This window comes from Lynx canadensis, chromosome A1, assembly GCF_007474595.2.
Source record: "Lynx canadensis isolate LIC74 chromosome A1, mLynCan4.pri.v2, whole genome shotgun sequence".
NCBI classification, from domain to species: domain Eukaryota; kingdom Metazoa; phylum Chordata; class Mammalia; order Carnivora; family Felidae; genus Lynx; species Lynx canadensis.
Genome location: NC_044303.2, coordinates 9,271,860 through 9,416,038, shown reverse-complemented (window position 1 = coordinate 9,416,038; position 144,179 = coordinate 9,271,860). Strand labels below are relative to the sequence as shown.

General features: G+C 41.7%; 1 protein-coding gene and 1 pseudogene across 2 annotated transcripts; both read left to right on the top strand.

Moving 5' to 3' along the window:
- Positions 1-26,980: 26,980 nt before the first annotated feature.
- On the top strand, positions 26,981-110,150 carry KATNAL1 (katanin catalytic subunit A1 like 1). Of its 2 annotated transcripts, none has more exons than XM_030308629.1 (11): positions 26,981-27,348; positions 48,787-48,962; positions 50,952-51,112; positions 73,237-73,405; positions 81,849-81,976; positions 82,371-82,476; positions 87,884-88,042; positions 88,769-88,895; positions 91,804-91,938; positions 107,453-107,579; positions 109,426-110,150. In XM_030308629.1, the coding sequence occupies exons 2-11, from the start codon at positions 48,801-48,803 to the stop codon at positions 109,622-109,624; spliced, it is 1,473 nt and encodes a 490-aa protein (XP_030164489.1). In that variant the 5' UTR covers positions 26,981-27,348; positions 48,787-48,800; the 3' UTR covers positions 109,625-110,150. The 2 variants fall into 2 exon arrangements, with proteins under 2 accessions (XP_030164489.1, XP_030164499.1); XM_030308639.1 differs by lacking the exon at positions 26,981-27,348 and adding an exon at positions 27,529-27,717.
- Positions 46,988-47,987, top strand: LOC115508581 (annotated as a pseudogene).
- Positions 110,151-144,179: the final 34,029 nt, after the last annotated feature.

The window sequence follows — 144,179 nt, the reverse complement described above, 5'->3', positions numbered from 1 at the left end:
CTTTCTTTTTTCTTTCTTTCTTTCTTTCTTTCTTTCTTTCTTTCTTTCCTCTCTACACCCAACATGGGGCTCAAACTCACAACCCCAAAATCAAGAGTCGCACCCTCTACTAACTGAGCCAGCCAGGTGCCACTGTCTGAAGATCTTTCTTCATCAGTTCTCCTAGAGCATGTCTGCTGTCAAAAAACCCTCTTAATTTTTCACTCATCTGAGGATGCGTTAATTAATTAATTAATTAATTAATTTTTTAATGTTTATTTTTTGAGAGAGAAAGACAGAGCATGAGCAGGGCAGGGGCAGACAGAGAGGGAGATGCAGCATCCGAAGCAGGCTCCAGGCCAGGCTCCGAGCTGTCAGCACAGAGCCCGAAGTGGGGCTCGAACCCATGAACTGTGAGATCATGACCTGAGGCGAAGTCAGACACTTAAACTCCTGAGCCACCCAGGCGCCCTGAGAATGCTTTTGTTGTTGTTGTTGTTGTTGTTTTACCTTTGTTCCTGAAAGCTATTGTCTTGGGATATAGAATGCTGGTGGATGCCAATTGCTTTTCTTCCAGCACATTCACACTGCTCTTCAGCTGCCTTCTCACCCCCGCCGGTTTCCGGCTTCCGGTTCCAGATGAGAATTCCACAGCCATTTATGTGATTGTTGCTCCCCCGTAAATAATACGTTGCCTTTTCTCAGATTGTTTTCGTGATTTTTGTTTGTCTTTAGTTTTTAGCAGTTTGATTATGATGTGTCTGGGCAGGTATTTCTCGGGTGTATCCTATTCGAGATTTGCTGAACTTCTTGAATTTACAGGTTTATGCCTTTTGCTAAATTTGGGAAGTTTTATTTATTTATTTTTTCAATCTGTGAAGTTTATTGTCAAATTCATTTCCATACAACACCCAGTGCTCATCCCAACAGGTGCCCTCCTCGATACCCATCACCCACCCTCCCCTCCCTCCCACCCCCCATCAACCCTCAGTTTGTTCTCAGTTTTTAAGAGTCTCTTATGCTTTGGCTCTCTCCCACTCTAACCTCTTTTTTTCTTTTCCTTCCCCTCCCCCATGGGTTCCTGTTAAGTTTCTCAGAATCCACATAAGAGTGAAAACATGGTATCTGTCTTTCTCTGTATGGCCTATTTCACTTAGCATAACCCTCTCCAGTTCCATCCACGTTGCTACAAAGGGCCAGATTTCATTCTTTCTCATTGCCACGTAGTACTCCGTTGTGTATGTAAACCACAATTTCTTTATCCATTCATCAGTTGATGGACATTTAGGCTCTTTCCATAATTTGGCTATTGTTGAGAGTGCTGCTATGAACATTGGGGTACAAGTGCCCCTATGCATCAGTACTCCTGTATCCCTTGGGTAAATTCCTAGCAGTGCTATTGCTGGGTCATAGGGTAGGTCTATTTTTAATTTTGTGAGGAACCTCCACACTGTTTTCCAGAGCAGCTGCACCAATTTGCGTTCCCACCAACAGTGCAAGAGGGTTCCCGTTTCCTCTCCAGCACCTGTAGTCTCCTGATTTGTTCATTTTGGCCACTCTGACTGGCGTGAGGTGATATCTGAGTGTGGTTTTGATTTGTATTTCCCTGATGAGGAGCGACGTTGAGCATCTTTTCATGAAAATTTGGGAAGTTTTAAAGAAAGACATTTCTCAAGTATTTTTCTACATCAGACTCTTTCTTCTGTCCTTCTGGGACTCTGATGACACAAGTATGAGACTTTGTATAATTGTTCCACAGGACCCTGAAGTTGTATTCTTTCTTTTTCAATCTCTATTCTCTCTTGTTAAGATGGGAGCATTTCTATTGCTCTGTCTTCAAGTTGACTGACTCTCCCTCTGTTATGTCCATTCTGCTTTTGAGCCCAATCAGTGAGTTTTAAATTTTTATTATTGTATTTTCAGTTCTATAATATCTGTTTGAGGTGTTTGTTTTGTTTTGTCTTGTTATTTTTTGCAGATCCTTTCTAGAATGTTTATTTTTCCTTGGACCATTCTTTATAATAGTTGCTTTAAAATCTTTATCAGATAACTTTCACATCTGTATCATCTTGGCATTGACATCCATCAATTGTATTTTCCCATGTGAGTTGAGATTTTCCTGGTTTATATGCCAAGTATTTTTGGATCATTTCATGGACTTTTTTTTTTTTTTTTTTTAGTATTAATGTTCACATATTCAATAGCAGCTTTTTTCTTCTTAAAGATTTTATTTTAAGTAATCTCTACACCCAACATGGGGTTCGAACTTACAACTCTGAGAACAAGAGTTGCACACTCTACCAACTGAGCCATCCAGGCACCTCTATTCAACAGTAGCTTAAAAATAAGTATTACTGCATTCAAAATGCTTCCCAACTGAATCTATAAATGGTAATATAAATTTAAAAATAGAAACTTAAAGTAAATAAATTTAACATTACATATCATGGACAGTTTGAGTATTATGTTATGAGATACTGGATCTTATTTAATTAATTGATTATTTATTTATTTAATTTCTGAGGGAGAGAGAGAGAGAGGGAGACAGAGCCCAAGTGGGAGTGGGGCAGAGCGAGAGGGAGATATAGAATCCAAAGCAGGCTCCAGGCTCTGAGCTGTCAGCCCAGAGCCCGATGCGGGGCTCAAACTCACAAACCGTGAGATCATGACCTGAGCCGAAGTCGGACGCTCAGCCGACTGAGCTACCCAGGTGCCCCAATACTGGATATTACTTAAATCTTGCAGAGAATGTTGATTTTTTTTTTTTTTTTTTAAGCAGACAATTGACACAGTCGGGCTTAGGCTGCAAGTTGTGACCAGATTTCTGTGGGTTGTGGTTCCACTATCAGTTCCATTTGCAAACTCTTTGCGGTACTATTTAGATTTCTCCTGAGCGCCCACCATCTCACGGTCAGTCTGGGATCCGGATGGTGGTGTATCTGTTAGTTCAGTTCTCAGACTCTTTGTATGCTGTACGTGATCAAATCTAAGCGTGCGTAGCTTGGGGTGAGACCCCCCCGAATTAGCAAAGAACTTTATGGGGTTGTTTTTTCCAAACTCCTTTCTCTCCCTGATCTCCCTGTATTTTCCAGTTTCCTGCAGGTTCTCCTTTGGGTTCATCCATCTAGAAAGCTGATGTTTTATTTAGTCTACTCTGTGCCATTCCTGTGACTCTCCCATGTCCTGGGCCAAGTGGTGGGTACACACGGAGAGGAAAAGAGCATGGTCCTTGGACCACCCCTCCTTTAACTGGAGAGGAAGCTTCCCCTTCGTTGGCATTTTCTATGCCGTGGACCTTCCGTACTGCCGCTGTCACTGCCGGAAGACTTCTTTCTCACATCTTGAACCTGAGCTAGTAGGCTTCTGCTCGAGTTCTCTCTGTCCACACGGGTGTCTCCTTTTGGGGTTCGGTCTGCCTTGAGTCCTGTCTAGGGGACACCAAAGGGAAAAGAAACATTAAGTCCACAGCCAGTTTAAAGGTTCTTTGAATTCTTGTTTTCTTCCCCAAATGACCGGCTACTCTTTCCTTTTTAGAAAGACTTCATAGAGCTGCTCCGAGCATTGTGTCCATCCATTCTAGCTGCGTTCAATGGGAGAAGCAGGGTGGAGTGTGTTTATTCCGCCTTATCCCAAAATAGAACCTGTGCGTTGACTCTGGCTGGGCAATTTCTCCCCTATCCTTTGGTCTGAGTCCTGGGGCCACTTTCCTAGTTACAAAGGTAGGATGGATACGTCATTGTAGGCATTTGTGATGGCAATTGTCAAATATGTGAGTTTGTCTGTTTGTGTGTATGTGGATGCTAATTAAGTGCTGAAGAAAACCACAAAAGGGGTCGAATCCTTTTCCCAGACGGAAGTGGAGGTCACCGTGCTCTTATCTCTTGCCACTGCTGATGGGAGCAGAGCCCCGCCTGTACTGCCGGTAACAGAGGGTCTGCAGCTCTATTCCTAATGGCTTTGGGGCACACCGAATGTTCTAGAAGTGGAGTTGTCAGCCCTATCTCTCTTTGCAGGTCCCCTTGAGACCTTTTCTTCCCTTTTCCATTGGTCCATTTTTTTCTGCCAGCCCCTTTGACGGAGTGACGTGACGTTAGGAGAGAAGGATTGGAGCCAAACAACAGAAGGGGGCGGTGGAGTGTTTATACGAAGAAATGAGGTTCTTACGTGTTGTGTGTGTTGTGATCCAGGCTGGGGCAGTCTTTGGTGGGAAAAAAGCTGTAGTACAGAAAAGTCTTAACTAATAAAGATATAGTTGTTCTTGCCAATGTCACCCAAGGGATAAACAGCCTGCCCGCCATAAAATCTCATTAGTCCTGCCAGGCGAGTGAAGAAATGTAAAGATTTGTGGCCCCAGTCTAACTAAGCCATTATCCCAAGAATGTCTCAGCGATGCGTTGCGGGTCTATTTGCAGATTTCAATTTACCTGTAGTAGGTTTGCTTTCTTTTCTTCTACCGGAGAAAAACATTCAGCCCGTTTTACTGTTTGGGATTTCTTTTCGGTGGGCTGAAACTGTCCTAGCGCTCCCTTCCAAAAAAGCAAAAATACCAAGCACTTGCCTGTCTCGCCCCACCCCCCTCCCAACACACACGGTCGTCAAGGTGATTTCCGTTTATGGAGGGGGCAGGGGGCAGTTTGGTGGGTGGACAGGTTGAAAGAGACGGTTGAAGGGGTTGTGAATCCATCTGTGGTTGAAAAACATGCTGAGAGTCTAAGAAACGCTCAGAGAGTCTCTGAAAAAGACATTCATCATAAGGATTGCAATATTTCCCTTTTTTAATGTATTTGGCGCGCATAAGGAACATGAATTCTGGCGAGGCATGTTTGCTCAGTGTCCCCAGCTGCACGCTAAGTGAGTGCCAGGCATCCACCAAAACCCTGCTCGTGAAGACGAGATGGCCCTCGTGGGCGGTGCTGTCTGAGCCTGCACTCAAGTCACCAGGTCAGAGGGCTCAGGTCAGTCTTCAGCCGCACGGGTCCCTCGCTTCCCACATTCAACGGGTCGCTCCTATTTCCAAAAGGTCCCTCAGGTTTCCCTTGTTTGCTTTGTTCCACTGTTGCTGTGCTTTATCAGCTATAACTATAAATCCCCGGACAGCAGCAATTTCCTCCTAACCGATCTCCAGGGAAGTCACCTATCTGATCACGTATCAAAGTTCCTTCATGATTCGTTTTTTTTTTTTTTTTTCTTTTTTAATGTTTATTTAGTTTTGAGAGAGAAAGGGAGAGCGTGAACCGGGGAGGGGCAGAGAGAGAGGAAGACAGAGGATCCGAAGCGGGCTCTGTGCTCACAGCAGCGAGCTCCCTTTGGGGCTTGAGCTCACAAACCACAAGATCGTGACCTGAGCTGAGGTCAGACGCTCAACCTACCGAGCCCCCCAGGCGCCCCTCATGGTTTGTCACTACGTCCAGAATAAAGCCTAAGCTCTTCACACATTATCCTGGTGTAAGTGTCAGCCCCGGCTTCTTCCTTTTTAATGTCTGTCTGCTACTGGACGTAGAGTATCCTTCGCTTTCTGGGAAGGCTGCCGTATTTCCCACCCCCATGACTTTGTTCATGCCCTTCTTCTGTTTGTGATTCTTATTTCCCTTTCCCTTCCTAAAAATCAGATTTGTCCTTTAATACCGAGCTCAGATGCTGTCTCCTTGGTGTGGCTGGTCAGTGGTTATAGCTGCCGTCTCTATGCTTCTATAGAACTCCATTTAGGTATAATTCATTCACTCGTTCATTCATTCAATTATTCATATGATGTATTCATTAAACACTACTTTGTTATGGGGCAATAAACCAGCTGCTGAGCCCGCAAAAGGTGAGACATCATTCCTGTCCTTAAGGGATGTAGTCCAATGGAGAGAGAAATCGGAGTATGAACATATGCTATGAGAGTGGCGCCTGGGTGGCTCATTCAGTGAAGCATCCGACTCATAATTTCGGCTCAGGTCATGATCTCACGGTTCGTGGGGTTGAGCTCTGTCTTGGGCTCTGTGCTGACCGCTTGAAGCTTGCTTGGGATTCTCCCTCTCTCCCTCTCTCTCTCTGCCCCTGCTTGCACTGTCTCTCTCGCCAAATAAATAAACAGGGGTGCCTGGATGGCTCAGTCGGTTAAGCGTCCGACTCCAGCTCAGGTCGTGACCTCACGGTCTGTGAGTTCGAGCCCCGCGTCGGGCTCTGTACCGACAGCTCAGAGCCTGGAGCCTGCTTCGGATTCTGTGTCTCCCTCTATCTCTGCCCTTCCTCTGTTCATGGTCTGTCTCTCAAAAATAAATAGAAAGTTAAAAAAAATATTTTAAAAATACAGAAAATATAATGGCTATAATGGATTTGTGTACAAAGGGAGTGAATCTGCCTGGGCGATTCTGGAAGAGCTTCCGGAGGACCAAGCATTTGAGCTGAGACTCATGGATAGAGAGGGCGGCCGTGGGGCGGGAGAGCCCACGCTCACAGCACGGCGCACACACTGTGAGAGGCGGCTGTGGGTGTGGTTGAACATGGCCTGCACGGGAGGTAGTGCACCTGACAACCACAGATAGCAAAGCAGAGGCCTCGAGACTCCAACACGGGGCTGGGGGTGGGGGTGAGGGGAGTGTCTGCCGTGATTAGATTCTAGGAGCCAAGTGTCTCGGAAGGCGCGTGCTTTTTAAGATGCATGAGAATGCCAATTTATGGCCAAGTCGGTTTGAACCATTTTTAATCTAAAGCGTGCTCTCACTCCCCCAAGTGATGGCGGCGTGAGGAAAAGAGCGAGGTGCGTGTTTCTCAGTGCTTGGGCCCGAATATAAATCAGGTCGTTCCCACTCACACCCTCTTCTTCCTTCTCTTCCTGGAGATTGCCGTAAGATAGTCCTAAAGGTACGCCAGTGTTGTGGAACGTTGACTGGAAAATCGTAAGTTCTGAAGCTCAAAAATAGTTAGGAGACTATTCTGCCCGAAGAGGTGTGTGACTATAAAACTATGCTTATGAAGCGACTACATTTATTTATTTTCAGCCACGTGGCTTTTCGTTAGGTTTCTGCTCCCACCTGCTGTGTGGACCGCGGCATACAGGGACCTGGGCCCCTCCCACTCTGGTTCAGAAGGTGTTGGGTGGGGTTCGAGCATCACACCCCCAGGTGACACTCATGCTGCCCACCAGGAGACCACTCCAAGGGGCGGGGGGCTCTACGTGTCACTGTCTCCATCATTAAATTCAACACAGAAAGCACCAAGCCGCGTGTGACTTGCCGAGTTCAAAGGCATTTTAAGAGGTTACCGAGACTAATCATCCCTTTAAACTACTATCCAGGGGACAACCGTATCTGCTTCGATGGGGTGTTAAGAAAAAGCGGATGGGTTGCAGTTTCATCAGAAATAAGAAGGTGGATGTTCTGCTTTTTCATTTTGTTAATCTTGCATAAGGGATGATCCCACGATACAACGTGAGGTATATTATCCTACACATAACAAATGTCTAGCCTTCTGGACCAATAGCAAATACCTCGGGACTGGGGGCGCCCCGGTGGCTCAGTTGGTTGAGTGACTGACTCTTGATTTCGGCTCAGGTCATGATCTCATGGTTTGTGAGTTGGAGTCCTGAGTTGGGCTCTGCCCTAATAACACGGAGCCGGCTTGAGATCCTCTCTCTGCCTGTCTCCCTCTCTCTTTCTCTCTCTCAAAAAAATAAAAAATAAAAAATAAAGACCTTGGGAGTAAAGTAACTAGTCAGTTGAGTTTTTTTTACTTGGCTTTCGATCTGTGATTGTCACTGTTTCGTATGTTCAGTAAACCTGCTTGTTTTTCTTTTCAACTTATCAAGGAATAATTTAGGTACGGTAAACTGCGTTCATTTAAAAAGTATACTTTTGTGACCTTTTTAACCTACGTTCTAATTTACTAATGACGTATTAATTTAAAAGTATTCACTAACACAGGGGCGCCTGGGTGGCTCAGTTGGTTGAGCGTCTGACTTCGGCTCAGGTCACGATCTCATGGTTCGTGAGCTCGAAACCCACGTTGGGCTCTGTGCTGACAGCTCAGAGCCTGGAGCCTGCTTCAGATTCTGTGTCTCCCTCTCTCTCTACCTCTCCCCAGACTCATGCCGTCTCTTTGTCTCTCAAAAAGAAGTAAACGTTAAAAAATTCAAAGATAATTTCAAATAATTTAAAAAGCCCCGCACAATTGGGAATACCGTATAACCTTCAGAACGAGCAAGAAATGAATGTGATTTTGTCTTACTGTCTAGATAGAAGGGCAAGAGGGAGCAAGTGGGAATTAGGATGAGACAGTCCACTAGGACACAAGAATAGCTTCCTGAGCCCACAGAGCCTTCACGCTCTAGCACCCAAGAAAAGGAGCTAGAGAAGCCCCAGAGCCCAGACATGCTTGGAAACCTCGGGAATGCATCTGGTGCTCCCGAATTTGGCCTCCTGTGCTCGGATAACAAAGGCTGAGTCCAGGGAGCATTTAGGCTATGAGAATGGGGTGAAGGGGACAAATCTGTGTCGTATCTCTCATGCCTGTCACTTTGTGTTCTCAATGCCCCCACCTTGGTCCAGGACCTCGTCACCTCATACCTAGGTTATTACTAAAAGTCGTCCAACTTTTCTCCCTGCTTCTGGTCTCTCCCCATGTGAACCCTATATCTGCATCTGTGCCTCTTCCCAACTAACAAAACCTCAAGATCAGGGACCACATTGTAGAATACTCTCAGGGGCTCTCAGGGTGAGGGCATTCGGAGCCCTCAACCACGTAGCCTGCGCCTGCTGGAGTAGATGTGTCAATCTGTCTCATCTAATGTCGGACACAAATGGCCTGTTCCAGACGAATGGTTCTGTTTACTTGCCCGTCCTTTCCCGTCTCCCCTTCCTGCTAGAACATTCCTTCATTTTCTCACCTGTATTTCGCAGTCTCTGTTCTCTGTCAACTTTATGTACACAATGAAGACCTGGTTTCCTCAGGTTTTTTAGCTCTTATGGTCCCAACTACTTACTTTTTTTTTAAATTTTTTTTTCAACGTTTATTTATTTTTCGGACAGAGAGAGACAGAGCATGAACGGGGGAGGGGCAGAGAGAGAGGGAGACACAGAATCGGAAACAGGCTCCAGGGTCTGAGCCATCAGCCCAGAGCCTGACGCGGGGCTCGAACTCACAGACCGCGAGATCGTGACCTGGCTGAAGTCGGACGCTTAACCGGCTGCGCCACCCAGGCGCCCCTTACTTTTTTGTTTTAATTTATTTTTGAGAGAGAGAGTGAGCCGAGGAGGGGTGGGGGCGGGGGGGGGGTGTGCAGAGGAATACAAAGTGGGCTCTGTGCTGACAGCAGAGAGCCTGATGTGGGGCTTGAACTCATGAACCGTGAGATCATGACCTGAGTTGAAGTCAGATGCTTAACGGACCGAGCCGCCCAGCTGCCCTGACCTGCTTACTTTATACACAATCGTGAAGTTTTGGATTTGTAATTACTGTTTCATGAGCGTATATTCTGTCTCTCAAATGCAGCATAAACTAGTTGAGATCAGGGACCACGTTGTAGAATACTTTCTGGATGTAGAATTGCTTGTAATAAAAAAACAATACCCTAAATGTGTAACTCGATGGCTTGTTGAGACGTTCCACATAAATATAAGCCCACGAATCTGAAAACAATCCTTTGTTAGCCCATGTGTCTTGCTTTTTTTTAAAATAGGTTAAATATTTTTACAGGCACTAAGGGAAAAGCAAAGTGCAGTGATAATAACAGCGAATGTTTTTTGAGTTCTTGCTGTGTGTCAGGCACCGTGAGTCTGGCTGGTACTATCGTTATCCCCATTATACAGCCAAGGAAACCAAGGCGCAAAGAGGTGAAGTCATTGCCAAGGTCAGACAGCTTGGGCCAGGCAGCTGAGCCTGGTGCCTGAGAGCTTCCTTAACCATAGCACCCACTGCATATCATTCCTATAAGGAGCATGTGAGATGTAGGCTGTGTTGAGGAATAAGTAACAGAATTGTAATTACAGCCCAGAGAAAAAGATCTTGAGATCATGTTCAGGTTTACGCCTGACAGATGGTGAGATGGAACCTATCTTCTGTACAGTGAAGGTGTTGTAACCTCACGAACTTGGGAGAAAGAAGGGATCATTATCTGTGGAGCCTATTTTTAGATATTTTCTCTTATGTCCTTATAAAGAAAATACAAAGTCTCCGGTTTGATTACTCTGTCTGTGTTGGTATGACCTTAATTATTATGTTTTTAAGATCCTTGCCCAAAGTCTGTGCACTTTGCTGAGTTTTTCATTAAAAAGCTCCTTTTTGGACTTAGCAAATGCTCAGTCTTTTTCACTTCAATAGTTGGAAATTTTCCCTTGGGGGTCCTACGCTCTTTAAATATTTTTAGGTTGCCAGTTTTCTTCTGTTGGCTCTCCGGGAAGCCAATTTGGTTCCAAAGCCCCTGAGAGTAGCCTGGCTCCTTCTTTCGCACACACCCATTGCATCACAATAAAATGCCGCCTAATTACTGCCTTTGTGGGGTCCCAGAGGCTGGGTGTTTGTCTCCAGGCTATGCTGTGGACTATAAACTCTTCTCAGATGAGAGATAAACCGCTTCATTATTGAAATCTCCAGGTCTTGTAGCAGGAGTTTCCTCCTACCAAATCGTTTCCAGGCTTGGGAGAGAATCGATCAAATGAGACCGTGTCATTCATCTCGAAGTAATTTCCAGTGGGATCAGCTTAAGAGAAATGTCCCTTGCTTGTGGTGCCCAGATCTAAAGAGGGATTCTCCCCCAAATCGAATCCTTTTCTTGATTTTGTTTCCTCATTTCTGGTACGAGGAGGGAGTTCATAGGTGATTAGTCCTTGACATGGGAACATACTGTGAAATGTTTTGGGGAGGCAGATTTTAGTAGAGAAACAGTGACGAGGACGGGGGCTCTGTACTGCTTGGGCTGCTTTCTCCTGACAGTGGCTGCAGAAAGGAGGTCAGTTGCATAGGTGATGGAAGGACCCTGGGATCTTTGTGCTTCAAGGTCCAACGCCTGGACCTCTTTCCCAAGCGACCCTCGGACCCACTCTGCTTATGTACCGGCATCTCTGGAGCACATCCGTAGTCTCTACAGCAGTGCTTCCCGATCTTAGCTGCAAACTGGAACCACTTGGGGACCGTCAAAAACTCCCGATGCCCAGTCCCATCTCCACTACCACCCACCCCCATTAAAATTTTCATTGGTCACAGTGGGGTCGAGGCAGGCGCGTATTTAACGTGCTCCGGGTGACGCTAACGTGCTACAACGTTGAGAATTTGCTGCCCTAAAGTCCCTCGGAGAAGAAAGCTTCTCCTCCCCCATCGGCCTGCTGCAGGTGCACCTGTGGGGGTGGGGGCCGCCGGGGTGTCACAAAGGCAATATATGCTGCAAAATTATTGACTGCAGTAAAAGGCACTGTAACAAGTATTCTCATTATTTTGCTGAAATTACCAAACCAGTTATAAAGCACTTTCACACGTACCCTGGGTTCTGTCCCCATAAGCATCCCCCCCGCCCCCGCCCCAGGCAGATAGGGAAGGTGTTACTATGTGCATTTTTTGTAGATGAGGAAATGTGGCTCAAAAAGGCCGAATGACATTCCAAGATGACACAACTAAGCAGCTGGCAGTGCTGGGGTTAGAATCCAGCCTTCTGATTGCGTTTCCCTTGTAACAGATCAATAGTATTATGAATTAGAATTCCATACAATTCTAGTTACTTACTCACTGTGTGACCCAGAGACAGTCACTTAACCTCTCAGTTTCCTCATCTATAAAATGGGATAATAGTTGGACCTCCCTCACAGGGCTGCTCTGGGATCAAAGGAGATAATGCTACTTTTTTTTTTTTTTTTTTAATCTGTGAGAGAGAGAGAGAGAGAAAGTGTGGGCACAAGCGTGATTGGGGGGAGAGGCAAAGACAGAGACAAAGGGAGGGGGACAGAGTATCCAAAGCAGGCTCTGAGCTGACAGCAGAGAGCCTGACATGGGGCTTGAACTCATGAACTGTGAGCCGAAGTTGGATGCTTAATCGACTGGGCCACCCAGGCATCCCTGCATCTGGGATTTTAAATTAACCCCAAAGTGTAAGTTGCTGCCTTGTAATATCTTATTCTTTTCCGTGTCGCCTGCATATGTTTTTGGCCTGATTTATTCATGAATTCACCAGCCAGGAATCCAGAACTGACCTGAGAAGACCAGGTTTCCCAGAGTCAAAGAAGTGTCTGAAAGTGAGACACTGCATCCATTTTGGATTCACACTTCCCTTCCTGCTGAACTCCTGAATTTTCTGGCTCATGAAGGCAGCTGCAGCAGCTGCTGTGTGTGTCCTTAACCACCCTCGAAGTCTGTAACACGTCATATTACCTCATTTTGGCTCCCTGGGCCTGTTTTGAAAGGCCCTGAATTAGTCACGTGGGGTACTTGATCCAAAATCACATGGCTATTTGGGGCGCCTGGGTGGCTTAGTCGGTTAAGCGTCCGACTTCGGCTCAGGTCACGGTCTAGCGGTCCATCAGTTCGAGCCCCGCGTCAGGCTCTGTGCTGACCGCTCAGAGCCTGGGGCCTGTTTCAGATTCTGTGCCTCCCTCTCTCTCTTCCCCTTCCCTGCTTGGTCTCTGTCTCTCTCTCTCTCTCTCAAAGATGAGAAACATTAAAAAAAAATTGAAAAAAAAAATCACATGGATAGCGCTCTATTCCTTTGCTCTACACTGGGCCTCACTGTCGGAGAATAAGCCCGGGTTAGGAGAGAGACGTCTGAGGGACGTCTGAGTTTTCTCGTAGGAGATGAAACAGGAAATGGATTAAGAGAAGGGATGCAAGAAATGGGGTCTTTCAATGCCACCTAACACCACTCAATCCATTGTCAGTGAGACACTTGATGGCACTTAGTTGTAGATATAAAGACTCTCCTTATTTATGAACTCTGGTCATTTATACCTTTTTTAAAATTCATCACTGTCAACTTCTGCTATCTTTTTCATGATTCTCTCTAGCACCACGCTTACATAGAATAGATTTTCAGTAAACGTTGTCAGCAACTTCTTTCTCTGTGACATTCATTCATTTACTTATTCATGCAAGAAACATTTATTAGGGTTTGACTTTATGTCAGGCACCACGCAAGGGCTGAGGATATGTCAACCTTAGTCATAGTCCCCATTCTCAAGGAAGTGGCTTAGGGGGGAGCAGAGATGTGAACAGAGGAGAAGAATCAGCCTAAGTGCTATGATGGGGGAGACATAGAGTGTTATGGAGCTCACAGAAATGGACTGGGCACCAAGGAATGTGTTCCAGAAGCAATGCCTGAGCTAATTCTTGAAAAGCATGGCGGGACTGGGAAGGTGAGAGGGCCAGTTGGGAAAGGTGGTTATAGATGGAAGGAGGAGGTATATAGGTCTGGAGCAGGAGGGGTTTGGAGTGCAGGGAGAAAGCAAACAGGTCACCACCCCATAGGCCTGTGTTTGCCCACATCCATTAGTAGTTCATGAATTCGATGTAAAAGAAATAGAATAGGAAATATCAGAGTAGTAGTAAGAGTGTGTTTTGCTTCATGAAACTTACATATGTTGGAGATACACGTTTGAGTGTGTGTGTGTGTGTGTGTGTGTGTGATGTGCATGTATATGTATGTCTGTACTGAGTACAGGGATTTATGGTTAAAAAAAAGTTTGAGGAACTCTACTGTAGGCTGGAAGTGCCACTGGTTTCTACGCCGAGGGATGACATGATTAAATTTGCATTTTAGTACCATTATTCTAGCCGCGGTATGTAGAATGGACTTGAGGGGCTGGAATACAACATAGCGGCAGGTGTTAGAGCAGCTATCTTGTAGGATGAGATAGGATCCACATGTCGTAAATGGCAGATGAATAGATAAAAGGAGCACGGGTCTCTGATGATGGTGAACTACCATACCGGCCCTGTACATGTATCCGGACCTCCAAATGACGGAGAAATAAATCTCTAGTCTAGTTGAGCCCACCATTATTTGGGTTTGTAATGACAGGCTAACCCATATTCTTTTTTATTTTTTTTTTTACTTTTTACTTAAATTTTAATTGTTAACATGCAGTGCAATATTGATTTCAGAAGGAGCATTCAGTGATTCGTCACTGACGTACGACACTGAGTGCTCATCATAACAAGTGCCTTATTTATTTACTTATTGAAAGTTTCTTGATCTATTTCGAGACAGAGAGAACACGCATACTTGTGAGCAGGGAAGGGAGGAGGGAGAGCAAGCAGGCTCTACACTGAGCGTGGGGCTCAATCTCACAAAATGTGAGGTCATGACCTAAGTTGAAATCAAGAGTTGGATGCTTACCCTTAAGACTGAGCCCCACCCAGGCATCCACAAGTGCCTTCTTTAATACCCATTACCCATCTAGCCCATCTCCCACCCACCTGCCTCCATCATCCCTCAGTTGTTTTCTATAGTCAAGAGTCTCCTGTGGTTTATTTCCCTCTCTCCTCTTCCCCACCCCCTTCCCATATGTTCGTTTTGTTTCTTAAATTCTACACTTGAGTGAAATCATATGGTACTTGTCTTTCTCTGATTGACTTATTTCGCTTAGCATAATACATTCTAGCTCCATCCATGTCGTTGCAAATGGCAAGATTTCATTCTTTTTGATGGCTGAGTAATATTCAATCATATATATACCACATCCTCTCTATCCATCACTTGATGGACATCTGGGCTCTTTCCATAGTTTGGCTATTGTTGATAATGCTGCTATAAACATCAGAATGCATGTGCCCCTTCGAATCTGTATTTTTGTATCCTATGGGTAAATACCTAGTAGTGTAATTGCTGGATCGTAGGGTAGTTCTAGTTTTAGGTTTTTTTTTTTTTTTTTTTTTTTTTTTTTAATGTTTATTTAGTTTTGAGAGAGAGAGACAGAGAGGAAGCAAAGGGCAGAGAGAGGAGACACAGAATCCAAAGCAGGTTCCAGGCTCTGGGCTGTCAGCACAGAGACTGAAGTGGGGCTCTAACTCACGAACTGCGAGATCGTGACCTGAACCGACTGAGCCACCCAGGCACCCCTATTTGTAGTTTTTTGGGGAACCTCCATATTGCTCTCCAGAGTGGCTGCACCAGTTGGCATTCCCACCAAAGGTGCAACAGAGGGTTCCCCTTTCTCTACTTCCTCGCCAACATCTGTTGTTTCTTTTGCTGTTAATTGACAGGCTAACCAATATTCTTAACTATTATGCCTGCCTACGACAGATGAGCTCTAAGATGGCCCATGATAATCCCTACCTCCTGACATTCACATGTCTGGGTAACCCCTCCCCTTGATCATGGGGTGGGACCTGTGACTTGCTTCTAACCAACAGAATACGCAAGATGAGTAGGTTAATATTCAAGAATACTATCCATGAATATTATTATCCATGAAGAGATAGTACTGACGATTCTGACCGTCACGTCTTGCTTTCAAAGTCTCCCCTCTGCTGGTTTTGACAAAGCAAGTCGGTATGTTATGAGCTGTCCTGTGAAAAGGCTCGGATAGCAGACAACTGAAGGTAGCCTCTGGCCGACAGCCAGCAAGGAATTAAGGCTCTCAGTCCAACTGCCTGCAAAGAGCTGAATCCTGCCAACAACCAAGTGAGCTTGGAAGTGGGTTTTTCCCAGCCAAGAGAGCTCTTCCCAGAAGAGACCCCAGCCCTGGCCAACACCTTGATGGAAGCCTCATGAGACACTCTGAAGTAGAGGACCCAGATGAACTGTGCCTGGATTCCTGACCCACAGAGAAGTGTGTTGTCTTGGCCTAAAACTGAGTTGGGAATAGCAGAGGGATACAACTTGGGCAATGCAAGCTCTAGGCTGGTCCAGTCAGCATCTAGGGAGAATATTTAAATATTTATGGGCAAGGAGTGCAATGAAGGGGAGGTTGAGCCAGAGTCCGAGCAGTAAGTTTACTGGCTTGAGAAAGGGGAGAGATTCTTGTTGGATGTTCATTGGTGAGGCAGTGAGTCTTGGTCTTGGGTAAATCGGGCATTTAATGGAAATCAGTCTCTTGGTTCTTAAGTTCCATTCTTCAGAGGGTACATTCTTGAGATTCCGCATTTCATATCTTCTGGTTCCATTTAAGATTGAAATCCTTTCACTCTAGGAATGAAATTGGATATATAGCTGAAGCAGTTTCTTTCTTTCTTTTTTTAAGTTTCTTTATTTGGGGGGGGGGGCACGTGAGCAGGGGAGGGGCAGAGAGAGAGGGGAGAGAAAGAATCCCAAGCAGGGACTGCACTATCAGCGCAGAGAGTCTGATGTGGGACTCGAACTCACAAACCACGAGATCACGACCTGAGCGGAAACCAAGAGTTGGAGGCGTAACAGACCGAGCCACCCAGACGCCCCATGACTGAAGCAGTTTCTAAGCAAAGTGTTGCAGAAGCAGACTGGTTCTTCCTGACGGCTCACAGTAAAATTCAACAAGAGAGAAATGACTTAAAGATGGAACTGTTAATAAAAAAAGCAATCAGAACTTAAATATTTGGGTAATTCTCCATCTGCTCCTGTCGAAAAGAAGGAGAAAGCCTGTTTGCGAGAGAATGGTAGGGCGCCGCAAAGTGACCATTGGATAAGGAGATCCGCCATGTTGGCAGAAGCCAGGTGCTTTTCTCCAAGACGCTGCGGGAATGACCAAGGTGATTCAGAATCCTCAGGCCTACCATTCCCACACAGGCCCAGAGTGGGAGGGCAGGGAGGGGCAGTTTCAAAAGAGGGGTTGCTGGAACTTTCAGGAGCTCGGTGTGGGCTGCTGGGCACTGCCTCACTTCACGCCGTGTGATGGCCACCGCGCTCCCCAACCGTGCTCCTCAGCCGGCTGCCTCAGGTAAGCAGCCAGTGGGCCCAGGTGCAGTGTGGGCTAAATGGTTGCTCCCCCACGCAACCCCCCCCCCCCAACCTGCGCGCCCCGAAAGGGAGAGTAGTATCTGCACTGCCTCCAGTGTGTACAATCGCTGGGGACATGGCTGCCTTCACCTATATTTCAAAGGATAGGACCCTGGAGCCCTAAGAGTGGTGCCCAGGGGAGTCATGGCAGGTGAGGCCATCCAAAGCCATGGGGGCAGAGCCGTTGGAAGCTTTGGGAGCCATTTTCTGCCCAAAAAAGCTGAGAGGACCACTACCCCAGTGCACGTGAAGGGTAGAGCATCAAGCCAAAGAAGATTGTTCTTTAGTCTCAAGGTCTAATGGAATTTGCCTCGCTGGGTTTTGGACTTACTCTGGACCTCCCTCCTTTCTTCCTTCCTGTTTCTTCCTTTTGGAATGGGAAAGTCTGTCCGGGGCCTGTCCCACCAGTTCATGTTTGGGAAGCACAGGGTATGTTCGGTTTTGCGGGCCCATAGCTGGAGAGGAATTGGCCTCAGGATGAATCTCGAGTCTCACCCATAATTGATTGGGATGATATTTATTTATTAATATTTATTTATGATTACTTTTTTCTAAAAATTTTAAGTAGGCTCCATGCCTAACATGGGGCTCAAACTCATGACCCCGAGATCAAGAGTTGCACACTCTGCCAAGTGAGTCAGCCAGACACCCCTGATTTAGATGATATTTAGATGAGATTTTGGAGTTTAGGGTTGATGACATGTGAGACAGACATGGACTTGGGGGGGCCAAGGGTAGAATGTTGCGGACCAAATGCTTGTGTCCCCTCTAAATTCGTATGTTGAAACCCCAGCCCCCAAAGTGATGGTATTTGGAGGTGGGGCTTCTGGAAGGTGATTAGGTAAGCAGGGTGGAGCTCTCATGAGTGGGCCTGGTGTCCTCATGAAGACCGCAGAGATCTCCCTGTCCCCTTCTGCCACATGGGGACCCAGCAAGAAGACCACAGTCAATGACTAGGAAGCCAGCTCTTACCAGACACTGAATCTGCTGGTGACTTGACCTGCAACTGCTCAGCCTCCAGAAATGGAAGAAATGAATTTCTGTTGTTTATGAGCCATCTGGCCTATGGTATTTTTGTCACAGCAGCCCGGACGTACCTGGACGTGAAGATTGGAAAGAAACGAAATGTCCATCGGTGGGAAAGGGATGAACTGTCTTCTATGACTGCAGCAATTAAAATGATTGAACGAACCCTCCACGTATAAACATAGGTAAACCTCACTGTTGTCTCATTTTGGGAGATTGCCACAGCCACCCCAACCGTCAGTAGCCAGCACCCTGATCAGTCAGCAGCCCTCAACATTGAGGCAAGACCCTCTGCCAGCAAAAAGATTAAGACTTGCTGAAAACTCATCTTTTAGTAATAAAGGATCTTTGAATTAAGGTATGTACTTTTTTTTTTTTTTTTTAGATACAATGCTATCGCACAGTTAAAAGATTATAGTACACATATAACTTTCATATGCACTGGGGAAGCAAAAATTTAATTTGACTTGCTTTACTGTGATACTCGTTTTATTGTGGTGTTCTGGAACTAAACCCACAATATCTCCAAGGTATGACTATACAATTCTCTATAATTCTCACTTAGGTTGTAATGTTTAAACACAACGACCTGCTTATTTGTCAGGAAGGCATAAATCCAGGCACAGATCAAGAGGGAAGAAACAGTACAAAACTTATGTGTCTGCTGTCGCTACTTTATTTTATTGTGACTGCACCGTCAGATAGTGAGAACAGCTAACTGGTGAGCTGGGGAAAAGGGACAGAGGTGAGGTTGAATAAGGGCTGTTAGAAGTCTTCATAGTAGCTGTCAGAGAGGGCTTTTTGGAAACGTGAAATTTGCGGTGGGATTTGAGAAAGGAGTGAGGCAGCCTGGTGAACATAAGGAGAGGCTATCACGGAGAACTGGATGATGAACAGTTTGCTTGCGTAGTTAACCGTTTAGGAATGATTCATGTAAGCCATCATTTATGCACATAAATCACGAGGAAGACCTAAAATGTAGCAGAAAAACAAGCGGAAAGAGAGGAAATAGAATTTGCCTCCCAAGCCCATCACTCTCAATCCCCTACAGTTGAAGTAAAACAGGACACAGAAGAAGAAAAAAAAAAAAAAAAAAAAAAAAAAACCAGGCAGGAAAAGGACTCTGGAACCAGAAGAAGCCGTCTAGAGTGACTTGTATCTTCTTGGAAGGGGAAATAGGATCCCAGATGTACCGCTCCTTTTCCCATTCAGACTTTAAATGTGTTGTGGTTGGGGTTGCTTGGCACAGCACTGCCTTCTCCAAATAGAAAACCTGATCACAAGCTGCTCTCCCTCTATGACATGCCAGCTACCTTGTAACATGCTTTTCAGCTCGCTAGAAAATGTTCTGCCCGTCACCAGCGAGGTAACTTGCCAACATTTGCCCGAGTATTTCACGTCCGGTGATGGATTCCTCTACTAAATGTAAGGTCCTCGCGCAGTTAGGTGCTAATGTATTAGCATCTCGCCGGGTGGAGGCAATGACTTCCTGCGGTGCTCAATGAAAATACTATTACTCCAGCTATCACGGAGGACTCGACATTCATTCATTGAGTTACGTACCCGCAACACTCCGGAGTGTTACCAATCCGCTTAACAGCCTCGAGTCCTGGGTTTCCTGTTCCTATTTCTAAATTAGCATAAGGAAATACAAAATCATAAGCAAGGAGAATCCCCACAGGCGACTGCCAAGAGGTTCTGTGTTTATTTTGGCATACATAAGAAATGTTTTGAATTCCCCAAATGTGGAGCGGTTCTTTTCATTAAGAATGGGTGATTAAGTGAGGCTGGCCTAATAGCTCTGGTCTTTAAAGAGTGCCTCACTGCTAATGGGAGCACTGAAGCAGAAGTATAGTCAGTTCATGAATAAAATAGAGCAAAAGCCCCATTTGGGCTGGATATGGCAGAAACATAGGTATAAGGTTCTTCGTTTCCTTCTCTTGTCTATTACCTCCTCATGTGACCTGTGAGAAAGGGCAACATCAGAGAGAAAAAATCCACCCTGAAAATCTGTCTTTTTCATCCTTCTCTTGGCCTCACCAGGTCCCACTTGGTGAGGTCTGTGGTACCCCTTTCTTGCTTTTTCATCATTAACTCTTGTTTCCCCCCCACTTGCTAAGGGTAGCAAGTTAAAAAGCTGCGTTTTGGGGAGGCTGGGTGGGTCAGTTGGTTAAGCCTCCGACTTTGGCTCGGGTCATGATCTCACAGCTCGGGGGTTCGAGCCCTGCATGGGGCTCTCTGCTGACAGCTGGGAGCCTGGAGCCTGCTTCAGGTTCTGTGTCTCCTTCTCTCTCTGCCCCTCTCCCACTCCCACTCTGTCTCTTTCTCTCTCTCTCTCTCTCTCAAAAATAAACATTACCAAAAATTAAAAATAAAGCTGCATTTCTACATACCTGAGAGAGGTCAGAGTCCACATGAAGCTTGGGGTTCCAGCCAAACTGTGGTAGGCGACTGTAAGCTCATCGCCAGTGATTCTTAAGGCCACGCTAGGCCTAGGGTCCAACGGTGACAGTTCCTGTGGCAGAATTGGGTCTCTGCTCTTCACAGACCTGAGACGCAGAGCACCCGTCTGTGGAAGGACTGGACCCTTGGCACGTAGGGCATCTGTTTGGTGAAGAACTCTCCCATTCCTCTGAGATAGTGTTTCTTAAACCCTCTGGATCGACATTCACGGGAGATATATTTCACTTCAAAATCCGTATTTGTCAGCGTCCAGCCGTCAGGCAAAAGGAAGCCAAAGGAAGTATTTCCATGGAGAGAACTTCGCATAGGGAATTGATTAAATAGGTGTTGGAGGGGTGAAAAAATGTAAAAGGAACACGGGAGTCACCATGTAAGTAGTAACTGCAAAAAGCAGCTAGTGCCTCTGGGGCCAGAGATCAGAGAGAGGAGAGGAGGGCGGGGTCCTCAGAACCTAGCAGCCAGGAGAAGGAACCCAGAGGTGGGACCCAGACCTCTGAAGAAAGGCACTGCCTGGTTCCTGCTGCTAAGTCTGGGGTGGAGGGAGAGGAGGCGCCAGGGGGCTGGTTCTGGAAGTGTAGCTAGAAGGTGGAGACAAGTTCTGGCCACTAGGCCAAAGGGCCACTGCTTGGGTGATGCTGACAGGAAGGGACCCTGGGAGCAGTGGCTTCCCCGTCTTCCAGCCTTGTGCTCTTCTACGAGTGCACCCACGAGCCGGAGACAAGGGAGAAATGTGGGTTGTGGGGTTCCAGCTCCCCCAGCATGGAACAGTGGAGAGAGGGTAGGTTTGAAGCCCACTGACCGCCATATAGTGCTTGACCAGGGCTACGCGTACATGCCCTGCATTTCATTTCCTATTGCTTCTGTTTGATTCTACCTTCCCCTACGGTATCTTACCCTCTCACATTTTAAGCATTAAAAAGCTGGACGGGATGCATTACCTTGATCTCATGACCTGCTAAACTTTGCTCTAGGTCCTAGTAGTGAGTTTGAGCGTCGGAATTCAGCACCACTTACCTCCTGAACTCCTTCCCTACCAAAAGTCACTTGGAGGAACTTCCTCGTGAGGCAGCCTCGCACCGAATACATATGGGGGCCCATGATTTTCTATAGGCTTCAGGGATATTTATATGAGGAGGCTGTAAATGTCCTCTATAGCACTAGAGGGGGAGAGCCACACAGAGCAGGGTTAACTCAGGAGAAAAGTTAAGGAGCCAGCCATCAGTCAAAAATACTGTGCCCTTATATAAAAGGTATTATAAAGATGTATTTGGAAATACCCATGAGTGTTCATCAGAGGAGCCTGAGATCTAGTAAGGAGAAAAGACAAAGGCCAATGGGTCAACAACCCACAAGCTGCCACTAGGCAGTATGGTTAGTTGTCAAAGTGGGTGGTATAGGCAGGAAATTTTGTGAGTGCAGAGTAGGCTGGTACTATTGTGAGCAGGAATGACCTGGAAAGATTTCATGTAGAGGCCTGAGTTAGTTTTTGCAGAATACAGGTCGAATTTAGGGGAGGGGGATAGCATCCCAGGTGAAGAGAACATTAGAACGAGGTGAGGAAGGACCCAGCAAACTTGGGGCAGGAGTGGAGCTTGGGGATTAGAACTAGTCAGGGAAATCTGTGTGTCAACCAGAACTGAGAGATGAAACCCTATAAATGGAGAGGGTGTAGGATTGAATGTTGGGAACTATTGCCACAGCGAAGGAGCAGGCAGAAGAAAGAGCTGGTGAGCACACTGAAGTATGCTTTCAGGAGAACCAAGGTCATGAACCACTAAGGAAGGTGGCCGGCAAAGTCAAATGCTATAGCAGCCAAGACTGAGAACTGAGGGAAAATGCCTGACTTTGAACCAGATGTGCTAAGTCTCCGGGTTTTTGTTTTTTTTTTTTCTTCAATTTATTTAAAAAAATTTTTTAAAAGTCTTTATCTTTTAAAGAGAGAGAGCATGCTAGTGGGGGAGAGGGGCTGAGAGGAAGAGAGAGAGAATCTTAAGTGGGCTCCGTGCTTAGCGAGGGCCCAATGGAAGATTAGTCCCCACAACCCTGGCTGGGATCGTCCACCTGAGCTGAAATCAAGAGTTCAACGCTCAACCGATTGAGCCACCCAGCTGCCCCAGATGTGCTAAGTGTCTTTACTGAGGCTCAGGACCATATTGTCTGTAGATTAACCCGTTATTACTTGCAGATTTGCACAGTGTGTTTATTACCTGAAATGATCCAAAGTCTCCAGTGAAAACAACAAACCATTTTTGTCAGTCCTCACTCCTTGCCGGCTCCATAGCCACGCTAGGTTTCCTAAGGCCATGCTTCAGTTGCCCATGGTCTTCCTTGGTGTGACCACCCTCCTTCAGCTTTACTTTAAGGCAGCTGTTGCGTTTCACTGCTGTCATCATTCTCCTTCAGTGGCTTGTCCCGCTGAGCTGTTTCTCTGGGGTCCCGACTTCTCCCAAACAAGGAGGGTTATGCATTGGGACCTTGCATTTGCAGACTTCTTCGTGGCTGTAGATTGCACTACAACCCTGGCCAGCTGCCTTGTAAATGCAAGTGACTGGTCACAAGGGAAACCAGATGAGGGCCAGATGGGTCAAGTGAGCCTATCATCCCCACTACAAAAACATGTGTTCTGCCGATAGCAGATCAGTATTATCTTCTCCGGGAGTAAAGGAGACTCTATTTATATGCTCATTATATATGCAGAGTTGTGATCAAATTGCTAGAGGTGACAAGTCCAGGTGTTGCTTCTATAAGGATGTCATTGCTATCAAGTATTAACTCAGATTTTGTTCTGGGTTTTACTGCGTGAATGCTATCATTTCTTCTGCATAATGTAAGCTACGATCATGGAGACCTGAATTTCTTTTCTTTCTTTCAGACAGCAAATCCCAGCCACAATCAATTGCTTCCTCATTTATACTAAGGAGTTCTCATAATTGAACCCACTATGCAGGTAGCCTGGACAGGTCATGTGTATAAGCCTTTTTTTTTTTTTTTTTAATGTAAATCCAAGTTAGTTAACATATAGTGTAATAATGACTTCAGGAATAGAATTTGGTAATTCATCACCTACATAAGACACCCAGTGCTCATCCCAGCAAGTGCCATTCTTTTTTTTTTTTAATTTTTTTTTCAACGTTTTTTTAATTTATTTTTGGGACAGAGAGAGACAGAGCATGAACGGGGGAGGGGCAGAGAGAGAGGGAGACACAGAATCGGAAACAGGCTCCAGGCTCTGAGCCATCAGCCCAGAGCCCGACGCGGGGCTCGAACTCATGGACCGCGAGATCGTGACCTGGCTGAAGTCGGACGCTCAACCGACTGCGCCACCCAGGCGCCCCCCAGCAAGTGCCATTCTTAATGCCCATCGCCCATTCAGCCCATCTGCCCCCACCCAACACCCTTCTAGCAACCCTCAGTTTGTTCTCTGTGTTTAAGGGTCTCTTATGGTTTGTCTCCCTCTCTGTTTTTATCTTATTTTTGCTTCCCTTCCCCTATGTTCATCTGTTTTGTTTCTTAAATTCCACATATGAATGAAATCATATATTTGTCTTTCTCTGACTTATTTCACTTAGCATAATACACTCTAGCTCCAGCCATGTTGTTGCAAATGGCAAGATTTCATTCTTTTTGATCACCGATAATATTCCATTGTGTATATATATCACATCTTCTTTACGCATTCATGAGTTGATGGACATTTGGGCTCTTTCCATACTTTGGCTATTGTCCATAGTGCTGCTATCGACATTGGGGTACGTGCCCCTTTAAATCAGCACTCCTGTATCCTTTGGATAAATACCTAGGAGGGCAATTGCTGGGTCATAGGGTAGTTCTATTTTTAATTTTTTTGAAGAACCTCTATCCTGTTTTCCAGAGTGGCCGCACCAGTTTGCATTCCCACCAGCAGTGCAAGAGGGTTTCGCCGCACCCTCACCAACATCTGTTGTTGCCTGAATTGTTAATTTTAGCCACTCTCACAGGTGTGAGGTGGTATCTCATTGTGGTTTTGATTTGTATTTCTCTGATGATGAGTGACGTTGAGCATCTTTTCATGTGTCTGTTAGCCATCTGGATGTCTTCTTTGGAAAAGTGTCTATTCATGTCTCTTGCCCATTTCTTCACTGGATTATGTGTTTTTGGTTGTTGAGTTTGGTAAGTTTTTTTAAATAGATTTTGGATACTAAGCCTTTATCTGATATGTCATTTGCAAATATCTTTTCCCATTCTGTTGGTTGCCTTTTAGTTTTGCTGATTGTTTCCTCCGCTGTGCAGAAGCTTTTTATCGTGTTGAGGCCCCAACAGTTCATTTTTGCTTCTGTTTCTGCACAAGCTTCATATTTACTGAGTATACTGTGGACCGAACCAAGTAGAATATGCAGATATATACTGTGTTGCAACATATGCTTTTAATAGCTGGCACCAGAGTTCCTCTTGGGGAAAATATTTTGTGTAGGAAAACACTTTGATAAACAGTTTAGGAGTGGAAGGTGGTCCAGAAGGTACAGATTAGGAGAAAGAGATAACTAAAAGTACTGTATAAAGAGAGAAAAGAGGAAGGGAGAGGGATGGGACCAGGAAGATGTTGATTAGTGGGGAGTTGCAGCTTATGCTGAGAAAGGATGGGGGAGGGGTTGGTGGATACCAATGCCATTGTGATACTGAAGGCCTTTCAAGACCAGGGACTTCTAACTTTAGGCTATTTACATCCTTCATTTAAAACCCTTTAGTTGCGGGGCGCCTTCGGCTCAGGTCATGATCTCACGGTCTGTGAGTTCAAGCCCCGCGTCGGGCTCTGTGCTGACAGCTCAGAGCCTGGAGCCTGTTTCAGATTCTGTGTCTCCCTCTCTCTGACCCTCCCCCATTCATGCTCTGTCTCTCTCTGTCTCAAAAATAAATAAAAAAACAAAAAACCCTTTAGTTGCTCCAAACCTTCAGAGGAGCCTGCTACACACACACAGCCAAAGAAAAGTGTTTGATTTCCACACTGGGTCAGCAGGAGAGAAAAGAGTTGCAGAAGGCGAGATGTGAGAGAGTCCCTGTGTTCAGAGGAAGAACTCAGAGCCAGAAGTGACCCTGTGATGGTAAGTTCCCCTGCCCCCCACGGGGGATGTACAATCTTGGAGAAGACATTGGCCTTTCCACAGGAGGTGGAAAAGGGACTTGAGTCAATCTCAACAAGATTTTTGTGGACAAGGTGACCCCGACTGAGAACTGGATGATATACACAGTAGCTTGCTATTTTCAATCATAATTTCTCAAGAGACGTTTATTGCTAGAAAACGACAGGGTCAGTAATTTCCCCCATTTACTTAAATCCCTAGGTCTCATTTTCCTCATTTGCAAAATCTGGAGATTGGATGCAGAATATCTCTGTGGTCGCTATTAGAGTCTACCGCTCTAATAACAATCTTACAGAGGCAGAGAACAAATTGGTGGTTGCCAGAGGTGGGGGCGGGGGTGCAAAATGGGTGAAGGGGGTCACCGAGTACAAATTTTGTTATAAAATAAATAATTCCTGGGGATGTAACGTACAGCAGGACTACAGTTAATGGCACTGTGTTGTCTATTTGAAAGTTGCGAAGGCAGATCTTAAAAAAATATTCTTATGTTCTTTTTTGGAGGTACATTCACACACAGTGAAATGCACGCATTTCATTACCTGCACCATTCCATGAGTTTTGACAAATGCACAGACCTCTGTAACCCAAACGCTAAGCATGATACACATCTTCTCCATCACCGCGGAAAATTCCCTCTTCAGTGGAGCCTGGGCGATTCGGTCTGTTGAGCATCTGACTCTTGATTTTGGCTCACGGGTCAGGAGATGGAGCCCCACCTCCGGCTCCGCACTGAGCGGGCGCCTGCTCAAGATTCTCTCTCCCCCTTTCGGTCTCTGCCCACCCCCCCCTCCCCCTCCCCTGTAAAAAAAAAAAAAAGTCCCACCCTCACCTCCAGGCTACCCACTCTTCTGATTCTTATCAGGAAGTGTTGAATAACTAAGATTTAAAAGTTACTGTTAAATGCCAGTCTTTGTTTTACAGTGCTTCATCAGCATTAATGCTTTTTAAATTTCTCACAAGCACTGGGAGCTGGCCATTACCTGCATTTTGCAGATTAAAACTTTCAGCATCACAGGGGGTAAAGAAATTGCTCCCCCCCCACCCCGGTTATCAGCTACCAAGTATAGGGGCAGGACGTGAACCCAGAAGCGGGTTTCGGAAGCCCATGCGCTTGACCTCAGTTTCTACCGCACTGCATCTCTCAGGTGGGTCCTGGAGAGTCCGCAAACGGTTACCTAAGAAATATTACACATCAAAAATTCAGCTGAAATCACTGCCACGTACAAGTTCTCAAACCTCCCGAATGAGCCTAAAGGCTATAGGCACTACATTTTTACTAACGGATTCATTTCTAGCCCACTCCTCAGAGAGTGACAGAAAGGTGTGAGAGACTGCGACTTTCCCGGTGAAAAGCCCCAGGGTGGCTTCGGGTCCCACCCCGCCACTCGGCCGAGGCGGCGGGGGAGGGGCCGGACCAGACGACCTTTAAAGAGCCGGCGCTGAGCCGCTGGGGCGCGCCTTCCTCTGACGCCACAGGCACCCTCTCGGAATAGAGCGGGCACCAACGCGCTCCGCCGACGGCACAGGACACGCGTCATGCCAAGGGGATTGGACGCTGCCGCAGCAGGGCTCATCCGGCCCCACCGAGTCATTAGTCACTCGCCCTCCTCAATGTCACAGTCTCCCTCCTTCCCCCGAAGCACCCGGGCGCCTCCCTTCCCCCGCACCCGGGTGGGGTTCCCAGGCTCCTCCCCCGAGTTGTCTTGGAGTCCCCGCGCGCCCCCCACCGCTCGGTCCGCGGCTGCCATGGCAACCGTACGCCGCCGCCACCGCCTCTTCACGCACGTCGGGAACTAACGGACTCCGCGGCGGCGGCTGCGGCGGCGGCCTGTGCCCCACCCCCACCCGGACCGCATCACCCACAGCCGGCCGACCTGCGGCACGTAGGTAATGAATCCGAGGGAGAGCGCCGCGGGCAGGAGAGGGAAGGTGGTGGGGCGTTCAGGTGGACAGCCCCACCCGGTCTCCCGCCGCCAGGGCAGTGCCGCGGTCCTGGGGCGCCGGGAGGGGAGGAGGAGGGCCGTGGGAGCGCGAGGCTCGCGGGGCATTATGGGCGTTGTAGTTTAGCGGCTGCACAGGCTCTCGGCCTCGGCGGGGCGGCCTGGACCGGCGAACTACAAAGCCCGGCGGCCCCGACCGCTGGCAGAGAACGATAAACTTTGAGCGGACCGGGCGAGAAAAAAAATCTGTCTTTGTGGTGCGGGGGCTCTTGGGTGGTCGCGGAACTGGGCTCTGCGCTGGGAAAGGGAAGTGGAGGTGAGACTTGGGTGGCCCGCCGTTGGGCCCGCCCCGGCTGACAGCGCTCAGCCCCACCCCGGCTGGGCTGGGCCACCGCCCCGCGTAAGTCTCAGGGATGAGCAGCCACCCCAGCCGCAGGGCCTCGGGCCTGCGGCGCCTCTGACCCTCCCAGGTTGCTGCCTCTCGGTGCCGAACCGTATGTATGGCACACATTTGATGCGAGACCTGAGAAACTAAAAAAAAATTTTTTAACAGGCCTTTCTCCTTTTTCTGAGAACGTGTGGTTTCTAGGCTTTTATTATTCTGAAGTAGCTCAGAGGTGTTTGCATATTAAGCCCCTAATTAATTATTATTCAAAAGGCATTAATGTTTAAAGGTCAAGTGTAGAAGTAGAGACCATGCTTTTATATAGTAGTATCTTTTTTTTTTTCATAACCGTTTTGCCTTTTGCATTGTATTTATTGAGGGTTAAGATGGCAAAATGAGGACCCCCACCTTCCCACTTACTAGCTTGGCCGCTGCCTGCACATATTTTGATTCTATTTTGAAGATTAGTTTAACTTTAAATTACTGGAATTTTTAAAGCACAGACTTTTCTTTCTTATTTATTTATTTATTTATTTTTTGATTTTTTTGCTTTTTAGCAGTGGGTACTAATTATTTTCTTTGGTTATTTCAGTATTCTTCGGAATTTCTCAGGAGCGTGCTTTCAGGATGAAAATTGCCCAAACAAAACAAAACGAAACAGCAACTCTGTAATACACCTTAGCCCTTAGGGTTGGCTTAGGTCCTGGTGGTAAGGAAGCTGACACAGATTTAGAAAACCTTTACATTTTTTTCAACAGGGAGACAACCATCCTAGAAATTTGGTATTTTATATAGTATGCAGAAATATCCTTGGTAGCACGGCGGGTTTATTTTGTGGGTGTGTTTTCAACAAGTAAACAACATAAGGCCACTACAAAATTCCTATTTTCCTCCATTAAAATGAGACTGGCCTGTAACTTTTACTTAAATTACCGATTTTGTACAAGGAGACGGAACTTAAATCTAGTAAGACCGTTAGTAAAAAATTTGACGCCTTAATACTATAGGGATTGGAAGTGTTTTATTTATTTATTCAAGCTTTGTTAACGAACCTGTTAAATTGTGGACATTATGCCAGATAGTGGGAATAAAAAGACGATGTGTTCTGTATGGGCAAACAGTCATGTTATCGTAACGGTATGACAGAGATAGGTGCAAGTTGCTATAGGAGCCCAGAGTGGGAATAAATCGCAATATAACAGTAACATTTATTGATTACCTAATCTCAGTGAGGCACTATACAGTATTTTGTATGTAGTCCATTATTTAATCCTCATAAAAATCCCTAACTACTGTTATTCAGAGATGAGGAAACAGGCTTAAAGATTTTTGTCCAGAGTCGTACCTGGTAAGGTTTGAACCTGGGATTTCAACCCAAGTGGGTCTAACTCATCTAAGTTGTGATCTCAGCCACTGATGGCTGTTCTCTGTACCCATTGGTAGAAATACCCTGACTCTAAGGAGATCAGGGGAAGTTTCCAGTGTGATGTTCCATTTGACCCGCGTTAAAGAAAGTTGAGTAGGCTTTCACTGGAGGGAAGTTGAGGAAACTCATTCTAGGCAAATGGCGCAACAAAAAGCAAAGGATGTATTTGAGTGTTTTGTTTGGAGAATCCTAGGTCATTCTGATGCCCCAGTTCCAGAGTGAATGCAGTATAGTGATGGGAGAGGCCAGATATTAAAGTACTTGGTACCGTGATAAAGAGTTTGGAAGTTTTTGTTTTTGTTTTTCATCATGGGACAACCATGGAAGAATTTCAAATGGAGTAGTGGTGTTATTGGGTTTGTATTTAAAAATTTTTTTTAAATGTTTTTATTTATTTTTGAGACAGAGAGCGACAGAGCATGAGCAGGTGAGGGGCAGAGAGAGAGGGAGACACAGAATCGGAAGCAGGCTCCAGGCTCTGCTCTGTCAGCACAGAGCCCGATGTGGGGCTTGAACTCATGGACTGTAAGATCATGACCTGAGCTGAAGTCGGATGCTTAACCAACTGAGCCACCCAGGCGCCCCTGGGTTTGTGTTTTAGAGAGATAACTCCAGCTGAAGTGTGAAGAATAGACCCAGGAGGGGGGAAAGTAGAGTGGTATGGGGCAATCAGTTTTAGGGGAAAAAAATACAGTGGAAAAATGAAGAGAGTCTGAACTAAGCAGTTGGAGTTATGGAAAGACAGGGATTGTAGAAGTATTTAAGGGATAAAATTAGTACGATTTAAGTTGGGGGCTAGACATATCTGGAACCTTAAGACAAATGATTCCTAGTTTTCTTCCTAGGATGTCTGAAAGGATAATAAAACCATTGATCGAGAGGAAAAGGAGCAGGGTTTTGATGGGGTGAAAGATAAAGATCAGTTCAGTTTTGAGTATTCATTCAAAGTTCTTGTGGGATATTCAGGTAAGGATGCATTTGGATCTGGAGTTCAGGAGAGAGTTCAGGGCTGGAGGTGGAGGTTTGCATGTGCATAAGTAGTTGAAATTAAAGGAGAGAATGAGTCAGCTCACATAGGAATATATAGAAACGAAAAAGGAAAAGTTTGAATAAGTTTGGGAAGCAGCAGCATTTATGGGGTGTGTGTGTGTGTGTGTGTGTGTGTGTGTGTGTGTGTGTTTGAGGAGGGGAGGGAGGACCATGTTTGAAAGCAAGGGGGAGAAATGCCCACAAATGAGACTGAGAGATTGGGAGGCAGAGAAAGAGAAGAATCAGAGCGGGCATGCATAACAAATGACAAACGAGAGGAAAGTTAGAAGCAGGAATGGCCCAGAGTATCATGTGTCTTGCAGAGGGCAAGTAAGGTAAAGATTGAAACGTACCCAGTGGATCTGGTGACTTCAAATCACTTCTAAACTTTGCAAAAATGAGAAAGAGGAATGTGAGCTTAAGCCACTTGAAAAAAAACATTTGCTTTTTCCATAATAATACAAATACAAAAGAAAATAGAATGATGAGTCCCATGTAGTCATTACCTAAGCTTGAAGAATGAGCACATCACCAATTTTGTTTCATCTATAACCCCTGCCCCCAACTAGATTATTTATTTTTGATTAATTAATTTATTTATTTTTGGATTGTTTTAAAGCTAAGCTCAGGTATCATATCTTTTTATCTGTAATTGTTTTCAATATATATCTGTTTGGGGTGCCCGGTTGGCTCCGCTGGTAGAGAGCGCGACTCTTGACCTCAGGGCAGTGAGTTCGAGCCCCACGTTGGGTGTAGAGATTACTTAAATAAACTTAAAAATTTTTTTAAGGATTCTTTCTTAAAAAAAAAAAAAACTGTACTATTATCCTGCTTAAAAGAAATGGACAGTACTTCCTTAATATAAAATCCCCAGACACACTTTTCTTTAAAGAAGTTTGACTCTGAAGGAAAGAAAGGGATAAAGCAGTAACTGAAAAAGGTTTATAGGTTTTTTTTTTTTTTTTTTTCTTTAAAGACTGATGAGCTGTTAGGGAAAGAGCCAATGAAGAGGAAATGTTTGAAGATGTAGGAGATGAGAGAGAGGAGATAGTGGATGGATCTATCTCTGAAAATGTAGGGAACGATGGACGAGCAGAGTTGGAAGAATCAGTCTAGAATTAGTTTGTTACATTTTTAAAGTATCAACTAAGTGCTAGCTAGCTGTGATCCTAGGCAGTGTGCTAGTGTAGACAGGAGGAGAGATGCACTGAAAAAGGTAGAAAAGAAGTGAGAATAGATACGGATATTTATAGGTTGGGTGGTAAAAGGCTCGAGAGTTCAAAGCTTATGTTCTCTAAGAGGTAGATAGGAGTCAAGGTCACTTGATGAGAGGAGATGGGGGTGGGGCGTTCGGTGGGAAAGGAGAATGGTGGGGTTTTGGAATAGTCACTGAGCTAGGACAGGTTAAGAATGGTTTCGTGGAGCTGAGATTAGAATTCGGTAATTTTCAATGACAGCAAAACATAAGGTTGTGTGATTTTTTTTTTTTTTTACCCCCTTTAAATTTTGATTTACTAAAGGAGAGCTTAAAATATTGAGACCAGTAGCCTAATGTGTGACTAAAGAGAAGAGATTCCAGGCCAAGAACTTGTGATTGGTTGTTCCTCAACAACCAACAACTTTAGATTTATTCATTTACCTGATAATTATTATCTATTTTGTGTAAATATCACAGTAAGCCCTTATGGCTTCTTTGGATTAATACTTTGATTTTTGCAGTATGTACAGTGATATTCTTTTCTAGAGAACGTTTCTCCAAGGATCGTTTACTGCATGTGGTAAGAGTGGAAGGGGCCAGTTATATCTGTTGTCCAGTTCTGGAACTACAACTTATTTTCTGTGTAATCACAGACAAGTTTCCAAACCTGTACTCTTATTAAAAAAAAAGATGTTAATACTATTTTATAGGATTTTTGGGAAGATTGGACGGTTTAATGGAGGTAAACCCTAAGTGCTCAGTAACTGAAGGCTACTTTCCTTTCTCCCCCTTAGCAACAATATGCCAGGATTGTCGGTTCTGTTTGACAAGAGGCCATGTCCTGTGACTTTACCTGACTATATTAAGCAGGTGGATCAAGCAGTGGTTCCATTACAAAATAATGATTTGATCAATAAAAAGATTCGTCAATTCTTTTAAGTAAGGCTTCCTTAAATGCTATAAGATGTTCTTTCATAGACCATTAATAGGAATAACATCTTTGCCTTGGTTTCATCTTCAAAGAAATTGGGAATTGCGCTGCATGATTTGAGATCCCGATAGCCCTCAACTTCTCATTTCTGGACTGATTTATATTATCATGTTACTAATTTTGAGCATCTATTTGTGAATGGAAATATGTACATTTTAATGTACTCAGCGTTATTTCTTTTTTTTAAGTTTATTTATGTATTTTGAGAGAGAGAGCAAGCAAGGGAGGGGCAGAGAGAGAGAGGGAGAGAAAATCCCAAGCAGGCTCTGCACCTCCAGTACAGAACCTGATGTGGGGCTTGAACTCACTACCTTCGAGATCATGACCTGAGCCAAAATCAGGAGTCAGATGCTTAACCGATTGAGCCACCCAGGACTCATTATTATTTCAGACATTGTTTTCTCCTAGATAACTATTTTATATATGGTAGACCTAGTGAAAGAATGCCTTAGAATACTTAGTCAAAGTTAGGTGTATACAGTCATTAGCTAGACAAATTTAAGGCATAGATTATGGGAGAGGTTTTTTTAAAAAAGGAGTAGTTTTCTAAGGTGAGTTATTTAATCTCCACTAGATGTCTTTATGTTTCTTTTGCTATGGATCGTTCGATGAGGTCCTATTTGAAGGTATGGAGATGGAATAAATGACCTTTTGAGTCCCTTTCTAACTTTGTAATTCTTTTTTTTTTTTTTTTTTTTTTAGAGCAGAGGAAGGACAGAGAGAGAGAGAGAGAGAGAGAGAGAGAGAATGCCAAGCAGGCTCTGTGCTGTCAGTGCAGAGCCTGACATGGGGCTCAATCCCATGAACCATGAAATCATGACCTGAGCTGAAACCGAGTCGGATGCTTAACCGACTGAGCCACCCGGGAGCCCCAATAAAATTTATAGTTTAAGGTGCCATCTTGAGACAGACTGGCAGATGGTCAACATTATCTGCTGCTTCAGTATGTTAAAGAATTTAATCCACGGGCAGAAATTTTATGATGGTTACTTCTGAGAAACATTTAAGCTCTTAGGATTATCTGTTTAGATTCTTTTATTTTGTATGCACAGTCATTTTTCTGTTTCCCAAGTATTTGAGAAGTGAGCTTAGGTAAGGAAACAAAAAGGCTTCATTGCTACAGACATTTCCCTCTTGTCTCTGGGTTTTTGATTGTGTCATATTCTCGATTATTCATGGCAAGCTGTAGTCCTTGAGAGTGTAACCCATCATAAAGAGATGGGTATTGTGGCTTTCAAAGCTAGCTGTTTTGCTGACTGGGGCTCACATAGTTAGGTCAATTTATTCCTACTAAAACATACTTCAAGATGCCGTAATTCTAGCAGTTGTGATTATGTTTTTTTTTTTTTTAATTGCTGGGATTTATAGTAGTCATTGCATGAAATAGACTGGACTTTGGTGATTTTGATAAACTTTAAAGAAAAATACATGTAGAGGCTGGACCACATTGGTCTAATTCAGTGTGGGACAAAATGCTTAAATCTGATTTGTTTTGCCACCACTGTTCTAATTAGTGTTATTTTGTTCACATCGCTGTTGTTGAGGCCGCTTCAGTGTTTCTAAAATAAATATCTAATTTCAGGGATTCACAACTCCTAGAAGAAAGAAGAGCATTACGAGAGAATGATGGAAGTGTGAGAATGAAAATACTTTAATTAAAACATTTGCCCCTCTCCCCCACCCCTCCCATCAACCCGCAGTTTGTTCTCTGTATTTAAGAGTCTCTTATGGTTTGCCTCCCTCTCTCTGTGTTTGTATCTATTTTTTCCCCCTTCCCTTCCTCCATGGTCTTCTGTTAAGTTTCTGAAGTTCCACGTATGAGTGAAAACATATGATATCTGTCTTTCTCTGATTGACTTATTTCACTTAGCATAATACCCTCCAGTTCCATCCACATAGTTGCAAATGGCAAGATTTCATTCTTTTTGATTGCCGAGTAATACTCCATTGTGTGTGTGTGTGTGTGTGTGTGTGTGTGTGTGTGTGTGTATATATATATATACCACATTTTCTTTATCCATTCATCCATTGATGGACATTTGGGCTCTTTCCATACTTTGGCTATTGTTGATAGTGCTGCTATAAACATGGGGGTGCATGTGTCCCTTCGAAAGCACACCTGTATCCCTTGGATAAATATCTAGTAGTGCAATTGCTGGGTCGTAGGATAGTTCTATTTTTAGTTTTTTGAGAAACCTCCATACTGTTTTCCAGAGTGGCCGCACCAGCTTCCATTCCCACCAGTAATGCAAAAGAGATCCTCTTTCTCCGCATCCTCGCCAACATCTGTTGTTGCCTGAGTTGTTAATGTTAGCCATTCTGACAGGTGAAAGGTGGTATCTCATTGTGGTTTTGATTTGTATTTCCCTGATGATAAGTGATGTTGAGCATTTTTTCATGTGTCGGTTGGCCATCTGGATGTAGTTTCATTCTTCTGCATGTTGCTGTCCAGTTCTCCCAGCACCGTTGGCTAAAGAGCCTGTCTTTTTTTCCATCGGATACTCTCTCCTGCTTTGTCAAAGATTAGTTGGCCATACACATGTGGGTCCAATTCTAGGTTCTCTATTCTATTCCATTGGTCTATGTGTCTGTTGTTGTGCAGGTACCATACTGTCTTGATGATTACAGCTTTGTAGTAGAGGCTGAAGTCTGGGATTGTGATGCCTTCTGCTTTGGTTTTCTTTTTCAACATTACTTTCGCTATTCAGGGTCTTTTGTGGTTCCATACAAATTTTAGGATTGTTTATTCTAGCTTTGAGAAGAATGTCGGTGCAATTTTGATTGGGATTGCATCGAATGTGTAGATTGCTTTGTATAGTATTGACATTTTAACAATATTTATTCTTCCAATCCGTGAGCATGGAATGTTTTTCCATTTCTTTGTGTCTCCTTCAATTTCCTTCATAAAGGTTTTCTATAGTTTCCACAATACAGATCTTTCACGTCTTTGGTTAGGTTTATTCCTAGGTATTTTATGGTTCTTGGTGCAATTGTAAATGGGATCGATTTCTTGATTTCTCTTTCTGTTGCTTCATTATTGGTGTATAGAAATGCAACTGATTTCTGTACATTGATTTTGTATCCTGAGACTTTGCTGAATTCATGTATCAGTTCTAGCAAACTTTTGGTGGAGTCCTTTAGGTTTTCCATGTAGAATATCATGTTGTCTGCAAAAAGTGAAAGTTTGACTTTTCTTTGCCAATTTTGATGCCTTTTATTTCATTTTGTTGTCTGATTGCTGAGGTATGACTTCAAACACGATGTTAAACAACAGTGGTGAGAGTGGACATCCCTTTTGTGTTCCTGATCTCAGGGGGAAAACTCTCAGTTTTTCCCCATTAGGAGGATATTAGCTGTGGGCTTCTCATATATGATTTTTATGGTGTTTAGGTATGTTCTTTCTATCCTGAATTTCTTGAGGGTTTTTAGTAAGAAAGTATGCTATATTTTATCAAATGCTTTTTCTACATCTATTGACAGGATCATATGGTTCTTATCCTTTCTTTTGTTAATGTGATGTATCACATCGGTTGATTTGTGAATATTGAACCAGCCCTGCAGCCCTGGAATGAATCTCATTTGATCATGATGAATAATTCTTTAAAAAAAATTTTTTTTGATGTTTATTGATTTTGGAGAGTGAAAGAGACAGAGTGCGAGCAGGGGATGGGCAGAGAGAGGGAGACATACAGAATCTGAAGCAGGCTCCAGGCTCTGAGCTGTCAGCATAGAGCCTGACATGGGGCTTGAACTCAGGAACCACAAGATCATGACCTGAGCCGAAGTCTGACGCTTAACCGACTGAGTCACTAGGCGCCCCATTAATTCTTTTTATATGATGTTGAATTCGATTTGCTAGTATCTTGTTGAGAATTTTTGCATCCATGTTCATCAGGGATATTGGCCTTAATTCTCCTTTTTTGTGGGGTCTCTGGTTTGGGAATCAAGGTTATGCTGGCTTCATAAAATGAATCTGGAATCTTAACTTCCGTTTCTATTTTTTGGAACAGCTTGAGAAGGATAGGTATTAACTCTGCTTTAAATCTCAGGTAGAATTCCCCTGGGAAGCTATCTGGCCCAGGACTTTTATTGGTTGGGAGATTTTTGATAACTGATTCAGTTTCTTCACTAGTTATGGGTCTATTAAATTTTCTGTTTCTTCCTGTTTGAGTTTTGGTAGCGTGTGGGTGGCTAGGAATTTGTCCATTTCTTCCAGGCTGTCCAGTGTGTTGGCATAAAATTTTTCATAGTATTCTCTGATAAATGTTTATATTTCTGAGGGATTGGTTGTGATAAGTCCAAATTCATTCGTGATTTTATCTATGTGGGTCCTCTTTTCTTTTTGAGAAGTCTGGCTAGGGGTGTATCCCTTTTGTTTACTTTTTCAAAAAACCAGCTCTTAGTTTCATTGATCTGTTCTATGTTTTATTGGATTCTGTATTGTTTATTTCTGCTCTAATCTTTATTATTTCTCTTCTTCTGCTGGCCTTGGTTTTTTTTTGTTGTTGTTGTTTTATTTTGTTTTTTTGCTGTTCTTCTGGTTCCTTTAGGTGTTGTGTTACGTTTTGTATTTGGGATTTTTCTTGTTTCTTAAGACAGGCCTGGATTGCAATGCATTTTCCTCTTAGGACTGCCTTTGCTCCATCCCAAAGGGTTTGGATTGTCGTGTTTTCATTTTCATTTGTTTCCAAATATTTCTTAATTTCTTCTTTAATTGCCTGGTTGACCCATTTATTCTTTAGTTGGATGTTCTTTAACTTCCGTGCATTTGGAGGTTTTCCAGACTTTTTCCTGTGGTTGATTTTCAGTTTCATAGCATTGTGATATGAAAATGTGCATGGTATGATCTCAATTCTTTTATATTTATCGGCTGTTTTGTGACCCAGTATGTGATCTATCTTGGAGAATGTTCCATGTACACTTGAGAAGAATGTGTATTCTGCTGCTTTTGGATGAAAAGTTCTGAATATATCTGTCAAGTCCATCTGGTCCAGTGTATCATTCAGGGCCATTTTTGATTTATTGATTTTCTGCCTAGATGATCTGTCCATTGTTGTAAGTGGAGTATTAAAGTTCCCCGCAATTACCACATAAGATTGCTTATGTTGGTGATTATTTTATATATTTGGGTGCTTCCAAATTGGTTGCATAAACATTTATAATTATTAGTTCTTCTTGATGGATAGATCCCATAATTATGATATAATGCCCTTTCTCATCTCTTGTTACAGCCTTCAGTTTAAAATCTAGTTTGTCTGATACATGTATGGCTACTTCAGCTTTCTTTTGACTTCCAGTAGCATGGTAGATGGTTCTCCATCCCCTCACTTTCAATCTGAAGGTGTCCTCAGGTCTAAAATGAGTGTCTTGTGGACAGCAAATAGATAGGTCTTGTTTTTTTTTTTATCCATTCTGATACCCTATGTCTTTTTATTGGAGCATTTAGTCCATTTACATTCAGTGGACTTAGTGTCAAATATGGACTTATTCAGATATGGACATAGTGTCATTGTGTTATCTGTAGGTTTCATGCTTGTAGTGATGTCTCTGGTCCTTTGTGATCTTTGCAACATTCCACCCACAGAGTCTCCCTTAGGATCTCTTGTAGGGCTGGTTTAGTGGTGATGAACTCCGTCAGTTTTTGTTTGTCTGGGAAAACCTTTATCTTTCTTTCTGTTTTTTTTTTACATTTTTTTTTTTTAATGTTTACCTACCCCTGAGAGAGAGGGGGAGGGAGAGAGAGAGAGAGGGAGACACAGAATCCGCAGCAGGCAGCAGGCTCCGAGCTGTCAGCACAGAGCTCTACGCGGGGCCCGAACCCACGAACCATGAGATCATGACCTGAGCCGAAGTCGGACGCCCAACCGACTGAGCTACCCAGGCGCCCCTTTTATCTCTGTTTCTATTCTGAATGACAGCCTTACTGGGTAAAGGATTCTTGCCTGCATATTTTTCCTATTCAGCACATTGACTATTTCTTGCCACTCCCTTCTGGCCTGCCACGTTTCAGTAGATAGCTTGGCCACTACCCTTACGTGTCTACCCTTGTAGATTAAGACCTGTTTGTCCCTAGCTGCTTTCAGAATTCTCTCTTTATCTTTGTATTTTGCCAGTTTCACTATGGTATGTCGTGCAGAAGATCAATTCCTGTTACATCAGAAGGGAGTTCTCTGTGCCTCCTGGAGTTCAATGTCTGTTTCCTTCCCCAAATTAGGGAAGTTCTCGACTATGATTTGTTTGAGTACACCTTCGACCCCTTTCTCTCTTCTGGAATTCCTGTGCTAAGGATATTACTACATTTCATTGAATCACTTCTCTAATTCCTCCCTCGTGGCCTAGAATATTTTTTATCTCTCTTTTTCTCAGGTTCATCTTTTTCCATAATTTTATCTTCTATTTCACTTATTTTCCCTTCTGCCTCTTCAATCCTCACTGCCATTGCCTCTAGTTTATTTTGCACCTCATTGACAGCATTTTTAAATTCATCATGACTATTTTTTAGTTCCTTGATCTCTGCAGCAATAGATTTTCTGCTGTCTTCTATGCTTTTTTCAAGCCCAGCAATTAATCTTATGGCTATTATTCTAAGTTCTTGATCAGATATATTGTTTATATCTGTTTTGATCAGTTCTTTAGCTGTCATTTCTTCCTGGAATTTCTTTTGAGGAGAATTCTTCCGTTTCGTCATTTTGGCTAGTTTTCTGTCCCTTATGTGTTTTAAAAGCTTGTTATGTGTCCTGCAACTGCGAGCACTAGTGTATTAAAGAGGGGTCATACGCTGTCCTGGGCCTGGCCCTTCAGGAGGTGTTTTTTTGGAGTGTGTTGCTTGTTCTCAGTTGTTATGATTCTGGTTGCTTTATCTCCCTATTCGTAGTGATGTTTTGGACCCTCCACCAGGTGTGCTTTGATTTGTTCATTGAAGTAGCCCTGGAGAAAAACAAACAAACAACAACAACAAACCAATGGGGGGGGGGGTGGCGGGAGCAGTGTTGGTGGAAGAGGTCTTATCCCATACAAAGAGAAATGACAGGCGGGAAAAAAAGAAAGAAAAGAAAATAGACCAGGCAGAGAATCTGTATGGCTTAATCCAGAGAGAGAGAGGAAAATAAGGTGATATAGAGCAGGTATAAAGAGAATAGATTACATATATCTGCTTAAACAAACCAACAACCAGAATAACCAGACTAGAGGAGGAAGAAATAAGAAGGAGAAAAGAAAGGAAAAAAATGTATGTAAGGAGAACTGTCCAAGAATTAAATCAGAAAATGCAAAACCGCTGGGCGCCTTGTCTGGAGGGGGGGCTGTCTGGTTGGCCAGCGTCAATCTCCGGTGGGTATGCAGTTACCGGGCGTGGAGGGGCGTGGCTTGGTGTAGGGGGTACCGCCTCCCCTCTGGACCCGCTGTCCCTTCCCTGAAGCCCCACCCTGTTGGTGGTGGGGAGAAAAATGGCGACCCCTCAGTTTTCCTGCCCCGACCGGTGTCCCAAACCACTCAGTTTAGGCCAGCCTCACTGTGCCGCGGGGCGACGAGGCAGTTTGTCCCTCTCTGCCGACTCCCGCGCCTCCCTGGTGCTCAGCTGGGATTGAAACCCCCGATGTCTTCAAGGGGCTCTCTCCGAGTGCCCCCGGTTCCGCCAATATATGGCCTCTGGCTGGCGGTCGCAGGCAGCCTTTGTCCTTTGAATGGTTATATTCCTTCTTCCCACAGCACTCCAGAGAGGGGATTGCTTTCTCCTACTGTGGACTGCAGCTCTGAACTAGTTACCGAGCCGGGGCAGGCTCCCCTCCTCCCCAGGTGTGCACACTGAGCAGCTGGCCCAGTCTGGAGAACGCCCCACAGTTAGAGATTGGATCCTTCTCCACCCCTGGTCCATGGTAATTCTCTTGTCCAGATACAGCCCTACACTTTCACAGCCTCTCTTTCTCTTCCTTTCGTTACTCTGCAGAAGGGGATCCCTCCCCTTCCGGCCTACGCACCCATTTTCTCTCTCCCAGTTCACAATCACGCACCGGTGGCCTGCCAGGTTGTCCCAGTGTCTCTGCCACTCTGCAGCCCGGACTCTTGGAATTCAAAGTCCTTTGGCCTCAACACTGCTGTGTTTGAGGGACAAGGGAACTTTGGGTCCCCTGTTTCTCCACCATGTTGGATCTTTCCCCCACATAGACCCATTTCAAATACATCATCAACAATTTTAGAAAGCTTGGATCAAGGAGAAGATCCTACAAACTTGCAGAAAGGGGAAAAAAACAGGTGATCTATAAAGGGTCAGGAATTTGAATGACTTCAGTCTTCCCAACTTAATTGAAGCCTAGACGGCAATAAAGCAGTGTCTTCAAAATTCTGAAGGAAAATTATTTCCAAACTAGAATTCAGTAGCTAATCAAACTATGACAAACATACGAGGGTAGAATAAAGGTAGAATAAAATCTCAAAAACTCTACCTCCCATCTATGGAAAGAAAATGTGCTTTATAAAAGTAAGGGAGTAAACCAAGAAAGAGAAAGACATGTGCTAGACACAACACACAAAGGATTCAACATAGAAGAGGCAAGGGGGCTCCCCAGGTTGAAAGCTGATACGAAGTTGAACAGCCTTGAAAAGTAGGTATTGTCTCTTCCTCCAGAGCAAAGGTTCGGCTTGCTTATAGCCCGGAGGAAAGAATATCTTCCTTTGGAACAAGACCTGCATATGCTGTTCAATATAATAGGTTGGGTTCCCTAACTGAGGATTCTTCTGTAATGCAACCTACTGTACATAAAGATGTCAGCTGACTCATCATGCCCTGTGGGAACTGGGGCTTGAGGACCTGGTGCCCCCTCCCCCCTCCATACCTTGGGTTGGGTTGTCTTCTGAAAGTTTTATAGTTTTAACTTATGTTTAGGTCATCAATTCATTTTGAGATGATTTTTGTATATGATGTGAGATAAGAGCAGAGGTTCAGGTTCCTTTTGCATATGGATATCTGGTTGTTTCGGCACCCCTTTTCGAAAAAAAAATTTGTCCTTGTTGGCTTGCCTTGAGAACTTTGTCAGAAATTAATTGGCCATATAGGTATGGATCTTTTTCTGGACTGTCTAATTTGTTCCATTGGTCTGTGAGTCTGTCTGTATGCCAATCCCACACCGTCTTCATTGCTGCAACTTTATAGTAAATCTTGGAAACAGATGGTATAAGTTGTCTTACGTTACTCTTTTGCTAACCCGTTTTGGCTATTCTATGCCCTTTGTATTTCCATGTAAATTTTGAAATCAGCTTGTCAGTTTTTACAAGAAAGGCTGCTGGAATTTTGATGGTGATTGTATTGACTATGGCTCACTTTCAAGAGAATTGACATCTTACCTACATTGAACGTTTCAGTTCATTAATGTGTGAACATACATGTGTCCATTAATGCAGGTCATCCTTAACTTCTCTTAGCAATATTTGGTAGCTTTCCATGTTACATTCTTGAATGTATTTTGTTAAATTTATCCCTGAATATTTCATATTTTTTGGTGATTTTGTTTTTTAACTTTTGTTTTCAATTATTGTTAGTATGTAGAAATGCAATTGATTTTTTTTATATTGACCTTGTGTCCTGCAGCATAATAACTTCTGAGTTACAAAATAAATTTTGAGTTACAAAACTCACTAATTCTAGTAGCTGTTGTAGATTCCCTAGGATTTTCTCCATTAATAATCAGGTTGTATATGAATAAAAGCAACTTTACTTCTCTTCCAATCTGTATGCCTTTTATTTTTTTTTCCTGCCTACTGCAGTGGTTAGAACCTTTAGTTCTAATGTAGAATAGAAGGAATGAGAGCAAATATACTGGGCTTGTTATTTCTTGATCTTTGGGGAGAGCATTTAGTCTTTCACAATAAATATGATTTTAGATGTAAGGATTTCGTGAATACCCTATTGGGCTGAGGAAATTCTCTTCTTAGTTTGCTAAAAGTTCTTATGAATGGCGTTGATTTTTTGTCAGAGCTTTTTATGCCTCTATTGAGATGATCATACATTTCATTTCTAGTCTCTTAAAATCCTGTTGATTGGTTTTTAATATAAACCATCTTGAATTTTTGGTATTGACCCTTCTTTGGTCATAATGCATTATCCTTTTTATGTATTACTGCATTTGACTACCTAAAATTTAAAGATTTTTGTATTTGTGTTTCTGAAGGATATTGCTATGTAAATTTCTTTTCTTATAATGTTTAGTTTTGCTATCAGGATAATGCTGCCCTTAAAGTAGGAGTTGGAAGTTTTTCTGCCTCTTCTTTTTTCTTTCTTTCCTTTTAAAATTTATTTATTTATTTATTTTTTATTTTAGAGAGAGCATGAGCGGGGAAGAGGGGCAGAGGGAGAGAGAGAATCTGACACATGAAGCTCCTTGCTCAGTGTGAAGCTCAATGAGGGGTTTGATCCCATGACCCTGGGATCATGACCTGAGCTGAAATCAAGAGTTGGATGCTCAACCAGCTGGGTCACCCAGGCGCCCCATGCCTTTTCTTTTTTCTGAGAATTTGTTTAGAATTGGTTTTATTTTTTCCTTTAATGCTTTGGGAGAATTCACTAGTGAAGCCATTTGGATCTGGAGGGTTTTTTTGTTTGTTTTTTTGGGGAAGATTTTAAATTTCAAATTGAGTATCACTGGTTGATATAGGACTATTCAGATTAATCACTCTGTTTCTTCTTGAGTAAGCTTTGGTATTTTGTGACCTTTATAGCATTTGCATATTTTATTAAGCCCTCGTTTGCCTTTTAATATCTCTAAAGTTTGTAGTGCTAGCCCCTCCATTATTTCTGATTTTGTTAATCTTGTTTTCTCTCTCCCTTTCTCGGTCAATATTACTAGAGATATATTCATTATGATGGTACTTCTGAAGAACCAGCTTGGCTACATTGAAACTTTTTTATTCTTCTATTTCTATCTTATTGATTTCTGCTCTTAACTTTATTTTGCTCTTTTACTTCCTTGCTGTTTAATTTGCTTGTATTTTTCTGGATTCTTAAGATAGAAGTGGAAAGCAGGACTCAGCAAAATACAATCTAGGGGCCATATCCAGACTGCCACTTGTTTTTGAATGGCTTATGAACTGAGAATGGTTTTTGCATTCTTTTAATGGTTAAAAAAGTCAAAAGAAGAATACTGTTTTGTGACGTGTGGAAATTAAATGAAATTCTGTTATCAGTGTCCATAAATAAAGGTCTATTTGAACACAGGCACACACGCTTGTTTACATATTCTTTATGGCTGCTTTTGTGAGCTTGAGTCATTGGGACTGAGATTTTGTGACTTTCTCACTGTTTTGCACTACTTGGGTGCACTATAATCACTGTTTCACATACCTTGTATATCATTGTACTGTGACATTCTACTTTATTATCAGCACGTACCCATCATGTTGAAACCAAAGATGAGAAAAATGGACTTGACATGTTATACTTTTATTTTTATTAAAAAAATTTTTTTAATGTTTATTTGAGAGAGAGAGAGAGAGAGAGAGAAACAAGAGTGTGAGCAAGGGAGGGGCAGAGAGAGAGGGAGACACAGAATTCAAAGCAGGCTCCAGGCTCCGAGCTGTCAGCACAGAGCCGGATGTTGGGTTTGAACCCACGAACTGTGAGATCATGACCTGAGCTGAAGTCAGACACTTAACCTACTGAACCACCCAGGTGCCCCTATTATTATTATTATTTTTTTTAATTTTAATTTTTTATTTTAGAGAGAGTGAAAGCATATACAAATGGGGAAGAGGGGCAGAGGGAGAAAGAGGGAGAATCCTAAGCTCAGCGATGTGAGGCTTGATCCCACAACCCGTGGAGTCTCGTGAGATCATGACCTGAGCCGAAATTAAGAGTCAGACGCTCAACTGGCTAAGCCACTCAGGTGCTCCAACATGTTATACTTATAAAGTACACTAGAGTATACATTATCAAATTAGATGACAAAGCATTGATTATTATGCGGTGAGACTATAGCTGCGCTAAGGAAATACAGTATATGCTGACATTACCAGACTAATCAGTCATCACAATATTCCCAACTCACAGGAAAACAATGGCCAGAAAAATTAGAAAATTGAAAAAGGAATATCTTAGCTACAGCAGAATTTCTTCACAGAATTATTAAAAATGAAAATCAGACTGTGCCCAGATTAAGTTTCTGAGTATTTCATTTGTTAGTCAAGTAAGGAAGTCATTTACTACTGATGGTGCCTTAACTAAATCGCCTTTGATTGTAGTAGCCAAAGAAATGTGTCTGGAGAGAATAAACTTGTTTAAAGCTATTAGCCTTTTGGCAAGAACAGTTGCTGCAAGGGTTGAGAACATTAATAATCAATTAAAAAACAAAGCGAATGATTTCGAGTGGTTTTCCCTGGCTTTTGCGGATTGACAGAGGTTACCAATACAGCTCAATTATTGTTATTCAAGAAGTCAAGTCTAAGCTTGAAGTTTTTGAAGAATTAGTTTTAATGATAGTGCTCATGGAATAACTGCTGACAAAAATATTTACAAAACGTTCGGAAAACACTAATTTTGTATGACCCGAGAGGTGGGATCGGTTAAGATGAGTTACAATTGATGGAAGTAAAAATATGTCTCTAATAGAAAACGGCTTAGGTGAGCAAATTTATGAAACTGTGGAAATGTAAAGTGGCTAAAATATAGGGTTATTTATTGTATTTATCAGCAGGTATTTTGCAGAGAACATTTGAGTGTAGCGTGAAATACAGAACTGGTCGTGTTGCTCCTGTGGACTTAGTCATTGTTAGCTGCGTGAATTTTGATCAGAAGTAGAAGCCGAAAATCCTGACTTGCCCCACCACATTGCAGTTCAGTGGCCTAGTAGTAACCGTAAAATTCTATTCCAGTCTTTTGAGCTTTGGGCTGATTTGAGATCTTTCCGAATGAGAAGAACTGCTCTCAACCACTGTGCTTGAACACCGAATGGCTTTGGAAGTCAGTTTTTGCTGCAGACTTGGTCATGTTTCTTAAAGTATTCAACCTAAAATTATAAGCCAAACCGTGCTTATATGCAAAATGAAAAGTGATTTCGATGCCAGCGAGTGTTGTTTGAATCACAAATAACATTAAGCTGTTTTAGGTAGCTTTGCAGGCCATCAGAAGTTAAGGTAAAGAAAACGAACGCGCCGTTCCCACTCAGGGTTGCAGTAGACGTATTTTCTGAGCTCGGTCTCAGACTTTGATGCGAGTGCAAAGGAAACGACCCTATTACAAAATCTGTTTCGTTGTGTGGTTGAGGCATTTGCACCCACCTTAACCTCCGATTGGAGGTGATTGATCTGCAGTGGAAGGACATACTGAAAGATGAAAGACAAATATTAAGAGAAGATTTAAGTCTGTAGATATCTTCCAAACAATGAATATGCTGAATTGAAATCGTGTGTATGTGACGGCCCAGCACCTTTCAGGGTAAAAAGACACTTTCAAACATGAAATACATACATTCTTATTTAAAAAGTAGCATTACCATATGAACGTTTGCAGTTGATTTTGATTATAGGGAACGCTAATTTTGAATCTCAACTAAGTGAAATATTATCCCCCCAAAAGAACTTCATTCTTACTAGGAGACTGGTTTTATAACAAGTTGCACTCAATGGTTATTACTCTAACCTAAAATGTTTACTGTCTGATTCTTTATACAAAGAGTTTACTGACCCCTGCTTTACATCAAGATACTGGTTTTTATTTTGAGAGAAAGAGCGAGAGAGAGAGAGAGCGCGAGCATTTGGGAGTAAGGAGAACAGAAGTAGAGAGAATCATGGGGCTCTATCTCACGACCATGAGATCATGACCTGAGCTGAAATCAAGAGTTGGATGCTTAACTGACTGAGCCACCCAGGTGGCCCCTACATGAAGATATTTTTATCCTGCATAGTTGTGTGACAGCACATATTAGCAGAATTAATGCTTTTAAAAGAAAATAGTATATGGAACAGTTTTTTTTTTTTCCTTACCGGACTTACTAATTACAGCTCATTCAGTATGAGATCTTATTGCTTTGTGTTAATGTTCTAGTTTGACGAAGAGGCTTTGCCCGGTTGCCCTGTGTTCTGTGGGTAGATCTGTTAAATGCTGAAGTTTCTAACTGTGCAAAGCTAGTGTACCTTTCATTGTGGTGTAATTCTAAAGTAACACAGATGCTGCCTTCAAGGAACTTATGCTGGGGGAAGGGACTAATAATCAAAACACATAAAGGAAACAGCTTCATTTTTAAGAATGTACCGGAGTCTGTTGAAATGCCTAGCACTAGATGTGCTTAATTTTGAGGAAGGGTTTTTGAGCTCCTTAAGAATAGATAAGATGTAGAGAGAAAACCAAGCTCACACCAGAATTTAATTGCCTCAGAAAGGCGTGGAGAAACTTTGATGTTCTCTACTAAGTGGATCCTTTGGTTTACTGTTCTGGGAAATAAGCAGGGCAATTTGGACTCCTCCAGGATGCCGTTCGTCTATATCTCTGAAGTCCCCCCAATTTGTAGTCTTTAGTGGCAAGTGTCTTGGCATTTGGAGCCTTTGGATGATTCTGGGAGACTTTTGGGAAGCCAGGAAGAAAAGCTAGAATTACCGGGCCAGAGAGCTTTGGTAGAAACCGGAAGGTCAGACGATGTTCTTCCTAGCATCTGTAGAAGGGGAAAGAAAAATGATAGTTATTTGCACAGACAGGAAGCTATAGAGAATGATGAGATCATAGAAGATTACAATTTGAGGAGCAAAAGGGGCTCAGGTGGTTTCATTCACAGGTTTTTGCTTAGATTTCAGTTGTATGGGACAATTAAATACATATAAACGATGCATGGACCACGCTACAAGCTGTTCCTTTAAAATGTCTTCCGTAAGTGTGACTTTTTGGGGGAGAGCATGGCAGTGAGGTCTTCATCGTCGTCGTCTCCTGATATGCACCGACAGAGTTTTTGACCCCGACTGCTCCCTACCCTGGCGTGGGTGTAGGAGGTTGGGGTAGCTTGAGCGGCTTCCGGGTTACCCCGGTTGGAGGCCAACCGCGGCCGCCCTCCCCCCCGGGACCCTATGAGAATCCGCAACACGCCACCATTCTGCCCCGATCAAGGATCAAGGCCCAAAGGGAGCAGCCACCCACCGCGACAGGGCGGCAGCTTGGGGGGGGGTGGGGGGTGGGAGGCTGATTTGGGTCTCCATTCCCTGGCGCCCCCTGGCGGCTGCCCTCACTCCTTATTCCAAGTACCCCGCGGGGTCCCAGCAGTGATTTGGCTACTCCCCAGGGGAGCAGCAGCCTCACCCCCGGGGTTCTCCAAGGACATCTACACCATTTGGATCGTGGTAGAGAAAAAAGAATGTCTAATGAGTTGGAAAGTTATTTCAAGCCTTCAATGCTTGAAGACCCTTGGGCTGGCCTAGAACCAGCATCTGTAGTGGCCAGTAACCAACAGTACAGTAATACTCAAACAAACGAAGATCCTTTAGCGAACCTTTTTGAAATTCACCCAGAAGTTTCTTGTGACAGGAACATCTTGGACAAATCTTTTACTTGGGTAATTGAATTGAACCCTAAGATGGAGACTGAATAATTAGTTGAGTCTTCTTGGTATTTTACATCACATCAAGTTCTGTTGATAATAGAGAAGACATACAGTAGAATAATTTGCAATATTTAGCTCTTTGGAAGTGCCTACCACCTTTTCGAAGATTGACAGTTTCCAGATATTTAACGTTCATGGTTATATAATGGATATTTGTCTTTTCAGTAGCTTTCCCAATGTTTTAAAATAAAACATTTTGTCTTTCCAAAAAGAAAAAGAAAGTATGACCTTTTGTTTGGGGGGCCAAAACGTTTTAGGGAGAACTAATTTCTGCAGTTATATGTTTCTACATCGTCAAAAATAAATTGAATAAAATCAAGCTCATCTTTATTGTAGTTACAGCTTGTGGTAATTATAAACGGGAAAACTAGTGTCAATTTATGTACCTGTAACATAAACCAGTAGTTCAGAGCTGTGTAATTTCTGTGTTATCTTCTTGGGTGTTCTTTTATGATCTCCTTTGTGCTTCCAAAATTAGAAACTCTGCTCAGTATTATAAGATGCATTCAGATAACCTCAAAGAATGAGAGAACCATTTTGACTTTGAAAGTACTTTTAAGCAGATACTTTTTTTTTTAATTTAATTTTTTTTTTTTTTTTCTGTTAACACAGTGCCGGATGTGGGGCTGGAATCCACGATCCGTGAGATTATGACCTGAGCGAAAGTCGGATGCTCAACCGACTGAGCCACCCAGGCACCCCTAAGCAGATATTTTAAAGAATAAGAAAAAATGTTCTAAAGTTGGTGCTGAAAACTTAATAAGAAGACCTTATGTGTTCTCTTTAGTTCTCTTGAAGAAGATGAATTTGGCTGAGATTTGTGACAATGCAAAGAAAGGAAGAGAATTTGCACTTCTTGGAAACTATGACTCATCAATGGTATATTACCAGGGGGTGATACAGCAGATTCAGAGACATTGCCAATCAGTCAGAGACCCGGCTGTCAAAGGCAAATGGCAACAGGTAAGACACGCTCAGGTGAGGGTAATAGTTTATTATACTTGAGAGACCAGAGTTGGACCGTTGGAGGACTGTTAGTTGGAGTATAGACCGTTGGACTATTAGTTGGAGGTTTTGTAAATAGTTGTTTCTTATTTGTCTGAATACTGAAATGTATTTAAAATGTACTCTGAATAATTTTGTCTTGCCTGGTGAATATTTTTGATAATATCTTTCATGAGGCATATTTTGCAGATACTTAATTGTCATGGAATCTACTTGTAATTTTTTTAATTTTCATGATCAGTCACCTAGTTGTGTGTGTTTATAAATTTTTGATATAAGGTATTTCTACTCACCCTTTTCCCTTTCATTTTTCCATGGAGTTTTGACCCATTTCACAAAACTTTTCCTTTAAGAAAGTTTCCTCCTTCTTAAAAGAGTATTTTGAAAGACTCCCTACAAATACAAAGGAATCAATAATCTAATAAAGCTAATATATTTGCTGTGTCTCTTGACTGTACAACTTGATTATATAATAGTACAGTTAATAAAAACTTGAATTAGGATTTCCCCACTTAGTCTTAAAACTTAAAATCCTTTTAAAATTAAAAGTACAAAGTCAAGCATTTCTTTGAAGTTTCTATTTAATGTACTAATGCCTTTCAAGTGTTTCTTCTAATTTTTCCATGTCAGAAATTGATATTTCACTAAGGTCTCAGGGTAAATTTGACTTATTTTCTGACTTAAGTGTTACCAAATTATGTTGAGTGAGAACAATATACTTGCTTTAACTCCAGTTGAAATTTGTAGTTGTGTTCTATCCTGCATAGTAGCCACAGGCAAGAGTGGTTTATTAATCTAGCATGGAAATATTTTTGACAATTCCTTAATTGTGTTAAATAGTGACCATTTCTAGTCATTTATTTTTACGGTTCATTTCCCTTAGGTTCTGTAATTTTATTTCTCCAAGTATATAAAGCATATATTAGCAGTTGAATTTTATCTAGATTTTTCTTTTCTCTACAGTAAAGTATACTTTCTGGTCAAAAAACAAATTAGAATTGTTAAAAGGAATTTATGAATATAATTTTCAATCTATTATCTATTTGCCTTTGAAAATTAGTTTGGTCTCAAAGTTTGAAAACACAAGAAGTTCCATGTAGTAGGAACTCAGTGAAGTTTTTTAAATGAGGGAAAAAATCTTGCCTTTGAATTCAAAATGAACTTTATCCAACACTTGAAAGAATTTAAACAAGGCCAGAAGAATTCAGGTTTTAGGTGAAAGAGAATGTAAATAAAAATCGGAGGGGCGTCTGGGTGACTCAGTCGGGTAAGCGTCCTACTTCGGCTCAGGTCTTGATCTCACGGTTAGTGAGTTCAAGCCCCACATCTGGCTCTCTGCTGTCAGCACAGAGCCCACTTCGGATCCTCTTTCCCCATCTCTTTCTGCCCCTCCCATGCTCGTTCTCTCTTTCTCTCTCAAAATAAATAAATAAACTTAAAAAAAAAATGGAACTGGGTAATGCTTAGTATTACACCATTTCAGGTTTTCAGATGTTTGTAATAGGCATTTCATATTTAGTGATATTCGGAGTTAGCCTTTCCTAATGCTGGTGAAAATTCTGGCTGATAGTATTCTGGAAGCTATTTTACAAATATGTTAAAAGGATTTAGCATAACATTTTAGATTTCGGGGAATGGTTACCTTGTTACTGCCTTAGTGCTTGTTTTAAATTATATTAATGGTCATCACATTCATTGGTAGAAATAGAGTTCCGTTTTGAAAAAATCATGACTACTTCCCTTACAAAAAGTGCATAATGTCTTTTTTCAGTCCAATTCCTGCCCTCTATCTATATTACTTTACATGGTTCTTTGTTTTTTTTAATGTTTTAATGATTCATTTTGCATACTTTGATATTGAGAAAACTTGCATTCAGTAGCAATTTGTTATTTGCCATTCATGTAAACCGTAAACAGTTTCTAGCGTAAAGATTATTTCCTTTTAAGGTTCGGCAGGAATTACTGGAAGAATATGAACAAGTTAAAAGTATTGTCAGCACTTTGGAAAGTTTTAAAATTGACAAGCCCCCAGATTTCCCTGTGTCCTGTCAAGATGAGCCATTTAGAGATCCTGCTGTTTGGCCGCCCCCTGTACCTGCGGAACACAGGTAAATGGGACCTTGTAGTCTCTTTGGGTACTTTTATAGGTAACTGATATTCCAAATGAAGAGAGCGAAGCTTTATTTAAACAAAGTATGGAAAATATTTTGGGGGTATGTAAATTTAATACTTGTTTACAATTTTCACACCTCTCCGTTTATATAGAGTTTATATTTGATGTAGAATAGAAGTAAATCATTTGTCATATATCTTGCTTTTAGAATGTTTGACTACTCTAATCATAACAATGGAAATCTGCTAGTCCTAAAATTTACCAGTTAAGTGAGTGAGGTCTTTTAGATTTCCTATCAGCATCAAAGCTCGGATGGCTTTTTTGTTTTAGAACTTTTTTTTTGCTTTAGAAGATTCTGACAGCTTTAGATGAAATGGTGGACTGATTGGATTCATGTGGTTGGGCCTGCAGCCAGTTTCCAGAATCGTAATGTAGAAGGAACCTTATCATTCCTTTAAAGTTAAAGGTCAGATTCCCCAGTGTGGTCTATAATACTCTAAATTTTATCTCCCTGGTGCCCAGCCTACGCATCATCTACATTAAACCCGTCTAGTCTTGTTTTTTCCTGTCTTTTTGTCTTTGCCCAGTTTGTTTTCTTCAGGGGATTCCCATAATCCCCATCTGAGCAATTCATATTCATTGTTCGAGTCTCAGCTCCACTGTGTTTTCTCTCTGCAGCCTTTCTCGGTTTGCTCAAGCACAGCAGTTTGTTCATAGCAGTTAGCACATTGCATTTCTTTGTCTCTTCACAAAATTAGGAGCTTTGCTAGGGCAAGGGCCATGTTTTTATTTTCTCAAAACGAATTATGAACAACAGACTTCTGTTGCTAAAACAGTGTTCGATACATAGTAGGCATTCAACCGACATTGAATGAATAAGTCCATTAATTTCACAAGTGAGGAAATTGAGACCTGAGAGACCCTCACCTATAAGCTGAGCTAGACCAGGATCTGAGTTTAGGTCTTTCTGGCTTTCAGATCGTGAAGTGCTGTTGTGACCAGAGTGTTGCGTCATACAAAATAAGTTTCCTCTCGGTCAGTAGCTGTGATCATGTGTTTAACTTGTTGATCTCAGAATTTTCTAAAAGCATTTAAAAAACTGTGAAAAGTGGTTAATTTACTCCTTCAGGGTTTTTTCCACAGACTTACAGATAATTTTATGATTCCCATCATAAAAACACTAGATGATGATTCTTCTCTAAAGTCTGCAACAACATAGCCCTTTTTGCAGATGTAACCACTCTTAGGTGTTTTGGATTAAGATAACCCTTATCTCTCCAAAGTCAACATTTCAGGAGTCATAGGGTTGTTACCATGGAAGTCCCAAAGTAAATACCGAAAAAAAGAAATAATGGCATTTTGATTGATCAGCACTTGAAGATTTTATGTATGTATGTGTAACAAAATACCTTAGTCTTTCTCTGAAAGGCATTAATTCAGAAATAGACTTCTAGTTTACAGCTAAAAGCTGAAAATCACCGTATTTAGGTATGTTAACATGTAACATTATAGAAGCTAAGGCGTACAATGTGTTGATTTGAGATATGTATATATATGGCAGTTTGATTACATGATAGCATTAGCTTCCACCTCCATGGTGTCACATAATTGGTCTTTTGTGTTTGTCTGTGTTGGGGGGAACAATTGAGATTTAGTCTCTTAGCACCTTCGAAAATTGTAATACAGTATTGTTGTATATTACCTCTATGCTGTATGTTAGATTTCCAGGACTTATTTATCTACTGGTTGCAAGTTTGTACCCTTAAGCATCCTCCCAATTCTCAGCCCCTGGTGTTTAACTCTCTGTTGTTACAATTTTGGTTTTTACAGAGTCCAGGTGTAAGTGATATCATACAGTGTTTGTCTTTTTCTGTGTGACTTATCTCACTTAGCATAATGCCCTCAAGGTCCATCCATGTTGCTACGGATGGGAAGATTTCCTCCTTTCTCATGGCTGAGTAATATTCCACCAAATAAGCAAACACTTAGATGGTTTCCATAGCTTGGCTATTGTGAATAATTCTGCAGTCAACATGGGAGTGCATACATCTCTTCCGTATCCTGTTTTTATTTCCTTTGGATATGTACCCAGCAGTGGAATTGATGGATCATTTGGTAGATCTATTTTTAATTTTTTTAAAGAACCTCCATACTGTTTTCCACGGTGGCTGAACCAATTTGCATTCCCATTATCAGTGAATAAAGGTTCTCTTTTTTCCACATTTTTGCCAACACTTGCCTTTTATCTTCTTGATGAGGGCCATTCCAACAGGTGTGAGAGGTGATATCTCATAGGGGTTTTGATTTGCATTTTCTTGATAATTAGTAGTAATGAACATTTTTTTTCTGTACCCATCGGCCATTTTGGATGTCTCATTTGGAAAAATACTTATTTTTGTTCCTCTGCCCATTTTTAATTGGATTTTGTTGTTGTTGAGTTGTATGAGTTCTTTATGTATTTTGAATATTAACCCATTACCCAATATATGGTTTGCAAGTATTTTTTCCCATTCAGTAGGCTGCCTTTTCATTCTTGACTTGTTTTTTTCTGTGTAGAAGCTTTTTAGTTTGATGTAGTTTCACTTGACTTTTGCTTTTGATGTCCAATCCAAAAAATCATTGCCAAGACCAATGTCGAGGAGTTTCTTTCCATGTTTTCTTCTATGAGTTTTACAATATCATATCTTATGTTTAAGTCTTTTAAATCTAGTTTGACTTCATTTTTGTGAATGGTATAAGATAGGTGTCCAATTTTATTTTTCTGCTTGTGGTTATCCAACTTTCTCAACACCATTTGTCAAAGAAGCTATTCTTTCCCCATTGAGTATTCTTGGTTCTCTTGTCAAATATTAGTTAACCATAAATGCAAGGGTTTATTTCTGTACTCTGTGTTCTGTCCCATTAGTCTTTGTATGTGTTTTTATGACAGTACTGTACCGTTTTTTTTTTTTTTCAAGTTTATTTATTTTGAAAGAGAGAGAAAGCGCAAGCAGGGGAGGGGTAGAGAGAGGAGAGAGCAAGAAATCCGAGCAGGCTCCACACTTGGCAGTGCAGAGCCTGATGTGGGGCTTGCACTCACGGACAGTGAGACCATGACCTGAACTGAAGTTGGATGCTCAGCTGACCGAGCCACCCAGGTGCCCAGTACTCTACTGTTTTAATTACTAAAGCTTTGTAGTATAGTTTGAAATCAGAAGTGTGATCCCTCTGGCTTTGTTCTTTCTCATGATTGCTTTGGTTATTGGTGGTCTTTCTGGCTTCATACAAATTTTAGATTTTTTTCCCCATTGTTGTGAAAAACGCTATTAGAATTTTGATAGGGATTGTGTTAAATGTGTAGATGGCTTTGGGTAGTATAGACATTTTAACAGTGTTAGTCTTCCCATCCGTAAACATGGGGTGTCTTTCCACTTGTTTGTATTTTCTTCAGTTTCTTTCATTAAAGTTTTGTAGTTTTCGTTGTACAGATCGTCACTTCCTTGGTTATTAAATTTATTCCTAAGGATTTTATTGTTTTTGATGCTGTTGTGAATGGGATCGTTGTCTTTCTTTTTTCAGATGTTTCCGTGTTAGTTTGTAGAAACACCACTGATTGCTCTATGTTGACTTTATATCCTGCAACTTTACTGAATTTCTTGATTGGTTCTAAGAGAATTTTGATTGAGCCTTTTAGAGTTTTTTATGTATAAGATCATATTGTCTGCAAATAATGACAACTTTTGCTTCTTCATTTCTGACTTGAATGCCTTTTTTTTTTGTCTTGCCCAATTGCACTAGCTAGGACTTCTAGTATTACACGGAGTAAGAATGATGAGAGTGGGCAGTCTTGTCTTGTTTCTGATCATAGAGCAGAAATTTTCCATTTTTCACTGTTAAGTATGATGTTGGTTGTGGGCTTAATTGTATAAGGCCTTTATTATGTTGAGGTGTGTTCCTTCTGTACCCAATTTATGGAGGGTTTTTATCATGAAAGACTATTTTATTTTGTCACATGCTTTTTTTTTTTCATCTATTGAGATGATCATACGATTTTTAGTTTTCCTTCTGTTAATGTGTTGTATCACATTTATTGGTTTGTGTATGTTGAACCACCCTGATATCCCAGGGATAAACCCCATTTGGTCAGGGTATATCATTCTTTTGATGTATTGTTGAATTTATATTCAATAGGAATATTTTGCTAATACTTTGTTAAGAATTTTTGTATTCATTAGGGATTTCAGTCTGTAGTTTTTTTGTAGTATTCTTACCAGGCTTTGATATCAGGGTAATGCTGGCCTTGTAAAATGAGTTTGGAAGTGTCCCCTCTTTTTGATTTTTTGGAAGAGTTTCAGAAGGATTGGTGTTAACTGTTCTTTAAATGTTTGGTAGAATTTGCCAGTGAAGTCATCTGGTCCTGGAAATAATTTACAATATAGGAAATATCTGTTCCAAATTGCTAGAGCACCATGATTTATTTTAAAAAGCTGTGGCCGCAGATATTAACTCTAATATTTGTGGCTCAAACTGAATAAAAAAGTGTGGCTGGTAATTTCCCATTGATGAACACTTACTGAAAACTTCTTATTAGAGAAACATCATTAGCCCACTGTTTCCTTTTATTTATCCTCTGTTAACTGCCCATAACACAGATTTTATTTATTTTTAATCCTTATTCTTAATGAAAGTGACAGATGAATGGACCAGAATGTATTTCTCTGAACTTCGTTTCTCCATACTAAACCAAAAAAGAATTTTCCCTGTATATAGCCATTATATATAAAGATTTTTTATGGACCAGAAAACCTTAATAAAAACAAGTCCAAGACTATATATTGTTTGGGGGAGGGGTGGGGGGGTGGCGGTGGGTTGGGTGGGAACAGGTTCCCATTCTCATGTATATCATCAACAACAATGGGAAAACTTTTGATAACTTCACAAGGTTCTACCAGTGGAAGAATTCTTGAGTATTGTGCATGGGCTGATAAAATAAGTAAATACTAAGATTGTAAGTTTAGGGTTTGAAGTTTTGGGAGGTTAGAGTTGTATAATATTTTCCTCCTTTTACAGTTTTGTTTCTTCTACAGGTCACATACAACAAAACGTAATGAAATTTTCACCTAGAGATAGTGAGTAGTGGGTATAGTCCTTAGATATTCTTGGTTTAATGGGAAGGCACTTGAGTTAAATCCATGAGATCTGAGTTTGAATTCCATTCCTGCCACTCACTTGCTTCAGGACCTTGAGCGAGTTATTTAATTTCTCCAAATGTTAGTTTTGTTGTATGTAAAGTGGGAATCTCTCTACCTGATGGAATTAATTAAAAGAATTTAATGCCTAAGTAACTGACATATAATGAGTAATTAAAATGAATGGTCAATTCTGGAATAAAGCACTGCAGTATTATTGTTCAGATAAATAAGAATAACAGAATTAAAAAATTATAACCTTCTTTATAAAATTCCTTTATTTCGTCCCTGCTCATTCTGCATACATCCTTTGTTTTCTGAAACATCGTGAATAACTCTGGCAGAGAAGTTATGATTTTGTAAATGTCCAAGTCTTGTGAAGTGGGTGATCATTTTCAGGGAAGGGATGAAAACTAATTAATGGTCACTTACTGTATGTTTTATAAGCATTATCTTATTGAAACCTCCAACAATTCCACGAAGTAGCTACTGTTATTCTTTGCTCACATTACTATTGCTAATTTATTATTATGAACCCCATTTACAGCTGAGGAAATTGAAGCTTATGGAGTTTGTTATTTTCCCAAAGTCATCTGAATGAGTAAGTGGCAGAACCAGGATTTGAGTCTAAATCTTTTCACCTTATTTATATCTGCTTTGCTGTGTTACTTTCCTACATGTATTCAGTGGTATCTATGGGTGTGTTTTAATATATCCTAGTACATAGATAGATCTCTTACCTACTTGGTTAAATTCTATTAGAGATTGTGAGAGAATAAAGAAGCTGAAGATACTTATTGATATTTTAAATATAGTTACGTTTGTTTTTTTTTTTCCCCTATGGGAACACTACACTGGAATTACAGTGTGAGTCAATAGGAGAATATAATTTACCTTGTTTCGGACAAAATGTTTCTGGGATGCATCTGATCTGTTTGGCATTAGTTACAAATTTGGCAACCCCGCTTGTAGTTCTGTCCTTTTCACTTAATGGACTTCTCACACTTGTAACACTTCTCAATCCCTGTTTCTGCACGCTAAGGTAATCCTTATACTGTGGTTTCCGGCAGTGGTTTGTGCATCGTTTCAAGTTATGCCTTATATGTCATATGTCTGCTGAGTTCCATCATGATTCCATGTTTTAAATCACCAGCAGCTGCTTGCATGTATCAAAGCAATCTTTGAAAATGAATTAGATTCATTGCCTTAAATGTGAGGCAGCTGAGCTACAAATGGTTTATGATAGGAGCTAGTGGCAATATTAGAACTAAACTCCAGGGAGATGAAGCCTCCAGATCATTTTTCGTGTCCTGAGTGAAAGGGTATTTTGTATTAATTAAATTATTTATAATATTTTCCATGTAAGTTTATTTAGTGTATTCTTTTTAATGAGACCATTTAAAAATGGTCTCTCCTGGTGAGATCTGAAGCGATGGAAGAGATTTTCTGCATCGGAGCCATGTTTGATGTAGCATATATTCAAGAGACTATTCTGTAATCAACTTAAAAAATAAATGCATTAGGTCTTTTTAAGTTGCAGCTTTTGGGATAGATGTCAGTAGGAATAGGATCCACAAGCCTGAAACTAATCATTTGGCTCATTCTGTGCAGGTAAAATAGAACTCTTAATAGGCCCTTTAATGTTGTTTCATCTGGAACCAAGGGAAATGGCATAATGTGTTTCTGTGTACACAGAAATAGTAAAATTATTTTTTATCTGATTTGTGCTATTCTGTAGAATTTCAGCAAAGAGGAAATTCTTATTGACTTGGTATTAGGGTTGTTGCTTTATGTTTCTTTGGATACCTAAATAGATTATGTTACTGCTAGCATTTTAAAGCCTGATTTGCAGTGGAAAAAGATCAAGTAAGGCCAAGGTCAAGTACCAATAGAGAGTAAACTACCATCTCATCCTTATAGGTGTTTCATCCAGATTGTGGCTCGGTTACTTTCCGGAGATGAAGAGGCAGGAGAGCAAGTTGTGTGTGTGTGTGTGTGTGTGTGTGTGTGTGTGTGTGTGTGTTTAGCAGTTCCACCACAAATTGACTAGTCTTCCAAGTTACATTCATTTCTCCAACCTTCATGTTTCTCCCTGTAACATGTAGATTATGATGAGATTGTTTTGTAAAATTGTTTTGAAGTCTTAGGAATAAAAGCACTGTATCATGATCTATCCAGCGTATATCTTAGGAGCATTCACCCTATGTTAGGCATGATCTTTGGCCTTGTGAAAAGTATAAAGGTAACAGGCATACAGACCTTGGCCTCAAAAAGCCAATAAGAGAAAATAATCCAGGCATCCTGGGAAGCTTGAGCCAGGATGCTGGCACCTATTATATGCCAAGTACTGTGCCAGGTGCCAGTGCTGTGCTGGGGGTATGGTGGGATTCAGAAACAGACACAGTCCGTCCTTGCCCTCTCAAGCATATGGTTTTGTGAGAGCCATTAGTGAGGCAGAATGGACAGGATTTGGTGATTAATGACATACAGAGAATGAGAGAAAAATTGGAGCAGTTAATTAAATATCTAGACCAAGCTATTTATATAGGAACTGGAAATGAGAACCAGAACTTGAGAGGTTGGGGTTAGTGTTAGTTATTTACAAATCATCAGCAAGTAAGGAATTTTAAGAAGGAAATTTTAAGATCATTCTTTATATGGTGGAATAGGTTATTTGTCTAATATGATTGGCAGGTTGAGATTATACCCCTTTTTAAAAAACATTCTAGAGTCCCATTTTCTTCCAAGATTCTGTTTCTGGAGTGTGGAGTGGACTTTATTTTTAGAGCTAGAATATTTTTAGTGGCTGGCAGTGTTGATTAACCATAATAACTGACATTTATTGAGTTCCTAATTGTGAACCAGGTACTGTGCTAATAAACTCTTTACAGGATTTATTTCTTAATCCTTACAACCTCCCTCCAAAATAGATACTATTATTATCAACTCTATTTTTTAAATGCTTTATTATTTATTTTTGAGACAGAGTGTGAGTGGGGGAGACGCAAAGACAGAGGATCCAAAGTAGGTTTCTTAATGACAGTGGAGAGCCCGACATGGGGCTGGAACTCATGAATGTCATGTGAGATCATGACCTGAGCCAAAGTCTGACACTCAACCAACTGAGCCACCCAGGCTGCCCCTATCATCCCTATTTTTTTTAGGAGAAATTGGGGTTTAAGGATTCTAATAAACAGCTTTATCTAATTCTGCATGTAGGTCAAGTAAGATAAGGATTGAGAATTGTATTAGTGGCTCAGTCGGTTAAGCCTCCGACTTCAGCTCAGGTCCTGATCTTGAGGTTCGTGGGTTTGGCCCTCTCATTGGGCTCTGTGCTGACAGCTCAGAGCCTGGAGCCTACTTAGGATACTGTCTCCCTCTCTCTTTGCCCCTCTCCTGTTCACACACTGTCTCTCTCAAAAATAAATAAACATAAAAAAAATGTTTAGGGGTTCCTGGGTGGCTCAGTCGGTTAAGCGTCTGACTTCGGCTCCGGTCATGATCTCGCGGTTTGTGGGTTTGAGCCCCACGTCGGGCTCTGTGCTGGCAGCTCAGAGCCTGGAGCCTGCTTTGGATTCTGTGTCTCCCTCTCTCTGACCCTCCCATGCTCATGCTCTGTCTCTCTCTGTCTCTCAATAATAAATAGACATTAAAAAAATTTTAAAAAGAAAATTTTATTAGATTTAGCGACATAGAGCTCATTGGTGACTGTGCTGAACACTTTTCGTGGAGTGGTAGCAAATAGCGGAGTGGGTGGAGAGAACTGGAGAGAGGATTTGAAAACAAAGAGTGTATGCTGAGAAGGGGAGCAGAGAAATTGAGCGGTAGTTGGGGGAGACGCAGAGTCAAGATTTGTTGTTTCAGAGAAGAGACGACTGGCGGGGTGTTTGTAGGCTGGTGAGAATGCTGCAGGGGAGGGGGAAACTGATGACGCCAGGGAGGGAGGGGATGGTATTGGGCAGTGTTCCGGAGTGGACAGGGAGATGGGGTCTAGTGTACAAGGGCAGGGGTGCATGGACAGCTGATTCATGGTAACCGGAGGGAAGGCTCGTTGTCACAAGGGTATGGGTGTAGAGAAGTGTGTAGGTAGAGAGGTGAGCATTTGTGGAAATTCTCTTCTGGTTATTTCGATGAAGGGAAAAAAAAAAGCAAGCAAGGTCATCTGAGAGTGAGGACAGAAGGAGTAGATGTTTTCCGGGGTCTAAATTCTGATTGAACGTATCCCGAGAGTGGGAGGTCATTTTGTTTGGCTATTTCATATTATTTTATTTCTTTTATGTAAGTTTACCCTAGGGGACATTTCTCTTGTTTTGTAGAACTTAGTCACCCATTTGAAGTCTTTATTTTGGAATTGTAGATATGTATTACAATAAGTACCTAGAAACTTGGTATTTCTACCATTTTTTTATGTTACAGGAAAGACCACTGAAAGATAGAAATTTTAATTCATTAGAGGTAAACTAAGGAATGGGCACAAAATAGTGGTAAGTCAGAACGAAATCCTAACACATTAGGATTATTCAATTTTTATCGGAAAAAAAAAATCTTCACCTTGCTGCACTTGAGCTGCTGTCATTGCCCCCCTTTGCTCCTTTGGCAGACTGTGGAATGTGGACTGTGCCTGTTTCGTCTCTCATGGCCACACTTTCCTGAATAACTAGAGATCTTGGGTCTCCATCATTGCGATATTGGGACTGAATTCTTGAAGATAACTTCCTAATTTAATGACTGAATGCCTACAAGTCTCAAGACTTCCTGTATTTAACTTTTGTAACATTTGGTAATGTTTACCATCTTTCTTCCTTGGAACTTTCTTCGTAGGACTTCTGTGACATCACAGTATTCCTTTCTTCTTCTTCTTTTTCTTTTTTGGCTGTGGCCTCTTCTCTTTCCCTCATGGCTGCCTCTTGTTCGCTAGTCCTCATCTCTCTTCTTCTCTGTCCGATCCAGCTCAACGTACCCAGCAGCCACGGTGCCCTAGGCACTATGGATGCAAAGAATAAGAGGAAGGTTCCTGTGCTCTAGGAAATCAGATTCTAGGAAGGCGGCTTCCTTTGCCGGGAGCTTGATAATTAGTCAGACTTTGCGGGTTCATCCTAATTTTGTCACTCAGTGTCTGTGAGGACATGCCATTCAACGTTTCCCTCGTTTTCCTTCTCTGTAAAATGGGGATCGATAGTACGGTTACCTCGTGGGGTTATTTTGAGAATTAAGTGATTGAATACAAGTCAAATGTGAAGAACAGCCTGGCGCATGAGGATGTGCTCAAGAAATATTTGTAGTTTTCATCACCCATTCCCGTCCCCCCTCCCCCCAGCCCCAATAGATATTTAGAAGACTAATGTTTATTTAGATGACACCTTATTTAGGTCTTTCTTCACATGTCACCTATAAAGTCTTACCCTGACCACCTTATTTAAAATATTTATCCCCCTGGCAGGGGGCGGGGCGCAGGGATGGGCAAAATGGGTGAAGGGGAGTTGGAGGTACAGGCTTCCACGTATAGAGTGAATAAGCCATGGGAACAAAAAGTAAAGCCTAGGCTACTATATGTTTTCACTCTTAGGTGGATCCTGAGAGACTTAACTGAAGACCATGGGGGAGGGGAAAGGGAACAAAAAAAATTAGAGAGGGAGGGAGCCAAACCACAAGAGACTCTTAAAAACTGAGAATAAACTGAGGGTGGATGGGGGTGGGGGAGAGGGGATAGTGGGTGATGGGCATGGAGGAGGGCACCTGTTGGGAGGAGCACTGGGTGTTGTATGGAAACCACTTTGACAATAAATTTCATATTAAAAAAAAAAGTAAAGCCTAGGGAATGTAGTCGATGATATTGTAATAACGTTGTATGGTGACAGATGGTTGCTCCACTTGTGGTGAGCACAGCATAACGTAGAGATGTTGAATCACTATGTTGTACATGTAAAACTAATGTAATGTTATGTGTCAGCTATACTCAAAAAATTTTTTTAAAAATGTACCCCCTCGCTTGTCATCACTTGGTCCTCTTATTCTGCTTTGCTTTTCTTCACAGTCCTTATTGATGCCTGATACTATGGTCTACACTTACTGTTAACTATCCCTACTACATTGGAAGCTCTGTGAGGTCAAGGCCTTTGACCTTTTCACTGCTGTACCCCCAACACCAAGAATAGTGCTGGGCACAGTGTAGGCATTCAGTAAATATTTGTCGAATGAATGAGCTAATAAAATGCTTCGGTTTATCCATGTGTTTACCAATTGTTTTGTTCACCATTCCTTGCATTTCACTCTTTCTAGAATCAGTTTCTTTGAGGAAGTACATTCTTAAGTAGTTCTTACACATGTCTCTTTTAGTGGTAAACCCTCGGGTTTTGTCTCAGACTTATTTTCCTGTAAGTTTAAATGATAGTTTAGTATCGAATACTAGATTCTTTGTTCTCTATGCTTTGAAGAGGACATTAGTAATTGTATTATTTTTGCCTTCTCATTTACATTATCAGCCTAACTGTAGATAACTTGTCTTTTCTCTCCCCGTGTTTTCCTGATTTTATTTTTGTCTTTGGTGTTAAACAGTTCTGTGATGACTTATCTAAGTGTGGCTTTATTTTCACTTATATTCCTTAAGACTTGTATTTCTTTCCTTTCAAATTCTTTTTTTTTTTTTTTAAATGTTTATTTTGAGAGAGAGAGAGAGAGAGAGAGACAGTACGAGTTGGGGAGAGGCAGAAAGAGAGAAGAGAGAGAGAATCCCAGGCTGGCTCCACACTGTCAGCACAGATCCTGATATGGGGCTCGAACCCATGAAACCGTGAGATCATGACCTGAGCTGAGATCAAGAGTCGGATGCTTAACTGATGGAGCCACCCAGGGGCCCCTGTTTCAAATTCTTTATGCTTTTAAAAACCATCTTTTTTAAAAAAATTATTTTATTTATTTATTTATTTTGAGAGAGAGGGATAGCATGTGTGCATGCAAGTGGGGGAGAGGGGCAGAGAGAGAGGGAGACAGAGAATCTTAAGCAGGTTCCATGCCCAGTGCAGAGCCCAACAGGACCGTGAGATCACAACCTGAGCCAAAATTGGATGCTTAACTGACTGAGCCCCCCTGGTGCCCCCCAAAACCATCTTAAACATTCATTTTATAGTCTATAATTGATAGTTCTATTATCAGAAGTTATTGGGAGTTTTAACTTTTTCTTTTTTTTTTTCCTGATGGCTCTTGTTGGTGGTAAAGTTAATGTCTCTCCATGGTTTTAGTCATTTTAAGATGTGGCTTGTTTGGAGGGGTGTCACTCCCGAGAGTCTGTGTTTGCTTCAGCCGGGTGCCCTGGAATGTTACCTGCCCAGGACCACTTTTAGGAAAATTTCTTTGAGCTATAAAACTGAATCCCAAGTCACATGACAGCAGGCCCTTGGTTACTATTTCTAGGGGAGACATTTGCTTCACTCCACAAATATGGAACATAGGCCAGATAAACAGATGTACTTGCTTCTTCCACATGTGTGTTTTAAATTCAACTCTTGGGGCGCCTGGATGGCTCAGTCGGTTGGGTGTCTGACTTCGGCTCAGGTCATGGTCTCATTGTTGATGAGTTCGAGCCCCGTATCGGGCCCTGTGCTGACAGCTCAGAGACTGGAGCCTGCTTCGGATTCTGTGTCTCTGCCCCTCCCACACTCTGTCTCTCAATAACAAATAAACATTTAAAAATAAATAAATAAATTCAACTCTTTCACTGAGATTGTAGTCCTTGGACAGTCCTGGCTTTATGTGATAGTCTCAGTGCAACTTCTTTGATTGATGTGGGGCCTCGGGCCTTGTCTCTGGTCTTTCTGTGTGGCCATTAAATTTCAAGTCCTTGGGGCGCCTGGGTGGCTCAGTCGGTTAAGCGTCTGACTTCAGCTCAGGTCACGATCCCACGGTCTGTGAGTTCGAGCCCCGCGTCGGGCTCTGGGCTGACGGCTCGGAGCCTGGAGCCTGCTTCCGATTCTGTGTCTCCCTCTCTCTCTGCCCCTCCCCTGTTCATGCTCTGTCTCTCTCTGTCTCAAAAATAAATAAACGTTAAAAAAAAAAAATTTAAATCTCAAGTCCTTAAGTGTGTGAGGCCTGGAAAGTCTAAAGGACTGTCATGTCATCAGCTCTCTTTTATTTGTTTTTTGGCCATTAGGTATTTCTCTTACCCTCTGGTAATATCACCTATGTATGTAAAAGGGTATTTGTTACATTTTATCCAGAATTCCTACACGGTTGATAGTGGGAAGGGTTTCAGCTTATTTTTGTTTTTGTTACCGTGTTTTTTCATACTTCTATTATAAGTTCTTGAAGGTCTTATCCTACAATTTGTTGTCTTTGAGGACTCTTGTTTCTAGTTTAGTGGGGAGCTGCTCAGCAAGGCTTTAGCTGTAAGATTTATGTGTGGACAGAACGGGATGTCCAGTATATTTCTTAAAATATGAATATATTTTTAGCCAAATTTTAAGCTTCTTGGATGCAGGGACTATCTCATATGTTTTTTGTGTCTGTGTGTTTTAAAAATAAATAGGATAATCTTAGAACTTGACTATAAGCTAGACAAAGAACTGTGAGATAACTAAAGTTCAACTGGTATAATTTTAATATTTGTAGAAATTATGTAGCCTTTATAACCCGTAAGAGTGCCATTATACATCTAGTTTTGAGGTCTTTAGAGTTAGGCAGAGAATAAATATTTTAAGTGTTCAAATTTATTTATTTAAAAAAAATTTTTTTTAACATTTATTCATTTATTGATAGAGAGAGGCAGAGTGTGAGTGGGGGAGGGGCAGAGAGAGAGGGAGACACAGGATCGGAAGCAGGCTCCAGGCTCTGAGCCGTCAGCACAGAGCCCGACGTGGGGCTCGAACTCACAGACTGTGAGATCATGACCTGAGCTAAAGTTGGATGCTCAACCAACTGAGCCACCCACGCGCCCCTCAAATTTACTTTTATTTTTATTTATTTATTTTTTATTCTAGAGAGAGCACCAGTAGGGAAGAGGGACGGAGAGGGAGAGAGAGACTCTTAAGCAGACTCCATGCTCCGTGCAGAGTCCGATTGGGAACTCAATCCCATGACCCTGGAATCATGACCTGAGCCCAGATCAAGAGTTGAATGCTCAATTGACTGAGCCACCCCGGTGCCCCAAGTTTTTCAGATTTAAAAGTCTTTAGAATTTCATGGAAAACACAAGGCTTGTCTATCTTTAGGTAAAGAAGAGCAAAGTACAATCAGGTAATTAACCTTCCTGGGAGTGGAAGAATTCTACCATTAGACTGATGAATTAGTAACGGTATCATCTCTTCTCCACCCCACCTCTGAAGTGGTAGAATGACAGGCACAGTGGCTTTAAATAAGGATCAGTATGTCCCCTCAAAATTACTGACAAAGATTTAGTTTCTATCCCAGCTGTCTGGTTGTGGATAATGGCAAAATGTTAAGAAGGTAACCCCTGTGACATTCAATGGTATTGCATAATATTTGGTGTGAGGGTGTCTGTAGCTCCAGATCTCATACCAGCTGAAATTTCTGGTTAAATCTTCCCTTGGTTAACTTGGATGACAGTTGTCTTCTGTAGTGGATAAGCATCTTTCAACTCCAGGAAGATTTAGAATTAAGAATAGAAATGTCTAAGAGAATCAGAGTAATATTTTTCTGTTAAGGGATATGTGCATATTTGCATATTTACTTATTTTTATGTACTTGTAATTTAAGGAGATATGGCTAGTGAGGGTGATAAGCATGCAATTCCACCTTTAAATGTATTATGGAATACGGGGTGCCTGGGTGGCTCAGTCGGTTGAGTGTCCGACTTTGGCTCAGGTCATGATCTCGCGGTCTGTGAGTTTGAGCCCCATGTGGGGCTCTGTGCTGACGGCTCGGAACCTGGAGCCTGCATCAGATTCTGTGTCTCCCTCTTTCTCTGCCCCTCCTCTGCTCACGCTCTCTCTGTCAAAAATAAATAAACATTAAAAAAAATTTTTAATGTATTATGGAATAATGGAGGTCTGTGATTTTTTACATAAAAATTTATGGTAAGTCACTTTTGTGGAACATTTAGAAGAAGTTTAGGCTTATTTATAAGTCTAATTTACTAGGTTTATAAAAGTATTTACATGTAAATTATTATGCTTTATTGAGTAAGACAGTTGAGGAACTAAGAAGGAAATAAAATACATTTATAAATGTAGGTAAAAAATTTTGGTGGCATTTAATTAACCAGGTTTGAAATGGGACAAAACATGTTCAAAAGCATCTTAAAAATGACTTCTAAAATCTGCCAGTCTTGTATATAGGAAAAGATTTGTAAGCTGAATCTAAAAGTTTTAAGGAATAACTGAATTTTTACATTTTTTAACTTTAATAAGTTGAATACTTTTAAAAATCCAATTAAGCTTCTGAAGAGTACAAAAGGTACCCTTGAGGATACAAGACAACTCATATAGTTGTTCAATGTGTTTGAAGACCTATAGTATTCAATGTATTTCTGGGTGTGATTGATTTATTCGTTGGATAATGAGGGAAGACTTAACATGGCCTGTTAGGCCTAACAACTAAAATGTCTAAAGTTCTTTTTAGAACTGGGACTTATCATTAAAGGTCAACTTTTGTGAAGTCACTTGATTTATGCAGAAGGTGCCACTGCAGCTTAGTAGGGAAAGGTGGGTCTTGTCACTAAATCCTTCTGGGTTAATTGAGTATTTATGGGGGAGGAAATCTTGACCCCTCCTACCTCACATCATATAGAAAAATTAATTTGAAATAGATCATTACCTAAAATGTAAAAGATAGTAAGATAAAGCTTCCAGAAGAGAACACGAAAGGATAATATCATGATTTTGGAGTAGCACAGACTTAGGAAACTGGACACAAAATTATTAAAGAGAAAAGATTGGTAAATCAGAATTCTAAAACTATGAACTTCTCGTCATGAAGAGCGACACCATTAAGAGAGTGAAAAGGCAAGCCATATACTAGAAGATATTTACAGTGCATGTATCTGACAAAGGACTTGCATCCAGAATATATAAAGAATGACAGTCAATAAATCAATAAGAAAAAGACAACTGATTGAAAAAAAAAAGGTGAACTAAAAACTGGAATAGATACCGTACAAAAGACAGCGTTTACATGGCCAAGAAGCATATTGTTGAAAAGGGGCTCAGCATCCATAGTCAGGAAAGGCAAAGTAAAGCCATAATGAGATGCCATCGTACCTCCACCAGAATGGCTGGGATGGGGTGACTGCTACTCTTATATATTGTTGATGCGAATGTAGCATGACGTCATCACTTTGGAAAACTGTTTAGCTACATTTACTAAAGCTACTCTTACATGTACTTGATGATCCAGCAGTTCTGTTCCTGGGTACATAACAAAGAAATGAATGCTTATGTTTACCATGAACATAACCCCATATTCGTAGAAGCTTTAATAATAGTGTCAAATGGAAAACAGCTCAAGTGTTCATCAATGGTAGAATAGATATGTTGTAATTATATTTACACAATAAAATACCGCACAACATTGAAGGAAGATGAACTCATGCTCCGTGCAGGAACATGGATGGATTTCACAGGTAATGTTGAAAGACCAAGTAAAAGTATGTACTGTAGAATTCCATTTCTCTGAAACTAGAACAGGCAAACCTAACTTACGATAATAAGGTCAGACAGTGCTTACCTTCTGGGTTGATATTGACTAAAAGGAACCGTGAAAAAGCTTTCTGAGATATTGGGAAATGTTCTATATCTTCATCTACTGGTGGTTATATGGTATTAATATTTATTGAGTTGTGTACTGTGTTTACATTTTACTGAACATGTTATATTAGTGACAAATAGATTTACAAATTCTATGAAGTATTAACATCTCCATTTACAGAGGAAGAACATGACGAGTATAGATAGTAAGTAATATGCTCATATAATCAATAATTGGTAGACCAATTTTTTTTTTTTTGAGAGAGAGAGAGAGAGCACGAGTGGGGAGGGGCAGAGAGGGGGAGAGAGAATCCCAAGCAGGCTCCACACTGCCAGCATAGAGCCCATCTTGCGAACTATTAGATCATGACCTGAGCCAAAACCAAGAGTCGGACGCTTAATTGACTGAGCCACCCGGCTTCCCCTAGGATTCTAAATCTCATGCTGACTTCAGATCACCGTGTTGTTTCTCTGTGAGGATAGGAATAGTGTTTATGATGGTTTTTTTTTTTTTTTAATTTATTTATTTTGAGGGAGAGAGAGAGTGTGTGTGGGAGGGGCAGAGAGAGAGGGAGAAAGAGAATCCTAAGCAAGCTTGCAGGGCTCCAACTCACGAATGAGTGAGATCATGACCTGAGCTGAGATCAAGAGTCAGACGCTTAACTGATGGAGCCACCCAGGTGCCCTGCAATGTTTTTGTGGCAGTAGTATACCCAGCATAGTTCTGTACTTATTAGGTAAACAATAAGTATTTACTGATTTGAAAAAATAGCAGTCATATATATGATGAGAGTGGACATAAAATTCTTAATCATTAATGTTTAGTTTCAAATCCTAAGTCCTCTCATTTCTATTTAAGCTTTGTTTTTTACCTCCTGATTTCTTAACAGATAATTTCTCCTGGACTCAGAAGTCTCATATGTTGACTCCCAAGTTCTTATAGCAAAAATATCAGTATGAACTACTTGGAACTTATGTTTCTTATCTTTTTATTAGATATGGAGGAGGTGTTTTTCTGTTTATTTAATTCTGGAGTTGTGTAAGTTAATCTAATAGCAAAATAAGATTATTTTTCCTTCTTGTCCAGAAGTGAAATGTAAACAATCTGGATTATGTTCTTGGGCATGTATAGGACCTGTTCTAAATTACTTATTCTTATACCAGAATTCTAACAATGTATGAACAAAAAAAAATTAGAATAATGATGAAACAAAATGCTAGAAGAAATAGAGGTCAATGGGTAGGAATCTTAAGAAGGAGCCTATATAACAATTGGAGAAAATTGTGCTAGTATTGTAGACCCTGTTACTTAATATGGTGTGGAATGAAGGGTGTCTTTGAAAGAGGGCTTCTTCCCTTGACTTCTGGAACCATGGAAGAGTGGTGCTATAATACAGACAGTTCTCTTTCTGTTGCCTGATGTTTTATGGAGATTTGCCAGGCAGTAGTCTAGTAGGTTCAACCGAGGATGTGGACTCTGAGATCACGTCCCCTAGCACGTGCGTCTTTCTGGAACATGCCAAAAACTTTGTAGCAATTCTATAATTTCCCTTTTTAGGTGCCTGGATCTTTTACTTAGTGTTGTAGTATAATCAGGTTTAAAGTTTTATTAACTACTGAGCAGATAATGTAAATAATTCAAATTACGGACGGTATAAGGCGTCACAACACAATAGCTTCCATGGACCCCGCGAAGAGTTTACGATAAAGAACTGAACTATTGCTTTTGAAGATCCCCTATGAGCTCCTCTGCATTCCATTCCCCTCCCTCCCTGTTCAGAGTCAGACATTGTCCTGGACTTGGGATTTATCATTCCCTTGCCTTTCTTTACTTTTAGTACACATATTTATGTCCCCAAACAGTATCCTATGTTGCTGTCTGTATGTGTCTTTTGAACCTACCTTTTCACTCAACATAATTGTCCTGAGATTCATCTAGTGTTGTTCCATGTGGTTATAATTCACGTTCATGTGTATATTGTGAATTATATCATTATGTGAATATATATGCATTTGTTCTGATACTGGACAGTTGGGTTGTTTTCAGGTGTTTGCTGTTACAACTAGTGCTGATAAGAACATTTCCATAGAATATTGATACTTAATATAGCTTAGAAAGAGGAAACTGGATTTTGGAACAAATTAGGCTTATTTGCATATGACAGAAAGCGCATTTCTTTCCGTTTCTAGAGGGGAATCTAGGAGAACTGAGTATAGTGCAGACCTTCTAATCTTGTATCTGCAGATCGATCAGATATTCTCTATCTCGGGAATACTGTAAGCTAGTACGGTGTCGTCTTCTCTGACCATCGGGGCAGAGGTTGGTGGTGCCGTGTAACCCTACTGAAGCCTCTTTTTAAACGAGACCAGTAAAAGAAGCCCCGAGACTTCTTTTTTTTCCCCTCAGCCTGGAAGCTGTCACTGAATCCTTAAATTGAAGCATGACATTGTGCAGTGATGCGCTAATGGAGGAAGTACAGAACAGAATCAAGGATGTCCTTTGGGAAGTTGCCAGGGTCTGTTACAAATGTAATATCCAACCGCAGCGAGATGGAACCGAAGACTTTTTCTCGGAGCACAGGCACCCTTTCCGTGAGGTTGCGGGTCTTGCCCCAAAGGGCACCTCTGGCTTCTCGAGCAGTTTCGTTCAGACCGCGTAAAAGCCCATCAGAATGGTGAGTGGCGGGACAAGGTCAGCGGCAGCGAACACTTGGGACGCAAGCCTGTGCGAGAGCTTGGACATCATTCTTCTCACGGCACAGCCTGCCTGGGCTGGACGCGTGTGCCAACTGGACTGAAGCGGGACCCCTAAGCCACCGCTGGAGAGCAAGCCGAGGCGGGGAATGTGCCAGCCGCGAAGGCAGAAGAAACGTTTCGGGACTCACTACGGCTCAGCCCTGGGCGCTGAGGCCTCGCGGGCAAGCCCAGCAACTGCCGAGCAGCCTGGCGCGCAGCTGTAGGGGACGGGCTTGCTGCTGGGGAGCAAAAGCTTCAGGCTGCCTGTGCCTCTAAAAAGCAGGCCCACAGACAACGACGGACTGTTTAAGTAGCAGGCGCAGCTGCCACCAGAAGGGCGGACTTGACGTACGTTGTGCGTGGAAGAGAGCGCGGCTCTCCTTGTGTCGTCTTGGGCCTTCCCCACGAGTCCGATTCAGGGAAGCCGTTTACGCACGCGCAAATGCGCGCGCCCCACAGTAAAGGGCTGCCCTGCTGCTTTCCGCTCCTTCAGCAAAACGGAGCAAACGCTCGGTCAAAAAGATAGTTGTTGCAGTGAAATGCCGGGAACAGAGCGCGTAACGTTTTTGGTTGTCTTAAATCCGTCTCATCACAGTGTTGCTTTGTTGGCAGATGCTTAAGAGACTAAGCTTGCCCTAAACTGATAATGCAGTAATATCTTTGTATTTGAAAATGCCTTGTAACCAGTTCCTTTTCCGTGATGTCTTTCACAAGATTGCCCATTCATTCATCTTTGTCTCCTCCTGGGGCCTAGCACACTAGTAGCAATATACCTCCTAATAGGTGGTCAATAAATAATTATTGAGCTGAGTCAGCTCCAAGGACTCAGATGTCAGTGTGTAATAACCGAAGAGCCCTCGCTTCTCTTATCCCAGCAGTTTCATGCGGTGGTCTCATTCCAGCAGTCTGAAGATGCTGTATTAGACCTGCCATATGTCAACAGTTTTTTGTTTTTTGTTTTTGTTTTTTTTACCTCTGTTGCCTTAAGTTGGCATCCTTCCTGGCTTTTCATCTGTTTTTCCGTGTTGCTGGGTTCTGAGTTATATACATGTATCACTTCTGATATCAGGGAGAGAGACTCCATGAAGAGTTGGATGAATTGAAAGCATGAAGTTGGAAAAGGGATAATAATAGGTATGGCATATGGGTAAAAAAAAAAAAGGAATACACATATGGGATCTCAAGGGCTACCAGTGAAGGCAGAGCAGTAGAGAGAGAAAAGATAGGAAAACAGAAGCAGAGACAGTCCAAGGAAGAAGAACCAAGAGATTAGGCACAGAGTGGATAGAGTCCCCGTAGCACCCAAAGAGAGATGCTAAATACTGTGCTAAGAAACCTTAGAGTTTCGCTATTGAAGAGGAAGTGTTTTGCATTACAGGGAACAAAATGCGTCACTTGGTGCACATGCTTACCTTCATATAGTTGTCAAAACTTAAAAGACATTGAGGTATAATCGACATGCAACATTAGCGTCGGGTGTAGAACCTGACGATTCAGTATTTTTATATGTTGTTAAATGGGCTGCCATGTGTCTAGTTAACATCCTTTGCCATACATGGTGCTCTGAGTTCTTCATTCACATCTGGGGGCCTGTGTAATTTGAACGGTCCTGTGATTTTTGGCACCTTCGATGCAAGAATAACATTTTCACACAAAAGTGAATTTGTATATGAAAAATTGCATTGTTTAGCCCTACTGCTTATAATTTGATGAATGAAATGGTGGATTTTCCAGCACAGAAGCAGAGGAAACAATTTTGATTGAAATCAGTAAATTAAGTCAACTGCGCGAATAGTTGTATTTTGAATTCCTGTCCTTTCAGCTTTTAATGCTTTTGTAAAAGTTGAAGTATAATTTACATGCAATGTGATACTAGTTTCAAATGCTTTTGTTTTTTTAAAAGTTACTTAGTTTGGGTTTAAGACAGTAATGGATAAAGTAATTGCCTTTCCATTACACTATTAAGATTGTTAAATGGAAATAGTCTGTATTGCCCTCTATTGGTGATTAATAGTTATTTTTGACAAAATAACTGCTGTTATACATATCATTTATATGTACTTAAAAATTGTAGGGGCGCCTGGGTGGCGCAGTCGGTTAAGCGTCCGACTTCAGCCAGGTCACGATCTCGCGGTCCGTGAGTTCGAGCCCCGCGTCGGGCTCTGGGCTGATGGCTCAGAGCCTGGAGCCTGTTTCCGACTCTGTGTCTCCCTCTCTCTCTGCCCCTCCCCCATTCATGCTCTGTCTCTCTCTGTCCCAAAAATAAATAAACGTTGAAAAAAAAAAATTTTTTTTTAAAAAATTGTATCAACCAGTCTATTTTATAGAAAAGCACTATTGCTCCCCCTACCCCCCCAGAAAAGTACTTTTAAGAACTGATCTAACAGTTGTAGCCATGAATTGGCAAAAGGGAAACGATGGAGATTTAGGGCTTCTTGATTGAATAGTTTTATTGACTACAAGAGCGTCAAACTACTTTTGCCTTTGATTAATTTTCATTTTCATTTTTTTCCTGTCAGAGCTCCACCTCAGATAAGGCGTCCCAATCGAGAAGTAAGACCTCTGAGGAAAGAAATGCCCGGACCGGGAGCCCGGGGACCGGTGGGCCGAGCACATCCTATATCGAAGAGTGAAAAACCCTCCACCAGTAGAGACAAGGATTATAGAGCAAAAGGAAGAGAGGATAAGGCAAGACTCTCTTTGTAACTCGTTCACTTGAGGCCCATGGCTTTTGGTGAATATTATCATGTCTTTCGGGTTTTCAGGGTACCCCCGGTTTTGACACGGAAGAGAGTGGAAAAAAAAAAGTCTGATTCAGAACCCCAAGCAGTCTTTGCAATCTAAGCAGAACCCCGCAATGCTAATAACCTCAGAGGTGTATTTCAATAAAGACACACAGATCTTTAGTAAAATGGGTCTTTGGGAGAAACACTCAAAATAAAGTTTTAAAAATTAAAATATATTTGAACAAGTATTCTGAATTGAAATGAGCAATAAATGAAAACAGTTGTAGGGGAAGGACTTAACGCGGATATCGGTTTTTTTTCTCTTAACGAGAGAATTTTCCTAGGTTGGGGTTCACTGCGTGCATTTACTTTATCTGGGAAATTCATCCCAGTGAATAAACATAGTACTAGGTGGCGATTCTGTACTGCCCTTACAATGGACTTTAGAAACATGGGCTGAAGATAATCTTATAGAGTAGGGAGCCAGCCAGGATGACCTGACCCATCTTTTAGCTTTAGTTTTAGTGAAAACAAAATTAGATTTTTAGCGATAGCATTTCCCATTTCCATTGTGACGTCATAAATGAATGATGATGATTGTTGAATTGCGACCAAGAAGTTGAACATTTTCCTAGCTAGAGATTCAGGATATGTCATCATGTCGATACCAGAACACTTATAATGAAAATATAACTTACCACTAATAGCAAGTTGTTATCCTTAAAGATTAGATGCTGTGTTGGAATATTTTTATGATGTATGATTTCAATTAGTAGATAAGGACTCTGCACAGACCACCTTCCTAGGCCTTGTGTCTGGTAGAATACAACCGGTGTTTTTGGAGTATTTCTGTTCATGAGCTAGATTCAGAGATAGATTCTACTTGTCTGCCTCGCTAGGACACAGTAAAGGAATTAGATATTTTTACATTGATAATTTGTCAGAGCTATTATACCATAAAACAGTAAGTGATTCCATCTCCGATCCTTTTTGGGATTCATGAGGGACACCAATAAATTAATTAATTGTTCCTGCTGGTGAAATTTTCCCCCCATTATCAAAAGCCATCTGAATGGATACTTAAAAATCTCTATGTTATCTGTCATTTTTGTTTCTTTCCTTGTTCTTCATTTTGTCAGTTAACCCTGGCGTGCACTTTGGAACATAAAGTAGGGGCTAAAGTCCAACCCTCACTCTGCTCGTAGCTTTCAGGAAAACTTTTAGAACTGTGTGAGGAAATGCCAGGCTTTCACCGTAATTTCACATAACGCAAGAGAATAACCTTGGTCTTGGTTTATTTGGATGCTTCCTCGCTGGGCACCATTCAGAGCAATTAGACATTAATCCATGAAACCATCCCATGAAGTAGGTAGTCCTCTTTTTCCCATTTTACAAATGAAGAAACCGAGGGAGAGAGCCGAAGAAACCGAGGGAGAGAGCCGAAGTACCTAGCCCCAGGTCATAGATTACAGAATGGAGCTTGGAATGGAATTTGTGAAGTCACAGATCTTTTTCCTCCTTATTTTAGGATTTTTTCATATTAATGGAATATCCCTACCAAACTAGACTAAAAATATGGATTGGATTTGAAAAGAGTCCCGGAACAATTAAATAAATGTTGATTTTTAATGTGATTCGTCAGCAAAGAACAAAGCAATGAGGCAGCATTTGTCGAATGTCAGATTTTTCTGGAGATTGCAAATTGTCTTTCTCTTAAAAAGTTCCAAATAATTTTCTAAATCCTATTCTTTCACTGACATGTAAGTACTCAGAATGTCACTGGAAAGTAAGCCCTTTATTTTTTTAAAAAGAGAACTCTACAGTTGTTTGAAGATAAAAGATGTCTTCTGAGTCACTCTGGACACAAAAGGGACTACAATTAAGAAAAACGAATGCAAAGTTTATTAGTATTTGAAAAGCGTACGTGGTTCAGTTATGATCATTGTAAGCACTCAAATACCCATTAGAATACCATGTCCCTAAAACTCACTGAGACCTGTGATAGGGTTCGAGGAAGTTTAGGTGAAACTGCTTTTGAAAGCTAATTTGAAAATGAGTACCTTGTATCGGACGCCTCCTCAGAGATATTTTGGTTCCCAGTGCTGTTGGTTTTTTAAAATTAGTTTTGTGTATTGCAACCAGCTTTTTTTTCTTTTTTTTTTTTTAAAGGAGAGTAGACTAGAAAATTCAGAATGCATTGGCGATAGTAAGGACACTATTATTTTGAGGAAAAGTATTTAGTTACATGAATATGTATAAAAATTATATAATTATATATTTGTATACAGTAGCTCATGATCTCAGATGAATTTGTACTTCAACGCTTAACTTTATAGATGTAAAAAAAAAAAAAGTGAGGACATGAGAAATTCTGTACCTCACCCAAGATTCTCAGTATCGTTGGATGTTTGAAGCTTTATATATATGGTGGCTTACTTAATTCCTATAAGTTTCTGTGACCTCAGCATTATTTCCCCTGTTCTACATATGAAGAAATTGAGGCACCAGCATCGCACCTGCACAAGTTGGTGCGGGAGCTAGGAGTTGAACTCTTTGAACACCTGGGCTTTTAATCGGTATGCTATGCAGCCTCTTGTTTGAAAACGCTTACTGTCTTATTTTAATGTATCACGGATGCCTTTTATAAGATCTTCCAGCTCCTTTTCTGAGAGTGATTAAGCACCCCCCCTACCTCCCCCCCCCCCCCGCTCTTTTTTTAAAACTGTTGACAGGTTTCCAGTGAGGTCCAAGCTTAAAAATACTGGTTTTTAAATCAGTAACCATCACTGTGTGTGGTGATCTGTTGTTCAGCCCTTACAGTTTTTCTCTCCCTGAGGTCCACAGACTCATCATAAGCCAGTTTGTTACCCTGTTTACTTAACACACCTTTATTGTGTGCGTACTTTGTATTAGTCATACTTTGCAGGGACTGGGAATACAGACTCTAATAAAGTGTGACTCCTGACCTCACGCTGATTATTTTCTTATTGATGAGAGGGAGTCAGAAGAATCAGTTCACCTTTACAGCTATATTTGTCAGTCTTATTTGAATGTACCTAAGAACGTTCGATGTATTATTATTTCTTTTTAAAGATTTTTATCTTTCTGAGTAATCTCTATACCCAACAGGGGGCTCAAGCCCACAACTCTGAGATCAAGAGTCACGTGCTCCACCAGTTGAGCCGGCCAGGTGCCCCTTGATGTATTATTATTTAACTGTTTAAACCTAGGGTCGGTATAGAAATAGACGCAGAAATAATAAATGCATTTTTTTTATTGAAAAAAGATGGTTTAAAAATATTAGGTAGCAGAGGAAATGTTTTTGTACTACAACCGAAAATAAGTTTAATTCATAAAACTCTGATTCTCAAGTATTTTCAGACTATGGCTCTATGGTGAATTAACTCTTAGTGAAATGAGCAGTGCTTCCATTATGATCTCCTGATTAAAGCTGTATGTGCTTTTAAATAGAATTCAGAATAAAGCATGGTAAATTATATTAATAGAATTAATTTAAAATTATTACATGTCAATGACTTTATTTCATTGAATTTCATGTAACAAATGACCCTTTTTGAATCCTTTCCTTATCATCCCTGAGTAAGTGTAGGGATGTCTGGATGTCTGATGTGGAGAGATGTTATAAACTGGATTGAGAGCTGTTGATGGGTCCTTGTACAGATAAACAGTGACTTGAAGAAAACTTTTTTTTCCTTGAAGAAAAGGATACCATCATATGGGTACTATTTGACGAACGATGATCATCTAACTAGTAGTGTACTGGTAAACGTTCAGTAACTAGTTTCCTGAAAATGTGTGTGTATATACACATTCACACATTTGTTATAAATCTGATGTTAAGGATGTGTAGCACATCATTACAAATCATAAAATATATAGTACTATTATTGTAAATTTTGTAGAGCTAATGGACTCTCACACAAGGCCTCTGCTGATTTTTACTAATCTTGTATCTGTGGCCAACCTATGGTTGCAGTTAACAGATGAAGAGAAATGTAGTTCTGACATGAATGTTGGGTGGTATTTTTTTTTCATTAACAAGTAAGATGAAAGTGTAACAATAGAAATGTATGTCGGTAGTTCATTCATTCATCAGGTATTTGAGCAACTTCGATGAATCGGATCATGGTTTTCAGATACCGGAAAAATATTTCCTTAATTTCTGCGCTATTTATGAAGTAACAACTGTGGAAATGACATACTTTTAAGTTTCACCTGCATTAACATTCCCCCCCTTATTTTCTTAAGTCTAGACTGTTAACAAAACAATCAAGCCCCGATTTATACCATCAGCTGATTTCTGTAGTATAAGTACTTCTATGACCGATTCCAAACTACTGGCGTGATGTTGCTGACCTCAGTTGAGATGAACTTAGACATCACTGGGACTGTGGGCCAGTGGCTTTTTATTACTAATTAGCTAGTAATTCTGATGTTGGGTAGCTCACCACCTAACAAGAGCAATGACCCCTTTGTTAGACAGAACCCATTGTTAGAAAATTGTTTTGCTGATCTGAAATTTATATCCTTTGTCACTTTCTATTGGTCCCAGTTCTTTCTTTTAGAATAAGATAGAGGAGATGGAGGTGAACAGGTCAGTTGGTCATGTGGCTCCGTTAGTGTTTTCTTCTTTACATTAAATGTCTCTGGTGTCCTTGATTCTCCTCTATATGATGTGGTTTTTCAATCCTTTCTCACCCTGGGTATCCTTCTCTGGGTCTAATTCACTTGTCACCTGAAACGCAAGACTCAGAGCTGTAACTGACCATCTTCCACTTCATCTGCCCCTGTGGGGAGGCACACAATAAAATGCAAAAACCGTTGTTTGTGCTTTAGGCCAAGCTGTGTTATTAATGGACTCTATCTAATATTGGGTTAGTTGCTAATTTTAGCCTCATTTTTTTTTTCAAATAGAACGATGAGCCAATACTAATGAAAGATCATTAACAAATCTTTCTTGATAAGGGTAATTGAGATGTTAGCAAAAAGATACTAAAATATTTTGAGGAAAAAGGGCTGTTAGACTTCATGCTAAATATCAGATTCTTGCTAGTGTTGACCTTTGTCAATTAATGTGAAAATCTAAGCAAAGAATTCTGAGATCATTTCAGTGTTATTGCAGCTAGTATTGTTATCATTGATAAACTGTACAGGTAATAATATCTTGGGTGAGGTTATCTTAGTTGCCTGAAAACTCAGTCCCTTTTAGGTATTACAGTTAGTCTAGCCCATGAACTGAAACTACAGTTACTTATATTTGATATCCCTATTCCGGGTTAGCTGGGTATTTGTTTTGAAGGATAATGGTCACCTATTTTGTTGATTTCTCAATGTAACCAAATGATTTACTTTTAGTTTCCCTAATTTTTTTCTTTAATAACGTCACCATTTTGATTTGTAAAAGTTCCTAGAATCTTTTTTGCTTTATTTGTACTCAGATCTCATCTCTACCTTTGATAAACTTTGGATTCTAGGGCAGGTCATTTGACTGGCTTACACCTATATTTCCTCTTCTGCGAATTAAGAGGCTTGACCTTGAGTAGTGTAATAGAGGCTTTTCTTTCTCTGCTGCTTCTCCTCCCTCCACCCCATCCTTTTCCCACATGGTAGGCAGAAGGATCATTTAAAAATGTAAATCGGATCCTGTTACTTCCCTATTGAACACATTTCAGAAATTTCCCCGTGCACTTAGAATAAAATCCAAACTCCTCACTGTGACCTGCAGGGGCCTAGGTGAGCTGGCCCCTGCCTTCCTCTCCAATCTGTTTTATTTGCTCAATACCTTTTAGCCACCCTGACCACCCACATTTTTCGTAGCATTTCGCAGTTTATGATTATGTGTGTTTTTGTTTTGTTTACTTGTTCCCTGTTTCCCCTACCAGACTAGATGCTCAATGAGGGCAGATAGTGTATATGCATTCACCGATACAACCTACTGCACAATGAAATGTGTTAGACAGATGCTCACGTATTTATTATTCTTAAAAATCCTCTGACTTCTATTACTTTCAGATAAGTGTACAGCTTTTTCTTTCTCTTGGTAGTATTTATCAAGTCTTTCCTACCACTTGGACATTCATATTAAAATGGATGTCTACCTACATTTTTTAATAGTAATTTTTTGGCAGGTCTTAAATTATGATGCCATTTCGAGACTTAAGTCTCAGATATATCAGTTTCTGTTGCATGCTTTAGTTGATTTATTTCTAGAAGAGGTGTTTTTTTTTTTTTTTTAAGTGTATTTATTTTGAGAGAGAAAGAGAGCACGAGCAGGGGAGGGGAAGAGAGAGAGAATCCCAAGTGCAGAGCCGGATGCGGGGCTTGAACCCACAAACTGTGAGATCATGACCTGAGCTGAAGTCAAGAGCTGGATGCTCAACAGACTGGGCCCTGGAAGAGTTTTTAAAGGGATTAGTTTCTGGTGATTTGTTTTGAATGTGGCTTTGTAACTGTGCCCTACCTGTATTATAAAATGTGATTCTAGACCGAGCTCATTTTAAATTTGTAGATGTAATGTTTGTTGTGTAGGTATGCCAGAAATTTACTCTTTTTTTTTTTTTAATGTTTATTTATTTTTGAGAGAGGGAGAGAGACAGAGACAGAGCACAAGAGAGGGAGGGGCGGAGAGAGAGGGAGACACAGAATCCGAAGCAGGCTCCAGGCTCTGAGCTGTCAGCACAGAGCCCCATGCAGTGCTTGAACTCATGAACTGTGGGATCGTGACCCGAGCTGAAATTGGATGCTTAACTGACTGAGCCACCCAGGCGCCCCGAAATTTACTCTTTTTCATAGTGTCAATATTAATATCTATCATCTGAAATACAAGAATCTTTCTGAAAATTCAGCTTGATAGTGGCACTGTGCTACCTAGAAACAGAAAATTATTCATTTTTTGGGTCGAGTCACCAAAATCACTATTTGGTCATTTACCTAGTGGCTTAATGAACTAGAGCATTTGCCCAAAGGGAGCCATTTAGTCCCCTGTCGGCACTTATGGTCAAGCCTATGGTGTATCTCAGATGAAGTGTGGTAGGAGGGGTTCATTGCTGTTCTCTCCCTTCAGATTTAAGCTTAGGATATTGACTCATTTTTTGACTACTTTCCCTTTCGTTTTTGTATTAGACAGTAACTGTGGGGCTGAAGCTCTGGGGAGGTATTTGGCTCTGTCCTCTGACGTCGTTCCATTGGTTGAACTATCTCTAGCAACTGAGCACATTTCATTTCAAGCTCTTCAAAGCTGAGTAAATCTTGGCAGAACCCCATGGAAAACAGAGCATGTAATTCTTTTTTTAAAGCCACCATATTATTAAATGAAGAATTGGGGTAAAGTATATTGCTTTAGTGGTCTTAATAGCACCACTTAAAAAGGTCCTTTTACCATTATCACTACAATGACTTTATGATGTGGTCCAAGGACCTTACTAGGAAGAAACCCCTGAATCCTGAGGGGCGCTTAGAGTAACAGGGAAAAGGCTTTGTAAGAAGCAGTTCAGAGTCCCAACTCTTTCCCTATATGCAGCCTCTTCTTGGTTGCTTTGAAGGATGTCATAGTTTGTAAAGCTCTTAAGCTGTAAGCTGACTCCATTAGGCATGAGATGGTCTGATGTTGTGCAAAGGGCACGGGTTCGGGGAGTCAGGAAGAGATGCATTAAAATCTCTACTCTGCCATTTAATAATTATGGGTGATTAAGTTATTTCACCTGAGTCCTAGGTCCTCATTTGTAAAAATAAGGATAATAATACCTACCTTGTTGTGAGTATTAAATGAGATAGTTATATGTGAGATTCATTGGCATGTAGTAGGTTCTCAGTGAATTAAGGTTGTTTTGTCCTCTGCATTAATAGTCTGTGTATTCTCTGGTGGTGGTGGAAATTTCCTGCATCCACAAATTCAGAAATATCTAGCAAGGGTCATTTTAGTCTTACTTGCAACTGTCCGTCCACGGATGTAAATTTGAAGGAGTGGATAATAAAGTTGGCCAATTCATCTGTTTCTGAGGAAATGAACAAGGAAGGGTAGCATTTGGGTAATCAGAAAACACTATCTTAAAATAACAAAAAAATTATTTAAAATGATTACATTATATTTTGAAACTCAGTGATGTTAATTAAAATTATCTTTTTTTGTGTGTTTTTAAAAAATGTTTATTTATTTTGAGAGAAAGAGTGCATGTGTCAGGAGGGGGCAGAGAGGAAGAGAGAGGGAAGCGCAAGCAGGCTCTGAGTTGTCGGCACAGAGCCCAAGGCGGGGCTCGATCCCACAAACCGTGAGATCATGACCTGAGCCAAAATCTAGAGTTGGACGTTCAACCAACTGAGCCACCCAGCCGCCCCTAAAATGATCTTTTGTTATTGAACAGTACTGTTTTTATATCTGTCTCCAGGGAAGGAAGAATATGCAAGACGGTGCAAGTGATGGTGAAATTCCCAAATTTGATGGTGCGGGCTATGATAAGGATCTGGTAGAAACTCTTGAGAGAGACATCGTATCCAGGAATCCTAGCATTCATTGGTTAGTCTTTAAGTTCTTAAATTAAAGTAGCAGAGAAAGCACGTTATTGGGTGGCCTGGTGTGAGTCTTTTCTTATTATCCATTAATCTTCCTGACTGTGACTTCATGCCTAATATATGAGTGTGTAGGATTGACAGGACAATTCTTTCAAAATATAACCAAGACATTTTACATGTTAATTTGATGTTGCCATAACTGATGAAGGTTGTTAATTGAATAATATGTCCTAATTAATAACTGCCATATGTTTTCACTGATCATTTTATGCAGTATTAATTAAATCATGTTCTTAATGTAATAATAACTTCATAAATAAAAAATTTAAAAGAATTAGTATTGCCCAAAAGTCAGAGGTGTCCTTGAATAAACACGAAACTTTGCTGTCGTTGCAAAGGGATGACATAGCAGATTTGGAAGAAGCTAAGAAGTTGCTCAGGGAAGCTGTTGTTCTGCCAATGTGGATGCCTGACTTTTTCAAAGGGATTAGAAGGCCGTGGAAGGTGAGCATGTATTAAAATAAAATAGGTATAAAAGTGTGGCTTACGTGATAATGAAAGACACCATTGTGGTTTCTTTATGTGTTTGTTAGCACAGTGAGTAAAAGGTTTGTGTACCCCCTAAATACCTGGATTTGAATTTGTAGTTGAGGTGTGTTGCCTCTGCATGGCAAGAGAGGGACAGAGTGTTGAAATTACCGTCTTCAGTTAAGTCACGCCCCTCAGGTTTGCCAAGCTAGGGATTAGCTTTAAGAATTTTCTAGATGTCTGTTTCTGTAGATAAAAAAATTAAGAAGCAAATTAAAGAGTCTATTTATTTATTTACTTATTTACTTATTTATTTATTTGGTAATCTGTACACCTCACCTGGGGCTCAGACTCAACGACCTCAAGGTCAGGAGTCGCATGCTCTCCCAACAGAGCCAGCCAGGTGCCCCTAAACAGCAGGGAATCTCATAGAATAAGTGTTTGATCAAATAAATGCCTTTCTAAAAGTTGACGTGTTTCTCACTGTTAATAATTTTGGTCACTTCAGTTAAGCATGGTATAATTCTAAGACATGCCCTCTACTTCAGATTAAAAAGTCTGCCCAGGGCTAGTTCCCAAGTCCGTTGCTTTTATTTGGCATCTTAAAAAAGAACCTTCTGACAATGGCTGCCTGGAACTTTGTTTGGTCTTAGTCACAGGCAAATCTGACTGGTGGAGTGAAATAAAACCATGATCTTACTTTGCCCTTCTGAATGACGTAGGAAGGTCTGTTTCTCTTCTCAATATCTCTTTCTCTTTGGACATGCCTTACAGTAAAGAAGAGGAGAAATTGTGTATTTACACAAATAGCTTGGAATACCCATAGCATTTTGATTGTCTTCTACAATTTAAAAACTTTTGTGGACTGTTACAAATCTACCAAATTTTGGTAACATATTACTGTATATTCCCTTTTTATTGTAACTGTTAAAACGATATTTAAAAGAGAGAAAAGTAGGTATTTAAAAGTAGGTATTTAAAGGAGGTTTAAGGGGCTCCTGGGTGGCTCAGTCGGTTAAGTGGCCGACTTCGGGTCAGGTCATGATCTCGCGGTCCGTGAGTTCGAGCCCCGCGTCGGGCTCTGTGCTGACCGCTCGGAGCCTGGAGCCTGTTTCAGATTCTGTGTCTCCCTCTCTGTGACCCTCCCCTGTTCATGCTCTGTCTCTCTCTGTCTCAAAAATAAATAAAAAAACGTTAAAAAAAAAAAAAGAGCTTTAAGACAGCAGGAATAGTAGGCATGCACCCACCTATCACGATGAGCCCTGTAAATCTTTTTTTTATAAAGTTCTCTTATTTATTTTGAGAGAAAGAGAGCAAGCAGGGGGGGAGGGGCAGAGAGAGAGGGAGAGAGAATCCCAAGTGGACTCAGTGCTGTCAGCGTGGAGCCTGACGAAGGGCTTGAACTCAAAAACTGTGGGATCGTGACCCGAGCCGAAATCAAGAGTTGGAGGCTTAACCGACTGAGTCACCCGGGCGCCCCAAGCTCTGTAAGTCTTTAGCAGGAGGGTGATTTGCAAACGTAGAAAGATCACCTTGACCAGAAGTATGGAGGATGGACTGGAGATGGGCATAGATGAGGAATCTGATTAAGAAGATGTTGCACCAGTCGAGCTGAACAGTGAGGACCTGAACAAAGGCATTTGTTATTTGGCCAGTGAACAATGGGTGGATTTATGAGATACATAAAAGATATGACTAATAGTTTATAGGGATGAGGAAGAGGGACAAGTTGTATGACCCCCAAATTCCAGGCTTAATTGAAGGAGCGTGCAGTTACTTGGGTCACCAGCTACTTTGGGCCAAACCTCATAGGTTGAAGGCACTTGTCCGTGGGACTGTCCTCACTTCAGATGCCAGCTGCCTACTTGGGCGTCCCCAGGTCTCCTTCACTTCTGGCCAGCTGGCTATAAATTTGGGGGTTCTTACTATCCCCTTAGATTTGGCAATTCTCTAGAATGACTCACAGACCTTAGGAAAGCACTGTACTTACAATCACAATTTTTATCATAGCAAATGGAGGCAAATCGGGACTAGCCAAGGGAAGAAGCGCATAGGGGCAAGATCAGGAGGATGCCGGAAGCGAAGCTGCTGTTGTTTTTTTGTCCATAGAGTCAGGTTGCTTTGCCCTCCTAGCACATGGGTGTGTGACAACACATAGAGTCCTGCCAGCAAGGAAGCTCACTCAAGCTTCACTGTGGAGGGTTTTTATTGGGGTTTCATTACATAGCTGGGATTGATTGAATCACTGCCCACGTGTCTCAGTCTCCAGTCTCCTTTCTCTAGAGGTCTGGTTGACATCACTCAACCCAAAGTTGGCTCAAAGTCCTAACGCTCTGATCCTATGGTTGGTTTTTCTGGCAAGGCCAGCTACCATCTGAATTATCTCATTAGCATAAACTATATAGGGGCCTACCATGAGTCACCACATTAACATAAAATTTCAGGATTCAAATGAAACGACAAAGACACTCCTGTCACTTTGGAAATTCCGAGGATTTGTGGTCTCCACCTCCCAGGAACTGGGGGGAAAAAACAGCCAAATTCTTTATTATACAGCATGCATACTATAAACTGATACTGGAAATTGAGAAGAGGTGCAGGTTTAAATAGAAACAAAATATGTTTAGGTAAATACTCAGCAAGTAATCGGAAATAGAGGTGTGGAGCTTAGGACAGAGTTTGGATTTAAATTAAAATAGTGAGAATATGCATGTGGATGAGATGGTTCAAGGAGGTCTATAAAGGGAAAAGAGCAAAAGGCTTGGAATCGCTTTGAGAATGTAAAGGGCAGAGGAAGAGGAGACCCGAAAGGCACTGAAGAGAGTCCCAAGTAGGAGGAGTCTCAGGGAAGGAAGAGGGTCATAGAATTAACCCAGGGAGAAAGCGTTTCAGGAAGAGGGAATGACCGTTAGGTATCAGCACCGTCAATGGACAGAGAGAAGGAGAAACGACAGAAGTTGAAAAATGACCCTGGCATTAGTAAATTAGGCAGTTTTAGTGAATTAGTGGAGGCGGAAGGCGGATTGTAGCTCATAAAGAAAAAATAGTAAACACATACCATTTCTTTAAGAAGGTTGGCTGAGAAGGGAAGGCGAGGTGAATAGTAGCTAGAGGATATGTAGGGTCGAGTGAAGGATTTTTTGTTAACAGGACAGATTTAAATCTGTTTATATACTGAGGGAAGGAGCCGATAGAGAAGGAGATACAGGAAACCGAGGAGATAATTGAAAGAGGAGCTGACGTTTATAAATACTGTACTGTGTGAATCTATCTATGTACAGATGCTAATTTTGGAAATTAGCTCCTGTTGGAGGTGGCCCCATTGAAGGACATTACAGGAACTGAGAAGGGCATTCAAAGGGGACATTAGAAAAAGAAATAATGAATTTGGCTATAGCTGTGCTATATTAGTTGTTTTTACAGTTGCCAAAATACCAATCTCATGCACCGTTAAAGGCTCCTTGCAAAGCAAAATACTTTTTATAAAAGTAGTGTTTTAAATCCTAGTGACCTCTGCTCTTTCTGGGTGTCTGAATTCTATAGCTGTGTTAACCTGAAAAATAAAACTCAGTTACTTTATCAGCAAAAACTGGGTTTATTTAGGAATAGCAGAGAATTGCAATTTAGGACAAGCAAGCTATGGCAGAACCATAGGCAAGACTGGAGAACAAAGGAGAGGAACACTCTTTTATAGAGGAAAGGAGAAATTGGGAGGCCTGTTGCAAAGAAAAAGTGTATTGGAGGGGCTCCTGGGTGGCTCAGTCAGCTAAGCATCTGACTGTCGGACTCTTGATTTAGAGTACTGAGTTGGCCTCTGCACTGACAGCAGGAAGCCTGCTTGGGAATCTCCCTCGCTCTCACTCTCTCTCTCTCTCTGCACCCCCTCCACACTGCTGCTTCTCTCTCTGTCGAAATAAATAAACATTAAAAAAAAAAGAAAAGGAAAATCTATTGGAGCAAAGTGTAAGGTTAAAGTATAGTGGTTTTTCATTCGCTGGGTTATGACACTCTTTCATTGGCTGGACTGTTGCCAGGGGAGTAGGAAAACCTTTCTTCCTCCTGCTGGGGTGGTAAAGTAGCTAAGGTAGCATAGACTTGCAAGACCGATCTCTTCCCCTTGGGTCTGCAATCGACTAGGGGTTGTAGGGTGTGAGAGCTCCCCCTTCTGGCCTCCAGGCTCTATTTTAAAAGAGTTTTCCTTTTCTTAATTTTTACACTAGAAAAGGGTTTGGACAGTTTCTAAATTTCTGAAACTTTTATGTGCACATAGTTTTCAAAATGTAAATCCCCAGAAGCTTATTAAGCCAAATAAATGGGAAGGAATTATTAAGATCATCCACTATTATACAAAAGAAATGTAACGTCACCTATATATCTGCACTCCCATTAAAAGTGTCAGAAGAAAATAGGAAGTATCTGAAAATCCAGTAGTCTTCAACACTAAAGGATTGGTGTTCTTGAATAATTTTTACTCCTTATTGATTTATTTTTACAGAATAGTTTTGTTTTCAAAGGTATTAAGTAACTGAAATGTAGTTTTGAGTCTGTTATATTTAGTGGCTCTTCCATCGGTAACACTACCGTATGTAAACTATTGTCTAGCACATTAAGCTGACGAAATGCTAGCTAAATTGGTTATGCTTGAATTGCCACTAGATTTCAGTTACCTTACTAGCTGATAAGTAGATCTAGTTTTGATTAAAAACTGTGTATTATGTACTGTGGAAGATTGGTTTTGTCCCTTAGGAGGGCAAGGAATATGTAATTCTACTAGATTTGGTAGAAAAGGTTTTATTTTATGTTTAAATAGAGCAGTCATTCTTAAGCAGTGCTCAAGACTATACATACGTATCTTCTTCCAGGTTTAAGAAAATTGGGTCGGTTCTTTTTTTTTTTTTTTTTTAATTTATTTGTTTATTTTGAGAGTGAGAGTATGAGTGGGGGAGGACCAGAGAGAGACTAAGAGAGAGAGAAACCCAAGCAGACTCCACACTGACAGCACAGAGCCCAGAGTGTGGCTCAAACTCATGAACCGTGAGATCATAACCTGAGCCGAAACCAAGAGTTGAACGCTTAACCAACTGAGCCACCCAGGTGCCCCTGGGTAGGTTCTTTCGAAATGTATCAGAAGATTTCTTCTTGTCTGGGCCTTTTGTTGTAACACCCATTTCTGACTACCTCTGATTCGAGACATTTTATGAAATCAGTCTTCATTTTTTCTTACTCTGTAAAATGATACTCATATCAAATGCACCATGATTTCACTGTGATAATTGGGTTTACCTTTTGATGGGGATTTTTATGTATGCCAATAGCTGATGATACTTTATAAGAATGTATTTTAATCTGATAAAACATTTAAATACATCTTTTGAAATTTCAGGGCGTACTGATGGTTGGACCCCCCGGCACTGGGAAGACTATGCTAGCTAAAGCTGTTGCCACCGAATGTGGCACAACATTCTTCAATGTTTCCTCTTCTACATTGACATCTAAATATAGAGGTGAATCTGAGAAGTTAGTCCGTCTGTTGTTTGAAATGGTGAGTGATGATCTATATATTCAGATTTCAAAGTACTGTTTGTGTAGACAAATGATATCCCTATAAATCTAGATCCATTCACCTGGGGATCTGTTTTTCAAAGGGCAAATGGACTTACAGTTGAACAGTTCTTGACCCATGAGTAAGATATGGGGTAGTGGGTTTTGTGGAGTAGTTGATGTGTGTTTTCCTCTCTGACATAAGAGAAGGCCCTTCAGCATCCTTTGCAGTGAGGGTTGAAGACACTTTGGAATTGTGTATGTTTGATATTTCTGTATTTCTAATGAGCTGGTTGAGCAGAGTATTTTGTAATGTATATTTTAAAAATCAAATTGATCTATCATTGACGTTTGTTCCTTTTTCATAAGGGATTTGCGGTAGTTATTTAAGAAAGTATGTATGTTTGAGGATGGTGATTGGTAATTTGTCTTTAAAAAGATTTGTATTTTGGAAATTTTCAAATACAGAAAGTATAAATAATAGTATTATGAATCCCCATGTATGTCAGCTACCTTCACCAACCATATAGCTTTTATTTTTAGAAATTTCCTTTATGTGATATAAATGATTTAATCCCTGTTGGTAACCACATGGTGACATTAAAGCAGTGCAAAATTTCTTCTCTTTTTGTTTTTACCATTTCCTTAGGAGGAGGAAATGGCATTAAAAAAATCAGATTATTTTATGAGCTCATTAAATGGTTTCTTTAAAATATTTTTCACAAAGGCTAGATTTTATGCACCCACCACAATCTTCATTGATGAGATAGATTCCATCTGCAGTCGAAGAGGAACCTCTGATGAACACGAGGCAAGTCGCAGAGTCAAGTCTGAACTACTCATTCAGATGGATGGTAATTGATGTTTAATTACTGTCACCCAACCATTATATTTCCTTTTTGAATTTTGTGGAGATTCGTATTGTGGAAATTGTCAGGGAAGGGACTAGAAGGCAGCCCGAATTTATTTGTGATCATTTGTTCATCCCCCCCATTTGTTCGTGCACTCAGGAAAAGCACTTCTTGCATACCTGTCATGAATCACGTACCATTTCAGGTTCTGAAGTTACAAAGAAAAGGAACGTCATGGTCTGCAAGGACTTAACTATTAAGAGCAGAGGTTCCGGAGATGTGGTCCGGGGCCCCAGGACCCCTTTAAGACCCTTTGAAAAGGTCTGCAAAGGCTAAACTATTTTCATGATAATATCAAGACGTTATTTGCTCTTTCTGATTCTCATTCTCTCCCCGAGAATACAGTGTAGTTTTTCAGAGACTACAAGACATTTCGGATGTCATAATAGATGGAAAGCAGAAGCAGATATGAAAATCCAGCTGTTCTCTGTTGAGTCAGACATTAAAGAGATTTACAAAAATGTAAGAAAATGCCACTCTTCTTACTGGTTTCTTTTTGGTTTTGAAAATCATAGTTATTTTTCATAAAATGTTATTTACATTAACAAATAATAGATTCATTATTATATTAAAATGAATTAATATTTTTAAAAATTCTCCATTTTAATTTCTCATGCTAAATATTGATAGTTACATTACACACAGACAAAAGCTCTTTGGAGCTCAATAATTTTTAAGAGTGTAAAAGGAGCCTGAGGGGCACCTGGGTGGCGCAGTTGGTTAAATGTCTGATTCTCGATTTCAGCTCAGGTCGTGATCTCACGGTTCATGGGTTCGAGCCCTGCGTCGGGCAGGCTCTGTGCTGACAGCTCGGAGCCTGCTTGGGATTCTCTCTCTCTCCCTCTGTCTCTCTCTCTGTCTCAAACTAAATAAATAAACTTAAAAAAAAATAAAAGGAGCATGAAACCAGAAAGTAGAACCACTGGTCTAGTTGGGAAGCAGGCAACTTAACAATACATTATAAGTTGTGTGGTAGAACTGACCTCTGGGTGTAGTGAAAACGCAGTAGGAAAGGTGCCACCCAGACTAAGGGAATCATGGAAGGGAATAGCTGAGTTGGGCTTTGAAGCTTTGGCAGAAGTTTTTCAGACAAAGGAATGTCATTGAAGGAAGAGAGTGATGGGCCAGAGCCTTCTTTTAGAGGTTTATTATTCTGGTAGTTGTGTGGTATATGTAAAATGTGTTAATATCCAGAATGTGCTGTTTCAAAACAAATAAGGTTATACACCAGCTATAGATACTTACTGAATACTTGTAGTGTGTGTTCTATATGGTGCCAGGCACTGTAAGATACATAAAACAATGTAGTACAAGTCCTCCCCTCAAAATGTTTATCATTTTAATTTCTGCTGAAGTATGAAAGAAAAGAGTGAGTGTGTTATATTTTTGGGGAGGGATCTAGAGGAAACCTATTAGATGTTTTAAAAATATCACTGAATATAAATTTAGCTGAATTTCATCGAGGGGTATTTGTGACTACAGTTCTGTTGCTTATTAGTTGGATAGCTTGATTACTTTTTCTTTCTTTCTTTTTTTTTTTTTTTTGAGAGAGAGAGAGAGAAAGAGAGAGTGAGAGAAAGAGAGAGAAAGAGAGAAAGGGCACAAGTGAGTGAAGGGCAGAGAGAAAATCCCAGGAGGGGCAGATAGAAAGATAGAGGGAGAAGAAGAGAGAGAGAAGCGGGGCTACCCAAGCAGGTCTTGAGCTCACCCAGTGTGGGGCTCGAACTCACAAACTATGAGATCATAACCTGAGTCAAAGTCAGATACTTAACAACTAAGCCACACAGGCAGCCTGGAGAGCTTGATTCTTTGTGGCAATGGTTGAATCAGGAGTTTAGTAATAATTTATTAAGAAAATACCGTATTGAACTGGGTTGCTTTAAATTCACTACTTTGTGGGGCGCCTGGGTGGCTCATTCGGTTAAATGTCTGACTTCGGCTCAGGTCACGATCTCATGGTTCGTGGGTTGGAGCCCTGCATTGGACTCTGTGCTGACAGCTCAGAGCCGGGAGCCTGCTTCAGATTCTGTGTCTCCCTCTCCCTCTGCCCCTCCCCACTGACGTGTCTCTCTCTCTCTCTCTGAAAAAGAAATAAACATTAAAAAAAATTAAAAAAAAATAAATTCTCTACTTTGTTATGCCAGGCTACAACTAGAAACTCTTATCAATAAACTTTGTGGAGTGTTTGATGTTTTTTTTTTTCACTGAACATTTTCCAGAGTTGCCATTGTGTAATCTGAAGCTTCTTATTCTAAAATTTTAATTCTGAAAAAGTAGACTCAATGTGCATACATTTTGTTTGGTATGAAAAGAAATGCTGTTTTCAGTAGTGACTGATTATTAGGTTTATTCTCAAATTTCTTGTTGATTTTTAACAAGTCACTTAGAAGTTTGAAGGATAAAATTGTTGCAGTATATAACCTGCAACAAATGTTATGATTGCATGCTAGTACATTAGTAGATGTGAACCTTTTTATTCTTGAGAAAATAAATTAGACTGACAACTAAAATAAAATTTTTTTTGAGGAACTTCATGATTTAAAAAAATAAGGAAGAAAACAGCATAATCTCCCATGCCTTTTCTTTTCAGAGCAAATTAAATCTATATTCATTTTCTTACAGAAAAAAAATATTTTTCTTATTGGATTAGATGATGTAAATCGTTACCTCCTTGTTTTGTAGTTATCTGTTGATGTGTCTGGTTCTGCCACCATACAGAGGTCAGAAGGACTGCATTATTTTCGTCATTGAGCCTATGACGAAGCCTGTGGCTGATGCTTAGAGATGTGAGTTGAATGGAAGAATAAGGAACAGTAAGAAAAACTCCTTCTTTTGCCCTTACCATTTATAGGAGTTGGAGGAGCTTTAGAGAATGATGATCCTTCCAAAATGGTTATGGTATTGGCTGCTACTAATTTCCCATGGGACATTGATGAAGCTTTGAGAAGGAGATTAGAAAAAAGGATATATATACCTCTCCCAACAGGTATGATGCCTTCCTTTTACTATATATATTTTTTTATTTTACTTCCTGTTACCTTTTTCCATTTACATAAGAATTTAGTCCATTGGCATTCTACTTAAAGGTTGTAGTATCACAAAACCAGTTGGTCTTAAGTGGAAAGAGAGGCCACAGTAGTTCTCTTTTGAGCTCCTTACATTTCAGAGCAGTATTCGTGTTAATAAATTTGATAGGATATCTAAATTTTTACTTTTTTTTTTTGAATGTTAATTTTTGAGAGAGAGTTTGCATGCACATGCAAGGGGGGGGGGGGGGGGGGGGGGAGATAGAGGGGGACAGAGGATCTGAAGTGGACTCCGAGCTGATAATAGAGAGCCCAGTGTGGGGCTCAAACTCACTCACTGAGATCAGGACCTGAGCCGGAGTTGGACGCTTAACCAGCTGAGCCACCCAGGCGCCCCTGAATTTTTACTTTTACAGTCCTCCTTAAATCTTAAGTGATTAAAAATAAAGTTCTCTTGGGATTTGCTTCAAAATATGCTGCTCCGAAAAATATAATTTCATCCTATTGGAGACTGTTGAAATTTTCATAAGTGAATTTTTTTCTTTTTATATTGAAATAAAATTTACATAAAATTGAGATAAAATTTAAATCTTAAGTGTGTATTCTGGTGAGTTTTGACAAATGAATATTCCCGTTTAATCGGTACCCTACTGAAGATGTAGGATATTTCTGCACCCAGGAAGTTTCTATGTGCCCCCTACCAGTTAATTCAAACCCTTAATTGGCATTACCTTTCCTGGTTTTTGTCACCATAGATGAATTTTACCTATTATTAAACTTCACATGAATGGAATCGTAATATGTATGTACTCTTGTGTGTCTGTTACTTTCAGGCACCATAATGTTTTGAGGTTCATCCACGTGGTTACGTGTATTGGTATATTCCTGATACGATTATGCCACAATTTATGTATTCCTTTTTTGGTTGAACATTTGAGTTATGTCTAGTTTAGAGCTATTATGAATGAAGGTGTAAATAATTCTTGTGCAAATCTTTTTGTGGATGAGTGTTTTGGATTCTGTTGGGTACTATAGCTAAGAATAGAACAGGTGGGTCCTAGGGTAGATATGTATATGTTTAACTTTATAATACTCAAACTTTTCCCAAGTGGTTGTACCATTTTACTCTTTCACCATCAACCAACGAGAATTCCAGTATTTCCACATCCTTGCCAACATTTGGTATGGTCGGTATTTTAATTTTAGTCCTCCTAACAAGTCTGAAATACTCTAATTATGGTTTTAATTTGTGTTTCTCTAATGACTCATAATGTGGAGTGCCTTTTCATGGGCCTGTTGGTCATTGGTGTATCTTTTGTGCAGTGTCTTTTCAAGTCCTTTGCTCAGTTTTTAATTGGTTTATTTGTTGTTCTATTAATGCTGTGTAGTTCTTTATCAGATACACACATCATGAACATTTTCTTCCAGTTTGGTTTGCCTTTCAATTTTCTTTATGGTGTCTATTGATAAGGAAAGTTTTAATTAGTTATTTAAGTTTATTTATTTTGAGAGAGAGAGAGAGAGAAGGAGAGAGAGAGCACGATCAGGGGAGGGGCAGAGACAGGGAGAGAGAGAGAATCCCAAGCAGGCTCTGCACCATTAGCTCTGAGCCCAGTGCGGGGCTCAAACTCACAAACTGTGAGATCATGACCTGAGCAGAAACCAAGAGTCAGATGCTTAACTGACTGAGCCACCCAGGCACCCCTATTTGTTTATTTTGAGAGAGAGAGAGAGAATGAGCAGGGCAGGGGCAGAGAGAGAGAAAGGGAGAGAGAGGATCCCAAGCAGTCTCTGCACTATCATCGCAGAGCCCAATGCGGAGCTTGAACCCACGAACCGTGAGATCATGACCTGAGCTAAAACAAAGAGCTGGGCACTTCATTGAATGAGCCACCCAGGTACCCCGGAAAAGCTTTAATTTTGATGGTCTTCTTGTTAAGCTTTTCCTTTACAGATAGCACTTTTTGTGTCTTAAGAAATCTTTGTTTACTCCAAGGGGCAAAGGTTTTCTCCTATTTTTCTTCTAGAAACTATAGTTAAATCTGTGGTCCATCTTGAAGTAATTTCGTGTGTGTAGTATCTCTTAGAGGTTGAGTTTCATTTTTTTCAAATATATATCGAGTTGTTCCAAGCACCATTTGTTGAAAGGAGTTTTCTTTTTACATTTAGTTAGTTTGGCACCTTTGTTGAAAATTATTTTTCTGTGTATTTGTGGGTCTGTTTCTCAGTTCTCTGTTCTATTCCATTGACTTAAATAAGTATAAGGCTGTCTAATTAGGTTATCTGATTTTTCTTAAGTTTTGATACCTTGTCTTGAAAAGAATTTGTCCATTTCTTCTAATTTGCCAAATTTATTGGGATTTGACCTAATACAAATGTGCAAGCTGACTAAAGGGTTTATGTGAGGCTGTTGATTTCACGTCTGGTTCTGGAGCCTGAAGTCAGTAGCGAGAGCAGTCAGGAAGACAAGATGAAGTGGTGGAAAGAAAGACAAATTATAACCTCTGGGGATGAGCTGGGACCCCATGAGGACATACTGGAACCCATGCTGGGCTCTCATTGCCTCTAAGACTTCCAACTTTGATGACTGGGATGTCCTATTGAAGAAGCTGGCACTGTTTGTAACAGTATTAAATATACACCTGGCTAAGGAGTCAGAAGAGCTGAAGGAAGAAATCTGCCCTAGCAGGGCAGAGCCAGCAGATAAGTGACAGTATGCTTGAGCTGCAAATGCACTTCATATTCTGAACTAATTTTCTGAGTTGATTCATTTCTGCCTTTTAAATTTCACCCATAATGACTTATGTGGTGCACACTGAGTCAGAACTATTCAGTGAGGAGAATTCTAGGAAATGAAATTACAGCTTTGCTTAAGTTGACATAATACAAATCTGTACACCTAATTTTCCTTTTATTGTCTGTAGGGTCTATAGTAATGGCTCAGTTTTCATTCCTAAAATGGGTCATTTGTGTTTTATCTCTATTGTTCTTGATCATCTTGCTCTAGAGATTTATCAATGTTATTAATCTTTTAAAAACTCAATATTTTGCTTTGAAATTTTTCTGTTTCCTATGTCATTGATTTTTTTCTCTTATTTTTATCACTTCTCCATTGTACTTTAATTTTCTCTTTACAAAGGTAGAAATTTATGCTATTGATTTTAAACCTTTCTTCTTTTTTTAGTATACATATGTACAGCTATAAATTTCTCTTTGTGCACCACTTTGGCTTTATCCCACAGATTTTGCTATAGCATATTTTCTTTATTCAGTTAGAAATATTTTCTAATTTTCCTTTTTTTTTTTTTGTTTTTTTTTTCTTTGACTCTTGGGTTATTTAGAAGTTTGTGGTTTACTGTCCAAATATGTGAGGATTCTCTAGATATCTTCTTGTTGATTTTTAATTCAATTCCATTATAGTCAAGAACTACTCTGTAGAATGTCAATTTTTAAATTGTATTGAATTTATTTTATAATTCAACATATAGTCTTTCTTGGTGACATGTTTTAGTTGCGATTAAATAGAATGTTGTTCTGTGTTTGTTGATTACAATATTCTGTAATTGTTGGTCAGATCAAGTTAGTGTGATAGTATTGTTCAAATCTTCTAGATTCTTACTGATGTTTTTACTCTAGTTTTTTTTTATCAATTACTGAGAATGGGTTGTTAAACTTTTCAAATATGATTGTGAATTTGTTTATAACTGTTTGCCCTAATTCTCTCAATTTTTGCTTTATGCATTTTGAAGTTCTGTCATTAGGTACATAGATAGTTATCGTTGTTATACCTTCTTTGTCTTTCTACCGTTATAAAATATCTCTGTCTCTGGTTACATCCTCTTTGGCTTGATGTTAACTTTTTTTTTAATGTTTATTTTTGAGAAAGAGTGAGCAAGGGAGGGGCAGAGAGAGAGAGGGAGACAGAGGATTCGAAGTGGGTTCTATGCTGACAGCAGAGAACCCGATGCAGGGCTTGAACTCACAAACCGTGAGATTATGACCTGAATCAAGTTGGATGCTTAACCAACTGAGCCCCCCAGACACCCCAGCTTGATGTTTACTTTGATATTAATACAGCCTCACCATCTTTCTTCTGCTTACTGTTTGTATGATATATCTGCTTTCTTCTTTAATTTTCACCCTGTCCTTATTTTTACAGTGTAGTTCTTGTAGACAGCATATAGTTGTGTCTTGCTATTTATCTAGTTTGTCTCTGTTTTTTAATTGGAGTATTTAGTCCATTTAAGTATAATGTAATTATTGATATGGTTATGTTTAAGTGTGCCATTTTGTTTGTTTCTCTGTACCTCTTTTCCTAATTTCTTTTGATAATTGATTTTTTTATACACTTTAATTCCTTTATTGGATTTTTTTACCTGTACCTATTTTTTTAGCAGTTAATCTAGGGATTATAATATGTACCTGTAACTTCTCACAGTCAATTTAAAGCTAATACTGTACCACTTCATGTAAAATATAATAACTGTTTGCCTCCCTCTGCCTTTGTGCTGTTTTGTCATGTATTTTACACCTACATTCATTGTAGATCCCACAATATAATGAGATTTAAATTGTCAGTTTAAACTTAAGAGGAGCACAAAAAAGTAGTGTTTTTCATTTACCTGCATATTTAACACCCCCGCTGCTCTGCTTTTCTTTTTTAAGGTCCAGATTTTCATCTGGGTCTATCTCCCATTTGTCTGGAAAACTTTCTGTAACATTTCTTCTGGTTTAAGGTGTGCCAGCATCAAGTTCAGTTTTTGTTATCTGAAATGTCTTTATTTCACCCTTATTTCTGAAGGATATTCTTGATCGATAAATAATTCTGGGTCGGGAAGTTTTTTTGTTTTGTTTTTTCTTTCATTACTTATGAGGATATCATTTTGTCATCTTCTGGCCTCCACTGCTTTTTGCTGTGAGGTTAGCTTTCATTCATCTCATTGTATATATAATGTGTTTTTCCCTCCTGGCTATTGTTTTTCAAAATCAGCTTTATCAAAGAATGATTTATATGTAATAAACTTTATCCACTTACAATGTGATGATGTTGACATTTGTATACAGCGTGAAACCATACCCCAATCAGGGTACAGAACATATCTTTCATTATGATAGGATTTCTTGTGCGCCTTTGTCTGTTCTTCTTTCTTCCCAACACCTTCTACCTCAGGCAACCACTGATCTGATCTTTGCCATTATAATTTTGAATTTCATAAGTAGGATCATACAGTATGAATTATTTTGGACTGTCTTCTTCAGCAAAATTGTTTTGGGATTTATCAATGTTATTTTTTTACTGGTGAGTAGTATTTCCTTTTATGGCCATATGACAGATTATTTATCCATTCTCTTATTGATGGATATTGCGTGGTTTCTGTTTTGAGACTGTTGTAAATAAAGCTGCTGTCAACATTCATGTTCACTTCTTTGTGTGGACATGTTTTCATTTCTTTTGGATAAATACCTACCAGTGAAATAACTGGGTCATGTGGTACTATATGTTTAACTATAGAAAACGGGTTGGATTTTCTTAAGTGGTTGTCCTCTGGTTGTTTTTAAGAGATTATGTTTATCTTTTTGTTTTCAGCAGTTTTACTATGATGTACCTCTGTGGAGTTTTCCTTTTATTTATCCTATATGTATGTTGGACTTTGATATTGTTTCATAGGTCACTGGGACTCTCTTACATTTTTTTTCAGTCTTATTCAGATGGATAATTTCTGTTCATTTATATTCATGATCATTGATACTTTCTTCTGCCATTGCCTAATCTGCTTTCAATCTTGTCCAGTGAATTTTTCATTTCAGATATATTTTGTAAATCTAGCATTTCCATTTGGTTATTTTTTATAGTCTCCATTATTTTGCTGGGATTCCTCATCTCTTCATCCATTTTGTCCATCTTTTCCTTTAATTCTTTGAGATTTTCCTTTCAAAAGGTGGAACTTCCTTCCCTCCCTTTGAAAATGGATTGGATTTAGTGATTTGTTTCTAAGGAATAGAATATGGCAGAATGATGCTATCTATATATGACTTCCAAGGGGCGCCTGGGTGGCGCAGTCGGGTAAGCGTCCGACTTCAGCCGGGTCACGATCTCGCGGTCCGTGAGTTCGAGCCCCGCGTCGGGCTCTGGGCTGATGGCTCGGAGCCTGGAGCCTGTTTCTGATTCTGTGTCTCCCTCTCTCTCTGCCCCTCCCCCGTTCATGCTCTGTCTCTCTCTGTCCCAAAAATAAATAAACGTTGAAAAAAAAAAATTTATATATGACTTCCAAGGCCAGATCATAAAAAGGACAGTTTCTGCCTGGCTCTCCCTCTTTCAGATCATATGCTTTTGGGGAGGCCAGCTGCCACACCATGAATTCAAAGAGCCTGTGGAGAAGCCCGTGTGAGAAGGAACTAACATGTCCCACCAAGAGCCAACACCAGCTTTTCTGTTATGTGAGTTAGCTGCCTTTGGATGACTGTAGGCCGGGCCTGTACCTTGACTGAAATTTCGTGAGAGGCCCTGTATTAGTCAGGGTCTCTAGAGAAACAGAACCAATAGAACATGTGTATAAAGAGACAGATTTATTTTAATGGACTAGCTCATGGAATTACAGAGACTGTCAAGTTTAAAATCTTCAGGGTAGGCTGGCAGGCTGGAGACTCAGGGTAGAGTTGATGTCACAATTAAAGTCTGAAGGCCCTTTCTGGGCACAATTCCCTCTTGCTCTGGGCAGGTCTGGCTTTTGTTCTGTTCAGGCCTTCAACTGATTAGATGTGGCCCATCTGCATTATGGAGGGCAGTCTGCTTGACTGAATCCACTGATTTAAATACTAACATCATACAAAAACATCTTTACAGGAACATCTAGAATAATGTTTGACAAAATATCTGACACAGTGGCCCAGCCAAGTTCACATAAAATTAGACATCATAGGCCCTAAGCTACAGCTTTCTAGCTAAGCTTCTCCCAAATTCCTGGTGCACAGAACCTATGAAGGTAATAAATTGTTATTTTAGGCCACCATGCTTTAGTGTAACTTTTTTATTCAGAAATAGATAATTGGGGGACACCTAGTGGCTCAGTCGGTTGAGCTTCCAACTCTGGCTCAGGTCATGATCTCTCAGTTCATGAGTTCAAGCCCCACATTGGGCTCTGTGCTGGCAGCTCGGAGCCTGGAGCCTGCTTCCGAGTCTGTGTCTCCCTCTCTCTCTGCCCCTCCTCCACTCGTACTCTGTGTGTCTCTCTCTCTCAAAAAATAAACATTAAAAAGTATTGTAAAAATAAGGAAATAGATCATTGATATACTGCTTTATAGTTTTTGTCAGCTAATTCTTATACGTGGAACACAGTTTGTATTGGCTGCTTTTTAATTTTCTTGACCGTGGGTCACCTTTTCTGTTTCTTCACATGTTCAGTAATTTTTATTGTATATTTTACACTGTGGAGAGTCTGGATCATGTTGTTTTTCTTTGAAGGGTACTGAATTTTATTCCAGCAGGCACTCAAATTTTTGGCAGAACTTAAGAAAAAGCCAATTTACAGTTACTTGCTGTCTCTTGGCTAATGCATGAAAAAAGTTGCCTCTTCTCTTTTGTTTTATATTTGCTTACCATAAAAAGACAAGTCTGGTACCAGTTTCTTCCTGATGATCAGAAGTGGAAGCCTCACCTATGACTTTTGGAACTTAATTTTTATAACATCTTCCTTACTCACTTCTGTGACTAGATCTCCAAGCTCTATGGTGTAATTAATTGGCTCACCGATTCCATCTCGCATTGTCTTTCCTGCCTGCTACTATGTATATACCATTAATTCTAATAATCTTGTTACTTAAAAAGAAAAATGTTCTTTTTCTTAAAACATGCTTAAATTACTAGTTGAATTTACAATAATAAGAAACTTTTTTAAAGCACTAATGGAAGTGGTTCAGTTTAGAACCTGGAAGCTGTTCTGGAATATTACACCTCCCAGAATCAGCTCCTTAGTGCCTGGCTCGCTCTCATATTAGCCGCATGAAATTTTGAAATTTGAGTGGTTTGTTACAGTTTCTGATTTACTGTTTCTTTACTTTCTCTTTGTTCCTCTTTTTACTCTTCCTTGTTTTCTAAAACAAATCTCTCTATGCTATCTAGTGTATTTGTATGAAATGAGTTTCAATTTTACTACTGTATACAATGATTATATATAAGAAATTAATGCTAATGGGGGAAAATAAAAGTTTTACTACTTGAACTGACACCATTTAAACTTTTGTACTTTGAACTTTAATTTACCATGATAGGGAGGAAAAAATGTAACTAGAAAAATAGTTGATGATAGCAATTTTATAAACTGCTAAGGAGAACTTAGGTGTTGGGGAGAAACACATACTTTATGATACAAAGGTAGGGACTTAGCTTTCCTTGAAATATTGGAGAAGAAAATAGATTTGGCTGACTGAAGGGTTTTCTTCTAAACTTGTTTTCCCTTATGAAAACGTTATATCCATTATAGGTAATCACTTTTGAGTGCTTCTGTCTGTTCATTACTAGTCTGAGGGTCTGTACCTGTGACCACAGACCTTGAGAAATCGCTTTCTCCTAAAGTGCGTCCAAACAGATCATCGTAATTAGAACTCCACTCTTTTTCTTTCATCTGTATTAATTCAGTAGGTGTTTATGTAGCTCTTTGCTATTAGAAAGACATTTATTGGGTTCTGTGGGAATATAAAGATAAGTAATGGACAGGCCTCATCCTTAGAGAACTCACTTTGTAGTTGGAAAGTAGGCATACACTTAACCTAACTGCAGGGAAAACAGTGTAACGTGTGGTGCCGTTGTTCTCCGTGGTACTTTTCCTTTTCTTTTTAAAGTTTTTGTTTAAATTCCAGTTGGTATAATATAGAGTGTAATGTTAGTTTCAGGTGTACAATACGGTGATTCATCACTTCCATACAACATCCGGTGCTCGTCACAAGTGCCCTCCTTAATCCCCATCACCTATTTAACCCATCCCCCACTCTGGTCCATGGTACTTCGGAGTGGAGAATGAGGACTGATAAATTCTGACTGAGGTGCTTTGGGGAGACTTCATGGAGGAAGTTGCATTTTCACTCATTTCCAAAGAGAAAAACAGAAAAAAAAAAAAAAAAGAGAGAGAGAAACAGAAACAAAGGTGTGGTTGCTTGAAAACGAATAGATAGATAGGTCTTGTGGCTGAAGCATCTGGTAGGATAGAAGGGTCTGGAATAGACAAAACAGCAACATGTGGAAAGATCTGAAAGAATGATGTAGCAATCTAGGGTAAAATTAACGGGAAGAAGAGATTATATGAAAGTAAAAAGAAGTTGGAGGACATTTTATGAACACACGCAACCTATGAAAGTAAATTTTTAGTTGGAAAAGGCGAAAAGTAAAACAATGAGAATAGATAAAACCAAAGCCACCCGGAGGCCCCGGCTGAGGCTGTCTTGCTGGAGCACTTTCATGTTGTCTCTGGTCATTGCATTGGCCCAGGCTGCTTCGGGCGCGGTGGCTTCAAGACAGTCCGATTTCATACGTGGTGGCCGTGGCTCCAGACGTTCCGCTAGGGGCGTCGCTTTTTATAACCTAGCCTTACCGGTCATAGTGTCACTTCTCCTGTACCCTGGGTTGAAGCATTTACAAGCCCACCCATTTTCAAGAGGTGGGAATTAGACTACCTCTGGGTGGGAGAGCGTCAAGACCGCACTGCAGAAGCGTGTGTGGGATGAGAGAGACTCTCGCAGCCATCCTGGGAAGTACGACCTGCCATTGTTAACAAAAGGCAAAACAGCAGGCCCAGGGGGAGCTTGGCCTTACATAAGTCTCTCCCTTCACTTTTTGCATCTAAGTTACGGCAGCAACCGCCTGATCAGCTTAATGAACTCCCTTTTTCAGCCCCTTTCATTTAATTATATTTTGCTTTTAGAATAACCTCCCTAAATCATTAAAGCATCATAGAGTCTCTTAGAGCTGAGTCTAATTTTCCATCACATCAGGGTCAGAGTTCTTTGTTTAGTTGTGCGTGCGTGTGTGTGTGTGTGTGTGTGTGTGTGTTTACCATAAGTTCTTATCTGTCTTATTTATATCTGTCTTATTTATATTTATTTATTATTTATTTATTTATTTATTATCTTATTTATATCTGTCTATTTGTGTTTCTCAGTCCTCTTTTGTACTTTTCTACTTACCATCCTCCCTCCCCGCCTCTGGTATATATATGTGCTTCTTTCTACTTCATGTCATTATTTATGGTACTCCCATTTCCAGATTTTCTCCCTTTTCCACTCTATTTAAATTTTATTGGGGCACCTGGCTGGCTCAGTCAGTAGAGCATACGACTCTTGATCTCAGGGTTGTACGTTCGAGCCCCACATTGGCTGTAGAGATCACTTAAATAAAACTTAAAAAAAAATTATTGGTTTTTCAAAGTTGGCATTAAAGCATACTCATTCTGTGAAGGCTTCTTTTGGCCTGGCCTGTCTCCCTTGTGTAGACTTCACTTCCCTGGGTTATCTGTCTCCCAGATGTTCCTTAATAGAAGGGATCTGGGTTTTCTCTGTCTCCCTCTAATCTTGTTTGTCGATTGACTGATGGTGGTGGTGGGTGGGTGCGGGGGCAATGAACAGTTTTTTGAGTGCTGACTGTGGGCCAGGCTTTACATCTATTAACCCATTTACCCCTCACAACAGTCTTATGTGGTAGATTCTGTTCTTATCTTTATTTGACATGTGAGGAAACTGAGGCACGGAGAGGTTAAGTATCCTACCCAGTGAGGCAGAGCAGGGCAGTGAACCCAGGCGGTCTGGCCCCAGAGTGTGCACTCGTGTTCTTCTGCACTGGACCTCCAAGTGTGCTCAGGGAAGTTGTTATCACAAGAAGTGTATGATCCTTTTAACAATGTTTATTTAAATTTAGAATGTATATTAACTTGGTTATGTAGTGTTGGTGGTTCTTGACTATTAACCTATTAATTACTTGTTAAATCCTTTCACAACGTTATTAAATATCATTCATACAGTTTTATAGAGCTGATAAATCCTACTTGGGACCTTCTAACAAACCACTGATACAAGCAGAAGTAGAAGTCACTTTCCCCAAATTACAGTTACGAGGGAAAAGGATGCTTCCAACTAGGGCTTCAGTACTGGCTTATACTCCAGAGTTCATTTAAGGTGACTGTCTGGAACTTTCTTTCTTTCTTTCTTTCTTTCTTTCTTTTTTTGGAACTTTCTTTCTATGGGATAATACAGTATATTAAACTTGGCATTTGAGTTCTTAGGGCAGGCTGCAGTTAAACATTCTGATTTCCAAATACAATGAATTCTAGTATCAGGACCAAAAGAGCAAAGTGATCTTTGTTCACTAACATTCACACTAACACGTTGTGTGGAGCACTGTGAAGTCACACTTACGTTAAGTTTGGAGTTCTTATGGAGGCATTGGGAGCACCGCCACTTTGTGTAGCCGCAGACCTGGGAGCTTCCTGCCCCTCCCTCTTTTTCCCCGCCCCCCTCTGGCTGGCCACCTGAGTACAGGACTTCTTTGGCCCCATACCTCAAGTGATGGGCCTGCTGGCTGGGGATGGACAAAGATAAGGAGCCTCCTTACTTCCAAGTTAAGGAATTCTGGAGGTAAAGATTGCCTAGTCACACTCTTTTTTTCTGGCAATCCCAGATAACGCGTGCTTGGTTCTCTTTCCACTGTGGCTGCTCTTTGTGTTGCTTTGCTCTTGTCTTACTTTGTGTGAGTGAGAAATAGAACTCACAATGGAAGCGTATTAAAATTTAGTTCAATCTATCCAATAATTGGCAAACAGGCAGATAACTACCTCTGTAGCTCAAGAAATGGAACGTTATCAGACTTCAGAAGCCCCCAGTATGTTCTTTCCCTAGCACAGCTCCCTTCTTGCCCCCTACTGGTAATCACTGTTATTCCTTTTATGGAAATACTTTTTTTCCCTTATAATTTTCTCGCCTAATAATATATCCCCAAAGTTTAACCTTTTTTTTTAAAAAAAAAACTTAAATGGAATCACACTGATTGTGTTCCTCTGTAGTTTGCTTCTTTGGCTCCAGTACATTTTTAAGATTCATCCATATTACGATTTCTAGATGCTGTTCATTTTTGTTGCGTATAGCATTCCATTGTATCAGTCAGCAAGGTATGCCACAACAAAGTACCACGGACTGGGTGGCTTAAACAGAAATTTATTTTCTCAGGCTACAAGTCCAAGGTCAAGCAAGGTGTTATTTCATTCTGGAGCCTCTTTCCTTGGCCTGTAGGTGGCCATTTTCTTCCAGTGTCTTCAGGTGGTCTTCCTCCGTGTGTGCACGTGCGTGTGTGTGTTGTGTCCTAATTTCCTCTTCTTATAAAGATACCAGTCAGACTGGATTAGGGCCCACCCATATGACCTCGTTTTTACTTTAATTACCTCTTTAAAGGCCCTATCTCCAAATACAGTCACATTCTGAAGTATTGAAGGTCAGGGCTTGAACATAATACTTTAGTAGGAGGGACACAATTCGGCCTGTGATATCCATTGTGTGATTGTACCACGATTATCCATCATATTATTTGGTGGACATTTTGGTTCTTTCCAGTTTTAGGCAATTATGAACAGTGCTGCTGTGAATATTTTTATACTTGTATCATGGTGAAAACGTCTAAGCTTCCTTAGGTTAAGATGCCGCATTCCATCCTTGCAGCGAATTGCGGGTCAGGCTACATAGCTGGAACAATAGTCGATAAATCCTATCTGTCTTCCCAAGTGGTTGTTGCACTTTAGACTTCTACCCGCAAGGTGTGAGAGTTCCTATTGCTTCCCATTTTCCCAAAACCTAGTGTTTTCCAAAACCTCAGCCTTTTTCATTTATACCAGCCTCTTGGTGTGCAGTGCTATCTCACTGTGGTTTAATTTTTATTCTCTTCATTATTAAATACAGTAAAGCCTTGGTTTATGGGCATAATTCGTTCTGGAAACCTGCTTGTAATCCAAAGCACTTGTATATCGAAGCGAATTTCCAGAACCATTGGCTCAGTTGTGATCCTGTGACATTTGGTGTCACGTACTGCTCGTTTTGCAAGACGTCGCTCGTTTACCAAGTCAAAATTTATTAGAAATGTTTGCTCGTCTTGCAGAACACTCACAGAACAAGTTACTTACATTCCAAGGTTTTACTGTAATTTGAATATATTTTCCTTTATTTATTAGCCACTTGGATTTTGTTGTTATATATCTGTTCAAGTCTTTTGCCCATTTTTCTTAATTAGGTGGTCTGATCTTTTTTTAGTTTTTGTAGGAGTTCTTTAAATATTCTGGATATAAGAACTTTGTTACTTATATACATTGTAAATAACTTCTCAAACTCTGTAGCTTGTGTGTTTTCGCTCTATTTAGAGAGTCTTTTGATGAATTAGAGTTCTTAATTTTAATGTGGTCAGTTTATCAATCTTTTCCTTTATGGTCAACTTTCTGAATATATATATATATATGTCTTAAGAATATTCACTCTGAAGTCATTAAGATATTTCCTGTTTTATCTTTTAAGATGCTCATAATTTTTGCATTTTACGTTTAGGGTTGTAATATATCTGGCACTGATTTTTATGTATGGTACGAGGTAGGACCCAATTTCACCCCCCCCCCCCCCCCCCAGTAAATAGCAGTTCTGGGATCCTTTCTCCAACTGCTGGAACCACCTGTGTCATAAATCAGGTATCCATAGTGTATGCTTTGATCTACTTCTAGGCTCCCTATTCTGTATCATTGATCTATTTACCTGAGTCCTAATGCTTTGTAATAAGTCTTAAATTCTGATAGAGCAGTTCCTCCCATCTTACTGTTTTTCCAGACTGTCTTAGTTGTTCTTGTTTCTTTCCATTGCCATAAACATTTCAGTATCTGACTGTTCAGATCCACAAACAAAATTGTTGTGGTCTTTACTGGAATGCAAAAGCATTTTTATATGCTGTATGATCATTTGGAGGAATTGTCAATGTCATGAAATACAAAACAAACATTGGGGAACTGCTTTAGATTAAAGAAGACTAGAGAGATAAGCCAGAAGACTAAAGAGATAACTAAATACAATGTGTGATGGTTTTTAAGAAAGTTATAAAGTCCTGGGGAAAATGGGGACATTTTAATCTGGATTGTCTATTAGATGATTCTAATGTACCAATGTTAAATTTCCTGGCAAGTGTGATAGTTGAATGGATACCTTTGTTCTTAGGATGTACATGCTGAAGAATTTAAGATGAAGTGTGATTGCCTACAGCTAGCTCCCAATTCAGGAAACAGTGGGGAGGAGGAGAAGGGAGTGATAATGGCAAAATGTTGACAATTGATGAGTCTAGATGGAAGATAAATGGGCGTTCATTGATTTTTTTTAAACTGTAGATTTAAAATAAATCTAAACTTTTCAAAAGAAAAGTTGGAGAAAATTAAATTTAATTTGATATATCAGGAAATAGTAGAAAGCCAGATCCAACCTAAGTTTGCATTCTCTTAGTGTGCTGTATTAAATAGCGAATTTGCCACTAAAACTGATGGTAAAAAAAGCAAGCATGATTGGTTATTTAAATAATTCTGTACTTCATTAGAGCTTACACAATACACATTCTCATCGTACTGGAACATTAGATGTCTGTGGGCTAGCTCTCCAAGTAAAAATACATTAATATGTTTTTTGCGACAATTGCCAATTTCCTCTATCATAGGAAATCTTTTCTATATCACACTAAAACGTGAGCGAAGTGATTCACAGGAGTTAGTCCACGTAGTCTATAGTTTTATAAAACTAGGCCAAATGTTGTTTTACTAAAAGAATGTCTGGTACTTGAATATTAATATTGAATGTTAATTATTTTATTTTTAATAAGGATTTTATTTTTCATGAGGGATCACAGACCCTTTGTTTTCAAATCTGTATTTCATAATCTTCTTCACACCTTTTTGAATATATATGTTTATATCTTAAGAATATTTACTCTGAAGTCATTATATTTCCTATATTTCACAATCTGTATTTAAAACTCTGAGTTTTGTTTCAATTTTTAGTTATTGAGCCGAGGCACATAGGAAGTTAAATAATTCTGAGTCATGCAATGAGTTGGTGATACTAGGTGAACTCAAGTTATTGACTCCTTTTTGCATTAGTCTCTTTCTTTTTTTTTAAATTTTTTTTTTCAACGTTTATTTATTTTTGGGACAGAGAGAGACAGAGCATGAATGGGGGAGGGGCAGAGAGAGAGGGAGACACAGAATCGGAAACAGGCTCCAGGCTCTGAGCCATCAGCCCAGAGCCCGACGCGGGGCTCGAACTCACGGACCGCGAGATCGTGACCCGGCTGAAGTCGGACGCTTAACCGACTGCGCCACCCAGGCGCCCCAACTTTCTTTTCCTAAATGTTGATATGCGATTTCTCATCAAAATGATTTGTAAAGTAAAACATCTAACAGTAACAACAAAAAAATCTTTTAACAGCAAAAGGAAGAACTGAGCTTCTGAAGATCAATCTTCGTGAGGTTGAACTGGCTCCTGACATTCAGCTGGAAGATATAGCAGAAAAGATTGAGGGCTATTCTGGTGCTGATATAACTAATGTTTGCAGGTATTTTTTTTTTTTAAATAGTTTTTTTTTTTTTTAACGTTTATTTATTTTTGAGACAGAGAGAGACAGAGCACGAATGGGGGAGGGTCAGAGAGAGGGAGACACAGAATCTGAAACAGGCTCCAGGCTCCGAGCTGTCAGCACAGAGCCCGACACGGGGCTTGAACTCACAGACTGTGAGATCGTGACCTAAGCCGAAGTCGGCCGCTTAACCGACTGAGCCACCCAGGCGCCCCGGTATTTTTTTTTTTTAATAGTCTGTGACTTTTAGATATCAGGTATAGATTTGACATGAGGACTGGTCTTAAAGTCAATATAGTTATTAAAACCTTTGACGTGAAAGCAGCAGTCCATTTCCTTGAAATGGTTTCTCATTTGTCTTCTTTTCTCTCTCTTTTTTTTTTTTTACATAGCTTCATTGGTCATTGTTAGATGAATAAATATATAACAATATGGTCCCCTTTTCTGTCTTTGGTTTTTAAGAAATTTTACTTGGTAATAATGATTTTGACAAGCTAAGGTCAGTTTAGCCCTAAATTGGAGCCTAGCTGCATAAACATAAAATAATATTTCGTTTTGGTTAGTATTATTTTACCACATGCAGAAGAGCAAGCAAAGTTGATCAATTTAAGCTGGGAAATATATAATATATACTTATATATTTAGTAACATCATAATTTAGTGACATCGTAATTTGTAGATAATTCACATCACTCAATCCTTTTAAGCTGGGAAATACATACTTATGTTATATAAGTATATATTACACATTTCCCTTTCAATTTAGTGACATAATAATTTATAGACAATTTACATCACTCAAAGAAGAGGATTTTCTTTTATTTATTTGGGGGGGGGAGGGGAGAGTGCAAGTGGGGGAGGAGCAGAGCGGGAGACAGAGGATCAGAAAGGGGGTCCGTGCCGACAGGCTGACAGCAAGCAAGCCCGATGTGGGGCACGAACCCACAGACCGTGAGATCATGACGGGAGCCGAAGCCAGACACTCAATCCACTGAGCTACCCAGGCGCCCCAACAGGATTTTCTTTTAGTTGTCACCTTCTTAACTGTACTGAAATTGACATCAGTAGCCTTTCTTTAAAACTATAACATCTGTTGTTTCTCACTCTGTATACTAGTATTTTTCATGTGCGTCTAAGTTTAGCGGCACATAATCTCACAGTAGTTTCTAGTAGCACTATAATAAAATATATAAAATTTTGAAGTTTTGGTTGGGTTGGCTTCCTATTAGCTTTTTCGTGAGCATTATCTGCCTCTTCTAAACCTTGATAATAATTTACAGTTGATCAGAGTGGAGCTGAAAATAAGATCTGGAAGAGCCGGATTTTATCCTTTTAGTAGCCCAGCAATGCTCCATGTGGAGAATTCCACATCCACTATATGTAGATACATTCATGTTCCAAAGAAGGAGTTTCCTGGCTTTACCTCCTCTAATTAGGTTATAGACAAACTGGTGTAAGATTTGAATTATGTTAACCTTAGCCATGTGTTCATTTTCAAGTATGCAATTCAGTAGTTCACAATTCACTTCTGTTTCCTCACTTTCTTGGCTGTCTTTGAAGAGCAAGTGAGGAAAAGGAAATTTGGTACTAGCTGAGCCTAAGCTAGACTTTTTGGATTCATTAATAGTACATTTTATGTTTAAGTCATTTACATCCTGTTTTAACCTTTCTTGCACCCTCAGATAGCTCTAAAATGGGAAATTCTGAGCAGCATCGTAAAAACATAGAAAATGATCTTTTGAATGTTTGGTGTTAACTTTCTTACAGTTGAAAGTGTTTAAAACATTTACATCAGTATGTATTCACTGATTTTGTATGTTTTTAGGGATGCCTCTTTAATGGCAATGAGACGGCGAATCAATGGCTTAGGTCCAGAAGAGATCCGTGCACTTTCTAAAGAGGAACTTCAGATGCCTGTTACCAAAGGAGACTTTGAATTGGCTCTTAAGAAAATTGCTAAGTCTGTCTCTGCTGCAGACTTGGAGAAGTATGAAAAATGGATGGTTGAATTTGGATCTGCTTGAATTTCTGTCAGCTCTTTCATTTCTGGTATTTTTACTTATAAAATGTGAAGAAATTCCCTGCAGTTTTTTTTAAAAACAGGTTTAAAACTTCTCATTGGAGAGATTTTTCCCTTACAGGAAAAAAAAAAAAAAAAAAAAAAAACCCAAACCACCGAGAGTATAACCGTAGTTGAGAAATGAGAAGAGCTTACATAGAGAGCCTGGTAGTCTCCACCACCTGGCTTTGCGCTGGTATCCACATGTGCACATGTGAATAGTGCACATCTAAACCAAGGTGTCGGGGAGGCCGAAGGAAGCGCTCCGCGTGCTCTTGTAGAAACTTGTTTACAAAAGGTTCAGAGGGACCTCTTTTTCTCACGTGCGTCTGTTGGGTTTTTTTGCTTTGTTTTCTTCTATTCTTTGCTCTGAACACGAGGGACCTGATACGTTGACTTTTAACAGCAACACTGCATTTGTGTCAAATTCCTCGTTCATTGTTAAAAACGAGAGTTTGGAATTAAATAACGAACTCGTTAGTTAAACCTTTAGAATTCAACTCTTACTGTTGCCGTCTATCATATGGTTGAATTTTAACCCTTCCTTCCCCCACCATTTCTTCTGTTAGCCTTCTCATCATTTCTTCAGCTTTACATATCCTCATGCCTCGTGGTCTTTGAGACGTTTTGTCAGGTGGTGTCTCTGGGCTTCAGTATTTTTTGCTGGTACTTAACATTTCACGTTGGAAGGATGAGAAGAATGTAGCGATTGCATCAGATGCATTTCTTCATTCTAGACTTCTGGGTTTGTTTTCGCTTTTCTTTCAATACATTCAAATAGATAAGACCTTTACTTTCCTCAGCTCTAGCAATGTTTGATTTTTGCTGAACTTGACTTTCATATACTAAATAAATGCGTGGGTGTTCAAAACAAGTCCACTCTTTTGTGGCTAATGCAAAACAAAACAAAAATCGTTATACTTATCCAGATAGCTTGTTTAACACAATAACATTGTACATAATGAATGATGTTCATTTGAAAATGTTAGAATTATTCCTTGTCTAGGTTGAGAACTTGTACACCACAGTGTACACAGGATAAGATTAGGATAGAAATCTGACATGCACATGTCACGGTCAAAAGAGGCCAGAAAGTAGATGTGTCTAATCACAAGTAAAATATCCTGGTGTTAGTTGTTTTAAATTACATTTATCCCATTTTGGTTGGGCATCCTATGCTTTAATGGTGATGCTTTTTAAAATTTGTATTTGATGAGATCTTGAATTCTCAATTTTGGAGAGCAGCCACTGGTTTAAAACTAAAAATAATAGAACTTTTTAGATACGTAACAAAAAACCCTCTTAGTATCTTGCTTTAAGAGATTTTTTTTCCCCTACTAAGAATTGCATAATTATCAGATAACTTAAGTCTGATTCTAAACTCCAGTATTTTATAGAATGCTATAAATTACCCCCTGCTTCCCTGAGGTATAGATTATAAGAGTTAAAATCATAAGGCGTCGTAATTTTATTTTAACTCTTTTTTATTTAATTCATTTAAAAAATTGAAATAAGTTTTCTTTTATTCATGACCTTTTAAAATAAAGAAATAAATGATCACACTAAGATAATCTTGCAAACAGTTGCCATCTAGTAACATATTTTTTCCCCCTGAAGTCCTAGGGGAAGTCGTTAAAACATTTGTGTTTTGATTGCTAAAACTTCTATTTTGGTTGACTAGTTAGACCCTTTTCCTAGGTTTTGTGTTATTCGTGTTGGTATGTATTTCTTCTTCTTTTTAAAATTCTTCACGGATAATAGCATGGTGATCGTGATTTTTAAAAAACTATCAGTTAAGTAGTATTTGGACACTCAAGCTTCCTGGAAGCTTATCTGCTTTGTTGAGAGTCGGCTGTGCTTTTTTATTTCCCTCATTTCTCATTTTGCTCTGTCAGTGGATGGCAAATGCTTTGTATTTCTTTTTTCTTTCTTTTTTTTAATGTTCATTGTTTATCTTTGAGAGAGAGTGAGTGGGAGAGGGGCGGATAGACCGGGGGTGGTGGGGGGCTGGGGGTCAGAGGACCTGAAGCGGGCTCTGGGCTGCCAGCCGAGAGCCCAATGCGGGGCTTGAACTCATGAATCGTGAGATCATGGCCTGAGCCGAAGTTGGACGCTCAACTGACTGAGCCACCCAGGCGCCCCAATGCTTTGTATTTCTTAAACCCCTTAAAGGATCCCAAGGAGCTTCCCCAGGTCTTCTATCCGGCCTTTACTGTACATCCTGTGTCCACTGTCTTTATTGCAAGACAGGGTGTTGCCTTACCCAGAATGAGAAAATTGTTGTCTTTTGCTTTTTTTCTATGTCGCATTATCAAATTAGAAGGATTTGGTTCCTTTACTTCATCTGAAAACATGAGTGCTTTGGGCTCTGCAACAAACTGATGTTAGGACTGAGTTTTGTGCAATTCTGTCTTGCACATACCTGATCAGATAGTCCCTTTGTTCAGCCACCTTGCACTGGTTGCTTACTGTGTACAAGACCCTTGGAGGGGGAGCTCTGTGGCTTACAGAGTTGGGCCAAGTTGTCGTGCAGTACTGACTCTGGGCCCTTTGTATAATTACACCGTGTGGCTTCTGGCTGCAACTAATGAGATGAGCCCACATCATAAAAGGAGAGGCGCAGTAATCTGTGTGTGCTTTGGAAAGATAATATTTACAGGTGTTTCTCTTTTTCCTTTAAATGTTTCAAAATAAGAAATTTGTTTGAACAAGGTCACTATTATAGATCTGGCTATTTTCATGAATCATTTCCTAAAGTTCATGTTTACGGTAAACACGTACCCATGTAATTGTGTATGCACGTTCCGTGTTTATTGTGAACAGTTTGCTCTCACAATCACTTTATTTTTTAAAGGAAATTTGTGTTGATGAAATGCGCCAGATAAATGGCTTTTAACTATAGGCTGAAACCTTCTAGAAATCGAAGCAGGAAAATAGACGATGGTATCACAGACTTTTATCTTCTAGTCAGTAGCAGTGTAGAAATTCTAGAATGATCAAAAACACGCTTTGGGCTTGGACTTCTATCTTCTGAACTACCAAGACAGCTTGGAACAGGAAACATGTGGTCTAGCTGCATAATTATGGGCTTCAGTTGAGCCCCTGAGATTACAGTTTTTATGATGTGATATTTGACTGTCAAAGTATAGGCTGAAACCACTAATTACTCAAAAAGGGGGCGAGCAAATATCTGGTGAGTCTCCGATGAACAAACATACAACCACGTCAAGAATAAAATGTGCGTTAACAGCCCAGATTTATAATGTGACTGTCACTCTACCACTTGGCTAGTGTACCTGACTCCTCTGAACACAAAGTTATTGATATTCTGTGGGTTTTGCACAGCTTGAGTTGCTGTTAACCCTTGCCTTGGAGGTTTCTTATATGTACACTCTTGAATCTATGATGGGAATTGTAAAACAGGAGCCCGTAGGCATAATTATGTGTCACTCTCCCCCACTCTGACTGCAGCTAGAGTGAAGGGCTTAAGGCAGGTATTTTCACCTTGTGTGGGCTTTGGCTTCTTCAGTGTTAATCTTGATTATTGCGTCTTTTTTGTGTAATAGTAGGGCCCCACTCTTTCCTTCATCATAAGTGATAAATCACCTTAGCTTGTATCCTGTGTGATAGGCATAAAATGTTAAGGATATTTTCTGGCCTTTTCCGAGAAAGGGCCACATTAACTTGCGTGAAACAGTAGTAATTATTCTTTGAACATTTTTTTGTAACTTTTGTTCCTTAACTGTTTCGATTGTATATTTTTTACATACCACTTAATCTGTGATGCACATAATATTTATGTGAGTCTAAAAATCTGTCATAACAGAAAAGAATAGGAATTACAGTTGGAGGGCTTGTTAGGGAACAAAAGTATGTGAGCCCCAAATGTTATATTCTCATCTCCACTACTTATTTTTGCAGAGAAAGCTAGAAACTCCATTATAATTACTATATTTATCTATTTATACCTTCAAATTGGGCTTTTCATACTTATTTATTTAATTTTTAAGGACATTTGCTTTTTTTTAAAACGTTTATTTATTTTTAAGAGAGAGCACGTGAGCAGGGGAGGGGCAGAGAGGGAAGGAGACAGAGGATCGAACCCACAAACTGTGAGATCATGACCTGAGCTGAAGTAGGATGCTTTTAACCGACTGAGCCACCCAGGCGCCCCTAAGGACATTTGCTTTTAATTTTGTTTCTTAATGTGGAAACTGTGGGAGTACGTTAAAAATAAAATCCCTAAGATAATAGATACATTTTTAAACATTCACAGATTAACAATAATTCTTGAAATATTTATTAGGTTTTTTTTTGGCTCTGGACAACTCTTTAGCTCTATGGTATTTATAAATTTCCAAGTGATTTATTAATAAAAAAAAAGGAAAACTATTAAGGTAATGTCACTTATTCTTTTTATTTTCCCATTCTTATTTCTTGATCAACCTTATTTCATTTATGTCTATAAATCAACTAGATACTGCTTTGTCCCCAGCAGTGTGTAGGTTTTTATACCTTTGGGAATTTGGCACAATAAATAGGGAATTAGCGTAGAGGTTTTCTTCCAATAAACGGGCTCCCATTTGATTTTGTGTTCAAGACTATAAAACGCACTTTTGTTTGACAACCTCTGAGATGACTAAATATTGCCCTTTGGAAAACCTGAATCTTTGCACTTGTTACTTCCAGAGTCTACCTCAGTTACCCAGGCTTAGTTTTAGGAGGAAATGAACTGAAACCATATTTAAATTCTGTTCATCATCTATGCAGACTTGTTTCTTCAAGTGCTTCCTTTTCTCTCCTCCTGCCCTTTTCCCGCTGCCTTTTTTTAAATCTTGAAGTTTTTATTTAACATACTGGCTTTTGCAAAACCGTCTATTCCAAATTAAGCCTCTGTGACATGTCTGGATTATCTTAATTCCCTTTTTGGTATGGCTTCATTATTGGGATGTGTTTCATTTCAACAAGCAGTTTCAAACACAACACACGTCCCCCTCTTTTCTCGTGGCTTCATAAACGCAAAGTAACGTGATGACATGAAAAATCTTAGAACCTAACCGTTCCTGTGTCCACTTTCTAAGAACCCACATGTGTTTTCTGAAAACTCACAAAAGTGGACACACGTCTGTTCACATGTTGATACGGCAACAGGGCATCGACTTCAGGTACCGTTGTGTGGGGACAGTTCCCAGGGAATCATTACACGTTAAGACGGTTTATGTATGGTTACGAATTTTGTCTCCGTGTTTGTCTCAGTATTTTGACCCTAATTTAAAGAAAAAGATGTTTCTAAATTGTATTTATTAAACGTGCTTTTCCTTACATTCTGTGCTGCTACTTTGCTGGTCTCATGAGCTTAGTTGTCTCTGTGCATAGGTTACGATTGGGTAATAAATCTCTAGAGTGTTGCTTGTTGGTGTTTTCTTTGTGGTTCATATTTGATCTGCGGTCACTGCTGCACTTACTGCCGTTAATGAGAGCAAGAAACCTTTCACTAGTAAGAAATGACTTTTCCAAGTATCAGTTCTTAAAGGATCACATATGGTAAACCTGACCTCTTCCGTTTGCCACGCGTTATATTACTGATTTCAGGGTTGATGAAGATGAGAGAGACTTTTCAATTAATTCTAACTGGTTTAATAAATATACTTGCCTTATTTATAGGACGCCACTGTAAAATGGATATTTCGTATGGTGACTCTTCCAGATGACTGTATCTTATTTTATGAATCCCCCTCCATTTTTTCATTCACGGACTTTATTTTTTTGAGCAATTTAGGTTTACAGAGAAATTCAACAGCGGGGAGAGTTCTTCCTCCCTGCTTTGCTCCCTTCCCCGCCCCGCAATGCTTCAAGCCCCTTTTATGAATATCTTGCTTTAGCATAATACATTTGTTATACTTGAATCAATATTGATACGTTATTATTACATAATTACTAAAGTACATAGCGTAAAGTTCACTCTGTGTGGTACAGTTGCGTGGGTTTTGATAACAGTATAATGTCCTGTATCCACCATCACCGGATCATACAGAATAGTTTCAGTGCCCTAAAAATCCTCCTGGCTCTGACGGTTCATCTTTCCCCCGCCCCGCTCCTCTGGCCAGCACTGATTTTTTTTAACTGTCTCTGCACTTCGCCATTTCCAGGATGTTATATAGTCAGAATCATACTGTTACGTAACAATATGCACTTAAGGTTCCTCCGTGTCTTTCTGTGGCGTGATGGTTCATTTCTTTTTAACTAACATGGGCTGACACGGATGTTACATGGATATTTCAGTTTGTTTGAAGGACATCTTGGTTGCTTCCAAGCTTAAGAAATCGCTACAAACTACTAAAAGCATTCATGTACAGGTCTTTGCGTGGACGTAAGTTTTCAACTCATTTGAGTAAATACCTAGGAATGCAGTGGCTGGAATATGTGCTAAAGAGTATGTTTAATTTCGTAAGAAGCTGCCAAACCATATTCCACGCAAGCTGTCCCAGTTTGCGTCCCCAGCCGCAGCACGTGAGCGTTCCGGTCGTCCCACATCCTCTCCGGCATCTGGTGTTGTTGTCAGTGTTGTGATTTTGCCTCTCTGAAAAGTGTGTCCCAGTATAACATTGCCGTCGTCATTCCCAGTTCTGTAGTGACAGGGCACGCATCTCCTCATATGCTTATCTATTTTCAGTTGGCTTTTATCGAAACCTTGCCAAAATGTATCACACTTGTTCTCCGAGTTTGTAACAGAGAACTTGAACTTCACCTTTGCTTTGTGATTCGAGGTCATCCTGAAGACATGCTACCCCCAGCAGCTGGTGGGGGGGGGGCGAAGTAGCAGCGTTTTTCTGTCTGTCGCTCACTGGCCTTTGAGTTTTGGTGTTTGCTCTTAACAGCATTTTTGCTCTTCTGTTATCAGACTGACAACCTCTATTCCTCTTCCAGGTCCTGCCCCCAGTCTGTAGTGAACCCAGTGAAAGAGTCGTTAGGCTTGTTAGAATTACGGGTAACTTCAGGAGGACAGCCAGCTGGGGATGAGGACTAGTAGGGAGCTGCCGTCTCTGAGCTCTGGTGCTGTGTGTCATTTCCCTAGGCTGTGTGTGGCCTTCTTAGCTTTATCTTTGGTGCCCAGAGGTGTTCCTGGCAGACCCAAGGGCGAAGTAGATGTTTATGCCTGATTATGCTGTCACGTAGTTGTAGAATAATAGTTCTAGCTGGAAGGCGCCCAGCGTCCCTTTAATCCCACAACCCCACCCGTCTTCTTGATGTGACCATTGCTGAGGATTTGCTCTATTACAGGCTGTCCAGAAAAGAATTAGGTAAATGGGACAAAAGAAGAGGGAACATTTGTGGCTAGGGCCTTCCCACTCCCTTTGGTCCTTGCTACTTTCTCCAGTACGTGTTTCCGATGCTGCCTCGTGATGTGTCGTGCGGATTGGCTCACGTGGCGGAGCATACTTGAATGTTGGGGTGTTTGCCCAGTGGAGGCAGGACTGAGTTGGGAACCGTGGGGGGAGGCGTAAGTATCGCCCGGCCAGCGTCAGCTGCCGCCTTGCAAATGGATAGCCGGAAAGGCAACGTGGGCTGTCAACTCAGGCTCGGATTCTGGAGGCGACTACCTGCGTGCTCTCTTCCTTCCCTGGCTGGACGTGACCTCAGGCAGATACAGCTGGCCCAGACAGACACGGGGATTCACCTGGGATGCGTCCGGCTCCTTGCTCGCCACCACGGCCCCTGTCACACCAGGACGGTGTTCACTGGCTACTTCCTATCCTCTTCATGATCAGAAAAGTCTCATGGCCAACTCTTCTCTAATTGTGAGTTTCCTGAGATCTTCTGTGGACCTTTCACGCAAGTTTTGAGAGGCACTCAGCAGCAACCCAGGGTGCTGAAACCTGAAATTGGGAGCAAATGACTTGGTCCAGTCCCCTCGTGTTACAGGTGAAAGACCGGAACGCAGAGAGATGTTCTGATGTATATTCAAGGTCACATTTTGAACGGGGAAGTAGCACTTGTATCTATTTTTGATCTGAGAGAATGCTACAGATAAGCTGTAAAGCAAGCAAGCAAGATGTTTCCTGAGGACCTTTAAGCCTCTGAAGCATAGCAGTGGAGACTATCCACCCAAGTTAATGATGGTTAAAAATAAGAAATAGGAGATAAACTGACACCATAGATTGGCACTAACGTTTATAACGTTTGCTATGTGCTAGACACTTTACCTTACCTTTATTGTTTTATTAAATCTGTGCATTAGCTCTAAGATTTACTGTTACTCTCTTTTTGCAGAAGAGGAAACTGAGATTTATGAAGTGACTTGCTCTAGTCATTTGGCCCCTAAGAAGCGGAGGAAGGAATGGACCTAGGTCAGTTTAGCTCCACAACCTATTTCTTTGCCATAGTCCAAGATTACTTTTAACAGTGTAAATGCAAAAGTACTCAATTCTTTTCTTTTTAAAAATTTTGTAATGTCTATTTATTCTTAGAGAGAGAGAGAGAGAGAGAGAGAAAGAGAGATGGAGAATGAGCAGGGGAGGGGCAGAGAGAGACGGAGACACAGAATCCAAGGCAGGCTCCAGGCTCCAAGCTGTCAGCACAGAGCCCGATGTGGGATTCAAACCCACAAACCGTGAGATCATGACCTGAGCCGAAGTCAGATGCTCAACCGACTGAGCCACCCAGGCACCCCTAAAAGTACTCAATTCTTGAAATAAATGTTACACTCACTCCTTTTTCTGAGGTTATTAATCACTGTTACCTTCTGTTTCCTATGATGCTTTTTTGCCAGGAGACTTTTAGGCTCTTGTGTTGTGGGATTAAAGTGAATTGGAGAATGTCACTGTTATTTGCTGTAGGTGTATATAAATATACACCTTGATTTTCAGGACAAGCTTTATTATACGAACCAGTCATTCTAAGAGGTTCCACGAATTATATTTAGACCACCAACTCCATCGGTTAATAAGATCCCTGACAGTGCTCTGCCCACTGGATGACAGCTCCAGAGTCATTAGCTGTGTGTATGGTCACCGTCGGTTACCAGGAGAGCTGGCCCTGGGGTTGGGGTCTGTATTTGAAGCACTACCCCAGAGCTGAGTTTACTTCTGAACGTTCAGGATGTTTCCAATTAGCACATCTTGAGTAGCTTCTTTAGACAAATAACTAATCATGGTATGACTACTGTATTACAGAACATAAATCTTAAACTATAGTGTTAGTAATTATTATGTAATTAGAGATGAATGAATTAAGCCTCGTTTGCAATTTGTAAAATACCTCAAGTTATTTTTCAAACATTTTGAAACATGTTTTGTAACATTTCTCAAATGTACTTTACCAGGCATACTTCCTCTAATTTTCAAGCCCTTGTGTATTTTAAGGGAAATTTAATCCATATGTTTCTGATTCATTTACACTTAACTCATCAAAGTTATTTTTTAAGAACAATTTGGTTTCCAAGCAGCCTTAGGAACCCTTGTCATGAATTCTGTCAGCCTTTAAAAGCCTTTTCCCCAATCAAAACTTTTTTCCTCCAAAGATAAATGTGGATGAAATTTCGGTTTACAATGCAGAGCCCGTATTTCAAAATCTAAGCTAGTTCTGAATTTAGTGTAATAAGTTGTTCTGCCTTTACTGAAAGAACTGGTTTAATTTGTTTCTCTTCAAAGCAGGCCTCTGCAAAGAGTTTGTAATAAATAACAGTGTGCTTTCTTGAAAACACAGTGCACTGACGTTCTATCCTGCCTTCCCGAATTCATAGCACAGGTGACAAATGTGGGTCGATCAGACATGGCAAACAAAATGAACTGTTTTGGGGGATCCGTCATGTAACTGATGAATATGTGTACATATTCAAATATACACGCATACATTCATAAAATGCTTACATTCTTATAGATTACCTTTTTTGTTTGTTTTTACCTATACTTACAAATTCAAGCAAGACTTTGCTGTATTCTGGATTAAATTAATAACTGATCGTGCAATGACTGTAATTGTTCTCATGTCTCTTCAGAAATGTTCCCCACCTGAGATTTCATTCACCGGGTTTGTGTGGCCCAGCAGTCGGGCTGTGAGCACAGCTTTTTGTGTGGTTTTAATTCAACGGGGTGGGGTGATTGTATGAAATCTTCTTCGGAAAAGTAAGGTCCTTGCAGTGAAGGTAGAAGGCTGACAGCTAATTGGACAGAATGTCATACAGCAGAGTGACTCTGGAAATTATTTGCTGAAACACAGCACCAGAGGAATGGAGGTTGTTCGAGGCAGCTAGAAGCCCTATTCAGAAATATTCACATTAAAAGAAAGGTACCATTTTCTTGGGTTCTCATCAGAGAATTGCATGAAACACATATTTGCTAATTGCAAGAAATCACCTCTTTAGTTCCTGTTTTTGGTGGAAACTATCATTTTCTCCCTGAAGTTTTTAATGTGGGATAAAAACATCTTTTCTGTACTTTTCAGGGCATACCAATTTCTTCTATAGCTTGCCAGTTTGTGCTGTAAATGAACTCTTAATATTTTATGAAAAAGCATTATGATAGATGAATTCCTTTTAAGAATTAACACCTACTTTTTAAAAATTCAAACCAAAATGAGAAACCTCTTGCATGAGGGGATATTTTTACCTTTTACCTTATATTTTTCTATGTGACAATTACTTAGAAAGGAAATATGCTTACACATAAAGCAATATGTATAGAAATCAAGTTGGTCAGTGCTTGTGTTTCTGTCTCCCAAAAGCCTTTGGCCTAGAAGTCAGTCATGATTCCATCTCATTTCATACGACTCCTAGGACAGGACTGTGTTGGCCGTTGTCACTGGTGACCTGGGACAGTGTTCTGCAAATTTCTGTGGCGATGCCTCTCCATCAAGAAGTGATTTGTGAGTTTTCCACCCTGACTGTATGGATAGCTTGCAGAACATTTGTAATTTACAGTAGTTTTTGTGTGCAATTTATAACAATGTTCACGACATTAGAAAATTTACAGACCGAACATATGAAAACATTGCCAAATAATTTTGTTGGTACAAAAATACCCTCTAGAAATTATGAAGAGTGTTTGTACTGAGAGCCATGAGATTAAATACACCTCATTCTTTTTTTTAACTTTAACTTTCGCCTCACTGGGTACAGTGATTTATAATGTATTTCACTGCTTAGTTTTAATGACTGTTGTCGTGAAAAGGTTACTTCACAAAAGTGGATAGATCCAAGTGGAAGAAGTAAATCATTGACTGCAACTCTAAGTCAGGAGCTTTATTAAAAATGATTAAAATTCATGCTCACTACGCAGAAGTTTTCATTTACCTTTGGCCAAACCTGTGAACCGCTCGCTTCATTTGGAAGATGTTTAAACAAATAAGAAAATTCAAGTTTAAGTTGCACATATTAGAGTTTTTAATAAGAGACTCAGTGTTTTTGGCAACAAAATCACGGAACAGTGGAAGCCCCTACTCGAGGTCGAGACCTGGGTCTTCCTTCTGCCTGCCTCCCTGCTCCGTGTGTGCCCAGGAATCCTGGTTCTGTCAGCCCCTCCCATAGTGTCCCCCATTCTGCTCTGTCTGGACGTGATAGCGCTTGAACACCTTGGGACAAGTTTCATTCCTGTTGTGAGTTTTCCTCTCCCAGTCTTCAAAGAATGCCTGTCTTCTAGATACCATGTGAATGTCACTGCCCATTTCTTCCTTTTCACTTGTCAGTGCACAACCTGCACAACCGTTCCTCCAGCTTCTGTGCAAAACTTGCCCCGCAGAGGCGCCAGGTTGTTGCGGCTCTCCTTTTATCCGCGTGGGACGTTTCCAGAGCCGCCAGCCGCCCGAGGCAGCGGCTTGTGGCCTCTCCTCGCTGAGGGAGGAGGACGAGGACCCTTCCATCGAATGTGAATGGAACTGTTGAAGGGAGAAGCGAGAGTAGAGCAGAGATTCCTAGTTACTAACAGAAAAGTGCTAAGCTATGAGAGTCCCGGCTAGAAGGGAGAACCGAAGAGGGAGGATCTGGCGTTTTCAAAGGGAAGGAATCCGCGTGTAGTCCTGTGACCAGGCCAAGACTGCCGCGCGCCACAGATGTCCCGTCTTAACTTGCACTGTGTGCGCTCTGGTCAAAGCCTCACTCCTGCTCTCTGGCTGGAGATCTACCAGCTGTTTACACAAGGGGTCCGTCTGCCGGGTCGCGAGAGGGGTGGTGGTATTGTGAGGACGTAGAGGACTGTCGGGAGGACGAAATGACATCCTGAGTCTAAAGGGCTTATCAGTTTCTGGCACCGCAGTGAGCCCTTAGGAAACGTGAGCCGCCGTGCTGCGCTGGCCCCCGGCAGGCTCTCCCGGAGCCGATCGCTGAATTTTAAGGGAAGGGGCAGGCCTTTTAACCACGCATAGCTTGGAGTTGGCCTCCGCGGGCCTATTTATGCCACAGAAGCCAGCAGACGTAATTACAAGTCAGGGGCTTCCTCCGCACGCCCCCTGGAGCACACCGCTGGTTAGCTATTTTTATTTTGTGTCAGTTTTTTCCCTTTCCTCCACGCGCAAAGCAGCCCTGGATGCCCAGGCTGGCTGTTTGTCAGTCCCTCTGAACTAAGTAGATGCAATGACGAATAATGTTCCTAACCCCTGCCAGTCACGGTGAATAGGGTCACACTGATTTGCATTGAGCCATTTTTGACTCGGGGTGAATGGCCGTTGGGGAGCTGTCAAAATTAGGGGCCACTCTCTTCTCTTACACCGGTACTTTTAATGCAGCGGAGCAGAAATCTAAAGATACCAGAAATCGACCCAAGTGTCGCACTACCCCTTAATTCCCTGTCCAATACAGGGTGAGCTCTATCCAGGCAGTTGCCCACACTGTTTTCAGCTTTTTACCAAAGGTGAGATTCTTTTAATTGCCCAAAAGGTTCTGGCCCCCAGCATTGGCATGGCTTACCTAGTGGTTGTAGGCACGTGTCCATAGAAGTGTTTTGCCAGGTATTTGTGAAAACTGTTTGGCTATTTTTTTTTTTTTTTTTTTTTTTTTTTTTTTTAAGCAAAGGTGGTAGAGGGAGGAGGAAGAGAGGGTTCTGTTCTCACTTCTTCTAATACCTTCCCTGATCCAAAAACTGGAGTTTAGTGGTAGAACCCAATTAGAACTCTCTTGCCTCATTTAGCACACGATCACATTTCTCGCTATTTACAACAGAAACAGAAAAGTAAGCATAATTTCTCAACAAAGAGGGAATTTACGAGCGACGCGATGTTTCTCTTACTGTAGTTAGAGACGTACCTTCTAGAGGGTCGCACAGGGCCTGTGTGCGTTGCTTAAGAATCACAGACTGGAGTGGTAGTTCGTTGGCCCACCGGCTTTTCACAAGGAAGGAAAGGTGTTACATGATGTCAGAAGGTCTCCGGTTCCATAAAGCGGAGCTTTCCAAGGGTTTCCCTGTTCAGACGTTTTCTACGTAATGCCTGAGGGATCCTGCAGGAAGGGGGCCTAGAGGATCTAAGCAAGATTTATTTTTTCATGCATGTTAATTTGAATCTTAACTAAGATTATTTACGTAAGTCTACTTAGACCTTCATTAAATCATTCCAAGTTTCGAATGTCCAGCAGATTCTGGGTAGAATCCCTGCCTGAAGGAACTTGACCTGCTAGAGAAAGCCCTGAAACAAACCATCACAGAATTCTATGCACCGATGACAGTGGTGTGGAGGAGGAAAAGGACAAAGAAGGCTTCACAGAGGAGGTGATGTCAGCCATGTTTTGAAGCATGAAGAGGAGTTCGGCAGGTGGCGAGGGAAGGAATACTAATCCAGGTAGAGGTAACGATCATCGCCTTCCTCTTGACTTGTATCAGAGTGACGGTTCCCTTTTATTAGAGCAAGTTCTTTAACACTCTGTGAGGGTAGGGAGCGATATGATCATTGCCTCCTGTACTTTGTATACTGTGAGAACATCCCCAGTGGGCAATGAGAATCTGTAATCGTAGAAGAAGGTCTCCTTTCCTCACTGTGACCCCTTAAGCAAAACCGTCCTGAGGAACACTGACCCGAAGAAACACGTTCGCTGCAGGGTAATGGCGAAGCTTGGATTTGAAATCGGCTGCTCAGCAGAAAATCGAGAGCAGAAGAACCGGGTGTCTCGTCTATGGACATGGCCTGAATAAACACAAATCTCCTTGATTTTTGCGTGGCTCCAAATCACCTACTTGTGATTCCTGGTTGTTGACAAACTGCGTTGCCTGCTTTCTCTAGCGGGATGGCGGCTGGCCCGGGCCACGGCGGGCCACAGAGGCACAAGCAACAGTGTTCCCCTCGGTGGTTTGATTTTTACGTGCCGCGGGTGACGAGACAGCTCTGCGGCCCCAGTGTCTTCCCAGTGCTACGAAATCCCCCCTTGTTTTTCCAGGTGCACATGCGGTCCGTTAGTCCATCTTGGAATCGTCTACGGGACAGAACTTTGTTCCAAGCATGAAGCAAGCCTACTCCGTAAATCAAAAGGCGCTTCTTAATTCGCAGTTGTATATTAAATTCGCACGTTTCAGATTGAAATTCGCACACAATCTCTTTTGCATTACTCACCCTTAATAGTAATTTCTTCTGGCTATTGCCCTCAGGCTGTACAGGAATGAAAAAAAATAGATTTGAACTCTTTATTTTGACGATGTTCACAGATTGTAAATCTAATTAGTTCTCTGACTTTTTTCCCCCCTCTTAAAGGAACACACATTACTTTCTGAACAAAGTCTGCTAAGTCGGGACAGGTTTGCTCGATAACCATATTCATTTTCCCTAAATTATCTTGTCAGTTCATTTGGAAAGTTCATCCGTCTTTCTGCCCTAATTTGCAGCATCCGGTTGATGTGTGCCCCTAATAGATAGGATATCCACCTGTGAGATGGGGAGCAAAATCCTGTCCAGGTTAGATAATGCTCTAAGATTGACCTATTTCAGAGTTGGAAGGGACCTTTCTTTCAGATCACTGAGTGCAGTGTTTCTCATCCTGGCCTAGAGGATCTATTTGTTCTTTGAGGAATTTCTAAATCCCGTGTTTTCATTAGGTGAACAGCCACAAGAAAAATAAGCACAGACCTCTCTGAATGGAGGACTGCCACGAGATTTCAGGGGTTACGTGACTTGGCTCCAGGGAGAGGGTCAAGGCTTCCTGTGGGCCCCAGGGAATTTAGATACATGGTGAATTGAGGGCACAGCCATGATGGCAACGTCACGCCCACCCCCAAATTCCTGCGGGAGGCAGCCGGTGTTACATATTTGAATAGTTGTGTATTTCTGGCGTCCATGGTGGTATCTAAATTATAAAGCCGCTTAGAAGCGTCCATTCTAAGAGTACAGGATAGCCGAGCAGCCCTGGTCGTTCTTTGGGTATTTATCACACATGGCCCAGTGGTGGGTGCTGGACGGGTCAGCTTTCTGTGGGTAAGACTGAGATAACGAAGCCACCCCAACACTTCGGTGGCTCGTAATAGCAAAGGTGTGTTTCTTATTCCCATAGATATGTCGCCGGCAGCTCTTTGGCTGCGATCCTACGTCGTCTCATTTGGAGATCCGTGATGCCTTCGGGAGGCCCCCCCCCCCCCCCGCCATCCTCATGACCTAGGGAAAAGAGCAAGAGGGCTCAGAAGCACTCAAAAACTCTTAAAAATCAGTCGGCGCATATATCATTTCTGCTGTGTTCAGTGGCCAAACCAGGCCACGTGGACGAACCTGTTGTCCGTGAAACAGGGAAATATTATTCTCTCTGCAAGGTGTCGCACGGCAAGGGTAGAGATGTATGAGCCTCTTCCAGGGAGGGGGTTGGACGACGGGGGACAACAATCTACTGCGGGTGACCATCCACCCACGCACCTCACAGCTCCTTGTCGTGCTGGGCGACGGGACTGCCCAGCTGGCTTCCTGCCTGTCTTTTGTTTTCATTTTTTCTTCTTTGGAAGTTTTCGACCTGGGAAGCCAGACCGCTCTCGGGCCGAGTGGATGTTTAGAGACCTTGCCTCGTGCCATTATTTTCCCCCGTAGAGGAACTGAGGTGATGTGCCCGAGATCACACAGCAAGACGCTTGGCTACGCTGCTTACTCTCTTCCCAACATCCACTTGTGAAAGTGTTAGACAGGAATTGCTGCTTTGCTAACTGTAAAAGAAAAACACCTTGATTGTTCCTGAAATCATACCCCATCTGAGAGACAGAGAAGTGAAACAGGACCCGAGTGGTCCATCTCGGAATGAAAACCGGCTCAGTTTTCTATTCCGTTTTCCTTCCAGCCACCTTTGTGTGGGAGGCAACCTATTTAAATGTATTATAGAGCATCAACAGAGCGCCGAGAGCTGTTCAGTGCTCTAGTAAAGTCCCAGTTCCTGCCAAGGCAGATCGTGTCTCTGTTTTATAAATAGTCTGCGCCCAGTGCTGATTTGATTTAAAATAAAACCTGCAGGTAGTATTCCGCATGCTTCCTTCGGGTCCTTGTGTGTGGGGGGGACAGTAGGTGGGTGAGTCCAGGGCCGGAGACGGCAAACAGGGGGCGAGCTGGGCAGTGGCTTCTGGGGAGACCAAAGGGCTTCTTTGGTGAGAGGCTCACCAACGGCCTCTGGGCCCCAGTGAGCCTCTGACACACAGCGCGTCCGCTTCCCTTCGGGGGGGGGGAAGCTTGCAGGCAGGCCCCCTAGGGGTGCAGGACTGGACACATCTTGGGCAACAGTTCTAACATCTCTAAAACAGTTGGGAGTTGTCTGCCCTCGTGAGCGCCTTCGACAACACAGGTCACAATCGCAGGGGATGTCTTCAGCAAGGTTGGGGTGAAACGGCACACAGGGTGGAAAGAGCACACCCAGCTTCCGCCTCTTGCCCCGGGCAGTGAAAGAGAGGAGGAGGAAAGGACTCTTTGAAAAGGAGTTCATTGAAAACTGCCTTGGCCTCTGGAGACGGGGGGCAAGATGGATCCGACGAGATTTTGAAAAGGCCCATTTCTGTTCTTTCTCTTCCTTTCACCTCCTAGAACATTTTATCGCTGTGAATCAAGTGCCTGGTTCTCTGGGGTTTTCTAAAACCTCCTGTTTTGACATCCCACTCAGCCTGCTTCATATGGAGTGAAAACAATCTCCCCATTCACCGTGCCAGTCAGAGCACCCTTTCCCTAGGTGGTGGGTGTTAGGAAAGCAATCTGACTAAATTTTATTATTATACACTTGACATTGCGACGCTCTGTGTATTCCACTTCTTCAGCTTGCTTTCCCCAATTTTTCCTCTCTCTTCGGCTATAATTTTGAATTCCCCCTAGGTATAAAATACATGTCCATCAAGGTTCTAGATAATCAATTAGGGTGATTTTCAGAACCACTCGGGGGAGCTTTTAAAAATACACATGCCTACGCATCCAGGATCTTGAGATCCTGATTTTGTGGGCTTCGGAGTGATCTAGGTGTCTGAATTTTTAAAAAGCTTCCTGGATGGGGTGCCTGGGTGGCTCAGTTTGTTAAGCGTCCCGCCTCAGCTCAGGCCATGAGCTCAGGGTTTGCGAGTTCCAGCCCCGTGTCGGACTCTGTGCTGACAGCTCAGAGCCTGGAGCCTGCTTCCGATTCTGTGTCTCCCTCTCTCTCTACGCCCCTTTCCCGCTCACTCCCTGTCTCTCAAAAATAAGCAAACATTGAAAAAAAAATTTTTTTAAAGCTTCCTGGATGATTTTTAATCGAATCATCTAATTCTTTGCTTCCCTAGTAAAGAATTCTTGCGTAGGAAAGCGTTTTTCTCTTGTTGCTTGCCATTCTTGGTGAGGGGGGGTGGGGCGGGGGGCGGGAACTATCTTTCACCTTATATCTTAACAGTACTCCTAGAATCAGCTTTGATTGATTTTAGTTGATTTTGATTTTTAAAGTTCGTCAGTTTCTTTTAGAAGAACCCAACAGATATTCTTAGAGTCTATTCTTCCTGCCCAGATTCCCAGCTCGTAAATTTGGCCACATCCAGGGATCGGAACACTTAACAGTGCTTGGAATTGCTTGATTTAAAGAAGGGCAGAACCCACTCTTGCACATGATCTTATTAGGTGGTCCTGATTTCCTCCCCCTTATCCCTTCTTCCTTTTCTTAGGACCTCTCTTTACCTACCTCTCACCTCCAAGGGTTTTTTTTTTTTTTTACTGTGTCAGAAAGTTTTTTGAATTGTTGTGTCTTACCATTCCCTTTTCATGACCACTCGGCACAATCGTGGCTGTGCGTCTCATTAAAATGTATTAGGTTTGCTTTGTTGTAAGTTTTATTTAATGGTAACACTGAGCTCTGTTTGTATGTTGCTCCGATACCAGGCCTGTCTACTCAAAAATTAATAAAACAAAATGGGACAGTTGTCTGGTAACATTTCATTTGTGTTTGACTGACAGTTTGGCATCATTGCAACAGAACCCAAGTGTAAACGACAGGCCTGAGTTCACCAGGCTGGCTAGAGCCAGATAGTTGGGTATTCTCATCTTTCATTTGGAATTTTAAAGCCATTGCAATCTCTCCAACTTTCTACCAAGGTGGAGGTGCGTGTGCGTGGGCCTCTGTGGGGGGAAGAAGGATCTTTGCTGAGACATTTGGCAAGGTGTCTAAGTGATGTCCTTGTGGACAAGGTAGAGGAATGCAACCTGAATGACGGTTACCTGGGTTCTTGGCTAATAGAATGGCTGTATCAAAGGGCATTAATTAGTAGATTTGTGCTGGGCTGGAAAGAAGGCTTAATACCAGGCTACAGGACCTCGTACATGGAGACCCCGTTCTCCAAGTAGTTTCGTAGAAGGTAAAGATGCAGATATCAAACTTCTAGATGGCCCAAAGCTGGGAGGGACAGATTATAGTGAAGATTATTGAAACAACGTTTAAAAAGAGCTCAGCAGGTGGAAGGAAGAGCTAGAATAAGCAAAATGAAATGTAAAGAAATGAAGTGGGGTAGAAACAGATACAAAAAGCCTGATCAATTGCTTGTTGCACGAGTTAGGGAGACCTAGTATAATAGTCCCTGAGAGCACAAAGGCCTGTGCCCATATGTGTTACCTGAGGGCGTTCTGACTTCCCAGAAGTTTGTCACGAGGCCCCCACAGGACCTCCAGGCTCGTCCGTGGATCTGGGATCTCTTGAGGGTCTTGATCACCTAAGCTAGTGAGAAAAACCTTGGAACCCGCCCCCCCCCCCCCAAGAATCCACCATTCACAACACTTTGGACCTCTCTTTAGACTTGTCACAGGGCATTACAGTTAGCTTCTTGTGCACTTGGCTCCTTAAGTGTAAACTTCAGGATAAGGACCATGGTTTCCCAGTTTCCCAGTTCCCAGGGCCAGATGCCTGACACGGTCACAGACTGGGGAGTCCGGGGAGTCCCCACAGGCAGGGACTTTTGTCTGTCGGTTTTGTTCACTGCTGCATCCGCGGCACTTAGAACAATGCTTCGCATAAGGTAGGACTCAATACCCATTTATTGAAAGAATGAAGGTGGACACACAGATGTTCAGTAAATCGTAGCCATTCCTTCTCAGTGTGGTGGTGACATGTCCTGTTTGTAAGTCACTACTTGGCTAGTCTAAAACCCTCAGGGGCTTCACATCTTTTCCATTTTGCTTCTCAGTTCTTAGTCCGTTCCCACCCCCGATTGCGTTTGGCGTTTACTCAGAACAGCCCAGCTAGGGCAAAAAAAAAAAAAAGTTTGATGTGTCTTTGCAAAGGTAGGCGTAATAGTGTAATGGATTAATCCCTGGCAGGAAGTTAAGCGCACGGGGTGAAGTCAGATGGTTCAGGGTTTAGGTTCTGTCTTGGACAAGCTTCTTTATGAGACAGACTTATGACTTTGGTATAAAATCTCCTATTTTCTTGAAGCCTTGGTGTTCTCATCTAAAAGGGTAGACACTCTTTGTATCTGCCACCTGAATCAATGTCACTATCATTGTTACTAGTTTGCCGAGGCCTTGGCTCAAAAAAGAGCCTTGAGTAGAGAGGGAGAAAACTCCAGAAGGAATCAAGGAAAAAGAAATCAGAAATTGCTAAAGGCCTGCCTTCAAGGTTTACTTCTTTTGTATGTCAGAGCACCTGCTCCTGTTAGACGAGTAAGCTCTTCAGAGGGGGGAAGTAGAGGCCCTGCATTGCAGAGGGAGCTAATGTCTCCATGGTAACAGCACATCAGATTCTGATGCGGGCACACCTGGTATTCTCAGGTTACTCTGACCATATGGCACCTCATATATTTCATCAAGGAAAAAAAAAAAAACCTACCTTGACCTCCCCCTGCTGCGTAGGCAAACACAAGCACGCATAACCCCAACACCCTCTCTGTCCAATCCACGGCCACTGACGCAATATAAGCCACCGTCAAAGAGATTGGGAACACAGCCCCAAAAGCCATTCATTCAAACAAAGGACCAGGAGGGTTATTCTTGCTTCAAAGAGGTGCCCAGAAGAGAGGTACCTGACAAGGGACATTTGCAACTTGCCTTTTCTATGAGACTGACGTAGAATCAGGTGGTCTCCCGCTCGCCCCCACCCCGCCCCCGCCCCTGGCTTGGTAATAAAGCAGCCCCATTCATAACCCTGCCAAAAAGCAGAATCACGTCCTTGACCGTGACTCATCTCATGACACCATTTGTAAAAGTGGCCTCTCAAACTCTCCCTCCATCTAAATGCCCATTAAATACCCTGCTTTGAACTAGTTTCAAAGGGAAAAGAGAGATTTCCTGGTAGGATTTAAAAAAAAAAAAAAATGCAGACAGCCTGTAGTTGCCGTGTGCTGCAACCAAAGAATTATGGCTGCTTGGAGATTTCCTGCTCTGCTTCAGAGACAGATGTTTTAAAATTTCATGTTAAAAGAGACGTCAGAAACTGGGGACAAAAGTCACTGTTCTTGCAGCATATCAAAGCCTTCCTTTTCAATGGGCATCTTACTGATTTGGTTTATTCACACCACATTCCCCGGAAAGCCCATTTAAATGAACTGCTGCTACAGTGTTGGTTTTTTCGTGGTGTTTGGTTTTTTTTTTTTTTTAAGTACTTTGGGTAGCCTACCGAGAAATATATAATAGTCACCAAATGTATCCATGCAGCACGGGAGAGTGAGCTGTGCTCTCTAAAGTCTGTAGTTTATGTTTTGAAACTGGTTCAATGTGCAGGCTTCCCGGATCACTACTTAGTTTTAATGTGCGGGAAAGGCTTTGTGTTTAAAGCAGTAAAAGCTTGTCCTTGCACGGCACAGCAGCTTGTGACAATCTCACTGGCTCTTTTTCTCAGCTGCTTCCCCCCCTCCACATGCTCACGAGGGAACTTTGAGATGGCGTGTAACCCGAAAGGGAACCGTAGGTCTCTTGCAACATATCTGACCTCTCCTCAACGTGCCCGATATAGTCAGACTTCCAGTTACAGCCAAGATGAAGCAGCCCCAATCCTCCCAGCTCCTCTCTCACCCAGCTAAAAAGGCCATGGACATATCAAACCAGCACAAGAAGATTCTTGGGGGGAGAAGAAGGCAGACGACCCAGGGCCCTCAGGACTTGAGGAACGGCACAGTGGTGGGTCCCCTGGGTTTCTTTATTGCCTTCTATATATATTCTGGACAGAGCCCTACAGAAGCTTCCAAACTGGAATTGCCAACAGGCAGACCAAAAGAATCTTCACGAAAAGCCTTCCCCCCCAACTCCAGCCAAAAGGCCAAGAAAGGGGTCACCTAGCAACAGAAAACCTTTTGGGCAATACTTGCCCTGCTCCAGCCAAGTACCAGTAGAAACACCCTGCCCCCAGAGTTTCAGCAGGGCCGAACTGGGAGCTGATCTTTTTCCACAACCCCCTGCCCCACAGAAGCAGGCAGTAGTACTCCAATCCCTTGCTCAGTAGGGCTAAGCAGAGATCTTTCTAGTCTTTTGTCTTTGACTTGGTGGAAGCAGGTGGTGCCCTCACTCCCCAGGATACTGTCTGTGGGCCAGGTGGGTAGTTGATCTTCTAGTCTCTGCTGGTGAAAGCAGACAGTGCTCCAGTTTCCCTGGGTAACACCAGTAGAGTCCAGTAGCTAGTTGAGCCTTTCACTTACCTGGGATCAAAGAGGCAGAGTGAGGCACGAGGCTAGCTGGCGTGGTGATCCCCCTCCCTGCCCCCCCCCCCCCCGGCGTCAGCAGGGCCCAGCAAGGAGCTGAGCTGCTGTCCCAATCCTGTAGCGACAGAGCCATGTGAGTGAGCTCTCTGCTTCCCTACTGCCAGGGGTCAGTGGGGCCCTTGGAGGCAATGGGCTGGTGGTGCCCCACTTTTGCTGGGAAGGCGTCCGAGGGGTTAAGCCATAAATCTACAGATTCAAGAATCTGAGTGAAATCTAAATGGGATAAACCCAAATGGTGTGAAACCCATGATAAGACACATTGGAATTAAACTTTTAAATGTAGAGACCAAAAAAAGAAAAAAAAAAAAATCTTGAAAGCAGCCAGTGGGAAACAATGCATCACATATAGGGGAACACTAACTCCAGAAACAGCAGATTTCTCATCTGAAACCGTGGAGGCCAGACAGAAATGACACAACGTTTTTCAAGAACTGAAAGAAGAGAACTGTCAAGCACCAATTCTATAACCAGCAAAAATATCTTTCAAGAATGAAGGGGAAATAGATATTCTCAGACAACATAAAAGTAAGGGATTTTGTTGCTAGGAAATCTACCCTTTCAGAATGGCTGAAGAAAGATCCCCGTACATAAAGGAAACGATAACAGGAGAAAGTTTGGATTAGGAAAGGAAAAAAGGAACATTAGAATGCGTAAAAAACAGGAATGAATAGACTGTTCTACTTCTCATGAGTTTCTTAACATTTTGGAAGGTTCAAGCAAAAATTATAACAGCATCTGATGTGGTGTTCAATATATGTGTAGAAAATTCTTAAAAGTATATTTTTAAAATGGGGAATGTAGAGGGACCAAAATGGAAGTAAGGTTTCTATCCATCACTCAAAAGTAGTTGACGTTGATACTATAGACTATGATAAGTTACGTTTGTATATTATAATAGTGACCACTAAGAAAACTCTGCAGACTAAGACACTCAAAAATGTTGTAACTATATCAAGGTGGAATCCTCAGGTAACCCAGAGGGAGGTAAGAAGAGAGAAATGGTGGAATTAGAAATAGAGGAAACAGACAACAAATTAAAAAGTGGCCGATTTAAGCCCTCATGTGTGAACAGTTACCTTAAATGTAAATGGTCTAAATATAACAATTAAAAGACAGGAAATGACTGAGTGGATTAAAAAAAAAAGGGCCCAACATATGTTGTTTATAAAAAACACACTTCAAACACAACCGCATAGGTAGGTTGGAAGTAAAAGAATAGAAACACATATATCATGCAAACATTAATAATAGTAGTAATAATAAAAAGCAGGAGTGGCTATATTAACGTCTGGCTAAAGTAGACTTCAAAGCAAAGAACATGACTAGAGACCAAAGTTAAATTGCATGATGATGGAAGCCTCAAGGCCACCGGAAGACACGAAGCAATGAAAGATAAACCAAGGCCCTGGTTTGTGTGGCATATTTCTCTCCTCACTGGACCATGAGAGCCTTTGAAGACAAGAAGCATACCCATTGGCATTGCTCTCTCACCCCACCTGCCCCCCGGAGGTGCTTAAGAAATGTTTCGAACCCAGTGCAGTGGAAGTCTCCTGCAGTTGTGAGAGCACCCCCTTCTCCAGAAAGGGCCTCAAAGGAACTGAGGAGCCTACTGAGGCTAGTCATGGCACCATGATAGACTCTCTCGACTGAGATGCACTCTGAAGCAGAGTGAGTGTTGACTGGCTCACTCTTGGCTTGAGGGGGCGTGGGAGCTTCCTTTTCCAAAGTGCTCCCCTTCAGGATTTGGCTAGGGTCTCCCCTTGGGTAGCTGGGTCCTAATTGTAGGTAATCTGCCCTCTAGTTCCTCCATGGTCCTCTTTGTAGACCCTCCCAGGAAACCCACGGGTTCTTATGCAAATAACTTCTCAGCTTTCCTGAGAGACATATGTAGATGAGACCCCACAGTGACCCTACACAAGAAACCATATCCATAAATAATCCCAACTTTAAGACACTCTGGGGTCAGTCGGCATCCCACTTGATTAAGTAATGAATTGAAATGCAGTGAGAGGTCCCATCTCACGATCGGAATGTAAATCTGAGAGAGGCTGGCCAGGAATAGACACCTTTCTTGGTGGTATCATTATGACACTTGGTGGTTGGAAAGGAAATTATTTACTTGGGAAATCTCCACAGTGACATGATGAGCTCACTGGTATGTTGCTAATGACTTCTGTGCTCTTGTTTTATAGCTTAGTATCTGCTTAGTCCCCAAATTTATACGACGTGACATGGCGGCAGGTTTGCTTTAAGTCACCAGCACCCTCAGCAAGTAAGGCCAGAGCAAGTGAGACTGTGGCTGCGGAAGGGACATTCTCCCTTGGGACTTTTCAGGCAGAAGCCCAGAATCATGGCCTCCCAGCTCAGTGGACGTCAGGGATCCAGCCCAAACATTTCCTGACTGCATGCTCCCGAGGAATCAATCCCAGTTCCTCTTTCCACGGCGCCATTTTCTTTTTTTTTTTTTTTAATTTTTTTTTCAACGTTTTTTATTTATTTTTGGGACAGAGAGAGACAGAGCATGAACGGGGGAGGGGCAGAGAGAGAGGGAGACACAGAATTGGAAACAGGCTCCAGGCTCCGAGCCATCAGCCCAGAGCCCGACGCGGGGCTCGAACCCACGGACCGCGAGATCGTGACCTGGCTGAAGTCGGACGCTTAACCGACTGCGCCACCCAGGCGCCCCTCCACGGCGCCATTTTCACTGCTGGTGGCCAGAATTCAAATGCCGGGGGGTCAATTTATCGTGGTGCTCCCTAACCCAGGCCTCCTCCTCATGGCCCGCCCCCATGGCCTTCAGGTGGTTGCATCAACCAGGATGGTTGCTCCCAGTGCTCCAACTGGACCACTCCACTGCCTGTCCACGTGGGACCCTATCTCCTTATTCTTCATTCATGTTGGTCTCTTGGCCTCTCGTTGGCTCCCGCACGTGTTTAGAGCCTCAACATGAGGGTTCGTCTTGGCTTTTGCCGGTCTTGTGGGTCTCTTGACATTCTCTCAGACCCATCGTTGCTGGTCCCCTGGCAGCTCTCGGACATCGCCCACCCAGGCAATAGCTTCTTTGATGACCAGAGCCCTCCCTGGACGCTCCTGCTTCTCATTCCTTCCCCTCATTCATCCTCGTCCACTCATAGTCTCCCCCCAAACCCAACTTAGCCTCTCTATAACCCTGCCACCATAGGGGCGCCCGTCCCAAATGTCCTGCACACCTCACTATATGGCCTGTGATGCTGAGGGTGGGATATCACTGTGAGTTAACAGTGTGCCTTCTGGAGCCTAGATGCTGCTGGCCCGCAAATGCCAATTTCTCTCTCCTGGCTGTGAGACCTGGGGCAAGTCCATGAGCCTCTTGGCCTCAGGCCCCTTATCTATAAAACAGACACCATCAGAGTCGATGCCTCACAGAGTTGTTGGGAAGGCTTAGTGAATTGATTCGTATAAAGCATTTAGAACAGGGCCCAGCACATGCTAAGTGCTGTGTGTTGGCTATTTTGCCAAGCCCATCTTTAAAAGCCGAGCCAGCTTTTAATAAAAACTTGTTTCTGTCCTTTCAGGAGCGCTGCTGTTGCCTCAGGCTTAGCATGCCTGGCCACCCAGCCTGAATGGGAAGGCTAAAATCGAAACCAGGCTGAAGGGAGGCGGAGGGAGTGATGGGTGCTCTTCCGTCTGCGATTTTTAAAAAGAGGTCTCTTCCCTAAAGAACTTGAGCTTATTAATTCCTGAAGCAGGTGCCTGTTGAAGAAGAGCCGTGGGAGAAATGCCTACAAAAAAGTCGCTACCCTTTCCTCTAGTCCTTGATCCCTTTTGCCAACGGATTCAGGATCTGAGCTCAAAAACTCTTCCGAATGGGTGTTTGTGCGCCGCGGGCTGGCTGGTCAGGGCACTGCGCTCTGGATCTCTCAGGGCCGAGCTGTCACCACTCTCTCCTAAGCACACAGGTGGCTCCTACACCCTGCCCTGTCCCCCAGGCCCCGCCGGCTGGCTTGCACACCAGGCCCGCCCTCAGCAGGACCACACGCTGCACCTGCAGAAACCTGCCAGGCCGCAAGCACACGCCTGTCTGTGTTGTCTCCCGGGCTGGTGTCTCCGGCTCTGGCCTAGGACCGTTTCCGGTGATGCCGAGAGGGCCCGGCTCTTTGTCCCTAATTGTCCTGGCCTCACAGCCGGGATCTGTGCAGACTCAGCCCCAGAAATAGCACGATCAAGTGATAGGTGCTGTGACGGACAGAGGGAGGGTGTTGTGATGGACGGTGCTTCGTGGGGCCTGGGAGCAGTGGGGGCTCGGAGGTGATCAAAGGAGCTTCCTCCGTAAGATGACGCCTGAGCGAAGTTTCAGAAGACAGGTAGGTGTTCACGGGCAGGCTGCAGGGTGCGTGGGGGCGGGACGGAGAATTCCAGGTAGGTTTGGAAAGCACACCTTTAGCGCCTGACACATTCACCAGTGACACCGGCCAGCACCGCTAGACAGGCGACCTCTGTGCCGGGAAGGAGACTGAAGGGCCCTGCAGGTGAAAGCCTCAGTCTAGAGAACAGGCAGGTGTTTGGAGGAAAGCATGACAACATAACAAAGCTCTGAAATTAAATCATGCTGACCCACCTCGAGGATAAGCCAGAGTAAACGAATCTGACCCCCCCTCAAGTCAGGAATTCCAAAGAACCACCCTGGACAGATCCTTCAGCAATACACAATTATCCGGGGTAATTAATTCGCTGGTTAGGCACTTATACTTAATTAATTGAGCATTTATTAAATGCTGTCTTTGTGACAGGCGCTGCACATCCCACGGGGGCTGCAAAGAAAAGTGAACCATGGTCCCTGCCCTCGAGGAGCTCACGATTGGAGAGAAGGATCGATAAACAAATGCTACCAGTGCCGGGGGTACGAGCCTATAAGCACAACCACGGCCGTGTACGAAGGAAGGCACCAGCCGTACTGGCAAAGGGGCGGGAGTCTGGAAGGGGACAAGAGATAATGCTAAGAAAGATTACTATTTAGGTGAGTCTTGAAGGATGAGTAGGAGTTTAATTGGGGGGCAGGGTAGGAAAGAACCTTCTAGGCGGTTCCAACAGCATCAAGTTATGAAGGCATGAAGTTATGAAAAGATTTGGTCTTATCGCCTCTCGGCCTTTTGGCTAAGATCAACTGAAAAGATTTGGTCCTGATGGGGAATGTCCAGGGAAGGCTCGTGAATTCACAGCACGTCAAGCCATCCCCCACCTCCTGAGCCCGGAGCAGCCAAGCCAGTCCAACCACGGCAGTCTCTCCCCAGTTCTCTCCAAAAGCTTCCGAGGCAGCAGTAACAGATCCACCGGACCCACCTTTGAGAAACGGCCTCTTTGCCCCCCCTGGGCTTGCAATTTTTGTGTTGCTAGATCACAAGGTGTTTAGAGAACAGAGGAAGTGGTTTTGCGACCGGGATGTAAAGGGCCTCCGGTGTCGTCCTGAGTTCCTTCTGGTGATGACAGAAAGCCACCTAAAGTTTTTAGGCTGGAGACTGACACGGTCAGACCTGCGTAGGCACGTCCCCCACCGCGGGGCTGCGATGCTCTGCTGTGTAGCTATCAATTGTGAGACGTGCGGCAAAGAGCTAACTCTTTAGAGGCAGTGTTGAGGTTGGTAAAGGACATCCTTAAAGCAGTGAGGGAGGGTAGATTTAACATCACCCCCCGAATCTCTGTCACTCACACCGGGGAGGCAGCACAGCGGGCTCGAGTCCTTACGGCTGTCCCGAGCCGTTCGGCTCTGGGCCTTGGAACCAATCCCTGCCTCCGTGTCAGGCACCAAGTGCTGCTACATGCTTTCTGTTCAATAATTTCTTCTTCTTCTTCTTTTTTTAATGTTTATTTATTTTTGAGAGAGAGCTCGAGGTGGAGAGGAGCGGAGAGAGGGGAGCAGGGGATCCGAAGTGGGTTCCGCGCTGACAGCTGACAGCAGAGAGCCTGATGCGGGGCTCGAACCCCCGAACCGTGAGAGCATGACCTGAGCTGACGTCAGGCGCTCAATCACCTGATTCACCCAGGCGCCTCCCTATTCAATAAACGTCTCGTTCCCGGCTCACGTCACTTTTATACTCCCTTATCTCTTCCGGTTTTATTTATTCCGTCGACTCAACCCCTTAGTCCCTCTATTCCAACAATTCTGCCCCAGGGAGTATACGTTGCTGGGCTTGACGTGTTTCTTCGACGGCCGCTGTATCCTCAGAGGTGTGGCCTGGCCTCGGAGCTCGCATTTCCCTGGAACTCTTGGCCGCCCTCTCTGCTAACGTGTGTCGGGGGGGCACCAAGCTTCAGGCCCTCACGTGTGCTCCTCCGGCGAGGTTAAGCAGAGAGGAGGCAACGAGTCCCGGGTCGAGAGGAACCCCGGATCCAGTGCGGCCTCTTTGATTTTCCTCTTTGCTGCCAGCCCGCCACCGATGCCCCTCATCAGAGCTGCGGGCTGTAAACCCTCAGCCTGGGAGGAGGCAGGGCCCCCGGGCTGCAAGGCTGGGTGCTGAGGCCAGGCCCCCACCCTGCGTTCACCTGCTCCTCAGCTCAGCAGGGTGGGGGGGGGGGCAGACATTCTTGAGACCTGGCCTGTCGCCGTCTATCCCGGTGGCAGTGGGCCAGCTCTGACCGTGCTAAGGCTGAACCGCGAGAGCTGAGCCTCAGGCTTCCAGAACCTCCGGCCGCACGCTGCCGGCTCCACACCCCAGGCCCGGCCGCCGTCGGCAACCACCCTCGGTCCCTCCGGGATCTTCTCACCGGTTCTTGCTAGTGCTTCCGGTCTATGCACGCCTCCCTCACACGTCTGCGGTTTCTCCAGGATGTTCTTCTCAACGGCCCCAGCTCTCTCCTCCATAAACGACAGGCCTGAGCCTCGCAGTTTAGTAGAACACCTGAAAAGTGGGGGCTCTGGGGCGCCTGGGTGGCTCAGGTGGCTGAGCTCTGACTCTTGGTTTCGGCTCAAGTCGTGATCTCACAGGTTGTGAGTTCAAGCCCCGCATGGGGCTCCGCACTGACACTGCAGAGCCTGCCTGTGATTCTCTCTGTCCTCGCTCTCTGCCCCTCCCCTCCCCCCACTCACGCACATGTGTGCACTCTCTCTCGCCCTCTCTCCCAAAATAAGTAAATAAACATTAAAAAAAAAAGACAAGCAGGTGTTCTAAGGCCTAACTATTCTTTTTTTCAATGTTTATTTATTTTTGAGAGACAGAGACAGATCGTGAGCAGGGGAGGGGCAGAGAGAGAGGGAGAGAGACACAGAATCCGAAGCAAGGCCTACCTGTTCTACCATCAACTATCGTTACTCTCAGTTTCACTTATTTGAGAAAACTTAAGAATAATTGAAGGATTTTTCGCACCATTGCGACCTGTGTAAGTCGTTCATCAACCACCTACTTTTTAAAGACGTTTTTCAATAGGGTGCATGGGTGGCTCCTCTGACTTTGACTCAGGCTACGATCTCACTGTGGGCGAGTTCAAGCCCCACTTCCGGTGAACTGGAGCCCTGCTTCCGGTGAGCACAAGCCTCACTCTGGGTGAGCCCCGCTTCTCCTAAGAGCGAGCGCCTCCTTCTCCACCACCAAACTACCGCTGTGACACGCAAGAAATTTAACGTTAATGCAATAAAATCACGTGAAATTCCTTCCAGCCGGCCCAAGAATGTTCTCCGTGACGAAGTTTCGCTCTAGAATCCAGTCAGAGAGCGCCGATTTCCTCTGCCTGTCGCCACTCTCCAGAGCAGCCCAGATCAGTTGTGTCACGGAGGGGCCCTCGGTACGGACCTGTCTGCTCATTTCCTCACAACCCCATTCGGGCTCAGGGGTTTTGACGTGACACGTAATGTCGTCGGCCGCCTATCTTTGGAACTGTCTATACAAGTACACGTTATGCTCCTCTTGACGACTGATGAAGGAACTACCCGAAGGCACAAAATGAGAGGGCAAATTCCAACTCTAATTGACATAACACAATGTTACGATTTGATGGCATTTTTAAACTTCTGATTTGATGACATTTTTAAAAATGTTATGTCATCTTCAGATGAGCGTAAGTTCTGCCAGGGTAAATGGCTTACGATGGCGGGGTTCATGGGCGTGCCGGGAACATTCTCAGGAAGCCCCTGAGTCGGCTGTCCCGTCATGATCCGAAAGAGGCGCTCAGTGTTCGTATCCGGGCGCCATTTTGCCACATGTTATCGGTTCTGGCAACCGTCTTCAGCGTCCGGATGGATTGTACTAAACTCTAGGAAACAGGCTAACTTTCTGGAGTGTATTGGACGACCCACCCATCTTGGTGTGTTATAGGAGGTGAACATTCAAGACAATAAAGTTCACAGAAATCATGTTAAAACTCTTCGAGGCCTTTTGAGAAGAGTTCCAGTCCTGCTTTCTGGTTCTCTCGTAATCCATCCCGGGATGAGATGATCTTTCACCCAAGCAAGGTTATATAATTGGCTTTTTAATTTCCCTAGGAAATTCGAAGCTTTGCTTCCTTCAGCCATGGCCACCCAAACTTCTTCTTCCTTTCAGCAAACTGGTCAGAATACCTCAGGTCAGGCAAGGCACCTGTCCCTATCTTACTCTCTGTGCAGACCGTGTTGAAGGACTAACCAGATGAATAAACAAAAGAAGTTTCCAGAAAGAGTCTAAGGGGCTGCTAACCTTCCCTTCTTCATAAGTGGTTTTTGGAGGTGAAGGTACCTCTCCCTGGCCCACACTGGAGTGTGAGTGGGATGTGGCTTGCTTGAAAAAGAGTACTCAAATTTATAATATAATTTTATTTTTGAAAAATTAAAAGTGACCTATCATTTTTATTTTTTTAAACTTATCATTTATTTATTTATGTATTTTGAGAGAGTGTGTACGCAAGAGGGGGAGGGGCAGAGAGAGAGGGAAGCACAGAATCTGAAGCAGGCTCCAGGCTCTAAGTTGTCAGCACAGAGCCTGACGTGGGCCTGAACCCACGAGCTGTGAGATCATGACCTGAGCCGAAGTTGGACACTTAGTTGACTGAGCCACCCAGGCACCCCTCTTCTTTTCCAATAGAGTCATTCAATGCTATAAATTTCCCTCTAAGAACTGCTTTCACTGCATCCCACAAATTTTCCTAAGTTGTGTTTTCATTCTTATTTAGTTCTTATTCCATTCTTATTTAGTTTATTTTTAATTTTCTCTTGAGACTTTTCTTTGACCCGTATATTATTAGAAGTAGAAGTTTAGGGGCACCTGGGTAGCTCATTCGGTTGAACATCCAACTTTTGATTTTGGCGCAGGTCATGATCTCACAGTCCTGAGATCGAGCTCCACGTTGAGCTCGTTGAGCATATGGCACTTGCCTGGGATTCTCTCTCTCTCTCCTTCTCTCTGTCCCTACCCTGAAGAAGTGTATTGTTTCGTCTTATTTATTTAAGATTTCCTAGTTATCTTTCTGTTATTGATTTGTGGTGTAATTCCGTTGTGGCCTGAGGAGACATATTGTATAACTTATATACTTTTGTTTTTGTTAAAGTGTGTTTTATGATCCAGAATGTGATTTATCTTGGTGACTATTCCATGTGAGCTTGAGAAAAATGTACATTCAGAATTAATCTATAGATGTCAATTACATCCAGTTGGTTGATGGTGTTGTTAAGTTCAACTATGTCCTTACTGACTTCTGCCTGCTGGATCTGTGCATTTCTGAGCGAGAGGGGTTGAAATCTCCAACTATGATAGTGGATTCATCTATTTCTCCATGAGTTCTATCAATTTTTGCCTCATGTAGTTTGATGCTCTGTTAGGTACATACATATTAAAAATTATTATGTCTTGTTGGAGAATTGACCCCTTTATCCTCATTAATGCCCTTCTTTACTTTCCTTCTTTACTTTGAAGTCTGCTCTAAAATTCATACACCTACTCCAGCTTTCTTTTGATTCATGTTGACGTGCTATATTTTTCTCCATCATTTACTTTTTGTTGTTGTCTTGTTTAAATTTTTTAAATGTTTATTTATTTTTGAGAGAGAGAGACAGAGAGAGCACAAGAGTGCAAATGGGGGAGGTGCAGAGAAAGAGAGACACACGGAACCCAAAGCAGGCTCCAGGCTCTGAGTTGTCAGCACAGAGCCTGACGTGGGTCTGGAACTCACAAACAATGAGATCATGACCTGAGCTGAACCAACAGAGCTACCCAGGCGCCCCTCCATCCATTTACTTTTAATCTATCTGTGTCTTTATAGTTAAAGTAGGTTTCCCGAAAACAACACATAGCTAGGTTTTTTGACCCACTTGAACAATCTCTGTGTTTTAATTGGTATATTTAGAACATTGATACTCAAATGATTATTCTCTAGTTGGATTAATAGCTAAAGTATTTGTTACTGTTTTCTATTTGCCCTTTGTTCTTTGTTCCTATTTTTGTCTTTCACATTTTTGTCTGACCTGTGGTTTTAATCAAACATGTTATGTGATTCTATTTTCTCTCTTTTCTTAGCGTATCAATGATAATTTTTAAAAAACTTGTTTTAGTGGTTGCCCTAGAGTTTGCCATATACCTTTATAACTAATCCAAGTCCATTTTCAAATAACACAATACCACTTCACAGGTAGTGTGAGTGCCTCATAGTAACAAAATAATCCCAATTTTTTTCCTCCTGTCCCTTGTATCATTCCTGCCATTCATTTCATTTTCATGTAAACAAACATAAACATTCATATATGTACACACAGAAGATATATACATTAGCATGCATAATAAAATGCATGGTTGCTATTATTATTTTGAATAAACTGTTATCCTTTAGATCAGTAAAGACTAAGAAAAAAAGTTTTTATTATATCTTCTTTATTCTTTTTTTTTTTTTTTGGAGGCTCTTCCTTCTTTATGTAGATCTGAGTTTCCAAGCTACATTATTTTCCTTCTCGCAGGAGAACTTCTTTTAACATTTCTTATAAAGCAGGTCCATTGGTCACAAATTTCCCAAATGTTCATTTGCCTGAGAAAGTCTGTATTTCCCTTTCACTTTTTTTTATTAACGCTTATTTATTTATCTTGAGAGAGAGAGCGAGAGAGAGAGAGAGAAAGCACATGTGCGTGCCTAATCGGGGAAGGGGCAGACAGAGAGGGAGAGAGAATCCCAAGCAGGCTCTGTGCTGTCAGCACAGAGCCCAATGTGGGACTCGTTCTCACGAACCATGAGACCATGACTTGAGCTGAAATCAAGAGTCAGACACAACTGCCTGAGCCACCCATGCTTTTGAAGGATAATTTTGCAGGGTATAGAATTGTGGTGGGTTTTCTTTTTCTCTCAACCCTTTAAATATTTCACTCTACTCTCTTGTTTCCATGGTTTCTGAGGAGAAATTGGATGTAATTCTTCACCTTGTCCCTCTATGGGTAAGAATTTTTTTTTTTTTTAACCTCTGGTTTCTTTCAGGATTTTAAAAAATTATCTTTGACTTTATGTACTTTGAAAATGATACAGTGAGGTCGGGTGGGGTTTTTTTTGTTGTGTTTGTTTGTTTTGTTCTTGCATTCATTCTGCTTGGTGTTCTCTGAGCTTCCTGCTTCTGTTGTTTGGTGTCTGAAGTTAATTTGGGGAAAGTTATCTGTCATTATTCTTTCAGATATTTCTTCTGTTTCTTTCTCTCTTCTCCTGGTTTTTTCCATTCCCATTACATGTATGTTCCACCTTTTGTAATTTCCCACATTCCTTGGATATTCTATTTAGTTCAGCATTTGCTCTATTTGCTTTTCAGTTTTCAAGGATTCGGTCGATGTATCCTATAGCTCAGAGATTCATTCCTCAACCAGTCCGGTCTATTAATAAGCCCATGAAAGGCATCCTTCATTTCTGTATCAATCAGTGTTTTTGATGTCTAGCATTTCCTTCTGGTTCTTTCTTAGGATTTCCGCCTCTCTGCTTGCATTGCCCGTCTGTTCCCGCACTCTGTCTACTTTAGCTATTAGAACCCTCAGCCTGTTAATCAGAGCTGTTTTAAATTCCCAGTCTGATATTTTCATCATCCTTGACATGTCTGGTTCTGATGCTCATTCTGTGTATTCACTTTGCGCTTTTTGCCTTTTTGTGTGCCTTGTAATCTTTTCCCGATAGCTGAACATGACATACCAGGTGGAAAGAGCTGCTATAAATAGGCCTTGAGTGATGTGGTGGTGAGGTGTGGGGGAGGGGAAGTGTCCTGTCATCCTGTCATTAGGCCTCAGTCCTTTAGTGATCCTGTGACCCTCACAAGTGTTTCTCAGTGTTTTCTCTCCCTTCAAGTAGATCAGAATGGCAAGAGTGGGCGGGAGTTGGGTTTCCCATGCCAGTTAGGCTCAGAGAACAAGCTGTGAAGCGTTGGTCAACTAGTTTCCCCCGAGGGCTGGCCTTTTTAAGAAAAACAGTGATCTGAGGTATTCCAGAGTCGTTTCTTCACTTCCTGGAAGCCCAAGGGACTTTTTCTCCATTACTGACTGTGGGAACTTAGTCCATTTACCA

Bases quoted from the DNA above. Each gene is read 5' to 3' on its own strand.
- KATNAL1 (XM_030308629.1), top strand. From the start codon at position 48,801: ATGAATTTGGCTGAGATTTGTGACAATGCAAAGAAAGGAAGAGAATTT. The intron at 81,977-82,370 runs GTTAGTCTTTAA...GTCGTTGCAAAG, and splicing joins AGGAATCCTAGCATTCATTG to GGATGACATAGCAGATTTGG. The intron at 107,580-109,425 runs GTATTTTTTTTT...GTATGTTTTTAG, and splicing joins GATATAACTAATGTTTGCAG to GGATGCCTCTTTAATGGCAA.